Source organism: Acipenser ruthenus, chromosome 20, assembly GCF_902713425.1.
Source record: "Acipenser ruthenus chromosome 20, fAciRut3.2 maternal haplotype, whole genome shotgun sequence".
Lineage (NCBI taxonomy): Eukaryota > Metazoa > Chordata > Actinopteri > Acipenseriformes > Acipenseridae > Acipenser > Acipenser ruthenus.
Genome location: NC_081208.1, coordinates 20,275,215 through 20,419,393, shown reverse-complemented (window position 1 = coordinate 20,419,393; position 144,179 = coordinate 20,275,215). Strand labels below are relative to the sequence as shown.

Here is a 144,179-nt window from a genome sequence, read left to right as displayed (position 1 = left end):
AGCATAGAGATTGATGTGATATGGTTGGCACCACCTTTTGTGTTCAGCCAGCTTGCAATACTGATAAGTCATGGTGCTACAAAGGGTAGCAGTATGTCTTGGTTTATGCCGTTGCTTAGTCAAAATATGAAACTGTTCCCACTGTCGTACCCTTCTATCAATAGCTTATACTATTGTACCATACATGGTCGTGATGCCACTGTAAGATATACAGTCAGTTGAAATCTAATCAATCAGTAAACTTTACCCTCTAATGGACATTTTGTGTAATGCTGTCATTCCAGTGCTTGTGTTTCCTGTTTCCTGTTTCCTGTTTCCTGTTTCCTGTTTCCTGTTTCCTGTTTCCTGTTTCCTGTGCGTGAATGCAGTCATTGCTACAGCAGATTGTCATTACTTATTGTTGCACTGTTGTAAGTTGATTGTACTTCATTATTGGAGATGTACATTATCCAGCAGCTTGCTGCTACATTTTCGAATGTCATGTTACTCCATCATTCACCTTACCTAATTTACAATTACTAACAGCATCATTTATTTGTCCATGCGCAACTTCAGTCTGTGCAACGTCATATGCGACTTACACCTAACCCCTAAGCTTAACCCCTAACTTAACTCCTAAACCTAACTCTGTCACTATTAAACTAACTGGGAAGGCTGCCACACACCAGACACGATGCGATTTTTCAATGGGCGACAAGATACTTTCGCAGCAACGTGACCATACACACCAGAAGCGACAAATAGGCGATGCAACAGGTTTGAAAACTGCCAGATTTATACAATTATTAAAAATTGCTATTGACAAAATTATGATCAAGACTGGTACATATTCGTCAACATGATGTTGAAATTGTGAGTATTTCAACATGGCAATAAATCCTACATACCAGGCTTATCCAGCTCCTTCGAAAAGGACTCGTATATATTTTCTTTCAAATCTGTATCTTTATAATAAAGCTCTACAGCAGCACCCTGTTGGACCATGTGCATTGAAGCTGTTGTCTAATTGGTTAATTCCCTAGTTGTCACACGACAAATTGCAAAAAATAGGATTCAATCATATTTATTTTGCATCGCTCCAGTGTCGCCCTGGTGCTGCTCCCACCGGTGGTTTGAAAGATTCTCATCAAAAGTATAGGTTCTATTCATTTTGTCGCATCACTGAACCGCTTGTTGCATCGCGTCTGGTGGGTAGCAGCCTTTACTGTTATTTCAGCACTGTTTGTTTCGCTCAATCTACTACATCCAACGTTCACTGTCTGAACTGAAAGGTAACAGTCAGCACTCACATATCCAACCCTATAAAACCTTGACTTCAGTGACGGTTAAACGAGTATGACGCATATCTGATTATTTATAGGCCGGCAGTGTGGAGTAGTGGTTAGGGCTCTGGACTCTTGACCGGAGGGTTGTGGGTTCAATCCCAGGTGGGGGACACTGCTGCTTTACCCTTGAGCAAGGTATTTTACCTAGATTGCTCCAGTAAAAACCCAACTGTATAAATGGGTAATTGTATGTAAAAAATAAGTAAATAATGTGATATATGTATAATGTGATATCTTGTAACAATTGTAAGTCGCCCTGTATAAGGGTGTCTGCTAAGAAATAAATAATAATAATTTCATCTGATTTGATGTGTATGTAAGTGAGCACGTTGTAACCTGCCTCCTACCACCCAAACAGCTCCCTGCCCTACACACCCACACACATTTTATGCAGAAAGAAAAAATATCACAGATTTTTAAAAAAAATCATCACAGTATCTAAAACTGTTTAATGATTAACGGGTGGTGAATATATAACAAGTTTCCTGGTAAAAACAAAACAAAAAATGAATAAAAAAAGAATCAGTGTGTGCATCGATCAAATCTCAGTGGTAACCTGGTCTTTCTTTTATGAAGGTATATATCACAATTACACACGGAGCTTGGCAATATCTGCACAGGGTGTGCATTGGGGATGATGCTGCTATGCGTTTTGTTTTAATTATGTTGACTTCTGCAGGTATCAGCTCTTTTGAAGTCGTCTGTAATTTTAACAATATAAAACTACTCAGTCAGAACAGCAATGTAGCTGCTTCTTCCTGCAGCTAAGTTGTGTGTTGCTGTTTGTTATACATTTACAGCTGTTTCATTCCTCTCAAATACCATTGGACTTGCTTCAAAATAGGACCCTGGAACTTAATAACACCAGTGCAAATCTTCTTACTGTAGTATACTAGTAGGTAATAGAGTATTTGCAATCGACACTGCAATACAATACATACACCATATGCAATAAAGTACTATAGTTCCCATTATAGAATACTATAAGTTACTATATTATTTACAGTAAATACTGTAGTACATATGAAGTATACTGAAGGTGTGTACTATAGTATACTATAAACCATTCATTCATAATGGAGTAATAATCGCACAGTACCTAAAAGGTTAAAAATAGTTGTATACAAATCAAGTGTGTATCTGATAATGGCCAAATGAAATCCAAACATCTAAAGGAGCCTATATGATTTGTGTATGATAAAAGCTTGCTAAGATCTGGTGCAAAATCAAGGCAGTTATCATGTTCACCAAGTAGAGTTTAAGTTCTAAATGCCACATAGAGACTATATTTTAATCCTGCTAGTGTCCCCTGGTGTGATTTATAGAACCACTTATTAAAATTACAACATACACTATAAATAATGGCTTTCTGAAAATCAGGTTTCTAAATCCATGGTGACGGTATTCACATCCACCATGGTTTAGATCAATATAATAAACCGCAATTTGTTTTAATGCGTTTTGATTAACCTACTTAAAAAAAAAAAAAAAAAAAAAAAAATTGTGTTTTCATGGTACGCAGTTCATTAGTCCCTGTTAAAATTATAGGAATCCCTTTGAGCAGAAACTAGCATATAAATATTATTCTAATTGCCTTGCGTCCGCTGAGTCTCACTGCACTGGAAACACTTTTTACATAACATTTTGCATGTTGGCAGTAACTTCAGGTCTTTAACTGAAAAAAAAAATCTGAATCTTCCAACCTTTAGCAAATAAATGTCACTTGCAGATCAAACAGTCTGGTGGTGGTTATCCATGACTTCTTCCCTCGGGTCAAATATAAAGTCCATACATTTTTTAAATGTTACTGTTTTCTTATTATACCATTAGCCTAAGGAAATGTGATTGTATCATATTTTATGGTGCCCCACACATACAGATATATAGATTGTGGCTGTGAGGATGCAATATAAATATCGTGGTCTAGCTCTCAGAGTGATATCTAACTGTGCTTATGAAGTGTAGTGTATTATTGCAGTGATGGAAATAAGACCCCTATTGCATAGCAGTTTCACCATTTCCAGCTTTTAATGCAAGCTTGATTAGCCACAGTGTATAGATAACAAGCTCAGGAGTGTCTTATTAAACTCATAGTAAAACCAGGAATGGATCAAACTACTATGCAATGGGAGTCTTATTTCCACCCCTCTATTGTGAAGTTTATCGTGATTGTGTGACACTGCAGCTTTAAGAAGCAGGGGCTGCTTGGTTTTGTGTGACAGTCGATGGGTGCTGTCCAAGGTACCAGCTGTGCCTGTAACTAACGGGCGCTGCAACTTTCTTGCTTCATCTCTGCTACTAAATTCATCAGAGTAGTCCGGAAGGTTTTGGCAGGTATTCAATCTAGATGACGTCCCAGTGTAGGTCAATGTCAAGGCACAATCCCGCTCCCAAAGCTGCTTTCCTGACATCGCTGGTGATTCAGGCGCTTCTTTAATCCATTCCACCTTATCGTTGACTTTCAATGTCCTCGGGAGGCAATCCATAACCAGGGCCCTTGACAAGCTGCAAATTAACCCACAATTATCACCTGCAAAGGCTCTGCGAAACTGCACGCAAAGGCAGCTTCCAACAGATCTCTGCAGTGGGTAGGGAGTGCTACCCCAAAGGCCTTTTGTGGCCCAGGGATTTAACTGTCATTTTCGTATTCGTTTTTTTTTTATTTGTTTTTTTCAAGAAACTAGATACCGTAACTGTTAGAGATGAAGGACAAGCAGTAATACTTTATACAGTACATTGTGCAAAATAACTTGCTATGGGTATGACATATGAGACTTATCTTAATTCACTTTGCATCATTTTCTGTTTAAGTCATAAAGCCTCACCCCCCCCCCCCCCCCCCCGTGGCCTTAACAGAGCTCTCAGAATAATTTCTGTTCTCTGAGTACATCTGGTACTCCAGAGTGTAAGCATTATCTTGTGCCTCTGCAATACTCTACAGATTTAAAAAATACATCAGTAAGAAAAATCACATAGAACATGTGGTATTTGTTCCATCCACACGGGTGCAAGTCTAGTGATAGTAAAGTAAATGCGGTAATTGTACAGAAATGTTTCTATTGAGCTTTTGTGTAACATCTGGGTGTAGATAGGATTGACGGCAGGCAGAGCTGGACGGCAGGCAGCCACATTTAGATATAGGAGCAGGAGTGTTTCCGACTGGTTTCATGTAACCCAATGTTTGATACGATCTGTGTTCTATGTTGCCCATAGGAAGATTTGTGTGTCAGAGACAGGAAATCAAGTACTTTTAGCAGACTCTTTGCATTGTGACAGGATAAATTGGACTAAACCTGAGTAAAAGTGAAAATCTGGAAAACAAAAACAGTAAAACTCGTCTGAGTATGTTATGCTAACGAGAGGTAACCCTTGAAATGGTAAAGCTTGTGTTTTTATCCAGAGACTCAAACAATATGATGCGCTCTTTTTTCTTTCCTTGAATATTTCATGTCTTAAGTGAATTTTTCTCTCTTATCGACAGGGAAATACAAGTCACTAAAATGCTGCATTGTACCTTGCATAGGTCAAACGCAGTCCTGAATTTTAATAAGTGGTGTGTAATCTACGCCAATTAAAACCTTCTGTGTAGGATATTTCACTGTGATAATTAACTTAACCAGTGGAGTGCTGTTGACAGGTACATTTGTTTACAGATACCTACTTAGGGAAGCTGCCAACTTTCCTACTTGTCAGTGCACCCCTCCTAAATTTGCCTGTTTTTAAAGATTTTCACGCAGAATATAATTCTAATTTGCTGATATTGCCTTATTCCCAGATCTTTCAGCACATTTAGGGGTCGATGTACTTATTTGCACTTTAGTAATTCTGGGCGTTCCTGCAGAAATTCACAAAAACAGGGTGGAGATGAGAGTGCAAATGAGGGATCAAAAATATTGTAATGAGATGTACTAAAGCCAGTTGCCAGTTGTGCTCAATGTATTTTTGAGACGAACACCCAAGTACCTAATTTTCATTAAAGTCACGGTGCACTTACAAGCCTTGAAAACAAATTTCTATGACATTTCTGTTTTTCCCAGCGTGTTGGGTGCAATAGACTGCACACATGTGCCGCTAACCCCTCCAGCTCATTCTGAGCATCTGTATAGGACCATGATCTATTGAGTGTTAATTGTCTAGGCTATTAGACCAAGTTAAAAATAATAATATTTAAAATAAATAATAAAAAACCTAAAATCATTTAGTTTCAATTTAAAATAATCTTTTATTTGCATTGCACACCAATGTGTACAATGCGGCAGCATGATTTATTTTGTGTTACCAGTAGCTAAAGTACAAAAAAATTGCGCTAGGTATTCATTTGATTTTACTACTGTACTGTATACTGTATAGGCCTACTGTACATATTTATATTTTTACATAATGTGTACCCTACCCAAAACACATTAATGTTATTTCAGCGCAATGATTTATATTTAAAATAAATCGAGAACTGTAAATGTATGTGTGTGCGATTTTATTGTATTGTTTTTAAGCCCGACACCTCCTTATGTCGAACAAACATGTTCGGTTTAGCGAGGGGCTGATTATGAAAAGGTTTTTTGGGGGTGAAGGTTGGGGCTGCCTTTGATTTTTTTTATATATATAACATTATTCAGATAGGTTGAAGACGGAACAGAATGCATTGAACAGATGAAGTTGACATTTAACAAAAACAATGTTATATTGATTCTTGCACCCTTGCATGCATAGACGTTATGCTACAGAAAAACACAACTCAAATGCCACTATTTTATTTGAAAAAATGTTGCACAACTCTCGCTAGAGATCTCACTAAGATGACACAAATAATATTTAAATTAGTATATTTCGGCTCTCTTCATTAACGTATATTTTCTTAGTACATATGACAAAATGTGCACTTTGTGAATTGTCGTAACAAAAATGCAAACTGTGGTATGTTTGCGCTGCGACTGGCCCATTTTAGTACAGCTACCCCTTAATATTTTTAACTGAAGAGATTCTTTATGGTAGTACATTTTGTAAACGTTACTATTCTAATCTAACAAAAGCTCAAATAAACACATTGTTCTTTTTCATAAAGTATTGCATAGAGATATTTAAATTTCATATAGCATAATATATTTTTTTAAGTATGTGCAGAGATGCCAAGGTCAAAACATTCAAATGAGTTGAAAATTGAGATTTGGGAATACACTATCAGTATGCATTGGCACGCTCTTTCTTTTAGGAGACTGATAAAACCAAGGCCAAAAAGTTCCTACAATGAGTGAGATTTGGTGTCTGTAGGGGAGACAGATTTGAAAGATAATACATAATTAATGTGGTAGAGAAAAACAGAGTGAGGAGATACACCAGTGCAAAATGATTAATTACCATACCTCAATGTGTTTTAGTTCAAAATCCCTTTGATTTAAAGGAGTGTAAAAACTTTGCACACAAGGGCCCTCTAAACGGGCTTACAGCTAAACCACCCTACCCTAACCTTGAACTCATCGATATGAACAGTCACAAAGAGAAAAGTCCAAATAATATGTGCACAAGTTTCTGAGAAAATATTAATGAATTCCTAGGATAGCAAGTAAAAAAAAAAACCCATTAATTATTTTATTAATTTTTACAAAGTAACTTAAATGGCCATTACCAGTGTAATATAAAACTAGTCAATGGCAATTAAAACTACTAAGCCTATAGCACACCAACTTGATTGATATTTATTAGTAAACTACAAATGAAATTTAATTCATCCTATGAATCAAACGCCAGCTAGCATCATCATCCCTCCATCTCCCCCTTCTCCTCCTTCACAGCTACCCCAAGACTTATACATGTATGGGTCACCGATTGCTCTAAACTATCAGCTGATACTAAACTTAGCAAGCAAGAGGCATGGTAGTTAGGAGTAGGTAGTTTTAGGTGTCATTTTAATTCCCCGCTCTTGTGTGGTGTTTAATCATTCTGCATGGTTCTAGGTTCTGCCATTCTGTGCTTTGAGCTGCTCTGAGCTTGTCTTATCCTAAGAGCCAGGACGGAACTGCCTTCCTCATTCCATTCAGACAATATGTCAACGTGACCTCTCAGCTGCCAGCCCCACCTGCTTTATATTCATATACACAGAGATTAGGTGTAGCTGGCAGAGTTGAAAGGTCGCATTATTTTAATAGAATGAGGAAGGCTATTCAATCCCAGCACTTACGATTCTCCAGACAATCTAAAATGCTTTTGTTTTTTCTTTAAAAACAAAAGCATAAAATAACATGGGGGTGGGGGTGAAAAAGGAAATCGAAAAGACATTTGAAGCCGCTTAATCATTCTCGGTTACATTAAAAGAGAACCTTATTAAATACTTCTGTAACTGCTGATTGCCTTGATACTGCATCAAATATACGTGGTGCTGCATATCAGAAGAGCCGTGTGTGATTGTGCTCCTGTTAAGAGGATAATGATCTGAGAGGTCCACTGCATTCCCTTCCCCAATGGAACGGTAGAAATCCATTACTGAAGGTGAAGGCCAGGTTATATCTTTTCATTATAGAGCCTTCAATGAAATTAAAGCTCTTGGTGGTTGAGAAAGCAGGATTAAAAAGAAGGCTTGCCACAGCCATTGGAACATTCCCTGCAGTATTGAGGGCTTGTCCATTGCTATTGAGCTGTTGTCTGCCATGAATGATCAGCCCACCAGTCCCTTGTCAGCTCCTAATAAAACAAAACTGGCTTTCTTTAGCAGAATTGCCTTGTCCAATGAGCAGAAAGGTCACAGAGTACTAATGCATTCAGCAAAATCACATTACTAAATTGTTTTGCTTTCCAAATCTGGCATTTATATACTGAAAAAATGTCAAGGCTCAAGTGTGCCGACCGGATGGAGATATGGTTGGTTAAAGAGAGCTGCACCAGGCTTTTTGTTTTAGCATTCACTTTGCTACTTTCAGATTAGGAAAGGGGTTTTTCACTTGTAGCTTCAGATCTAATGTGACAAGCCAGCAAAGCAGAGGGGTGAAGAGTTCCACTCACTTGGAAATGTGATTTCTCAAATGTGGTGTCTCAAATAGAGGCTGTTGCCTGCCTCTATTGAACTGAAATGCTGTCAGATATTCCGTCACTGTAATTTCTTACCTAAGCATGCAAAGAAATGGTTCCCGCAGTTTTGCGACAGGTCTTGTTTTTATTGCTGCTGTTATTGCCACTGTTTGAAGAGCACTGGCTCATTCACAAACTCTCCTGTTTCATCTAATCTAATTGACTCAAATATTCAGTTTGGTTAAAAGCTAATCACAGACTGCCAGTGTGCTATACTTTTTACAGCATATGGACAGGTCTGACAACATGTGTGTCTATTTGGCGTACACTGAAGAGCAACTTGGCGTGGGTGTAGCAGAGGAATATGTATTATATATGTATTAATATGTATTAAAAATCTGAGCACAAGCTGTATTTCTGAAATTTGATACATTATTTTGAGATTTTTGCGGTCAACAAAATTAAGTTAGCATAAAATATAGCTAAACAGAAAATTTAAATAACAGGTAGATGCCAGTTAAAATGAGGACAATGGCACTAACTGGGTTAAAATATATCAGTTAGAAATACAATAGAACCCCACAGCTTCCGCTAACTTTTCTGTGAATGTACTATCTAATATCAAAACACTTTTTTTTGTCTCGGGCATTCTGGTATGATATGAAAGGAAAAGGTCAACTCCACATTGTATAAGAGCACAAGCAACAATTTGTAGAACTATTCTTTCAAAAGCATATTCCACACTCTCTTGCATCCCTTAGGATTCTGAAAAGCAGTAACTAAAATAGCTGTCTTGTATTGTTTTGGAATTAGGATATATGTTTGGCTGAGAACTTAATAACTCATAATGTTGAACACAGCCATCATTCAGCTAGGGTTTTTGTTTTGTTGTTTGTTTGTTTTTTTTTAAATACTGCCACTACAACATTTGGCATACAAAGCTTAATGCTACTGTTTCTGTCATCATCTTAACATACACGTGAACATATCTAAACTGCAGACTGTTATTTGTATTAAGTGTCATTTTAATAGCTTTTTTTACATTCCTGTCACTGCGATTATTGTTTGCAATCATTCTAAGTCATTCTGAATTCTTCTGCTTTAAAATTGAGTCATTCTTTTTCTCTAAACCAGCCTTTACCTGGTTTTGATGTTGCCTGGGGAACCCTAACCACTGGGCACTGGAAAGTCTTGTTCATTCCATTCATTGACAATGTGACCTTTCAACTCTGCCAGCCTCCCTGTTCTATTCTCCCTGTTCATAAAATTTGTTGAGTCGGTGAGTCTGATAGAGTTGAAAGGTTATTTGTCACATGATTTGTATGGAATGAGGACGGCTATTCAGTCCAGGCAGGATTCTCTAGCAAGCTCAAAGCCTAGAGCCACTCAGAATGATTGCAAACAACAGTAGTAGGGTAATGTAAAAAATAATTACAATTTCATTAAAAAGCTACTAACGTTTTAAATAACTACTCTTAAACTGTAGCTGTTAGGGATATTTTTTAAATGCGTTTTTATTCAATATAAAATCCAAACAATTTGCTTCAATCAATATAAAAATGTATTTGTTTGTGTTATTGCTGTCTTTGTGATCAAATTCAATTTCCATTATTTTACAAGTACCAGCACTAATATATATATATATCTTTTTTTATTATTATTCCTTAGGATCCAAATTGAATTTAAAAGCAGGACAGACTACAAGAAAGGTAAGCTTAATATCTTGGAATTTAACTTTAATAATACTGTTAAAGGGCGCCACCTGGTGGTAATTCTTTTTAATACAAATTAATTTGAAGTAAGATTGTTTTGTGGATGAGTGTTGTTGGATATGCAATGTAATGTGTAACATATATATGAACCTTTCCACCTCTTGTGACCTACCATGGACATCCTTGTTAACAAGGTTAAATCTTTTCTCTTTTCTTTTTTTCTTTTTAAATTTCTTTTTAAATGCAGATCCTAGCAAACTCTGCAGATCAAGTGCAACTAAACCATATATTAATGATAAATACAATTAACTTCTTTTCTTTTCTTGCTAAAGGACTTGTGCACCTACAACAGTCCCTTTGAAAAAACAGAGGAGAGCGAATCTGTGCAAAGGCCAAACCAGGATTCAGTATCTGGCCCAGTCTCCCCAATGCAGTTTCCTGCTTTTGACAGAACACAGAACCCAAAGCCGCACAACTCCAGAGAACTGGAAGGGAATGTCCTGGATGTCCGATCTGCCGGAATAACGAAGCGACAGAGGCAGCTCTTGCTTAAAAACAACCCCTATTTCAAAGCTCTCAATAGCTCCACTGTGGCCACATCCGTGCAAGGAGACACAAAGTGGGATAAACTGTACAAGACTCAGGAGGAAAGGAAACAGCTCATCAGAGATGTCTGTGCCAAATACAAAAGCAACAGTAAGAAGACTATCACGCCCCACCACGTCTCCAGGATCTTTGTGGAGGACAAGCACAAGCTGTTATACTGTGAGGTTCCTAAAACGGGCTGCTCCAACTGGAAGAGGGTTTTGATGGTCCTGGAGGGGTTTGCATCCTCTGTGAAGGACATCCAGCACAACACAGTACACAACGGGAATCACCTGAGGAGGCTGGATAGTTTCGACAAGCAGGGAATCCACGAGAGACTCAACGCCTACACTAAAGTACTTTTTGTCCGAGAGCCATTTGAGAGGCTGGTGTCAGCTTTTCGGGACAAGTTTGAGCATCCCAACAGCTACTACCACCCCGTCTTTGGGAAGCCCATCATTTCGAAGTACCGCGTGAATGCCTCCAGGGCAGCGCTAAGAACAGGTTCTGGTGTGACCTTCAAAGAATTCCTGCAGTACCTGCTTGACGTGCACAAGCCTGTGGGGATGGACATTCACTGGGACCACGTCAACCGGCTGTGCAGCCCCTGCCTCATCGACTATGACTTCATAGGCAAGTCTGAAAGCATGAGGGAGGACGCTGACTTCTTGCTTCACCTGACTGACGCCCCAAAGAATTTGACTTTCCCCACCTTCAAAGACCGGCACTCCAATGAGGAGAGAACAACTACTAAAATCACCCAGCAATATTTTGCACAGATAGCACCTTCTGACAGGCAAAGAGCCTATGATTTCTATTACATGGACTATCTAATGTTTAATTACTCAAAGCCTTTTAAAGATTTATATTAACTTTAGGTGGGCTGTACTGCATTTATATTTTAAATGCATAGAAGAAAGAAGTCAACTAGACAAATCAGACAAAAGGCATTTGCCAAAATGTTTTTCTACGTGACTGTTTGCACCAGTCTATAAATAACTCTTATTTTTGAAGGTTTTACAAAATTAGAACCCTTAACAACTTTAACATTATCACAGAATTTGCTCCTGAAAAACCAGAACATGCCCATATAGTGATTGAGTGTTCAAAGTTGGTTCTCATGAAATACAGCTAACGCTTTTGGATTAAGGATAACTGTGTTAACCCCTAAACCCTAATTGCAAGACATGTAGCCCTGAAGGTATTAAAATCCCTTTCCTGTTACCAGTTATTACTTTCAGTAATCATTTTCAATTTAATTTTGTATTTCTAATTCATTTTCTTCACTATGAAAAGTCTCTGGAGGCAAAAACACAATAGGACAGCGCGCTCCTCCATGTTGTTTCGTCTATATTAGTAGCCCTCTAGTCTTTCTTTTTTGTTGTACAGATTTCCTTTTCAATTAGACCTCCACTTAAAGGGCAGATAATGACCTTTTTATTTTATTGTGTTACATGTCCCCATGTGTTGCTACATCTGTTTACGTAAGGTGTGTGTATTGTTTTAATTTTTTACCACTTTTTTTAACTTTTAAATTGCATTCCCTGCCTCAAGATGGCTTCCCATGTACCCGCATGGACCTTTCAGAACTACATTTCCCATCATCTTCCTGCTCACTGGTAAATCCATCTCAGTTACAACCAGTGAGCAGGAAGATGATGGGAAATGTAGTTCTGAGCGGTCCATGCGGGTACATGGGAAGCCATCTTGTGGCAGGGAATGCAATTTAAAAGTTTAAAAAAGTGGTCAAAATGTAAAAAAAAAAAAAATTAAAACAGTACACACACCTTACATAAACAGTTTAGCAACACATGGGAACATGTAACACAATAAAATAAAAAGGTCCGTATGTGCCCTTTAACACACGCTGTGCCATATGCTTCTCTGATGAAACTGGGATAGGCAAGTGATTTCTCTTAAAGAGGTACTTGATACGAAACATCTCAGTTATCTTCCTCTTGATATACTTTGTATAACATTTTCTATTTCAGCCATCACATCCTGGTGACTTTTTAAAAAGCTTCCTGCTTTTTTAATACCTGCAGACTAAGAACAACATAGATACTCCATATCTGAGAAGCCAGAAATGCAGAGTGGCTTTAAACACAGCAGTCAAGCTAATGTCCAGCAGAGAAATTGATTTTAAACTAATTTACTACAGTTCTAAGAATAGTTAGTTATACAGCAGTGTAAGGTCATAGCAGATAACAGTCGGTATAGTCTTGACTTTTTTTTTGCACATAAAATTATTCACTTTTTAAAATCTGAATACCAGGAACATACCAGGAATAATTTGGATTACTGTCCAGGAGTCCAGAGACCCAGTTTTGCAGGGTGAACTGGGATATGACTTTCCTGGTTTAGTTTTGCACGTGACAGGCTGGTCCCTGTGTCTTCTGTTTACACGGTTCACTTTGTAAATCAATGAAAATGAAGCTTTGATGATGATTTTATAGGTAAGGTCAAATGCTCCCTTTCAAATATATGCATACAATCAGTTCCATTATATATGTTATAGTATTATAAGAAAATGAGTTCTGCTCTATTGATCATTGGGTCAGTGTAGAGTGAGTCTGACCAGGCATACACAACACACTAACTAAAGGCCTCTATTCATCTGAAGAGCAGGTACAGTGATTGAAAAATCTATTCAGCTGCCCGTGCCGGGACACTCATTATCAAACCCCACTCCGACCCCTTGTTTACTATCTCTGAATAGAAAAATGTGCCAATACAGCAAATGTTGAGCGATCTATTGTATTCAAGCCTGCAATATGAATAATATGTTACCAAATCTCATTTTGTAATCTTGGATTCATTTAAATCCATCGAGCGAATGACTGGGCGAGTCACAAATTCCACAAATTTATCTGTTTTAATTTCGTTTTAAACATGCTTTGTTTTACACACAGGGTACTTGTTGTATAAACAGAATACCGCATGGAGTGCTGTGCTTGTTTCATGAGAATGTTCTACTGCAGTGGTGACTGCCTGGGCAGGTATAACAGAGAATGTTGTAGCAGTCATCATTGAAGAAACCCAGTCGCCCTGCTTTGGTACTGAATAGATAGCATACAGGGGCTGTCACATTGTTGGTAGTCTTGATTAATCAAATATTTTGACTGGTTATCTATTCGTGGATACCAAGATAGTTAGTGACTAATTTGATCAACCTAGCCCCATGTGGGATAACAGCTGTTTATTTTATTTATTATTTTTTTTTTTTTTTTATAGAATATGAAGAAAAAGTATTTGTTGCCCATTTTACCCTAATCAGACCGCTTGTTTAGTAGGGGGTTGATTTGATCAACATATAATCCTGGATAATCCACAGCTTTATTTTAAAGCATTTTACAGGGAATCTCTCCCTGGAACCACCTGTCCATCTTTAACCTGCGATAACCTCCAAAAAAAGTGATTGATGAAATCCATGGTGATTCATGGTACTATAAAGTGCTTTAAAATAAAGCTGTGGATTATCCAGGATTATATGTTGATCAAATCAACCCCCTACTAAACAAGCAGTCTGATTAGGGTAAAATGGGCAACAAATACGTTTAGTCACTGTATGTGCTGTTTGGATTAATAGAGAAGGTTCCATTGTTGTGAACCTAGCACTTTCCACAAGCAATATTTGTACAAAATATTTATGAATGGGGAGCTTATTTGACTTTTCAAATTTGTTTAATATTTCTCTGTACGTTTTTAATAAATGAAGTATTGTTTAATTGTAACCCATGGCTATCTGAAATTAAATAATTACTATTTAGACTTGGTGATGGGTGTGAAAGTTCATGATTTAAATCAAAGAGAGATTTAGACGTTTGCAGTTTTATCCAGCTCCTGTCTGTGTAGTGGCTTTGATAGTTTTTTTTTATAGTGCTGATTTTGCTTTGGGTTAATGAACAATGTGCCAGTGGGAATGTGGATGTCTTATTGGGTGTTTCATATAACCTGTGAATATGATTACAGGCTGGGTCTAAGGCGCTTCTGAAATTTATACATAAATATAAATATAACAAGTGAATTTATAGATCTATATAAATATATAAAACTATATAACAAGTGAATGTACAAATGTTTTCATTGTTGGTGCACAAGTGTACAAAATATACATTGTATATAATTCCACTCTTTGCCTTATGTTACACTGCCAAGTAATAATACAATCAGGAATTATTGATATCTCTGCTACAACTACTATGTCTACAAATAAATGTTATAAATTGTATTCACTTTTTGTATTCAAAGTGTGTGCTTCTGGTTGTCATCAGTATATGGGTAGTGAGACTGACAGTAAGACAGATATTTACAAAGAGAGAAAGAAAGAGAGAAAGAAAGAGAGAAAGAGAAAGACTCATTAACCCTTTCAGTCCTGGATTCTTTTTATCAAGTTGAAGAAGGAATTCCTTTATTAAGTATACATGAGAACAGGACAACATTTTTTTTTTACATGTATTTATACAGTGCCTCAGACATAGGACCTAGCAGTCCCACGAGATTCCAACGTGATTTCAGCAGTGTATGTTAACATACAGCTCTAAGATAAGGAGGCACCATGAGGTCCTGCCAGGACTGAAAGGGTTAAAAGAGTCTCACTGTTCAAAAACTCCATTCCTGCTTTCAAGTCAATCGCCCTTTTTACGCTCTGAACTTTGTCAAGCTACTGGAGGTGAGGGTCCAGCTTGGGAAGCTTCAGTCTGGACACGTGGGGTATCTGAGCCACAGAGCAGGACGAGGTGCACTAACCCCAGATTCAATTCTGTGGCTTGCTCTTGTGTAAAATCAAGCCACAGGTATCTATGTTCTATTGATCTTTTCTGTCAAAGACCTTAAAGTGTCATCCCAAAGACTGCACATCCACCTGGTGTGGATACAGGAGAGAAACGCAACTTCATGCACTACTGAAACCCCCACTACTGTGGTCTCTGAGAGAAATTTTCACTATATAATGTTCAGCTAGTTTCTGATTACTATAATGTTTCTGATTCTTTTTACCCTCATTTACCAGTAAAATATTCAGTTAATGCACTAATGTATAGTGACAGATTATGAGTCGATAGATCAATTAATAAAGTGAGTAAGACACATATTTTATAGATATACACATATTCATTTTAATATACGTAAATAGATCTATACTTAGTCGTGGCTACCAATATTATGTTATACATACAGTATGTTCATTACATTTTTGACCTTGCCCTTCGAGGTACCCCTGCCCATAATTTAGTTTGCTGATAGTGGTGAAAAACAGGTGGAGGCTGGGGAGGAGGCGGTGAACACACAACAGGGATGAATGGATTGAGGTAAGATATAAAGCCCTTTCTAGCTGATCATTGGACAAGTTAAAAGTGAGTTCCCTGCCTGAACCACCGCTTTGCTAAAATCCATTCCATTAGCACTTTCATTCTATTTATAAGCTGGAACACAAATAGCACAGTCTTATAACTGTGGCTTCTGACTACAGCGTTATAAATGGGCACCACTGTATTCAGCCTTCATGATTTCATTATAAAGCGTTTACAACTGGGTATGTTGTCTTTTATTTAAATACGAGATTAATGGTTTCCACATTTTGACACAGCAATTTCACCTGTCCTGCTGCAGAAGTAAATTAGTCATTTTTTCCCACTTTAAATTTTCCGAATAGGTATCACAGATCAGTAATTTTTTGGGGAAGGAGCAAAAACTGACTGCTCTAATCTTCCAAAAAGCACACCAATTAAAAACTGTAGAAAGCTAGGCGGACATTTCTTTAACAGACTAACACAAGTCACATGCTCTTGAGATCAGACAATGAAAAGGGATAGAAATAGAAATGGAGATTTGAGAGCGTTGGTTGTTTAGGCGTTTCAAACTAGGCTTGACTGAAAACACCCCCATGTGCGTGGGTAAACTCAACATGTCACAAGAAAGAGGCCAAAATTCATTCTGTCTTTAAAAAAAAAAAAAAAATTGAAGGGAAAAAACAAAAAAGGATGTAGTGACATAAATATTTGTATATATCCAAAGCAGCTTTTATATATGATCTAAACAATCAACACAAAAGGGTTTAGAAAATCCTTCTAATTATATAGGATATAATCTGGGATTTTGCTATTATGATTCATCTGACTAAAGCAGAATTATAAACTGCCAAAATGTAATGTCCCTGGACCAAAGAAATAAGAGTGCACATGACAAGTAAGTAATAACAGCAGCTCTTGGCAGGCAAGGACTGGAATTGATTGGGCAAACAGCAGAAATTGGCACAAACTTTAATTCATTAGGGAGCACAGAGCTTAGAACTGGCATGGGGAAAGCCTGAAATCTGGCGCTGGCCCCCTATTCAAATATAACTAATTTATAAAAGAAATATCTAAATCGAGTTGGATTTGTTTTCTATTTATAAATAAGCATGGAATGAATAGTAAAGTAAAAAGACTCTATAAAGACATATTCTTGCCTGGCAAGAGTTTCAAAAGGCAATGTCTACTTTCTATAAAAGACCTTCTGTAAATTACTTATTAAAAGTGCATAGCAATCAGCAGCTTACATAAGCAAGTTACAGTATAATTTGTATAATAAATATCCAATATACACAATTCAATTTAAAATACATCCTGAATAAATTAATGATTGTATAATTGATTATCAAGCAAGCATTAAGTTTATTACAAAATATATTAAAATCCCTCAATCCCTTAATTTCTGAAGGAAGCGAGTTCCAGAATAAAGTACCTCTTACAGAGAGAGCTGTTTGGGCAAATGCTGTTCTACGCCTTTCCACTTTACAATTCCCACATACAGCTTCTCTTGTGAGACTATTAGTATTTTCAGAGAGCTTTTTTGTGTCAGGGTCAGGTAAGGAATATTGCAATTGAGATTGTAAAGCCCCTCTTACTTTTAATTTCATGTAGTGATGAAGCCAAAGAACAGGCTGGGCAAGAGATGAGCTGAGCAATTGTAATGAGACTATGAACAATCTTTTGATTAACGTATTAAATTGTAGTCGTAGTCAATAAAAATAATGAAAACATATTAGGCAAAATCTGAAGCTTGGTGCAATGGTGCTTGCCTATCTTTTAGATCATATTGTAAGTATGTTCTGGAGACTTCTGGTCACTGCTAGCCATACGTATGGATGTTCCTTTGATATTTTTAATTTATAAATGTACTAGTGATATTTGTCCTTATGTTGGTATAAATTGTGTCTTGTTATTGTAATGTGTTTAAACTCAGTTTAGCTGCTGATTTTTATCAGGGACTCCTTGTAAACAAGACTTCAACCTCAATGCTTACTTTCCAGGTTAAATAGGAAATATTGAACAAATGTAGTGTGTCTGCTGCAGGGAGCTGACTCCCCAACACGAGTGATGTTGAGAGACCACTAGATGGCAGCACAGAGGCCAAACGGGCAGTGCTCTGGTTGTATTACACAGAGCGAAGCCATGCAGGTGAGACACTGCCAATCTTTGAGGCTATACACCATTCCGAAGTTGCTTCAGGTGATAGGAGTTGCAGAATATCAAGTTGGTTAATGAATACAGAGGGTAATATATATATATATATATATATATATATATATATATATATATATATATATATATATATATATATTGGATTTAATACAGGTTGATAATAATAACCAATATATTTTCACTGCCTACCCACAAATGTTGACACAGCGATCTGAGTATATTATTCTATTGCTCTTTCGGCTTCATTGACTTATATTACATTTAAGATTTTGCTGCTTACTTATAGTTCCCTGCGCATATCAAATTGTCGTGAAACGTATTGTTATTCTGCACTGTTCTGTACACACTGTTGACATGTGTCCTGGTCATCAGCTGTTTCCTCATACTTGTAGCTCTAGTTTAGAATTTAAAGCAGTGGCAGGGGATCTATAGTGTCTCCACAATCATGTTAGGTTTTACACTAAAACTAAAATTAGGTGTTTGTTTTCTACTTTCTTCCATAGCCTCTGAGCCGAACGAATGCAGTAGTTTAAGCCGCCCACCAATGCTGCCCTTGTACCCTGATATTGATGGCTACTTGCTAGAATTATGCTAGAATTGTGCAAGAATGGTTTGTGGAGAATGGCAGAGACTTTTTTCTATGCCCACCACAATCCCCAGATCTCAGTCCAACTGAGCAAGTGTGGGATGAACTTGAACAATGTATTTGTTACCACAATCCTCTACCGACCTCTCTGCACCAATTGTGTGAAATATTAGTGACTGAATGGATTAACAGCCCTCAAGATATCTTCCAGCAACATGTGGAGTCTATGTGGCCCAGCCCGATATTAGCTACAAGTACAAGTGGCCAGGCAGTTTATATGACATCTAAAAGTTAAAAAGATGATACTTGCTTCCTCTCATAGGAAGCATGTTTGTTGATATTTTACAAGAAACTTTTTCAGCATGGGTATATAACCTAACAACCTTCTTCATATTTGTAAAAATAAACCCAGCTTCAATACCGTATGAATGATGAGGAGGTACACCTTTAAGATTTCCGGGCATAGTCTGTTACTCACAGATAACTGACATGTCTGTTTAACAAATACTTTTGAGGGGAACAAAAATTGTTTGTGGCTGTTTTGAAATGTCTTGTAACCATGGGGATAAACAGTGAATTGTGAGCCAAAACTGAACAAATATGGGAAACCCATACAAGCACACAGCTCATGGTTACTCATGGTTAACTATGGTATCCAAAAACCCAGTTGTTTTATCATGATAGTATTTCACCTAAATGGCATCAGTCCTTCACAGACTGTTGTATCTATCTATTTAAAAATCAGTGAAAGATGAGAGACATGAGATTAAGGGGTTATAGACAGGCTTATCAATATGTTTGACCAGTCCTGTACCTTAGATAACTTTTAAGGCATTTTTCTTTTTCGGAAACATGCACAGTAGTTGACCCCACTGTCATGGATCAATTCCAATGCAGGTTAAATCCTGACTTGTTTAATTCTCAACAAGGCTTCAATTCCCCAGTTCCGGGATCTGGAAACGTTTTCATGTAAGATATGGCCTGAATACAGACACACACACACTGGTGTGTGTCAGTGTGAAACCACCTGGGGAACTGGCTGGTCCTTAGCCAAGTTTCCTCTTTGGTGATAGCATGCTACAATGCTTCATATACACTAAGCAAAAAATATGATTAAGAAGGTAAGAAGGAAAGAAATGTAGACTCTAGTAATTTGTTTTGGATGCAAATCACCTGTGAAACAAGAACCTATTATGAGACTTCCATCACAGCTTGCCTGATCTGCTGTCTGTGACTGAAACTTTGCAACAAGGAGATGCAGATGGTATGTATTACAGACTACATCTGTGGGATTCCACATGTATGACATAAGGAATAATACACACCCAATTGTATAATAAAGCTGTAATTCTGGTGAATTATAAATCATGAGAGCGGTAGCTCAAGTGATTTATCGGTGTCATCAAAAAACATTTTCATTGTCATGAATTTAAATACATTTTTTCTTCCTCCTCAAAAATAATTTTAAATCTGGACGTCACGTTGATCTGCTGATTCTGCCGGCTGGTTTTTACAGCTGTACAAGTTAAAATGAATTATGTGAAGGAGAGTCTATTTACACAAACAGGCCTGCAACACAAATCACATCTGTGGCTAAACAGAGTCTCTCTGATCTCTGAGCAGCAAAGTCTCTGTGGATCATCTTTTGGGAGTTTCAACTTCAGCTCATAGGTTTACTTTAAAAGATTCCTAAACAGACGCTGCAGAACTTTGGCCTTTATTTTATAAATGTAGTACTCAAAAAAAGAAAAGCTGCCATCTGGCCTGCCTTCACTCGTAATGTTGATACAATTAAAAAGGAACAGAGCATCTGTGCCGGGCCCATGTGCTCCAAACAAAACCACAACGATTCCTCTTAACAGACAAGTCTCAAAGAAGAGGAAGCAGTTACTCAGTTCCTATGAGAATATTAGCTCTGGTTCATTCCAATACTTTAAATGGATTGTAGCTAACAAAATCATTCAATGAATTTTCTACACCATGCACATCCATTCACTATGTACCATGTACCATGTTAAGGTTCCTATCAACATCTAGAACTCCATGGAGTTTACACAAACTGTTTTATTTTTTTTTATTTTTATTTTTTTTTTATAAATGTAGTCGTTGCCAATTATTGTTTTTTTTATTATTTTCTCCCAATTTGGAATGGCCAAGTATTTTTAGGCACATCTCACCACTACCACCCCTGCGCTGACTCTGTCCTCTGAACCTTGTGCCGTCAGCCAACCCCTTTTTTTCACACTGCGGACGACGTCGGAGGACAACGCAGTTCTCGGGCAGCTTACAGGCAAGCCCGCAGGCACCCGGCCAGACTACAGGGGTCGCTGGTGCGCGGTGAGCTGAGGACACCCTGGCCGACCTAACCCCCCCTCCCTCCGGGCGGCTCTGGGCCAATTGAGCGCCGCCCCCTGGAAGCTCCCGTCCTCGGTTGGCAAAGGAAAAGCCTAGACTCGAACTTGTGACGTCCAGACTATAGGGCACATCCTGCACTCCAAATGGAGCACCTTTACTGGATGCGCCACTCGGGAGCCCCCACACAAACTGTTTTAAAAATGTCATTACAAGTTTGTGACCGAAGGGAATAGAGGTCTCAAATGTGTAGTAAAAATAAAAATACGTGTTTTAGCAAACATTTTTTTAAAAATAATAGCTGGCACTTGACTGGCTTAAAAAAATCTCTGTTTACAGGACGTGCTTTTGGATAGCCTAGGCACTTTCCTGGTCATTCCACCTGGAGAGTGACATTGTTGGGGAGTAGGAGGTAAACTCATGACATGGCACTGACTGAAACAAGAGGTAGGTTTAAATTGACCTACCTTGAATAGTATTGGTAGCTGCCACTGCTTGTAGGCTGACATAATCATGGAAGTTGTACCATTAGTCCAATGTCTGCTTGAGTTTTGATAATCGTCGTAAGGATTTTCCTGTCAATATATTTTTTTGCAGCAGTATTTGAAGTTTACTGCCTGAAACCTCTTGGTATCCATTTCCATTCATTTACACAGAGAAATGGCGGGCATGAGCCTAGCAATAGGAGCCAAGTTTATACCTGGCATGTTATGAGATACAGAGTGTGATGAACTTCCTTTATCTTGTGGTACTTTTCCTTTGCCTTTCATTCAGAAATATCCAGACCTCTTTATGACATTATAAATACAGTAAAAAAATGGTTTGTGCCTGGTAAAACATTTCTCATAACCCTAATTGAAATTCATTCAGTCGGAGGCTTCTTGATGGATTTCCAGAAGCGCATGCAATGTATGTTCATTGTGTATCATATATTTACAACCCATGGTAATCCTAACAGTGCGATTAATTGTATTGCCATGCATTAATTGCCAAGAATTGCTAAAAGCGTCTTGTGTGAAAAGTAATATAACAATGCAGATAATACCTGCTCTTTCTTCTTCCATCTGACCCAAGTTTGCTCTTTGTATCAATAAGCCTCTTGAGAGATCAGTGGACTAAAGCAGCTCAAAAGAACAGAAATCTCAAATAACATGCTATAAGTGAAGAACCCCTTCTAAAAGTTTCCCATGGTAAAATCACAGCAAAGTGTAATAAAGCCTAGTGAAAGCATGGTAAAGCATATTAATAAACATGGCAAACCAGGGTAAACTGTAAAAATACCATGCAAAAATACTGTGGTAAACTTTTATAAGCAAAGTTATATTGATTGAAATTATTTTGTTTAATGCCATGTTTAAGGTGTAAGAGTCGAAGGATTTCATATTACTAATATCTAGTTTAGTGAGGAATTACAACATATAAATTTCAACTTCTATGTAATGTGTCCAGATAGTGCTCCAATTGAATACATGATTAAATAATGAATGTCGGTGAAGGTGTTTCATGGTGCTGTCTCCATGACCCTTGTGCTGTTTATTTTGTGAATGTGTTTTGTTCTGTGTTCTGTCTAGTGTTTTGTTATTTGTTTATTTGTTATTAAACGTGTGCATTCGCACTTTGAAACCTCTGAGTCTCCCTTCCTGGTCTAAACACCACTGCCAGTGAAACTGTCCTGTCACAGTAGCATACAGCCACAGGACTAAATGGATTGTATTATACTGGCATAGCACTACACAAGCCAAGATTCAACAAGCAGAGCATCTTTTAAAAGCAACCAAGTACTGATGTATCACAGTTATCTTAACGAATGTATTCTTCTTGTTGTTTAGAATCAGTCTGTATCCAGTCTTCACATCCTGGTGACTTCCCCCTTAGCCTCCATCAGGATCTAAACATGTCTTCTCTCTAAGTGTAGCTGGTACACCAGTGCGTAACCATGAAACTGTTCCCCCTGCAACACGCTGCCCTTAGTGGATGTAAGACATACCACTTTTGTTCTATGTGGCATTTCTTACTGATGTATCTCCACTAGGGACAGTGTTGAAGGGGGGCAGGTTAATGGTTACACTGTGATGTACCAGCTGTCCTTGTGTATGAAAGAATTTACTGAAGCAGCTGTCACCATGGCCAATGTTACAATGTAAATGATATAAAACAAGTAAGAAACAATTTAACTGTTTCCACCTAAACCCAAGCTGTTTCTCGTTTTATGAGACCAAGATGTTTTTTATTCTTATTGAAAAAAATGAAGGCAAGCTTATCAGTGGTGTAAACAGAACAAAAATGCTTATTACAGAGCTTCGTTTTAAAGGAAGCATTCTGAACTATTCCATATCATGAGGAACTTACTCTGTTTGGTCGAGCGTTCACTTTATCTGATTTAATCAAGACTGATTGATCATAGAAAATGTATTATAACCCATTATACTGCAGTATAAATGTACTGTGTGTGGTTTAAAATTGAACTGAAGGGTTCTGGGTCCTACCACGCACCCCTCACCCCCCGAGCAACACTCGTCCATGAACCTCAGACTGATACCCAGGTGCATGAGACTGAAGTATCTAATCAGTCCCCTGCTATGACTAATGTGTGACTGTGGACTGGAGGATGAACAGCTTCCGGACATACCTTATTGTGTCACATAGGGTGCTGTGGACCAGTTACCCAACTCCAAAAAGCCTTTCAGCCAAGCTACATATTGAGGATAGATTGCTTTATAGGGGAGCTGAATTAAGTTTAGAGTCTAGCCCATTGCTATTGGTATTTTCTACAGAGCACGCACCTAAAGTTATCTGAGTTGCCCATAGGGGATGCTAGATCTGGACTCCTTGACAGACCCAGCATAGCTCCACAAGCTCTTTACTGGCAACTGATGCACCGATGCAGGTGGTGTAGTTATTAATATGCTCACCTGTCACCTATGGGACTCAGGTTCGATTATGAAATGGACATGCATGCACTTTCCAGAGAGAAAGAATAATACACTTTATCTATATATTTTTTTTATATCAACTAACTAATCCCAAATATGAAGACTGTACTCATAAAGTATACTGTTTAGAAAATCTACTGGATGCAGCGTTTTGGGGATTTCTGAATACCAGCACAAATTCTACTGTCAGTATGAATCCCCCAAAAGACTATTAACATTAGAGCTGAGGGAAGATCAATATTTGTATTTTATTAAGTTTATTGAAAGGGATATAGGTAGTTACAGTAAAAATATGTTGTACTGGCAGCATCCAAATCAGCTGCCAGTAACATCTGCCTTTTTTATCTTATAATTGTGCTGCATGATCTAAGACAAGACCATCTGTAATTTTGACAAGGTCTTAACTGAGGTTTGAGGATTTCTCTTGTATGATTAAAAACACCTTGGGCACATTGTTTGAGTTGTTATGTTACATTAACGGTTTTCTTTCAGTTTTCTTTCACAAAAATGATACAAATTGGAGTTTGGAGTAAACCCCTTGATGAATCTGTACCAGGGCCTCTTACAGGGCTGAGCCACAAGACTTTGTCTGTGAATATAATATCTAATCGTGGGTGGGGATCTAGAAGACTAAGAACAGAGCCTCAAAGGAAGCACAAGTTATCTTTTCTTTTAATGTTGTGAATTCTGCAAGAATAAATTATCTCAAACCTTTTCCCCATTTGAAACTGCCTCATTAAAAATAATAGCCATTTAAAATTGCAAAACCTCACAAAAGTTTCTTCTTTTTAGTTATTTTAAAGTAGTAACTGCAATTTGAATTAGTAAATCATCAGAAGAGAGATGCGGTCATGTCATGTTAAGGCTGACACACACAAGTTCACTGTTTCTGCTTATGTAACAATATACAGTAATCATCTACTAGCTAACTCAAACTATGTGATGGGATATAGTGGAGGTGATTGTACCTGCATACTGTAAATCACACTTTAAATGTTCCCATATAGCTGGCAAACTGTTTATCCAAATGGCAGGAAACAGGTTTTTATCATTCTTTAGCATAAGTTATTGGGAGTCTCAGATTGGGCGGATACATGGAGTTGTATCTGTCTGAATATCCATTCATCTGTATATCACACTTGAGAACACAAGCAGTTATTACATGATACTAACACCTTGTGTGCTTACCTAATGAAATGTCTTAACTACCACTTATCCAATTTTCATTGAACTACTCACTGCCATTTCTTTTTCTATACTGTTAAAGGGTATATAAGGACCTTTTTATTTTTATTGTGTTACATGTTCCCATGTGTTGCTGCAACTGTTTAAGTAAGGTAGGGGAATGGTTAAAATATTTTTTTTTTTTACATTTTTACCACTTTTTAAAATGTTTTAATTGCATTTCCTGACTCAAGATGGACCTCTGAGAACTACATTTCCTATCATCCTCCAACTGGTAAATCCATCTCAGTTACATATGCAAGCAGGAGAATGATGGGAAATGTAGTTCTGAGAGGTCCATGCGGCTACATGTGCAGCCATCTTGAGACAGGGAATGCAATTTAAAAGTTTAAAAAAGTGGTCAAAATGTAAAAAAAAAAAAAACAATACACACACACATGGGAACATGTAACACAATAAAATAAAAAGGTCCTTATATATCCTTTTATGATATTCCATGGTCATCAACCTTTTAACCACTCTGATTTTGAATTTCCAGCTGCAGTGAGGGATTTGGGTTACTGCCACGCTTGTTTGTTTTATTCTAGATGCCTAAATGAAAACCAGCAGCAAACCAGCTCATGCTTGATCTTGTTTCTAAAGCGCAGTATTTGGAAGAAAGGAATTGATACTGTGGGGGGTTGATGTTCATTTTGCCCGGGTCCTTGTAAAAATGTGAATCCAAGGAAATGAAACTGCAGATAAGAGGCTCAGCGTGGATTAACTGGCAGCATTATCCAGTCTGAGAGCAGGAGTCATGTCAGTGTGCAGATAACAGAAAGAAAATGACTCTATTTCAATGATCTAAGCTATTACGGCTGGTCGACCATTTCAACACAACTATACAAGAACCAAAGATAACTAATTAGAGATAACTAATTAGAGTAGAGATAACTAATTAGTTCGTTTCAAAGTTGGTTTTATATAGAAAAAAGTCATTAAAAAAAGTTATCTATTCGGAGTGGAGTGCAGGATGCGTCCTATAGCCTGGAGGTCGCTGGTTTGAGTCCAGGCTATTCTATTGCCGACCTAGATGGGAGCTCCGGGGGCGGCGCACAATTGGCCAAGCGCCGCCCCGGTGCTCACCGCGCACCAGCGACCCCTGTATTCTGGCCGGGCGTCTGCGGGCTGCCTGTAAGCTGCCCAGAGCTGCGTTGTCCTCCAACGATGCAGCTCTGAGGTGGCTGCACTGTGAGTCTGCAGTGTGAAAAAAAGCGGTGGGCTGACAGCACACGCTTCGGAGGACAGGGTGTGTTCAACTTCGCCGCTCCCGAGTCAGTGTGGGGGTGGTAGCGGTGACCTGAGCCTAAACATAATTGGATATGCCAAATTGGGAGAAAATAATAAAATAATAGGCGATTACTAAATTAAACAAAAAAACAAAACAAAAAACAATGTTATCTATAGGAAGACCCAAGACCATGTTGAGTTATCTGTTACGTTTTTCAGCTGCACAATGAAAGCATTCAGTAAAACTTTTTCCTTTCTTTCAGATATAAAACTGAAGCTGCTGCTGGTTCCATTGGTATGCAGTCTGCAGCAATGAGGTGACATTCCAATCTGACATTTCAATGTAGAACTAGACCACTTGCCACTGGAAACAAACAGCACCGATTTCAAAGGGATTTCAATTTGTTACTTACTGTTGGTGAAAACGTTTTAGTTTACTGGCAACTTTAATTAAAACAATAGACCCATCTCTGCTGTTTTACACGCTTACAGTGCATTTAATGTACTGCAGACTGTAAATGACCTTGATTTGCAACCGTTATGTCATTAAAATGCTGCATAAATGTGGTCGTATGTTTGCGCCCAGCCTCTGCCCTGATACACTATGTCTGTGTTAAAGTGAAATTAATGAGGCATCCCAGTTTTTGTTTAATGTATTTTATCTGGCAAAGCCTAGCAATTCCACCAGGGTCAGGGAACATGCTGTTTCACCTTGAAGTTGCCAATTAGTACCACTTTCAGTGTGTTTTAGAGGCAGCTCAGTTAAGATTTTTCAATTTAAGTAATTAGGCTGTAATCTAGCAGCCACTTTGATATTCTTTAAGTAAAAAAAAAAATACATATCTACATATTTATGTTCTAAAATAAACAGCAATTTAAAGCTTAATATTCCCTCCTGTATACATAATGGGATGTATAAGCACGTGTCCAGCTTCAATTACTGTATGTGCCACCTCCAGCAGCAATGCAAAAGTCTTTGTACCAATGTACCCTTTGGCAAAAAAGACTGAACTCTGCTCTTTGTATTCCATTCAGTTTATGCATTAGCGTTTGTAAGGATTTGAGTTGATTTCCAATGGACAGTCAGACAAGACTTTAATAGGATCTACTGAAGTTTGTGTTCAGGTGTCTTCCTCTGTTCAGGAGCTGCTCTTGAGTTACAGTTGCCTGCCTATATGCACCAGGATTCAAGGGTGGAGGAGTTAAAACTAGCATAGATGTTAGCAAACTGGATTGCAAACCAGGACTGCCTTCAACTGCCTAAAATATGGAAAAATATAACCAAACAGACAATTATATTTTAGAGTTAAACTGAGAAAGACTGTCAAGTTGAGAGCTGTATTCAAATAAATAAAGGTTGCTGAAAAGGAACATTTTCTAGTTGCAAAAATCAGATTATCATAGGCTACGGTTCTTTGACAGTCCATTTCCTTGGTGACAGCCATGGCTTTTCATGTTAAACAGTAAACACATGCATTAAGTGTTCTGGAAGTAAACTGAATCATAACTCTCTGTTTGCATCAATTCAGTTTCCTCCTGCTGGTTCCAGCAAGTCAAGATGGTAATTCATATATTTAACCACAAGAGGGCGGCAAAATAAATATTATACACTGTCCGACCTTTTTGGCTAAAAGAGCCATGTCGATGACCAGAGTTCTTAAAAAGCCTTATGAAACCAAACTCAGACTAACCCTGTTGTGGCGCTGAATGAGCCATATATGGCTCAAGAACCATACGTTGGAATGCCCTTTCATACGATAAACAGTTAATATTAGTGTGTGTATTTTTAATTACCTATATTGCGATGTAAATTTAATTTGTGTTATGTTTTTTTTTTAAATCATTATTTTTAAATATTTTCTATTTTTATATATCTTTGATAGAAATACACCATGTAAGCTTTGTTTGAAGTGCAGTTTTTTTCCACCAGGTGTCACATTTAGCCTGCCAGCAATGCAAGCTAAGACTGCTAATGTAAGCAGAGCTTATAACAAAATAACTAGAAAATGAAATTGATTCTGTAAAATGTCATTATGCTATTTCATTGTTGAACACATTATAGAAAACTACTGCGGTAGATATGATGCAGTTCTGGTGTATTAAAAACTTACTTCCCAAAATACAGCATTCCAGTTATATAGAAGGGTTTTTGATGTAATACTTCAGTATATTTTAGTAATGAGTTGATTTATACACTAGTTATGTATTTATTAGTATTATTTTCAGTTACAGGGACAATGTCACATAAGGAGAGATTCTATCTAAGTTAAACAGTGAGGGGATCTTGTATACATTGGTAATCTTCCACCACACTTATTTGACACATTTTACTTTATACAAACCATTTGATCTGATATATCATGCCCATTAGATCATGCTACTGGGGATACTTTTAGTTCACGAAAAATCCCATTTCTAATTGTGTAAGTTCTATCTGCTCAAACTGTGCGAAACTCTTACAATAGGAGACACCACACACAAATCACGAAAGAGAAGATTTGTCAGCTTTAGAAATGCGTCATGTGTTCCATGCACGGGATGACCTCTGTCATCAGGATAAGGATGGAATGTTGACAACTCTTCTTATAAGTGACTTGTATTCAGCTTTTTTGAGTGTCAGTAAATTAAAGATGTTTTAAGATGCGGGCTGAAATATAAGAGAAAAGGTTGGACAGCCTGACTTTCACCAATCCTCTTTCCAATATTTAGAGATGGGTTTCTTTGTTGTCCGGGTGCTAATTCCAAGTTCATTGCTAGAGCTTTCTCGTTCTCAGGAGCCCTGCAGCTTAATGCCTCCTCTCCACATTTCTTCCTGACAGATATCATCTGCACATTATAACCGTCTACTGACCTCAGGCTGCAGCTCGAGTCAGGGAAAAATGGGGGCTAACTTTGTGCCGGTGCTAACAGATCACAAGCCAGCGTGTATTCTTCATTTTAAAAAGAGGCTTCAATAACAGGGATTGTGTGCTGAGACTGGTGATTGGATGTCAAGTCTCTTGCATGCATTTGAAGACTAATATTCAGTGATATAGAGGATAATCCATGAATGTTAATGGAGTACTGTAGTTATTCCACAAATTAAGATTTGGATATCATTGAGTATTATATTTCTATAACAAGTACAATGTATGAAAAGAAAGTATGAATAAATCAAAATTAAACAGCTGAATTCAGGAAATGGTGTTCTTTATTAAATGTGTGTGTGTGTGTGTGTGTGTGTGTGTGTGTGTGTGTGTGTGTGTGTGTGTGTGCGCGTGTATATAATATAAAGATAGATAGATAGATAGATAGATAGATAGATAGATAGATAGACAGATAGATAGATAGATAGATAGATAGATATTTCTGATGTACTGCAGTTTCACTTTAATGGTTGAGCTGCAGCTGGACCATGTGTCCTAGGTAGTAGGAAGGAACTCTGTATATATTTTTATATCCTTTGGATTTGATCAAATCTATAAATCTCAACTGGAAATAAAGCACCAAAGATTTTGGAAGATTACATGGCATTAATAGCTGTGTGATTATATTGCAATAACTGTATTTATAACTATGGTTTCTGCTTCCTTTTTGGTCTTAGTAGCTTCCTGGTACCTTTCTGTTCTGTATTTTGTAGTAACTTATAGTTACCATTACTTACCATTAAGAACATACCTGTTCTGTGTATACAGTAGTAATGATCATTTGTTAATACTTAACTTGTAAGAGCAGTAGTTTGTCTTTAATTGACACTCCCCTTAATAACCCAAAGTCCATGTGCTGTGTAGTGTATTCAGATCTGCATAGGAGCAACACATGCTTTTGTGCTGTGTATGTTTTGCAAGTTACATTGTGAGTTGACCGTCCCATTTGTTTCGTTAGTGCATTGCAGTTTATCATGTACAGAAAAGGAACTTTTGTTCAATGTGATTATCCTTAATAAAGCAAGACTTTATTTTTACTTTCTGTTATGCATTATTCTCAACATGGAGAATCACTTTAAATGAAAATCTAAGCCCTTCACCCTTCACAAACGACTGTGAAATTCCACAGAAATGGGCTTTCAAACAACATATTGTTACTGATGCAGTTACATGGGGGTAACAGCATGGTACTTGCTACTTCTGTGTAATCACACAGTTTATCCACCAGTAGTTACCAAGTAGGATCACAGTTGTATGTCCTGTAATCTAAAGTACTACCAAGATTTGCATCACAATGAAGGACCAGTGATTACTCTCGCTAATAGATTTTAAATCCTAGGTTATCATCACTCGGGTTTTGTTTAAACAAATAACCATAATATGTGTCTTTTCTAGTTCCAGAGCTTTAATAAGTGCGATTTCCTCCACATCAGTTACCAAAACCTTCTAATCCCCTTGGAAGCGCCTGTAATCAAACGAAGGAGCTGAGCAGCCTCCTGCCCTGATTTCTTGGTTTCCGTTGTCCTGTGTGACTGTGCTCACGCTCATGTTGAAACCCATTGCCGCAGAGCGCCATTACACAATTAAAAGTAATTGTTTTGATCTCCAAGGTAGCTGTAATCTGCTTTGAAGTGAGAGCCTGGAAAGAATGAACTCTAAGATGGAGTTTCCCCGGAGATTAGGTTCACCAGTTTTTTACACTTTTCTACAAAATACCCCAGATGAAAGTCTTTCCCCCGTGATGCAAAAATATGCCTCTTTTTTTTTGGTCAACCCAGACCATTATTCTTCTTCTTTTATTTTCCTAAATCATTTGGCTCCTCCTGTGTTAAGGGAAATACTGTCCCTGCCAAATAGTGTCTACTGCCAGACCTTTTGCATACCAATTTTGTTTCCATCTGAAACAGCTTTCATGTCTGCAGCTCCAACTTTGTGGTAACCCCATCTAGCAGTGAATGCCAAGGGTAATATATTAGAACATATGTTTTCTAGCTGGGCACTGTCTTCGTCAACTGCTAAAGGAACTGCATCTAAATCAATACCTCATACCATGACTCCATTTGAATGCTTGACACAATTTTATGTGTTGCCATTAACAAACATACCAGAGTGATTAAAACACTGGCGGATCAAAATACCACCATCTTTTAAATCACTAAATAAGACCCTCTCTGGCATTTTACAGATTTTTACAGACAGACATGTACTACAGACTCGTATGCACTGTTGGCTGTTTGATTTCCATAACCTTGGTACATAAATTGAAATGATCTCAGTGGCGGTATCTAGATATACCCCTGTGTAGATCAATAATACATTCTTTGCATTATCCAAATCATTCAAGCATTGTAATGTGAAGGCTTCATCTCCTACATGATCATCTGCAGCCATAGCTCTCCCACCACACAGCATGCCAATTACTGCTATAAAAGTATTTCTTTCCTGTTCATCTTGGAACAATGAACCACCATCTGGCAGTGGGGAGTAAAGCTTACAAGATACAAATTATCTTGAATTCATTAATGGACATTTAATATAATTAATTCATAAAACAAAACCTAAACCTATTTCCTCTCTCCTATAGCAGATTACACCAGGAGTTGACTCTGTCCTACCTGCCAACTAACTCATTGGGACCTTTCCTTTTTGGTGCTCTTAAATGTTTCCTTAGACAAATATATATAGCGCACAATTTTATTTAAATGACTATATTTAGACTATCGCTCTCATTTTAATCATGCATAGGCAAGACAACAGATCTGCCTGAATTTAATGAAAGTATTCAACTGGCTAGTGTAAGACTGCAGAAATAACTTACATTTCATGAGCAGCAGTGACATCACTTTTGTGGGCCATTTTGGAATTGTAGAGGAATGGTCACATATCGCCTATTAAGCCTTGCAGTCTATGACATGTCAACTCTGGATGCCCATGTGGACCATCGCTTGGCATTATGGGATTTGAAGTTTTCTTTTAATTAGGACTGGATGTTTTTTAAATACTGTACGTAGCGTATCTCACACAAAGTGAGGGTCAGACACTCATTTCACAAACTAAAATTTGAAGGCTTAAATAATTCCCATCAAACCATTTGAAAGAGTTTGCTATACTCCAGTATCATTGGCAAGGGTTCCTTGTGTCTTCTTCCAACACTATATGCATCGATTGTCCAGCATGTGGCAAGGTTGGTATACATTTATGGTCAGTTCTGAGTGTAGTTTTTCAGGTAATTTGAGTAAGACACTGAATACATTTGGAAAGACTTAAGGGAGCGTTTAAAATAAAAATGTCAAAATGTCATTTTAAGCTACTTGTAAGTAATTGTAGACATTAAGAAATACTTAGTCGTAAAGTTTGTCATTTAAGTTTCTAAATAGACCACTGGGGTTGAATCCATAATGAACAATAGTGTGTTGTGTGGTTGGGAAGATGGGGCGAGGAAAGGATGATTCTGATTGTCTAGATTTGACCTTGAAGCAAGTGCAAAGGCAAAGGTACATGAGACCATTTTGATGGTAAAAACTTAGAAGAAATGTAAGTTCCAAGAAGCAGTTCAGTGATTGTTTCTGAGTAGTTTCATGTTGGGTTTAACCATGACAGTAAAATTATTTTGTTCCTAATTTGAACTTTCTTCAATCGGTTGTAATCAATGGCCTGCTCAAAAATTAAGTAAAATACTTTAACCCTTGTTCTTCTCCTTTGGAAAAGCAATGTGTAAAACCATCATAATTATATAAAATCATAATTTCTGTTTAACCTTTTAAAATGAAATTCTATCATTACAGCTAGTTGAAGCTAGTTAATTTGTCCTCCGTAGTTTCTTTCTCCTTTTATATTAATAAAATGTGCCTTTGCTTTGTTTATTTTCAACAATATACAACTATTGGCAAATTGATTAGATGAATGACATTGTTTGATATGTACTGCATTTCTGTATTCCATCACATTTTTTTAGTAAAATCACTGGAATTGTGCATGGCATATTGAATGTTTTAATGAACAAAAATAATGTCATAAAAAAAAACATTTTAATTTAAGAAATGGTGTCAATTATTAAACTGATCTTTATCCTGTTAAACATAGAGATGACAGACTTTCGATCGTAATGGCATAGGTACTGATATTTTCATTTGATCAGTGTTATGTTGTTTTAATTTACTGTAATAGCAGAGAGAAAAGCAAAGGTGTGTGATCCAGTTAAAGGCATGGGTTTAATAACTTTAAACAAACTGGCTGCTTGGACGTGGATTCTCATGTTTGCAGGGAAAGCAAAGCAGCATTATGAGGTCACTATGAGAACAATTTGATACTTCATATTTGTAACCCCCTAATAATAATTGGTTTCATAATACACCATTGATATATAATCCCTATAGAACTGTGCTTCACAGACCCTTTAAGAAAAACAAGGGTTAAAGTGTTCTTTACAGAATACCTAAGAACTCTGTTTTAAAATATGTTCAGTAATTAATTAGAATTGCTTTACTTTTGTTTGTCTATGTTAATTGGTTTACGGACTGCACCATGTGTGATACTCACTTGAATACTGTCCATGTTCAGAACTACGGTTGGTACATTCCTATCTCTCAGTAACTCAGAGCTGCCAATAATGTGACTGTTAATGACACCTGCCTTAGGCCTTGAGGCAGTGTTTGTCAATTATTCTTAGGGTCGTGCATTAATGCTTACACCTTATTTACATAAATGTGCTCCCTCTGCTAAGCCTCAGAAAATGTGGTTGATATTCTTTTTATGGAACAACCCGTGCTTTTATTTTAAAATGAACATTATTTAAAATTATTTAAGAAAACGAATTTGCTCGAATTTTATTTCTGTGTGTAGGTCTATGTTTGTTCATGTTCGCATACATACAGATTCCATCTTGAATACTGCATTGTTAAAAAATGAAAAGTTGTATCTTAAACATAAAAACATAAATGAAGGCTCACCTGTGCTATGTCCAATGGAACACGTTACTGTACTCATCGTTAACATGTTTCTTTAATGGGTAGTTCCCATAGGAGGTCTGTCATATGACTATGTGACAATGAACTTACAGTTGTACAACTTTTCACTGATATGAGTTCATATTTATTAAATTGTGGGGCTGGGTTGGACAACTCAATTTGGTCTATTATGTCAAAACGAACTTGCATTGGGACCTTTATTTTGTTAAGGTTCTACTGAGGACCATTATTATAATGAACAACAGATGGTTATATACAATGGGTTGATTATGAAACCAACAATTCTAATTAATAGAATATTGAACCCATTATACAGAATATAAGCTTTGTATAAGAATGGTTAGTTATAGAACAAACAAAACAAGGGTTCCGGGAGCAATATAACCATATGGTTCTAAATATTTATTGCATTAATTAAATCGTTTCCTGCATTCATTAAAAGCATCATATTTTATTCCCTTATTTCCAATGTAAATGTTTGCTTCTTTATTTAGCATGTAAAATAATTTCCAATGTGGATGAAATGTAACTGTTGACTTGGCTACCAGCTCCATATGAAAAAATTATTCAGGAGGAAGAAAATGAACATTAAGTTTTGACTCCTCTCAATGCTGAAAAGCAAATACTGTACAATTATTAAAGTGTTTTAAATATGTATCATAAAAAATACTTCAAATAGATTTTGTAGTAGTTCAGTACACTATCAAAAATATTAGTTCACGTGTTTTACAGAACTGAATACAAATATCCACATAGGCCTCACTTAAATATTAGACACTTAAATAATAAAAGTCTATAGAGAGCACAGATATCTAAATGACTAGAGCCAGCAGGGCTTTGGGGGTTTCTTATTATCAGTACACATTCTATAGCCAGTAAGACCCCCACCCCAGAAAAAAAAGACTGCTGCCAGTAGTTTAACATCAGGGTTGAAGATAAATATATCTTAGTGCCCTTCAGTTTGGAGAAAGGGGTGTGGGTAGTTATTTTAGGATTGTGTTTTGTGCACCTCCTGGCACAGACAAATCAGCTGCCTTAGTGTCAGTAGAAATCCTACTGCTAGCAACATCTAAATGTACCTGAACCCATGTTAATGAAACTTCCCATTGCTGCCCATGTCTTGTAGCCACTTCCTTGCCCTCCTGTGCTGGTAAGTGGTCAAGAATATTCTGTATTTAGTCTATGTTGCACACAAATCTCTCCGATGACCGAGTTCTGTGTCTGCCTTTCATTTCAGACACTCTGTTAAAATCCATAAATTAAGGAAATTAACTGATGGGACCCAAGGCCACTTTGTAAGCTATTTAAATCTTTAAATTTACAACATCTTCTGCATACTTCATGTAATTGAACTAACTGCAGGGTTGTTACTTCAATGAGAGAAAAAAAGCCCTGTCTCGCATCTATTTTGTACTTCTGAAGACATAAGAAGATTTAACCAAGATTTAAATGTCAGACTTCCTCTTGCCATTGAAAGGAACGAGAGTTTGATTATTATTATTATTATTATTATTATTATTATTATTATTATTATTAGCAGTGTTATTGCTATTGTTATTATTATCATTATTAATATTACAGAATTATTAGAAATGGCACACTGGATATCGCCTCAGGAGAAAAAAGAAATCAAGTAAACAGTACACTACCTTTACTTTAAAATAACTTCAAACACTGTGTTGTATAGTACAGGTAAACTGCTACAAATTTACTTAGTAATGATTTTAGACAAACGCTTCTCAGACATTATTAAAGACTTCTCGTTCACACGTTTCTTTTTTGGTACCACTACACAATGTATTCGCCTTCATTTTACCTTATTTCACTAACTGTACTGGTATTTGCATCACTTGCCCGCTAGTAGGCGCCAAACATTAAGAAACCTATTTTCAGGAATCCAATGAATGTACAGTACTGTGTTTGGGGATTATTCTAACAAGCTGGATGGACCGTATCCAGGTTTTAAACTCTTAAAACGACAAAAACAAAATAGTTTACAACGGATCTACACTGTAGGGTTCGACTTGTGCCTGCTGTTCGTGGTCTGGCTGGGAATACAACACAATGTTTGAGACAGAACATTAATAATAGATGTTTAGATGTATTTAAATGTTGACACATTTGTGTTTTTAAAAGGCAGTTGTAGTATTTGATTTCTGTAATAACAAAATAAAGCTATATAGACAACAAACACAAAAAAATATCTAGCTGCCTGCCTGCCTGCCTGCTTGCATGGGAAATCTTCATGGCAGACATCTCCATCTAGCCCTGTGCTATAATTGAAATGGCGCGTTTTGCCGGAGGCAGGTTGTGAGGGCGCTTTCTGCAATAGCAGAATGCATGTCGATAGACGTCATTTGCTTTTAATGGCCTACAGGAAATTTGGCGTTACAATACGAGACATTAGCGAGGGGAGAAAGGAAAGAGAACACAGCCGCATTAAAACTGTTTATAGAGATCTGCATATTCAACATCAGCATTTCCTATAGATACTTTATCAACAAGTTACACTGCGCTTCCATAATCATAAAGTACAAGAGATGCGAGAAACGTGCTCTGCCTTACTTATTTGGGAACTGAAAATGTATGCCTAGTTGAAAATGCCTGGGGAAATATTACATCAGACGAAATGACAATGATTAAAATCTGCTTTTTTCTTCAGTAAGTCTATTGAGCGACGTGACAGTGACCTGACTACAATATTAAACCGTTATCCCCCAGCAAAGGAGAACTTAAAACCGTTATAATGGTTTAATTATTAGTATTATTATTTATATTTTTTGTAGAAAAAAGGGGTCGGGGTGGGGGGTGGGGGGGATTACCAAAAAAAGGTCCAGTCTTCATCAGCATCCTGGGAAAAGAAAGAAAAATATCAAATTTTCATCGCGAAATTAGCTTGGGCGCGAGTAGGGTTGAGCTAATTGTAGCCTAATCCTTGCCCCGAAGGCGTTTGGAAAGCCTTGAGCAAGAATTCGTTTTTAGCTCCCCTCTGTTATTTAGAGACGGATTATTGGCTTTCTTCTTCTCATAACAGCCTCGGCAGTTTCATTTTAGCAAAAAGAAAGAGAGGAAGCTCCAAAGAAAATCTCAGCAGTCGCCAACCATCTGATATTAAAAAGTCTGTAGAAATACGAGCGGAAAAAAAGAAGGAGAGATTTCTTCTATGTACAACAAGGTAAGGGCGAAGCTTTGCTTCCTGTGTTGCTTTTTTGGAAAGTGCCTGGTATGGAGAGTAGTCTACACTACAGCACTCTGTGGAGCTTTAAAGCTACAGCGACACTTTTTGGTTTTTTAAATAATGTAACATTTCTAGTTGTCATATATTTAAAAAAAATAAATAAATTGACGCTGAATAGTGTTTTTTGTTTGTTTGTTTGTTTGTTTTTTAAACTTGCCAGTGTCAAAACGGGGCATGCAAGCCGTGGAACGCTGGCGTATTGAATTGCACTGTCTGTAGTTTTAATGAAACTTGTCAGAAATGTTACCAAAGGATGCTGCAGCTTTTGAACAGGGGAAGAATAAAATCTGGCTTGGATTTGTGGTATCGTTAAGCTTTTGAGTTAAGCACTAGTACTTTCCACTAGACAAAGAAACCGAACTTATAATAAGAAGGTCATCGTTTTAAAAACCAGGGAAGTACAGCACCGTGTATAGTCTGTGTGCAATGTACTCTGGCGCCAGCGAGAATGATTTTTTTTTTTTTTTTTTTTTTTTTGAATACTTAACCACTGAGACTACAGTTTGCAGTTAGTACATGCTTTGTGTGGGAACACCTTTCCAAAACAATGCTACAGTAGGTTTAATTATAGTTCTCTTTTTATGTAGGAGGAGTATGAACGATACATGTTTTTTTTTCTCTCTCTCTTTCATCAGATCAAAAGCATCATTTATAATATGCGGGTACAGAATGTTTAAGACGCCATATTGTTAGGAAGATTTCCCCCCTTACCCCACCCCCACCACCCCTGCCACCCCTGCCACCCCTGGGCACCAGTATGTACAGAACACTGGTAGTAATGTACAGAGCACATATGTGTGTGTGTGTGTGTGTGTGTGTGTGTGTGTGTAAAATAACTTTTCCAGGCACTGGCACTGTTGTAGGCTATATGTTTTAAATTTAAGGTGTATAGATTTTCCTTTTGATAAAAAAAATCAAATAAATAAATTAAATATGACATTTCTGTTTTTGTTTTTTGTTGTGTTTTTTTTTCATAATTATCTAAAGTAACATTTATCGGGTGTTATCTGTAATCTAAATGAACTTATACCATTGCTTTTGTATTCACGTTGTAAAACTGACTGTGATGTGAAGTTGTAAAGCAAAGAGTGAAGGCAGCATTATACCTGCAATTTGCCTTTAGCAGCTCCTGTCATGGGAACGTGGAAGGGCTGACTAGTGCGTCGTCTAGTGTTAAATAACTCGACAGCACTTGAAGAATTTAGGCAATGACAAATCCGTTCTCAGTCAGGGAGCAGATGCTGAGACTGGTCTCATTAAAGACAAGTCAAAGGTCCTCTACGAGTTCGGATGTTTATTTCTGTCAAGGGATTATATATATTGAGAGCCTTTGAGTGGAGAATAAATTGTCTAAGTTTAGCATCAACAGTAGTTGTTTGGTAATAACCTTTATCATGTGTTAACTCTTACTATTTATTATCCCAAACCTTTCTTTCTTTACGTGTGTCTTCTATTTTCGTGTTACCCTTCGCCCCGGCTGCCCTTCCCTCACAGCGCCTTGCACCATGTTGTTCTTGATATCTACTGTATTCCACCAAAATTAACACCAGTGTTGGTTACCATGGCCGCGGGCCAAATGAAGAGGTGGGATACCTTCATACCTTCATACGCCCAAAAGTTCTTAAGTCTTTTGAAGTATTTTCTTTCACTGAGATATGAAATGTATCACCGAGACTTGCGTATTGAATGGACAGTGTTCCTGTGGGCTCGCGGTCGAGCAAGAAAGGCACACCCTGGAAAATTCTGTAGTCCTTCAGCATTCTCTGCCCCGGGCGCTTCGCCCCAGGCAAAGAACTGAATGGAGCTCCAACAACGGCCTTCTGTTTACCTTGTGCGGTTAAAATAGCAGCTTAGCAAATGGTCGACTTCATGGAGGGACGATGTGATGAAACCAGATCAGACAGCAGCAACATTGCTTGTTTAATCACCCCGAGAAAACCGAACAACAGCGCTCACAATGGGACAGAAAATCATTTTGTGTTGAAATGAGCCTCGCACCGATGTGGTTCTTTACATTCCTGCTCAAACGTAGTGTAAATAGTTTTGACATTAGGGCTTATTATGCGCAACTGGAAGGCACAGATAACGCACGAATGATGTGGGAAGAAAAACAACTGTTTGGCAGCATCTTGCAATCAGGCAGCAGTGAAGCTGTTGCTCCGCAGGGCTGCATGTACAACACCAGGGGGTTCTTTGGGCAGAGTTCAGGAAGGTTTAATATAAGAACCACATTTCCAATGGTTAATTAAGAAAGGGTTACATTTCATTATGTTATAGACTTATTGTGGAAATTAAAACCTATAGAAACAATACGTTGCACCGTTCTGTTGAATTAAATCTGCTATGGCCTACAGTCATGTTTAAAGAAGTTGACACTCCAATGTGTTTACATTTGTGTAGCACATGCAATATATATACAAATAACAACGTTTTCATATGTCATTTTATACCTCCCACTGCTGCAAGTTGTTTCAGAAATATACATATCTGGCTTGCTTCCCTACAGCTAAAACGAATTTGAGGTTATGTAAACAAACCGGACTGTCAATAAACTTTTTAAGAATGAAGTCAATAGACCAAATTAATTAGCACTGCAGCGTTTGACAAAGTCCAGTTAATTTTTTTTTCTCGGTTCTTCAAACTTTTTTGACTGTTGTATGCATAATATTATCGACTTCATAGTTTTTTTTTTTTCAGACACACATAGCGTATCAACTGCAACGCCTCTGGTTATAAAGGAGTCGCTAATTTAGAGGTGTCTCGTTATTGAGACAAACTTGCAAAAGCCCCCGAATCCCAATTCACAAATTGGTTATTCGTTTGTCGTGGATATTTCACGTCTAACACATAAACCTACGACCTTTAATTTGAATTTTGCATTGTTTTGTGTCCCTTGAGGCCGACACCTAGCGTTTTCTCGTTCTTGGTCGCTAATAAGCATCCTTCCATTCTCCCCTCCGGTGTTATGAAGAAAGGGATGCAAATACACTTAATTAGAGTTTGGGCAATAATGTGTAAGCTAAATAAGCGATCAGGCAGATAGAAGTGATCTGATAAGAACCAGGATCACACCTTGCTCAAAAGGTACGAGTGGCATTCCCGTGAAGAAAAACAAAACAGCTGTTTTTTTCTTCTTCTAATTGCTTCCAGGAGGGAAGAAGCATGTCCCGTCTGTCTTTGACCCGGTCCCCCGTTTCCCCGTTGGCTTCTCAGGGAATCCCACTCCCGGCTCAACTCACTAAATCCAATGCTCCGGTCCATATCGATGTTGGAGGGCACATGTACACTAGCAGCCTGGCAACGCTCACCAAATACCCGGACTCCAGGTAAGTGACAATGCTCTGACATACTGTACCGTACGCTCCTGTCAATGCATCTTTTTTTATTGCCTACAGCTATGGCCAGAAATTTTGCATCGCCGAGAATTTTAAGATTGAGACATAAAAAAAAAAACCTGTATGAACGTAATTTAGATTTTTTTTTTTTAACATCATGTAATCAAATATACTACAAAATTATATTGCAAAACTCTACTTGAAGCCATAAGAGCAGTACAGTATTTCATGTTAGATTTTGAAATTCCACATTTTTAATTTTTCGTTATATATGGAAAACTACAAAGCTTTTCAGCAGGTTTCATTTGACTTATGAAGCAAAATTAGTTAATTCTATAGGGTGATGCAAAACTTTGATGCCATCCAGTAATGTTATTTATATAAGTAAAGTATTTATTATTATTATTATTATTATTATTATTATTATTATTATTATTATTATTATTATTATTTCTACTTTTAAAGAGATTTTAAGCGATTATGATCAAATTATTTCAGTGAAACCCCTTATAAAATAATTAACTGCAGTTTAATTTATGTGAACCTATAATTTAAAAAATATGTCGTTTTTGTTACCGCATCATATTGCCCAAACCATATGTATTCACCATTCATGAAATCGTCTATAAGCATTCAAATTCGAGAAAACAGGATAACTTGCTGCATAAGTTTTACAAAGAACTTGTTCTGGTTTAAATAGGATGCAGAGCAGAGAACCCCTCACGCGACTATTTTAGCTACGCAGTCGCACAGTACCTAATTCACAGGGGCTGCATGTGCTAGAACAATGGAACAACACAACGAAGACACATGTGAATTATTCGATGTATCGTAAATGTAAGTCTAGTCGGTACAGATACACTGTAGCAATCGAATGTGATTCTTTTTCCACCAACACATTTATAGGGAGTGAATATTAAAAAAAAAAAAAGTCGCCGCCTATTATAAAACTGGCAATTGTGGTAGTTATTGGCAGAGGATGAAAAAAATGTGCCCATCTAACGCATATTTCACAGAAAGACACACAGTTATGTTTTCACCACAAAAATCATTGGTTGTTTTATTTACAGTTTTGGGTTATGCAGTACATATAACGGGTATTTAAACGTATCCCATTGACAAGTCGTTCTTTACAATTCAAGGTCAGGAACTATAAACATTTGAGCAAGGGGTGAAACATATTTATTAAAATGTAGCCACTTGGCTGGCTACTGAATTTTTGAGGTCGTCCTATTTTCTGCTAGAATAAGCAATAACCTGTATTCGAATTATCTCATGTTTAGGGTTCATGGGCTTTGGTAATCCTTCAAAGTTATTTAAGTAGAAGGAGCTGTCTTTATCCATTCTCTGAATATTTTTGCAGTTTAATACATAACTTATATTATTGTATTTGTTTTTTACTTAAAGATGTTTAAATCGTACTTGTGTTATTTGATTTTGACATTCAGTAGTTTAATAATAGGATGAACTTGAAAATTAAGTAGTTTTATTTTAATATATTTAAAACACCTATATCAGATCTCTATATGTGTGTGAATTTTTCATTTAATTCCATCTCTCTATGGTTTTATATATTAAAACCATAGAGAGAGGCAATTAAATTAAACATTCACATACATATTGAGATCTGTAGTCATGGGCAAAAAAAAACAAAACATATTGAACTGCTGGAGTTCAGTGGCATTAATAAAATGAGCTGTCAAGTGTAGCAGATGCCTATCTATAAAGATGAAGCACCAGCAGAAATAATGCAATCAAGACATAGCTCTCATGAAAGCATCTAGCACAGTAATAGACAGTGTCAGATATTCTTCACACAGGTTTAAAGGTCTTTAAGCTAATATACTGTATACTGAATTTTTATCACAGGAGTACACCCTACCCTAACCCAAACCCTAAGCATTAGAATTACTGTTGATATGGGTACTATAGCATTTCACTATTACTATTGTAGTCTGACATTGCTTCACATTGTATGGAGTTTGTACAATGTTGACATTGTACAGCTTTAAGTTCTACAAAAGCGCTAGTGCAACGTGAACTGTTTGCAAGGTGTTTAAATTGGTCAGCAGAGATACAGGACAGTTATTACCAGCCGCTAATTCCTTCAGGGAAGGTGTGGGTGGATTCACCTGCCAACTGAGCACCAACTATCAGCTCTCTCTCAAAGTCTGTCTGATCTGGCTGAGACTGACTTGCAACAGCGAGATGCAGATTTTATGTCATTTTGATTAACAAAAGAAGCAGAATAAAAGTGTGTGTGCTTCAGGTGTTTCTATTATTCTGTCCGAGTATCACAAACGAGCTCAGCCTATTCCCCAGCGCTTGTTTCCCACAAACCCACAGTTCTGCTCAGGAGAGGCCCAGGATGGAATGGCCATGTTCAGGTCAGGACAGAGGAGAACTCTTTCGCTTACAGTGCTGTGAGGGGAAGCTTGCATGTTGCCCACCAGCACGGCTGTGCTTTACTTATAAAATACATTTCCAAACAGCAGCAAGGCCTTGGATAGGATTGACTCTGCTGGGTACAGCATTAGTTTGTATTCCTCTGGGAAGGAGTGAGGGGTTTGCTTCTGGGGAAAAAAAAATACTGAGTACACTCAACTCCCCCATTACGCTAATGAGTTGCTTCTTATCAGTGAGAAGAAGGCACCGAACGTCTGCCAAGGGAGTCAGTGAGATAAAGGTGGATCAACATCTATAAAAGTAATTCTAAAGTAATTATAAATAACAAAGTCCCTTACAGCTATTCACAAACATTACTGTACATCTTATTTGGGCAAAAGTGTAAACAAAACAAAAAAAAAGCTGTCAACTATGAATGGCACATACAATTTTTCAAAGGGGCATGGAATGTTTATATGTAAAAAAAGAAATCAAGCAAAGCGATGGTTCTGGCAGGGAACTCACTTTAACCTTAGATCCATTTACGTAAACATCATACATATTTTAGGTGCCTTCAATATCAGATCAAATCGTGAATGGAATAGCTAGTATCTTATTTGTCCTTCGTTGAAAAATACGTCCAATGATCAGCAAGGAAAGGTTTTATATCTTACCTCAATCCATTTCGTCCCCGCTGTGCACGTCTTCAGCCTTCACCTGCTTTTTGGCTTTGTCTAACAGACAAGGGCAGCTATCTTGCCCGCCTGCCCATGGCTTCCCTACAGCCTCTCCACTTAGCTGTGATTTAATGGACAGGGATACGAAAGGCAAGGCCAAAGGCTAAAGAATGTAGTGTAAAACATACATAATGTAGCAGTGTTGTCTACTCTGTTTTAATAAATATTCTACCATTTCCTGACTGAACCAGTTTTTTTTAATGTCAATGTAAAGTAATGTCTATTTCAAAGGCCACCCCTGTATTCAGTATTAAGGCAACCATCTTCAGTCCCAAGTCTGTTCAATCATCTCTCTAATAAGATCAACGTTATGAAATATAACCTATTTTCTTCCTTAAAAATGAGATGCAACATGATGGAACTAATTTGCACATTTCATTTATATCTATTTGCATAAAAGAAAACTTAAATAAATAACATCTAGAAATATGGTTAAGTTGTTCAAAACATTCTGTACTAACACCATCTCCCATTTAAGGCCACATTTTGTTGCTCCGTTGACTGGCCTTATAGTGAGGTTGCACTCAATAATAAAATGTAGAGCTAAAGGTAAGTTCACAAAATTGACTAAAGGAGCAGAGCTTGTGAAAGGAGCCCATCCTTTCAAGGAGTGGCAGATTGCAGTGTAGCAGAGTAGCAATAGTTGTTACCTGCTTGCGTCTCCCTGTCAGTTTCTGTAGGCGAGAACTGATGCAAATAGGTGTCTGTGCGATGTCAGAAGCACATACCTGCAGTGTGACGTGGGAGGGCCATAAACGGAACCCTTTAAGAAATTGCCTCTGATGCCCTTTAAGAAATTGCCTCATCTATAACTTTAAAATAATTGTCGTTCCAAATGTTCTCCACCTTGCACAACAGTTCATTAAATTGGTCTCAAATGTGCAGATTTTAAAGAAACTTAAAAAAATGTTTTCATTTTCAAACATGATATCCGGCACTGTTATGTTTGCAAGCCATGTTTTTTGACTGTCTTGCACTTCTTGGGTCATTCTACTTGGAGGATTAAATTGTATCCATCCCCTTCGTTGGTTTCTTTCCTGTCAATAACCAATCAAATGCTTCCTTTTGACTGACATGCTTTCCGTCAGCAATATGCTTTGACCCAGAAGACAATGCTGGTGTGACATGACCAAGGAAGTAAAGCAATAACGGAAGGAAAGGCAAACAAACTAATAACTAATAGTACTATGTCTATTTTAAAATAAAAATACATTTGTTTCTTTAAAAACTGCATATTTGAGACCTATGTACTTTAAAACATTCAATAATGCTCAATTTAGAAATACAAAATAAAACTTAATGACAATCATTTTGACTAGAATCATTTTTCACCAAAGTCATTAAAAATTTTAGTCCTGTCAAACGTATTTGTTCTTGACAGCTCATGTGTTTATGTCACATTATGCAAGTGTGATGAAACCTGGTGTGGACATTCCTTAGAACACATTCTGACCTGTTTTTGGAGCATCTGTTTTGTGATTGGTTAGGATACTGGAAGTTACGTCACCTGGGAAGAGCTAGCCTGAATCTGATGAAACCCTTTGTGTGTATCTGTTACAAGAAGTTATTCAGCATACCGTGTATATAGGTCATGGCTGAGACCTACTTTTTCATTCTTCCGACACCATGAGGGCTAGAATTCAAAACAGCTCACAATTATCATTCAAACATGTTCTTTTGTTCTGAACACAAAGAGAATGTGTGCACAGAAGCCATTACAAACAGAAAGGATATTAGAATTTTTTTTTTTTAAAAAGGCTTCAACTCCCCAACTCTTAACCTAATGCTACAATACGTCCATCAGAAAAGATATGTTATGGGGTTAGGCAAATACCTGCAATATTTGCAAGTACGTAGGCGGCACTTTTATGTTAATTCATTTCATGCAAATTGGATCTCTAACGGAGAAAATATGCTGCCAATTTCCACACCCCAACTCCCCTGAGGGAAATGGAGGCAGGCAGTAGTCATTGAGGACTGGTCAAGGAGCCCTCCAGAACAATTTAAACACCTTTGGCATGTGATATCAACGCTGTCCGAGCTGTCCATGGTGATCCAACATCCTATTGACAATGTTATGCTTTGGTAGTAAATGGGTGATATTTCTGCAGTTGCATACGGCTCATAAATCTATTAAATGTATTTGAAGAGGAGATGGTTATCTATTCCGGAATACATAGATATATTGTGACAGTGCCAATACTGCTTTGATGGGAATGTTAATCCATCTACAGTACATTTTCATAATGTATCATTTCTTACCTGCTTATAATCTTATTATGTGTACATAGATTCAATACAAAAATACAGCCCTGCTAAAAGCATTATTCCCCTTATGTTAATAGGATACTTTATATCATGTTGACTTCTATAATTTATATTATGCGTGTTTCCTATCGTTCTCTATTGTTGCTAGTGATTAGATCATTATTAACCACACTTACTAACTATTCCAGTGATAAATGTCCTTTTTCAATGTCTAAAAGCTGTTTCCGAAGTGGTGGTTTTACAGCAATGTAATGATCTACTCAGAAACAACAGTAGATAATGATAGAGAACACACGCAATAAGATACTAAACAGGACAGAAACGAGATGTTATGAAAATGTAGATGATATATATAAACACAAAGGAAATAATGCATTTTGCACCGCTGTAGAGTATTTTCAACAATTGAATATTCCCATAAGTGACTATGATAAAAACAACCTAACTCTCAGCTCTAACCACTCAGGCACTGCCTTCCAGACTTCTTTGAAATCCTTAGCTGTTTTCTGATTAAAGGGAGGTATATATATAGAGAGAGAGAGAGAGGATGATCCCTCTTTTATAATAGCGTCTACAGCTGCAGGTCCATGGAATGTAGCGGGTCAAGTTTTCTTCTTCGTCGGTTTGTCACAACAAACAGTAAAATAACATCCTGAACATCTTTACGTGCAAAGCTACAGTATTCTACACTTGTGTGAGTATAAAAAAAGGGCACATGCATTTTTAATTGCTTTACAAATCAGGATGAAAAACACAAAATGCCTGCAGGGAAATAGTGCATTTTTAGCTAGAAGAATGCAAAGGAGCATTACCTCAGGCTAGCAGTCGGATGGTTATTGGTTTTTTATAAAGCATTTTGCATCGATTTCCAGAAAGAAAGAAAGAAAGAAAGAAAGAAAGAAAGAAAGAAAAAGTCATCCTCTCACATGCTGAAAAATACATTGCCCGTTCAAATTTGATGGTGAATTTATAAAGTTTAGTAAGATAACCCTAACTATGATCATTTGTTTCTAAGCCATGCTGTAATACAGCATTTAGAATGATCTACATTGTAAATGCTTCCCATGGTTTTTCAGATAAATACCAAAATGGCAGTTATACTCGATATATGGAAAAAGGCTGGCTGATTAAATAAAATTAAAACAGATGCTTGGATATAGATTATTTACAAAGTCATTTAAGTTACAGTATAAAATTGGAAACTAATATATTGTCTAATCAGTTTGAATGAGCCAGTCATTGGACTGCTATTTTTGAATTGGATGACATCAGCCTGTTATGATATCATTGGTCTTGCCCCTTAGCAACAGTTGTTGTAAAATAAACTTTTAAGGAAGCAGGTGTTATAGTTTAACTTTGGTAACCACTGAAATTACTGTGGGTGGGAAATGATTTTTTTTTTTTTGGTAAATATGTGCATTTGAATCCATATTAAAGAATATTCATGGAATAAAATGCAATACAGTTTGTGTGCATAAAACTATTATATTTCTTTATACTAAACAGTTTTTTATAATACAGTCTGTAAATAAGTATGCGTTAAACTTTTTGTATGAGAGTCACCATGTGTTAAGTGGAGTAAAATGGGACTCAAAATAAAAACATTGTTAGGCCTTGTGGACATTACTGCACATGTTTTATTCATTTCAAATGTCCTTTTTTGAGAGTTACTTAAGGACACCTTCTGATTCAAAAGGCATTCATTCAAAAAATAAATAAAAATTGTATTAAAACTGGATCCAAACTCATGCTAGCAGGATTCTTATAATATTCAGAAAGGCAAGCAAAATTGTGAAAATGAAATTCCACGAATGCTTAATGCAGGAATGCATTTGAATTAAAGTGGCTACTTTGTGTTATGGGAAAATAATTTTAAATAATCATCACTAAGACACTGCACATAGGGATCTCTAGACAAGCTCAAAGACAGGTAAAGACAGGTTGAGACAAATGATGTCAATGTAGGAGCCAGCCAGGACATTAATGTGGCGCGTGTGCTAGGCATTTTAATTCTTATAAAGAGTCACACCTTTAATTCAGTGTAGATTTCTCCTCTTTATGGTTTCTCCCTGTATGTTTAGTGATAGCTCTGCTAGTTGCTGGATTAATAAGGATTTAGCTAACAGACTCCACAATGGACTGAGCCAAAGGTTTTCACCTTAAAATCCGTTTTTTTTTTTATTTATCTTCCAGAATAAGCCGTCTGTTTAACGGGACTGAACCCATCGTGCTGGACAGTTTGAAACAGCACTACTTCATCGATCGAGACGGGGAAATATTTCGGTTCATTCTCAGCTTCCTCAGGACGTGTAAGCTGCTTCTCCCAGACGACTTCAGGGTAAGGGTGCTTTCAAAGTGCTAAAGGAAACTGAGTGCAAAACTATTGAATGAGTCAAAGCTATACTATGCACTCCCTGTGTTACAGGTAATAGTGCCCCACCAGATTACAAGCTTTCTGTATGCAGGCTTTCCTGTTACCTGTCGCAGAGGAAATTAATTTAGAGTTGAGAGAGAGGATAAACAGACTGTCACAGACTGTACTGATACTGTCACTATGAAGAGCCATCCCAAACATAATACAAAAAATGTAAAGTTAAAACACTTTCCTAGAAAAGCAGCAAAAACAGTATAATTCAGCAGCCATAAAAAAGGTAGAAATATTGCGCATGGTGGTTCGTCTTCAGGTAATGTACAGGCCTGAAGGCCTGAAGCCATTGTTTTCCAGGACAAGTGTTTTCTAAATAAGGCCTTTGAGGTGAAATGTTGTGCTGAAATTGTTTATCTCTTTCTCTCTCTCTCACTCTGTCTACACTGAGTCTGCTCTTGTCAACACCCTTGGGGTCCCAAATTGGATTTTGGTGAAAACTGGAGAGGGGGCTATATGACAAGGAGGCAGGGTATTAAATACATCTAAAATGAATGTGGGTAAATATTGGTGGAGGCCAAAAAACTGAGCGCTTCGACAACAATGGCTCCAGCACACAGTGTAGCAATATGCATACACTAAAATAAACAGCACGGTTTGAGTGGTTGTGTTATATAGATGTCATACACCTGTTTGCCTACACACATCTGTGCCCTGTTATTTGGTGCGCACGAGCAGTTATTGGATATAAATAAAAACACAACAGACAAAACACTTTAAAAAAAGGGGACTTTATTTAACTACAAAATTGGATTTGGAAGGTTTAATTAATCCGGAACCACCCAAAATAGATGTGATTATTAAGAGTAGCTAGATATTTATTTCTGTTTTTATTTTTCGGTGCTTGTGAAAGGCAGTGAACAATGGTGCTGGCTACAGAACTTCCTCTCACAACTCTGCAAGCATACCCCACTACTAAACTGAATGCAGGTTATTGATTCCTCCACTGTGATTGGATTCAGTATCTACAGACGAACGGAACACATCAGCAGCTCTTCTGTGTATCAACTGATCAATCTTTCCTCAGGATTTTCCTGGAGTATTTTACTTTTAGGCCCAGTAATTGTGACACGTTTACAAGAGGCTCCTGGGATATCTCTAACCTAGTCTTACTAATTGTTAATATAACTACCCATTTTTCTTTCTTTAAACTCCAATAGAAATCTTACAGTTTCTTCAGCACTGATGCTCATCAATGAAACCCGAACCAAACTAACCAGAAATCCTAATCTGAAAGTAATAGTTGCTAGCAAAATAGTTCCATGAAATGTCTCTGCCATGCTCATTCATACACTTTATTGTTCTGAAATGAGCAGTTTTTTACATTTTTATTTCAAAACGTGATAACTGGTAATACACTAGGTTGTTTGGAAGCCATGCTTTTTGAGTGTCTTGTACTTCCTATGTCATTTCAACTGGAGAGTGGAAGCCCCTTCACTGGCTTCTTTCCTGTCAATAACCAATCAGCTGCTTCTCCTGTTGACAGACATGCTTTCAGCCAGTAACGTGCTTTGACCCAGGAACTACAAGTGCAAACAAATAACCCAAGAATGAGGCATAAAATCTGAGAGCTTCCTTTAACCTAAAGTGTTAACAGATATCTGCAGATTTTAGATATATGCAGCTAATGGAAGTGCAAGATGGCTAAGATTTGTGGAATTATTATGTTAGCTTTTAAACTCATTTGTGCTCAACAAGAAAAAAAAAAGCAAACTTCTTAACGCTTTTAAAATATATTTAAAAAATAAAGGACAGTACTACCTTTGACATTTGGAGGTCCACAACAGCAACAGTAACCTAAAGCTTAAAGATACGATGTTGGTGCTGTTCAGTAAAGTCGTAGATCTGTGTAGAGGATGCTTTTACAATGGATGAATCAACAGCCTAGAACCTCAACGCCCCTTGCCTGTTAGTCAGTCCTAGGCCTTTGTCAAGCAGATACTGGTAATTGTATCGCATTGTGGTAGGGTTGCCACTTCTGAGGTACAAACAACCTAGACATCCAAACAGGAGGGGCTGTTAAACGTTTAAACCCTCTTTATAAATCCTATATACATCCACAGGGTAGCATTCATAATATTACTACTCTAGGACTGACAACCAATGAATATTTTGGTTCTATTGCAGGAATGTTGCATCTTTATCTAACCTGTGCTCAACGTGCTGGCATTGTGGTTAGGGTATTTGCATTATTATTATGTATTTATTTTTTGCAGCCACTTAGTCGATATTTATTTTCTGTTCGTCGATATTCAAACGCCAATAATATGCAAATACTCTCCCAAAAGCAGTTTCTCGTCTACTCATCCATAGCTAATCATTATAGATCTGATGGGAAGCAGCTGATCAGTGTGACTTGTTTGCTACGCACAGCAATTCCGCCACAGGATTAATCTCAGCAAAGGTGTAGCTAATTTACACATCAATTACTTTCAGTTTAAGGGGAATTTTGAAAATCCGTTCTGTCTCAAAGCGTCCGGTAAATCTGGAGCCAGATGGCCACCCTAATTGTGGTGTCGCTGTAGTAATCTACATGCATGTGGAAGCATAAGATTAAAAATGTGATCTTTTAGTGTCCTGGGAAGGCATATTAAAATCCTGGGACATCTTTATCAAAACCGTGACGATCCAGGCAAAACAGGGACAGGTGGCAACCCCTGTTTGACACAGCCAAGCCCAGGCCTCCAAAGGTAAAAGGCCTGAGAAGCTGATGAATTAGCAAGCTGCTCCACCCAACCCCCCCGTATCTGTATTTAGTGTGCTGCAATTCTTTGTAAGAAAAACAGTTGACTTTTTTTTTTTTTTTTAAACAAAATCCATGAAATCTAATGTATACTGTTGCACTAGCATTTCAATCCTTGCTCACTTGAAAAACATGCAAATAATGTGAGGCAGACTGGAGCAGACGGGCTTCTTCAGAAAATCAGCAGTTCAATCCCTCAAGGTGTTACTTTTCACTGCTCACAGCTATTTCTCTCTGGATGTTTTGTTAAACCCACGTCAAAAACAAAGAAAACCTCACTCATGAACAAGCCTTTAAAACAGATACAGACAGCACTCCATTAGATTTATCAGTAGTATGCAGTAATAATTCATTTTCATTGTGTTAATTTGCTGCTTATTTTACCAACATGCCAATAAATGTTCTAGAACATGAGTCAGACAAGTTTTAAAGGCACAATGCAATACCGTACACATTGCCTGCTATTCAAAAGGTGAAAGCTCAGCTATTTGAATAAAAGAATGGTTTGCAATTGTCTTTGCTGCAGCACAAAAGTTGCATCATTTTCTTTTTTCTAGTCTCTGTAAGTCGCCTTGGATAAAGGCGTCTGCTAAATAAACAAACAAAAAAAAAGTTATTGTGAGAAATTGTATGGCTTTGGATGCACATAGAATGGAAATTAGACTAATCCTGTGTGAATGTTATGAGCGACAAGGACAGGTTAAGTTAGTTACAGTACCAGGGAACCCACCAAGAATGCATCAACCACTTATTTTAGGGATTTGATGCAATCCATGGAGATTCCTCAGTGCTGTAAAATGCTCTAAAAATGCTCTAAGTTTATCACATCGATCCCTTAGTAAAAGCTTTTACCATCTAGCCAGTGTAGTTGAAATGAAATGTGGTTGTCTTTTTAAAGTGTACATTTTGTATTCTGTAGTTAACCATGCAATATGCACATATTTGACTCAACAGAACAGGGCCACATTTCATGATTCTACATTGGCTAGATAAGCAACTGCATGAGTGGATATACCATAAGCAACTTTATTCCAACCCAGTATAAACTTAGTAAAAGCATGGGGAAACTGCAAATATACCACTGTAGGATTAAGGTGATATTTATGTGTTCTGATTCTAACAGTACAGTATGTGATATGCAGCTAAAACATGCACGCTTCTATTAAGTGGCAAACCAGAGATACTACTTCGAATTGTAAACTGATACTGTGAGATGTGTTTGAGAAGTTCAGTACTCAAGTCAGGGACAGGGTCAATCTTCATACCCAACAGATACAGCCACAGCGGGGTTGACTGGGGTCACTAAGATTCCCATCCCAGTTCTGACTGTGAGGCTAATTACCGGGAGACACACTTACTGAATTAGACGCACCCTTCATCTTGTGTAGAGGTCATATACAAGTGCATAGACTGTAATTATCCCCTACTAGACTTCTCGACAAGCATTTATTTTCTTGCATGGGCAGTACTGAGGTTCTGTGACAAATTCTTATGAAATAAAATGTAAAACTGTCATGCTGTGTAGCTCCTGCTGTAGCTGATGATGCTTTGTATCACAACGTAATACAGTATATACAGTGGACCACGTCTCTGTGTTATCAGACTATCTTCCTTGATTGCACTTTGAGTTCAGACCTTATTCAGCTAGTATTACCGTCCCAAGTGAAATTATCCATTTCACAGATTAGTTTTAAAAAAGGGGCAGAGACAAGTTTATTAATGTGTTTCTGCGGTGGTCTGAGGTAAAGAGACATCCACAAAGCACTACCGGTAATTAGTTATTAGAGTCACTTTCACACATATCAAGACTTTTAAGCGACTGTCTTCTGACACCAATTAAACCAAGTTACCAGCACTTAATATAGTTTATTTATAGTGAATTTTGGAGGTTGTATCAAACACAGTAACAATGTATCCCTTTATCAACCGTGATTGGATCACAAACTTAATTTACAGGGAAATTGTGCGATTATGTTAATTGATGTCGTAACCTGGCATTGACATTGATAGTTTTCTTGTGTTAGTTTTTTGTTTCGGGTTTGTATTGAAAATTAAGAGAAACTGTCTGTACAGTCATGATGTTTTTTTGATTGTAGTAAAAACATGAGAAAAAGATATGCTATATGCTAACATGCAGGCAGACATTTGGCATGGGTGTGTGGGTGGCACTATACAAACATTTTTTTTTTTTTTTTTTATCATGGCCTTACAGCCAGGGCACATACACACATAAATATGTCAGACCTCAGAGTTTTATCTAGAGAACTGCAATGTTTCTGGAAATAGAATAATAGAGTATACAGATCTAGGGAAATGTGGAGGCATCACATTGGAAACTTTACATACATCTATCCTATTGTGGTAAAACATGGGGACGCATTCTTAACCAAAAGATTTTGGGGATATACGGATATGCCTTCCTGTATGTCCGTATTGCAATATCACATTTTTTACATTTGCACACAGGGGACTTAGGTCATAGTGATCCGCTTTTTCATTATCCTGACAGGTCTTGTAATTACAGCTATGGATTGAGATATGTATGTTATTTTTCAAACCGCTTTCCTGCCTTAACAAATCAGTCTGTCATTTTAAAACTATTGAACCATCACCAAAGGATCTTCAAGCCCAATGACAATTACATGGTTTTATACTGCGTGCCGGTGGTAGAGAGCTTCCTTTACTACGACACCACATCAGTGCCAGACAGTGGCTCCGGAGCACGGTTCAGTAGTTGTTCCAAATTCACCGTGTTGCCATTCCTTGTAGTCTTATGGTCTGCTGATGGTTCTACTTGCCAGTGTACCAGTGTACCAGTGTTTTGACAGCTACTGTTCTAAAGCCACAACACACCAGTGCTTAAACTGTCTTTTTTCTTCCTCACTTCAGTGGTTAGGATTACAGTGTTGTTTTCTGCTGGGCTCATGATGACTAAACTGCCTGGGAGACAGACCCCTGTTAAAAACATATCTATCCCTCGCCTCAGACTTGTGAATGATGAGGAGCTACACTTTGAAATGACCCTGGAGGGGAACGTCCCTGTATGCATTTTGTCAGCAGCAGAAGGGAAAAAAAAAAACCTTCACACACAGACACAGTGATGTTAAATATTCTAAGATCTGTTTAAGATATTGTGTATTGTGTGTCGCTGGGCTGGGGGAGAACCGTATTCAGTATGATAAATATATTCACCAGTTGCAAATTTTTTCTTGTTTTTCACAGCAGGGGTTATAATAATATACTATTATTAATAATAAAATGTGTATGTCCAGCTGAAAATGGTTTGTATAATTCAAAGAAGTTTCTTGATTGGAATATTTACAAAGAGAAAACAAATATACACACAAAAGAAAAATCTGCAGCAGAAATGAAATCAAAGAGATGAAGACATTTAAATAGAGTTTATACAAAGCTATATGTGCTGCTGCAAGTCACAGGGTCAATTGTATGGAATCATTTCAAACACCTGTGGCAACATGGATATAATGGAAACGCCTACAGCTATGGCCAAAACGTTTTGCATTACCCTATAGAATTAACTAATTTTGCTTCATAAAGTCAAATGAAACCTTCTGGATATTGTTACGTTCACATATTGAATTACCTACCGCTTACCACACTACGGTAAACATTTCACATGCACATTTCTGATAATGATTAAACATTTAGACACAATTCTAAATGAAATGTTTATACTCTAAACTACTAGACTCCCAGAGTGCTAACATCAGATTTCTACCTTTGTTATGATGAACAAGTTTTCTTATTGCTTATGAGGAAATTCCTCGTCAGGAGTGTAACGTTATTGGGCCTCTCTGCTTGTTTCAGGATTTCAGTCTCCTGTACGAGGAGGCACGGTACTACCAGCTGGCCCCCATGATCAAGGAGCTGGAGCGCTGGAAGCAGGAGAAGGAGCAGCGCAAGTACTCCCAGCCTTGCGACTGTCTGGTGGTGCGGGTGAGCCCCGACCTGGGCGAGAGGATCGCGCTGAGCGGGGAGAAGGTGCTCATCGAGGAGATCTTCCCCGAGACGGGTGATGTCATGTGCAATTCCGTAAACGCCGGCTGGAATCAGGACCCCACTCATGTGATCCGGTTTCCATTGAATGGGTACTGCAGATTGAATTCTGTGCAGGTAATTGGGTTTCATACTCACAAAGAAGCTTTAGACTGCCAGGTTTATTGCTTTATATTAGCAGGAACTGGATGCTTTTCATCATATTGTGTGCTGCTTCCCTTCCCATGCCAATATAAACTCAAGGATCATGCTAGTATTAAGCAAAGAGGGAGGACTGTAGTATAAAGCAAGAACTATGCCAGCACGATACAAGGATGTAGAAGGATTTAATGCATATCTCAAAACTTGCAGTATTCTTTTAGAGCCATAGGGTCTATTTTAATGATCTTAACACTGGCAGATCCACCGCCACCATAAAATATATTAACTTGATTTTTTTTCATATGACCTCATTTCACTGTATTTTTATTGTATGTGGTGGGTCAATAAATCACCAGTGTCAGAAAAATTCAGATTTGCCACTGTTTTAAGATTATTAAAATAGCTACCCCTGTCTCTTTTTTACTGCAGGTTCTGCTATTGGGCAGGGGTGCACAATCTGGGAATAATTCGATCATTATGTGATTAAGAGCTGCAAGGATAAATTGGTCTAACTCAGTAATTTAGGTTACAGGTAGAACAAAGACCAGGAGGGCTACAGACCTTGAGGAGCCAGAATTGAGCCCTCCGGCACTAGGGTTTGCTGGCTGGTATGATATGGTAACCGGTTCAATCAGATGACAGTTAATTCAGTGTAAAGGCCTCTCACTTCCCCCCCCCCGAACTATAAATCCCTGAGGTGATTTTGGTACTGTAAAAGATTAGGGTGACAAGGCTCATTAACAAAAGTTGAGAACAAAGAAGAGTTATTTGGCTCTGGATAACCAGCAGATTAAAAAACTAAAACAACTGGTTCATGACTAAATGATAAGTCGCTTACTGGTTTGTAGTCTCTGATCATTCCAAATAATATGAAATGCACATTTTAGTTCTGTATTCTTTCTTTTTCTAATGTATTTTAGGTTTTGACACAGGTGTTTATTCAAATACAGAGGCCGTTTGGATATGAAATTAGTACCAAACAATCACCAATTGTTTTTTTACCCCATTTTCTCCCCAATTTAAAATGCCAGTTTTAAGCCTGGCTCACCACTGCAACCCCCGCACTGACTCGGGAGAGACGAAGACGAGCACATGCGTCCTCCAAAACATGTATTGTCAGCCGTCTGCTTCTTTTCACTCTGCAGGCCTGCCTGGCCGGTCCACAGGGGTTGCTGGTGCGTGGTGAGCCGAGGACACCCTGGCCGACCTAAGCCCTCCCCACCCCAGGGGCGGCGCTCGACCAATTGTGCGCCACCCCCTGGGAACTCCCATCCACGGCCGGCAGTGGAATAGCCTGGACCTGAACTGGCATCCTGCACTCCACTCGGGAGCCCCCCAAACTTACTTATGTTTAAATACAAAAACTAAACAGACACTATAGAAACTCACACACACTGTTAGAGATGCTACCCCCCTTCTTTTAATGATTTGAATGACAGCTGTATTTAGTAACACTGGGAGATATTCAAACAAGCACTGCTTGAAATAAGTTCACTGGCAAAAACGACCATGTCTGTATTTGTTCATGAAGCAGAATGTTTCTCTCTTTTCTTTAGTGGGTAATTTGATAAAGTGATATGGTACAGTTTATACTTTGGTTTGCAGCTAATTACACATGAAAGACATATTAGAATATGAGTTCACATTACTAACGTTCATCACCCGTATTTAAATCTGCCTGTGTTTGTATCAATGGAAAGAACTCATATGATTTATGTTTTAGAATTTTGTTAAGGAAAAAAAAAGGTGGGCAAACTTTGCACTCGCTTCAAAATCTAGCCCTTGGTGTTGCTTTCCCTGTTTAAGGTGTGGGAGAGAGACAGCATGTGGTGCTGTGCTATAGAAGCTGGAGTCTAGGTGCTACCTTGCCTGATCTGGAGCTGTGATGAGTTATAAGCTCTCCCAGTGAGTGCAAAGCAGCAGGGCCTGTAAGAGTCTGGTGGAGTGTTCCTGTAATCGGATAATGAACAAAATAAGCCTTCTCCGTGTTGTGTGGAGAAAAGAAAAAAATTTACATGCATAATTTATGCATATAGCTGCACTTTTTAAAAAGGCTTCAATATGAGACAGCCTAAAGCAGTTTAAATGCATGTATTGCATTTTTTAATACCTTACTTAGAATTTTTCAAACATCCTAAACTAGTTTATACTTCTCCCTTTGTTATGAATAGAGATTTTGAATAGCTTTGCAATATAATTAATTGGCCACATCTGTTAAGAAAACATTTTAGAAATTGTGTTTGACTATGAAGCACCTGGATAACCCTCTCTCTTTGGAATCTAAGAGAAGTTTCTTACTTACAATAGCTTCAATTATTAGGCCTTTTTTTAATTTTTAATTTTTAATATTTGTTCACTTTTAAAGCAAACCCCCTCTCTGGAAGACATTAGATTGATAGGGTAAGTCTTTTTCCAAAAGGTTTTTTTTTTTTTAACAAATTTAATAATTACAAAAATCATGCCCTTCAATAGGTCTGTATATATGCAGGTCTTGCCTGAGCAGTTTTGAAAGAAAAAAAAAATAAATCTGGTACTATACTAGGAGAAAGAAATTCTACATTCAGGCAGTCTGTTAGGGGGAATAATCAATTACATGTAACACATTACTGTAATCTGATTACATTTTTCAGTAACTTGTAACTGTAATGATTCCTTTTCTCATACAGGTAACGAAATGTGGAAACAGATTCCATTTTATGTGAAAAAATACTGTTACTTTTAGTTATATATATTTTTTAAAAGAACTATGACGAATGCATAATGTGGAAATCAGAAAGCGCTTCAACAGTACAAGTGAAACCTTTAGTGCAGATTGAAAGACCAGCTCATTGACCCAGCAGAGCATGGTAATTTGTTTGAAATGAAAGTGTGCTCCACCCAGAACAGATAATTCCTTAACATTGTATCTAATGAAAGCCACACTGCTCTGTATCAGTTTCATTCTTGAAAAATAACCCAAATGTAACTGGGTAGATGGAAGCTGGTCTCGAACCTGCGTCTTAACCACTATGCAAAAGAACAGGGCTGGTCTGCATTCATGGCTATAGAGAGTCTGTGTGTCACAAAGTGCTAATGAGCTTTCAGTCTCAAAGACTGTCATGAAAAAAGAAAGTTTGTTCTAGATTCTTATTAAATAAATGAAAACTTTGAAAAAAAAAGTTTTTAGCTCACAAGTTAAAATACATAGCGCTAACAAAGTAGTTCCAGTAAGTTGTACCTAATATTGATCACTTCATTCATCTCATAATTTACATTAAAAAAGACAATCACATGATGTGTTTTCAACGCCACTAAATTCTGAAGCATAGCAATGAAATATCTTAAAGGAGTAATCTGTACATTTTCTTCATTAATAACTTTAAATTTTTTTTTTAATTCCATTAAAAAAAGAATACATGTTCACCATAATGTGTGCTTCTGTTATACAGGAAACCTATGAAAGTGACAGTAATATTAGGTAAGATTAAATGGACATTGTTTTTTTTAGCTTTGTGTAAAGCTCCGTGGGTCTATGTTTATAAGAAACTTCTCCTGCTGGTGAGATAAAATAATCGGATATCATCTCAAAAACAAAGTGTTTTTAATCAGTTAAAAGATCACTATTCACACAAGATTTTGTCAGTTGCCATTTCTGTCAATCAATTCATAGAATGTGCCTTCTATATAGCAGTTGGGGTCTGCTATGAGTGTGGTGAACAGTTGGTGCCAAACCTCTGCCCGTTCTGCCTATTTTGCTGTGTTGTTGGAGCCCCACCCTGCCCATCCTTAGTTTGAAAGGCAGAAGGCAGGGTTAAGGTGTTGGCTTTCTCAATGACTAGCACAGGTACAGATGCCCTGGCTAACCCCTGCATGAAGTAGTTAAGATAGATGTGGGAGAGTCACAATACATTCAAACACAAATGATTTCTTTATGAACGCTTCTCCGGGGTCACTGAGCATGCTCGCTACCTTGTTATTATGAATGATGAGTAACAATCAGATTACCGATGCAATGCAGTGTCAGAGTCTAAAGTGTAAGTGTCTTCAAAGAACATTTTCAGGGGGTTTTATGCTGTAAGGAGTAATTCATATTACAGTTACTCAAATATTGTGTTGTTTTTGATAAGTCTGTGTTGAGGTATTTTGCTTCCACTATAGGCTGACATGTTTCATGAGCTGTTCTTCGGTTCTAATTGCCTACCATAGACATGTGTAACGTAGGCTAGATCTTTGTAATTGGCAAGCACCAGCTCTATCTAGTGTACTGCAGCATATTGCCAGAAAAACAAAAGTGGCAGATCACTTGACTGGCTCTTACTTTGATGATCCAGTCTAGTTGATCTAGTCTATGTTACATGTATCTTCAGCAGCCAACTAAAACTGAAGATCAGTTGATTAACTCATAGTCACATTAACAAAGATAATAATAATAATAATAATGATAATAATAATAATAATAATAATAATAATAATAATTTGAGTGATTCAATAAGAACCACTCAGAACAATTACAAACATCATAAGGTAAGAAGACAAAAAAGATAAAATTTGAAACTGTTCTTTAATGTTTCTGCTTGAACCCAGTATGTCACAATCAATACTTTGTCAACAGTTAAAAGACAAATACCTCTGTAGCCTGTTGCCGTTTACAAAGATGTAAATAAGCCAGTGCCGCATGTCACAGATCTTATGAATGTGTAACTAACTGCATAAACAAAAGTGTAGTGCTTCATCTTACACTTCTATCGATTGTGTGCTAAGCTAAGCAGCAGGGACCCGCTCATTCAATGAAAGCAATGAATGTGATTAAACTCTACATTGCTAAAACTGGGCTTCGGATATTTTTAACTTTTTAAGACGTATTGAGTTAACAATAGCGAGAAGCTGTAACCATGTATTCCTGTGCGATTCAATATCATGATGCATTTCAGCATCAGGGCTTATTTTTAAAATGTTTATTGTGTTTAAATAACTAGTGTGTTTGTTTTTTTTCCCCCAAACTAGAAAAACACCCTTTCAGTGAACAAACATACAACCATCGTTATTATTCAAGAAGGCACTCTGAAAGTGTTTGAATGTAACAAAATAATTCCATAAATCCTGTTGTGCTTCTGTTCGTTATTTAGGTCTCAAAGGTGCAGTTTTGAAAGAAGTACATGTTATAGTAAACCTGCATTTCTGTTTTAAAACACCTGGTACTACACTGGAGTAAAGAAATCTCTGTTTGCCGGCCCTGCTTACACCGTGTTGCACTTTCTCTGCCATTTCACCTGAAGGGTGAAATTGTTCCCACCCATTCAATGGCTTCTTCTCCCATTAACAGACATGTGTTCAGTCAGTTTTGTTAGCTACACTTTTATGTTGTTTGTATCTCAGTTTTGTAACATTGGCTGGAAGTTTCTTGTGGTACTGTCATGGAATTTTGCAGTGATATACGTCTCCTTTTTCACATGCTGGTATGCAAATGAGGAGGGGTTAGGAATGAAAATCAGGTTATCATGGAACAAATCTGTCACTTAGAAAACCTTTAATTAAATAGTGCGACGATATCACTTAATGTCCTCTGGATTCTTTTTTTATTATCTCTTTATTGCCTCATGATATGTGCGATTAATCCTCATGTATTTTGTGTCAGCACTCCTGGGTCCTGGGTGTTTCATATGTTTAATAAGTCACTTGAATATTTTGCCTTTCTGACTATGTTTGAGCATATTTAAAAAGGTTACCTTGAATTCCTGCTGAAAATAACCTTTTGTGTCTTCTGAATCCTACTGAAATACAGGATATGTAAACAACTTTGAATGTTAAGAATTTGTTTTGGATTGTTTTGCATACAATTACTTTAATCCTCACTGGATTATTATAAAGCTTTCGGTTTTTTAAGCTTTTGATCCCCCTGGCACAGAAGTATGAGATTTTTTAATATATATATATTTTTTATTATATTTGTGAAGATGCTTTCTGCTTCAGGTTTATGTATTGGAAACCGTACTGGGAGAAACTGGTTATAATAACAGAAGGAACCGATGTGCAAGGCCTTCTGCTAATGTTTTTTTTTTTTTACCCTGTTTCCTGTCTTGCAGGTGCTTGAGAGGTTATTCCAGAAGGGTTTCAATGCGGTTGCCTCGTGCGGCGGTGGTGTGGATTCCTCGCAGTTCAGTGAATACGTGCTCTGTCGCGAAGACAGGAAGTCACAACCTACAGCCAACACCATCAGAATAAAACAGGAGCCCCTGGACTGAAGAGCCACTGAAGAAAGTGCAAAACACTACAGGCAGGCAACAGTGTTAACAAAGACTTTTTTTTTTTTTGTTGCCGGCTATTAAACAGAATAAAAAAAAAAATTAAAAAAAGCCACGAACTGTACTGCTCAGCAGCACACACTGCATTAAGGGAATGTAATTTAAAAAGTTGCAGTGTTGGAACAAAGTACCATACTGTACTGGGACAATGTTGGACTAAAAAAATAATAATAATAATAATTAAAAAAACAAACAAGACAAAAGGACACTGAAGACAAAAACATCAGTTCATCTTTTCAAAATGGTGACCTGCTTCTATGGCAATGCACACAATAGCCCAACAGCAAGAAGAAATCTCAGCTGATGGAACCTCTCCCCTAGTCGCTCGTTTTGTATGATCCTGAGTGTCGGTCCAATTTGTGTTTTCTTTTTATCAGTTATGTTCTGCCTCCAGGATGTCCGAGGAACTTTAATCCCCCCCCCCCCCCCCCCCATGAAGTCAAGTGACTTTTGAACCGTCCTGTGCTGTAAAAAAAAAAAAAAGACATATGCATTTAAATTCTTGATTTTTGGGAGTTTAAATAATAATATTTTTGTTATTTTTTTGCTCATCTTGTTCTGACTTTCCATATGAAGGATTTCCCAAGGTTGTTCTCATTTTGTCTGAAAGGCAAAAGCATCTGTTTAGCGACAGGTGTGGAATTATTTAACCTGTACTGCAAAGCCAATCTGACTGCAGAGATGCATTTACACAGTTCTGAAAGTATAATACAATCAAGGCTGTAGCAGTACAGCTGTATGGTGTTATAAAATCCATTGTTACATAAATATCACATCAAAAACTGTAAGAAACAAGTACAAATCGACTAATGCCTTCATCAATTTTTATTATGAAAGTATTAGCCAAAATGTCAGTCTGCTTGAGTCCAATGTTACGTTATAACCTAGGGCTATTGATTTTTGGTTTTGACTGATAAACGATAAAAACAACCAATAGAAAAAAATGTAATCAGTGTATCCCCAATAAACACCGTGAAAACACTGGAAATGGTTACTCAATTCACGTTGACTTCACCCCTTTTCCATTTAAAGAAAAAGAAAACCTAAAAAAACAAAAACAAAACTACCATTCCCAGTTCAGTTGGGCAATGTCCCTCCTTCCTGCTTTGAAGACAGCGAAGGAAAGAAGGTACAAATTAAGTGTGCAAGTACTGTCGGGTTACTATACATATTGTGACAGAAAAACAAAACGCCTAAGCATTTTGGGAACTAACCGAAAACAATAGTTTTATATAGTATATAAAAAGCCAAAGCTCTGAAAAAAACAATATACATAAAACTAGAAAATAGCTTAAAAATAAGCACTGAAAAATGATATTAATAAAAAACGAAAAACAGAAACCTTAGTTATAACACAGTTCAGGCATTTGTCTTCTGAGTTTCTTATAGTTTTTTTTTTTTTAATTTTTTTTTTTTTTTTTTAAATTTAGTCGTCGCCAATTATTTTTACCCCGGTTTTCACCCCAATTTAGCATGCCCAATTATTATCTGTATCCCCGGCTCACCGCTCGCAACCCCCCCCCCCGCCGACTCAGGAAACGGAGGCTGAAACACGCGTCCTCCGAAACGTGCTCCTTCCAAGCCGTCATTTTTCGCACTGCAGATCCACAGCAATGCTACCAGACCTATAGTGCCGGAGGACAACACAGATCTGGCAGCTCCACTGCAGAACCACAGGCGCCCTATCGGCCACAGGGGTCGCTGATGCGCGGTGAGCCGTGGATTCCCCTGCCGACCTAAGCCCTCCCTACCCGGGCAGCGCTCAGCCAATTGTGCGCCGCCCCCTAGGAACTCTCGGTCACGGTCAGCTGTGACATAGCCTGGATTCGAACCAGCGATCTCCAGGCTATAGGGCACATCCTGCGAGGAGCGCCTTTACTGGATGCGCCACTCGGGAGCCCGTTTCTTATAGTTTTACACTCAACTGGATTAGTAGGTAAATCATTTATTAAATGGCCAATTGTTTTAGATTTCATGAAAAAATTACCTGGAAATGTACCTTTATTAAAAAAAAAAAAATACATGTAAAATAAATAGTAGTAATAGGGAGACAGAACTTGCTTCTATGCTTTAGCCGGCCATGTTTTAGGTTAAAAACCGTCCATTAGCTTTTGTAAAATCTGGAAGAGCCTTTGATGATCTAGTATTTAAAGATGCACTGAAAGCAGGATGCAAGCAGCCTGTGAATCGCACTGGTATGAAGAGTTTCCCTCCCCGTGTTACTGAATGTAGACGATTGTGTTCAGTGATGCGTTTCTCAGGAGGCCTGGGGTTTGAAAGGAGATCTAGTTTCCCCAGTATCCGAGTCTTATTTTTATTATTGTAAAGATGTTATTATTGTAAAGGATGTTGCATATCATTCACTTGAATGAGTTTGTTTTAAAAAGTAAAATGAATCAGGCACCGTTGAGTAATTTGGGTGCCAAAAAGAAGCAACAATAATCCTTAACAATAAATTATAAAAGAAAATGTTTCTAATGAAAACTGTTTTGTTTTTTTCCGTAACTGACAAAATATAAAACAATGTCTATGAAAAGTAGCTTTTAGGCCATTTGAAATAATATCCTAGTACCCATAGGCATACGCTTTGACTTTTAATATTTATTCATATCTGGCCAACCAAGATATTGTACATAGAAGTTTTGAGATCTTACATGTTAGTTTTGCATTTAAAGTAAGATGATAGAAGGTTGTTTTTTTAAAACAGTATTTTATTTTAAACAGCTTTACATATAGGTGACTTTTTTATGATTTCTACTTTTAGATTCACATCTTTGCATTAAAAAAATGGCCCCAAAAGCTTGTCACTTACTCCCAGTTTGAGTATAAACTATCAGCAATTTCTTGTTTCGAGTCCAGTGATATATAAGTGAGAACAAAGGAAAATAAAAATGTAAATCTGAGAAACATGAAAACAGTTTTGATTTAAAATAATTGGTTGATTCAACTCAAGGGGGTTCTCCAGTAATGTAAAATTCTCTAATAAAATCCAGTTGTGGCTTATCAGGGCATAGGCTGATCAATTCAACCTACCCCCCCCCCCCCCAAAAAACAAAAACAAACAAAAAAATTATATATAATTGTAATAAAATTATTAGTATCAAATGACCATTTTGTCTATGACACAGAGAAAGACTTAAAATGCATTTCATATTTTTAAACCTCTATATCTCTGAATGTGGCTGTTCTCTTCCTGAAAGCCAATTTTGAGTAAACTACAAAAAAAGTGGCCAGTTTTAGCCTTTAGAAGTTCAGTCGCAAGTTCAGAAGCGCCCTCCCTTCACATGCAGTTTTTACATTTTGTTTTGTAAAATACCTGTAGAGTTGCATAATTGTAAAAAATGTTTTATCAGCTGTCAAGTATATGTGTATTCATGCATTTCCTTAGCCTACAGGACTTAATGAAGGCCGTATTTCTGCTAATCAGTGTACATCAAAATGATCAAAATACAGCTCCCAGGATGCGTGCAACTATTTAGTCTGAAGACTAGTGACTTGTATAGTTATTTATATATTGAAATGTAAAAGGACTCTAGGTTAAAGTATACTCTTCATATAAATAAAAGGAAAATGAGGACAAAACTATTTAAAAGCCAAGAGTCTCTAGTTCTATATACAGTTTCCTGTAAATGTTACCAGCAATTAAAATTTGCAAGCAATATGTGTACATATTGTTTTTTTTTGTTTTGTTTGTTTTTTTTAATATAAAAAAGATATACTTCTGTGGACAGTTTCCACTGGAAATGTATTTTATTTAAAAACAGGTTTAGTATTAAAGTGCATGTTCATTTAAAGTATAGTGTTTGGTTTTATTTGCATGTTTTAGTTAATAAAGCAACGGAATGGCGCTGGTTTAAAAAAAAAAAAAACACACCACCGCACTCCCTTTTTGAAGTTTTTTTTGATGGATGACCAATAATGAAACAAAACAAGCCAGAGGATTTGTGGGAGTGAAGCGGTCATGTTTTAGTTTGATGTTGTCTGTTGGAGGTGTTCCTGGTAGTGCCACCTCCCCCGCACCACACAGGCACGCAGCCCTAGGGTGGAGCAGCAAGCCCAGAGCACAACACAATAGGCCATGTCTGACCTTCACAAAGTAATTTAAAAGAAACTTTTATGAAACGCTTACACAGAAGATATTAGTATTGGAATAAACAGCGAGTATTTCAAAGGGTAAAGAAGTTTTAATTGGTCATGTTTGGTACAGAGAATGCTCCCTACCACCATGCTTTTAGTGACAGTTTTTTTTTTTTTGTATAATAAACCTGTATTTATTTACATGGCATATTGTGTCAAAACCATGAATAGTAATGATATAATAAAACAATCCTTCCTTCAGCAGTTGAATTTTAAAGGATCACAATTGGATATATCCTGAAATTCGTGATCTCATATTATTCTTTGGGATGAATTAATTGGTTCACTGCAGGTCTACGTGAGCACAATTCCACCAATAGAAGTTGAAATCCTCACTATACTCATCATTAGAAATTGGAATATATATAATACATATATACACATACTTCTTATATATTGCTCCTTTGAAACATGCTGGAAAGTCACCAACATGTAACAAAATTCTCACATTAAGCCATTCACAAAATCCTGTATTTGGTGAATCCAAACATAACTGTGCCTCTACAGAAATCTACTTAGTAACCCTACCTTAACCCTAACTCCAGATCCAATGGTTTGTACTGAATTAAACAATTTGGCATTTTACACACTGTCAGCTAATCAGTAAATAAAACCTCCTCATATGTCCTGGGTCAATTAAGTTAATTTATCCTTATAGTGCTTAATAATACTTAATACATAAGATGTCAGTTTGATTGTCTAGTTTGTTTAGGAAAAATGCTGAATTACCCCAAAATGCATGTATTAGCCAAAGCTTTAGATTTCCTGAAATTCACCGAAATAAAACTACCATTCTGTAAATGTTGTGTGTTTTATTTACATGGAAAATACTAAACATGGCGCAGTAAAAAAATGATCAACCTGCCATTTTCTTGTGCCCTAATTTGTTGATTGAAAAATAACTTTGGCCTGGCTTCCATAATAAACTAAATATAATTCACAAAGAAAATGGACGGATGGAATAAGTTTAGTTTATCAGACTGTTAGAACAAGAACAAAGATTTACGAACGCCACAACTCATTAAAACTAGTCCTTTCTCTGGCTTTAAAAGACAGAAAACAAAGTTTAAAACCTAGGTTTGACAGGAAGGACTATCCCTTCACATATCATCATCAAATTCTGTCCCATGAGAGCAACGTAAATGGACAGCCAACTTACCCCTCTATTGTGTTTGATTCATTTGCATGGAATCACCTTCTCCTTCGCCCCTGTAGCTCCCCTTAGTGCTCTCCGATATGGGGGGGGGGTTACTGCCTCATCCAGCAGGCCTCAAACCAAGCGGGTCTAAGGCGATTGTGCAGCTGTGTACGTTGCATAATCATCAATAATGATTACTATTCAGATGTCTATATTGTCCTGTTCTAATGAAAACTACTCTAGATTCTCACACAGGCTGTAGTATTAGCTTTTATAACCTTGGTATACATTGGGCAGGTCCACGGAGAGAGATTACTTGGTGTCTGTGAAACCAGCATAGTGCTGTTTTAAATTTCAGCAGTATCCATATGAAACGCTCTTAAGATCAACTACATAGATCTACATGACTAACAAACAGGTAATTCACTAACTCACATAGATGAAGTGTGAAATCCTTCTGCAAATGATATGAATGGATGTGCCTTAATATAAACACCATCTAATGGACAGAAGTGAAGAACCACATGGGGGGTGGTGATTCAACACATCTGTCTAACTTTAGTATAACGGTAACAGTATATTTACAATATTCTAAATGCACTGCATGATATCAAGAAGCTTCAAGGTCTTAATGAATACAGGTTTAGTTTAGTAAACAGTTTCTTTATTCCTTTACAAAATAGGTACAAATACAGAAGTATGCTTTTCACACACACGGGAAAATTTCATAATATGTACAGAGTTTACCAAAAATAACGTAATTCTAATAAACACATGGTCTTTGTAAACAATATGTACAAATTATTGATACATTAAAACATGATTTCCATCCATTTAATTCAGTAATTCCTTCCCAATAATCTTTTGGCTAAAAAGCAGAAGTAGTAGAAATGCCCCTCTGCTTATGTATCAGAAACAATACAAATAATTATTAAAAGAATTGTTTTAAACCATTGGATACAATTATTCTATTTGTGCTTTTTTTTGTTTGTTTGTTTTTTGCTATGAGACTTTGCCGAGATAAAACTGTTGCCTCAAAAAGTGGCAAGCATAAAAGTTGTATAAAAGGAAAATATAAATAATTATAAAACAAGTTTCCCTTCAACAGTTACAGACAATACTGCTTTATGCTTAAAACAAGACAGGTGATTCGAGTAACACAGCGATTTTTTAATTTTTTTTTTATTTTATTTTTTTAATATAACACATTTAAAACTGAAGTATGATGCTTTAAAAACCCTTCGATACATTTTTCTTTCGAAAAAATCACCTGGAACAGCCAGCCGTTAAACAAATAAAATTACAAAACGGGACATTTAAGAACAGACAGCAGCTGCACAGAAGCAAGAAGCTCCAAAAAGCCATGCAAAAGGGTGCAACGAAAACTGACTTATTCAGTGGATAAAAAATTGATACGAACATTAGAAAAATTATTTTAAAATGTATTATTGAGGATTTGTGTTGCTTTTTGCTCCCACATTATGCAACAGTGCCTGATCATATGATTTAGTAAATTATTTTACTTTTTAAAGCAAACGCATTCAAGTAAAATTCAGTGGATCTAAAAAAAAAGCCCACTAAAATCCAGTCCGGGGCACAAACAGGCTATGATATAGTATGTTACAGCTGTTCTCTAAGTAAATGTATTGTTTGGGTTCAAAAGGGTAAAATCATGTGCACACCAAACGAGAACCTTTTGCACCCTTTTTCGAGCTACAAGTGTTGAGAATTACAGAATCTAAAAATTGTAAAAGCATTGGTTACAACAGACATAGCAATAAAGCCTAAATCAAAGGCACATTGCAAGAAAAAAAACAAAAAAACAGGAGACCCTAAAAAAAAGCATGGAAGAACAAGAAAGCATTTTGCTCTATTTCAGCAGAGCCCTGTAGAGCAGGAGAGAGTGGCTTGTTTCTCGTTCCTCTTCCATATAGAAGATAAAGTCCCTGAGGTTTACTCGAGTGATCCTCTGCCTTGAGTACTGTCGGGATGAAGATGCAGCTGACCCAGACGGAGACCCACTTGAACTGCCTGAAACCTGTGAGCAAGGAGAGACATTTTAAAAGGCAGGACAACTTGAGAGAGGTGCCACGATTTATTGAACATCCAAGTTCCCAAAAAAAAGTGTGTGCTCAGATATTCCTTCAAACTGTATTCTTTCATATTGAACTGGCTGGAAAACAAAAAGTATAATTCACCACATTCCAGCACATACATAATGAACACAGTATCCCATCAAATTACAGAAAGGACAAACATTCACCTGTACATAGTAGAATGAAGTTATTTATTTCAGATCTAATTTCTGAACAGGTTGATATGTTTTTGATACAGTGGTTTATCAATTCCTCTTAAGAACAAATACATACATGGACATTTTTTCCAACAAATACATTTTAAGCAGTGTATTTTAATATTTGATTATTTTTCCAAGCACCAGTACCACAGAGTAGAAAGAACCTGGGTTTAACTTTTCATACATGACGGTCCCTCCTAATGCACAGTGCCCCCTAGTCTATCACAATACCTGGACATTGATTTTGGGACACAACCCTCCGGCCGCAATGATTTGGAGGTCACCGTAGGAATAAAATGCATATAAGGCCATTCAACTTTAACTTTTTTTTTTTTTTTTTTAAATAAAACCATACTGGTTTTAAACTGAGCAGACAAGATTTTTTTTTTCCTTTTTAATTTGAAACATTTGTTGCCAATGGAGTATAGAGGCAGGGGAGATTTAGCTATATAAAGATCAGAGAATGATTTACAAATTTAAATTGATTCCACCAGTTTTCAGTTCAAACCTCAACAGAAAAAAAAAGTGTTAAGCATTATAAATTATATGCCACCTACGTTTATATTCAATTACACAGATTGCTGTTAACACATTATGCTAAAAGTTTAAAATATTATATGACAACTGTCGGAAACTACATTTAAAATGGTTCTTATTTACATATTTAAAAAGACAAATGGGATCCATTTAAATTAATTTGCTAGTTTTTGCTTTAGTTTCCGTTTTGAAATTTAAAGTCTGCATCCTATTTATTCTGGTTTTGCATGATGACATACAACAGATACTCAAGGGATAAATTTCAAAGTTGGAAAATTTCTGTACAGCTCACTTGCTGGCAAAATCTGGACAATGAATAGTATTATTTAAAAACCATCAAGGGATTTATTTATTACAGTAAAATATTCCAAGAATAGTTAACTCAAATGCTTTTGAACATCCAGCAGAAAGATAAATCAGAGGGCAGTCACCATTTTAGATGGAATACCCAATCGCTGTTATATACATTAAATATATTCACCTCCTACTGCTTAGTCCTCATAATTGGCACAAAGATTACATGCAATAGAAGACAGATCAAGTCCAATGTGGTTAGAACACAGAGCTAGAAACAACACAAAGTTTGCCAAAGTACCGCATTCTGCCGAGTCAACACCCCGGTTTGAACGATAATTATTATCTTTTAGGCACTGCAAGAGCTTGTATCGCAGGCATTGTTTTGTATTGAACATTTTAATTATATAGTGCTACTCTGGATGCTGTGTTCATTTATTATTTTGCATTTTCGCACTGGACACGCCCATCTCTTACGTACAGAGATTATGTAAAACCATTTATTTTAGTGGACCCCCCCCCCCCCCTTTAAAAATGTGCAAAATCTGCGTTTTTACATATTGCATCAACATAGGTTTTATTATTTTTCCAGTGTAACTATTTCAGATTAACGAAGTTCACACACAATACAGTACACGGTATAAATAACGGTACCGGTAGTAGAAATAGACACAAAACGATTTCTTTTGAAAATCCTCCCCTTCACAACGTGAAAATCAGTGTTGTAGAACATGTACCAATGTCTCTGCGGCTAGCTGTCAACATCAGAACTATTTACAGTTTTGCTGCTTAAAAGTTAGTTTAATTTTTCTTTTAGCACCCAAGTCAAAACAAAATACAGGAGCTTCCACTGAAATTATCATGTTTTAGATGATCCTCACGTAAACAACAGCGTTTGCTGGTCTGCCCTCTGTTCTGACAGCTAAAACCCTGTTTTGCGTTTTATTAAAATGTCCTGCGTAGTTTTTCTCTTGATTGGTTGTTATTCTTGACTGATCATGGATTTAAAACAACTTTTTATTTTTATTTTGTTTTGACCCCCAACTGGTACAAATCAACACGAATAAGGTTATAAAAATAAAAAAAAAGTAATATATTTAAATGACTAAACTGATATAATCAATTTAATGTGTAATAGTTTTTAAAGCATTACTTGCAATGGTACACAGTAATCCACAGCTCCACATGTATTACTGCGTTTTCCCTTTCATAATGTCGATGAATCGATGCATCTGCTTTTTTGGAGAACGATATATCAACAATGAAAAATTAGACATCGCCGCAGCCTTATTGCTTTTGCACTGCACACTGTAGCTTTAAAGTGCAATGTTTGTTTTTTGTGAAAATATTTGAAAAGGACAATAGGGCATATTTGAATTGTATTTCATCAGTCAATAAATATGTTAGCTGCACTTCTTGATTCTTTAGCGATTCTTTTGAATTTTAAGCATGCCTAATTGTAAACATAATCTATCTAGCTAATGTTAATAAATGACTGTAATTTCGCTCCCTTGCCTGTCTACACCCCCCCCCCCACACACACACACATTTTGCTTAACGTCAACAACCATGTGTTGTTTGTTGTGTCTATGGAAACTAAATTGAATATGAGAATAGTCTTGAATAAAATACATGAATGGCTATCAAACAATTCTGAATGCTTCTTGCATTAATTTTAAAAAAATCTGATTTTGTATGGCATTGCACAGCATTATAATCCGCATATCATATGTATGATTGATAAAACACATTCACAGAAAACAAGGCATTGCCATTTTAATTGTGTTGATGCTATCTTTAAAGCTTGCGCATTATGTAATATGGCATACCCCAAAACGCAACTCTGCATATATACAGCACCACAAAAACACTTGCTTTAAACTTACAAGCTGCGCTTAGCATGAGCATGATAACATTTCAAAAGAATAATGTGTTTGTTTTTCTTTTTTCACATTAAAAGCCTAAACTAGATTCAAAGGCTTGCTCTCAACTATCCAGTTCTGGCATGCCTATTTCTGACACACCTACATTAGATCAATTTGCCTCGGGCAGAACTACACACCTTGCCCTTCGGTAAAAGCAGAAGCCAGGCATTTTTTTCAGGTACTTACAGGCACCCAGTACACTGGTATGCTCGCCCCACAAAACAGATACGTGCACAGTTAATCACTAACTAGTTTTGTGATGTGAACAGCTCATTTAGATTAATCAGATTCCAGTAACTAAAATACACAAAATGAACTTGCGCGTCATCACTTAGTCACCACTACCTAAGAGACCGATAGCATTTCGATTACATTAAAACAACACCACCAACCGCAGCATGGTACTACTAGGAAAGCACCCAATACAGAAAAGTCAAAAAATGCAATCAAGTACACAAGTATACACAATATTTCCAACGACAATTTTGAACTTTCACAGCATCTTCATATCCAATCCCGCTTCACTGCTCTACTGACCTATAGCTTCAATACTTCTCTGCACCTTTAAGATATAACTGTGGTTTCCTACACATGAACAGGTCTTCCACTTATCATTGCTAGCAGTGATAACCCATCATCACTTTGTAAATTAAAGTCTTCACCTCTTAGCAGAAGTAATGATCTGAAAGCATATCCAAAGTATGGTACCTAACAACCTAAAATGCAGTTACTTGAATCATTATATGCAGTAAACAAATGTAATTTGGACTAAAAAAAAGTTTTGTATCACTTTAGCCATCTTGCTACTGTTTGGTTTGTTAAAAGTTGAGGATGCTTTAAAAAGACATTTAAAAAGTTGAGGCAATGGAAAGTGCATTGAAGTAAAGGTTTAAAAGGCTTAGGTTACCGCACTTGTAATATTGCAATATACAGCAGGAACCATCTCAGGGTGCCTAGGCTTTTCCTAGAAGCTCACCACGGATGATCATGTTTTGAGTGCAAGAACAATGCACCTAAATATGTAACTAGTACTGCATGTACTAGTCATTCACAGCAACATATACAGTTGTAGTCAAAAGTTTAAATACCCCAATGGAAATGTATAATTTCTAGACATTTCTTGAAAACAAAGGATTTTAGGAAACATCTTTTGTAGCAAAAGTTTTGCTTTTATGGATGAGGGAAAAAAAAAATACAAGAAATAGATGTCTACAATTATTTATTTCAGCATTTTTTTTTTTGCAAAACTCCAAAAATGCCAATTCAAAAGTATTCATACCCTTTGATGCTATAATATTGTCTACAAGGTGCTAGAAATTTCAATATGATAATGCAGAACCTAATTCTATAAAAGTCTAGAAAATGCTGGATTGTAGGGGAACATTCTTAGAGAGTACAAAAGGGATAAGTATAGGATGATTGCTGTCATTAAGTCAGTATGGGGAAAAGTAAAGAGCTATCTGAAGACCTTAAGCAAAACATGATTTATTGGCATAAAGCTGGAGAAGGATACAAGAAGATTTCCAAGCATTTGAGTATCCAAATGTCAACTATTGTTTCTATTATCAATTAGTACAAGACTCATGGTACTGTCACAACGCTCCCTCGGTCTGGAAGAAAGAAGGTTCTTTCACCAAGAACAAGTAGAAGAATTGTGAGGAAGGTTAATAACAATCTGAGATTGACTGCCAAAGAAATTCAAAGTGAATGGGCTGCAAGTAGGACTGGGGTTTCCATTTCAACCATAGGTCGAGTATTGCATGGTGAAGGTCTCAATGGTCACAGGCCAAGGAAAAAGCCACTCTTAGGAAAATGTCACAAGGACAATCGCTTAAAGTTTTCAAAACAGCACTTGAATGATGGATATGAGTTCTGGTCAAAGGTTTTGTGAAGTGATGAAACAAACAAAAAAACAAAAAAACAAGCTATTTGGTCAAGCTGACAGTTGTTACGTTTGGAGAAAGTCTGGTGAGACGTATAAAAGAAAAAACACCATACCTACTGTCAAGCATGGAGGTGGTAATATCCTTCTATGGGGCTGTTTTTCCTCTAATGGCACAGGAAATTTAGTTCCAATACATAGTAAAATGGATTCCATAGCACACCAAAAGATATTGGCCAATCATCTGAAACCCTCCGCTACAAAACCTGGTTTAAAGCACAACTGGACGTTCCAAAGCACACATCAAAATCTACTTCAGAATGGATAAAGAAGAATAAAATCAAGGTTCTGGAATGGCCTAGTCAAAGTCCTGATCTAAATCCGATTGAGGATCTTTGGTACGAGTTGAAGGCTGTGCACAAGAGAAGTCCTCGGAAATTGAATGAACTGGAACGATTTTGTGTTAAAGAATGGTCAAAATCACTAAAGAACCATGCCAAAAGCTCATTGACATATATCCTTATAGTTTAAAAGAGGTTATAATTGCTAAAGGTGCCTCAACTAGCTAGTCATTTAATTTTCCTAGTCAGGGTAGGAATACTTTTGAATTAGCATTTTTGGAGTTTTGAAATAAATAATTGTAGACATCTATTTCGTGTAACTTTTTCCTCATCCACAAAAGCAAAACTTTTGATACAAAAGATTTTTCCTAAAATTGTTTGTTTGAGAAATTTCTAGAAATTATACATTTTCATTGGGGTATGTAAACTTTTGACTACAACTGTAGGTGTGGTAAAACTAAAAAGAACTAGAATTCTCTCAATGTAGAAATGCTTCTTACCGCCCGTTTCAAACTGAATTCAAAGCACAAAATATTTACTATGTCTTCATTAAGTACATGAGTACAGCGGTGTCTGAAACAATTAAATACGCCTTGACGCTCTTTCGACGCTAGTGCGCCTTGGTTTCATATTGGTTTCATACTGTACTTAATGCTATTGTACGCAAATTATTCGCTAGAGTATCGTGTGTCCCACAATGCTGCACTGATCACCTGTTACCACCAGAATCAATCATGGTAGCACAAACAGAGGAGCAACCAGTTCTGAGTCTCACACTTGTAATTCAGAATTTCATGAAGAAAAGTTCTTGGACACCATCATGCTGAGAATAGCCATCACCTATCTTCCAAATAATGATTTGCCATCCGGTATCACTTGAATCCATATCTAACTGGTGTGCTATGTGATGGAGTGGGTACATGTTTTCATTGGTACAATTGCACAATATCGATAACAAAAGTAAACAAATACATAAATTCACACTCACTTCCTGGTTTTGTCATTGGGTACTACGATGCATTGTGGGAGATTGCTTTGAATTAAGCGTGGCACGCTTCAGTTCTCCAAGATGAAATCAATTGGTTCACAGGATATAATGAATTGCGGCTCCAACGCATACTTAATTTCAATTCAGTTTGGCACGCCGCTGGAACATCAGTTTGAAACAGGGTTAGGGATGTGGCAGACTTTATAACCCCAAGACCCTCAACATTATCCCCTCTGAAACTAAACTTTACCAGTTGAAAGCTCTGTGTTGTAATGATAGAGTAGAGACAGCCAGTTAAAAACATTTGACTGAATAGATGCCATTAAAACAAAGCTTTACCACATGTTAACCTATAATCTGTGTTTCAAGCAAAACAACTCAACCACCCCCCTTTACATGTAATACAGTTATCCAATGTTTACATTGCAAAGGCCTGCGACCGGGATATATTTAAAGCCACTTTTTTTCTTTGTAAAAGAGATGTTTTCCAGTTTCTTTCCCGCTCTTTTTCTAGGCTCTATGCTGTATTTCCAAGCATTAATTAAGAACAGAAATGTTTTTACAGAAAGACGCAAGACAAGGACGTTTGAAAGAGTTTACAGATGGCTGTTTGAACTGCTGCTGGCCTATTGACATTGCCAGTGATGTATTTGATGTGGAGTTTGTTAAGCTTTAATAAAATGTAGACAATTATAAATAATATTTTACAGATGTAAACAAGTCCAATAAGGATTATTATTTATTTATTTTTTTTTTTTTTAAAAGTAATTCTAATAGAACTAACCCAACAATCTTATATTATATAAACTGTTAATCATCGATTAGGGGCAGAAGAGAAGGAGCTAATTAAATCTCACAACTGCTTGCAGCTAATTTCATAGACAGAGCATATAGATTAGTGTTGAAATCAGAGCTGTGGACAGATCACAGTTCACCCACCCACCATCTCTGCTAGAGTTATTGTTTGGAAGCAAGTAGCATCAATGAGGAAAAACACACAGGGAAGCAATCAGTTTAGTCTAATACACATAAAAAGAAGCAAGTTTCCTAGGCATTACATCTTAGCTTGGTTAAATGTATATGTGTATATGTGTGTATGTATGTATGTATGTATGTATGTATGTATGTACACACACACACACACATATACATACACACACACACAAAAATAAAAACAGGAGCATTTTTATTCGATGGAAAATGAAAGCATTAAAGTCAAAACAAACAACTCCAATTCGCCACTGAACTACAGAACAACAAATCTTAAATGCAACATTGTAAAGGATCTTAATACGCCAAAAAACAAAACCAACAAAAACAGCGACATTGTTCCATGGCAATGCATAGCAACCGTGCAGAATTTCAGTCAAGGAGAAAGAAGGGAAAAACACCTTATTACTTCTAACTCCTGCAAGCCATTTTGGTCTCCAAAGGTTTTAGACTGCCTGAGGGCTTGTATCTGCAGTGTTTCGGGAAATGACTTGCCTTTGCACGAACACTGCTATGTTCTGCAGCACTGCTGCCCCCAGCATCCCCGCTCAATTTCTTGTTAACCCTTCCCTACCTTTCCAAAACTCACTCACGAACTGAATTCTCATTTCGGAGGCATCAAGCACTGTTCTAACGCAGCTGAACACACATTAAAGTGGAGGTATATGCTTACCAACCATACATTTGAATTCTTATAAATTTACAACACAGACAAAACAATTACAACCTTAAAAGCTATAACTAAAACAAAAAGTCTTTATCAGTTTCAAGACGATCAGCACCTTAAAATGCTACTTAATAGTTAAATGTATATTAAATCGCAAATTAAAAACGGCAAAACTAGTTGACACAACACATAATTCAAACATCTTGCTTTAGGTATGGAATTTTCTAATTAGCAGTATACTGACAAAGCTGCAATTCGATGTCTGGAGTTCCCATGTCCACAGGTTAAAGCCAGGATGAAAGCTAACCCTACAGCTCATTCTTGGGGGTAGGATCACAGAACTAAACTGTATATTCAGTATCCACATAGTTAAACCCCCACCCCTCACCCCCACCACCCTCCCAATGTTACCCAGTTCGTCGCTGCTCGTTCATATTACATAAGCTCTTGTCTTGCTTTTAAACAAAGATTTCTAGATTAAATAACTTTAGATTTTTACTACTATACATCTCATACAATCTGGTCTGGTTTGTGCTGTGTTTTTATTCCAAAGCGGCTGCTTGTGCTGCGAGTGTGTGCATATTGTATTTGTTTGATTTATTAACGGATTGTATTGTTTATATAATGTATATATATATATATATATATATATATATATATATATATATATATATATATATATATATATATATATAGATGTTTTTTAGTTAAGCTGGCTTTCTAATAGATTACCACAATATTTTAACCTGATTTGTCATTTCTATATATTTCTTAAACCCACAAAGATATTCTATCATTTAGATTTATTTGAAAAATAAACTTAAAAAGGGATAAAAGAAGCTTGCTTGTAGATAAGAGGTTAATGAAACTCCTATGCGTACTGCAATCATTGCAATTTAGTGCCATTTCTATTATTACACAATAAACAGACCATGTTGTCTGGAAGCAACATTTTATGAGTATAGCTGATGGGGCCAGAGACTTATTTGCTGCTGAAACTCACAGTGAAAAACATTTCTGAATGTTTTTCTGAACCATAGATATGTGCAAGTACAGTGGAAAAAGGTTATATTTAGGTCACCCCTAATAACTGAACATAATGGCCTTTAAAAATGATAATATAGCTTCTGAGGAGACCAACATGCTACAAAAATGATTAGTAAAAAAAAAAAGATATATTTATCTAAAAAAACAGATTGTTGTGCCATTAAAGAGAAGCGGGTTTCTAGGACTGTTTATGAGACCAGTTCTGAAACAACCACATTAAATATGAAAAACTTTTCACAAATAAAATGAAACCAATTAAAGTGGGAGCAGTGTACCAAGTTCTGGTGCCGAATCCCTTCAAAAAGTAACTAATGAGGCTTTGACAGTGTTTGACAATCTCATTAAGTGTTGTTGAAGTAGTGTGCTTTATGTTTTAAAATTTTAAAGTGCGGGCTAATTGGCTAATTAATCCTGGCCCTCTGCTATAGAACTTTAGCTTGTTTTGCAACTGATGGTGAATTTGTAATAGGATACTGCGATGGAATGACTTGACACCAACTTTGATCTCTTTATGACAATGTGAACAAAGTCTGCAAGGTTTAATACTAAACTCCATTCAAAGACGCGGAGCTTCAAGCTGCGTGGGGAAGCAGTAATATTTCTCAATTCAACAAAACAAGCCAATCAGATTAAAAACTAATATAATAACTAAGGAAGTGCGCGCAAACGTAGGAAAATCCAAGACACTCGCATTTCAATCTAATGATGGAAAGTTGCATGACAATTCCACTCATACTGAGCAAGTCAAACAGAAGCTGGTATTGCCTGGAAATAAATATTAGAACTTGATTTAGATCCAAAGCTCAAATAGTTACATGACTAAATAAAGGGGTGAGACAGAAAGAGCAGAAACTAGAAGAGCAGTTTACATTGCATACTGAAATCTAACTAGGACTGTATCACATATAGACCACAAAGAACTTGGACACTGCTACTGAGTGGACAAAAGCAATGTTCAATAAAATAGTGGAAGGCACACCCTCATACTAAGACAAGAAAGAGGAAAGTTCCAAAAACCTAGGGGGGGTAATATTGTAAAGCATTACCAGGATGTACTGTAAACACAACCCAACTTGGCCCGATTGACCAAGGATAATTATAGATATGGTGCCTTTTGGGAGCTAAGCCCACATTTATGCAATTCTATGGAGACGGTCCAGCCTGCTCCAATGCACATTGCCACGCAGCCAAAGTGGTGCAGCATTGCTTCCAGAAACATGTCTTGAATCTACATTGGCATGCCCAGAGCCCCAATGTCAACTCAATAGAACACCTCTGGGATGAACTGGAGAGCCACATGAGGGCCAGACAATCATAACAACTGACACTGAACTACATAGCGTTGAACAAATATGCTTGGTAATATAACGTACACACAAATGTATTACAAGGAAGGCAATAAGCCTAATCTCATAGGTTAAACCCGGGATGGCTGAAACTGCTATGCAATAGAAGAGATTTCCATCTCTGCATTTACGTACCCATTTAAATAGCCTCCATAGATATCAAATAATTCAAATCGTTTTACAATGGAAGCATCAACTACAAAGATACAGAATAGTTTTCAGGTGTTGAGCTCTTTTCTACAGCATTGAGAATGGACAGCTGCTGTTACCACTCATTACAACCCAAGCACCATTTACCAGTTGTTTAGCAGAACAACTGCGGTATGCATCACTGCAGAATATCAAATACTTTTTTTTTTGTTGTTGTTCTAGAATTAAACTTTCTGTAGCAGCTCCTGGGTTTGATGGGTTTGAAACTGCAGAAGACATTCTAAAATCTTACCAGGTTAACTAGTTTTGATTTCCAAAGACATATTTGGGATTTGATTTATGCTGATCAATTGGCTCAACTCAGTTGCCACTTCATGTTGGGATGCCCTAGCCTGTAGCATTCCTGTACCACAAGCCAGTTTCTCCAGGTTTAAGAGTCATCCCTACTGCAGTTGTGCCATGTTTAAACTCTGTTTAAAATTCATGGTTGTCACAAAAACAATAAAATCACCCACACTTGCCTGGATGTTTTGAGGATGAATTGGGTTCAGTTTATACAGATCCTGGGATTGGAGCATATTCTGTACCGGAATCCAAGCATGGCTTCTAAAGTGAATAACGTTTGAATTTCTCTGGACATTTAGCCTCTGGGTATGCCTCCTTTGCACCTGTGCAACAACCCCATAAGCCAGTTTACATGGCAAGACAGAATTCAAGCTATTTAAAAAAATAAATAAATAAATATAAAAAAAAAAAGCCCAAGTAGTAAAACAAAAATAAAAATGTGAATCTCGCTGCTGCAGAGTCCCAAATCAAACTTTCTTGAATTTATTAAAATAGGTGGACAGGGGCTATGCCAATGAGCAGTAATGCAGCAATTAAGAATGCTTTTAATATAGGTCAACACACTGCGATTCTCCTATATTAAAAGACCACCCAGGAGAGGGCTAACAAGGCTTTTCAAGACCGGTGCTTTTTTTTTTTTGCTTTTTTTAATCCTCTTTGCTTTCCAGGTATTTGTTTGTATATGTATGTACATGCGTCTCTACATGTGTGGGTATATACTCAAACATGCAACACATTCGCAACCCACATACAATTCAATTGTAAATCAAATTAAATCCTTACAATTGCATCTAAGTACACAATAATTACCACTATCCAGAGAAATAGTATTGTTGTTTGATTTCCAATTACCCCTACCCCTGTGACCAAGGGTCAAAGATAATTAATAATTGGTAACAGAGTCTTATATTTAAGCAATTATAGTGTTTATTGCATGGCATGTATTTGTGTTTTAAAAAGAAAAAAGGATACACTGTCTCAGAAATAACTTCTAAAAATCTGAATTAAGAAAAATATGGCAACAGACAGAGATAACAGTATAGGAGTATAGCGGGGTTACAGCTGCATGTTTACTGCATTGCAAAGCAACATAGTAATTTACCCCTCCTCTGGAAAACAATATGGTATTTATTTCACTATTTTTTCAGAAGAAATTAACAAAGAATTTTTAAGTGAGCAACTTCAAGTCAAAGGCGCTTTTTTTTCTAGTAAAAGCTATTCCTAACTTGTTAAAATTGATCAAATGGAAAGCAGTGAATAGAGAAAAAAATTAAGCCGAGTTGAAAAGTGTGACTTGGATTTAATATTTTATAATTGCCAAGGGACATTCTGAGATCAATGAATTTTTGCCCGAGACGAACATCAGAAAGAGATGTACTTCAGTCTTTTAGGGAACATTGGTCTATTTAATTCTTGTGTCTGATGCATGTGAAATATGCCTTCCTTGGCCTTCTTTCTTTCCTAGAGGCATTACTTCAGGCAGACATTACCACTTTTAATGGGACGCCATTTGAGAAGAGGCAAGGAAGCCAATAACCCATCGAAGCTAATGGATCAGCTTGTTTATTCACTTGCACCGTTTTCTGCAGCTAATTTTAGACACACACACACAAAAAAAAAACACACTTAACAAAAAAAAAAAAAAAAAACACACATGCAGCAGTCTCGTCTTAACAGGGATTTCAAAACTCTTAGTTTCTAGAAAATAAAAAAAATTAAAAACTTAAAAACACCCACAAAAAGCAGACAAAAACATATTTTAGTCCCTTTTCTTAGCCTCCAGATATCAAAGACATCCAGCATGATTTAGTAGCCTAAAAGTGTATGCCAGAATGTAACCTTTTGGTGCCGAATCAAAACTGGTTCCTGGTAATGGACCAGCACCAGTGGGGGAATTTTTTTATTTTTGGTGTTGGGCAGGGAGGGGCTATTGGCAAATTAAAATTGCCATTGGCACAGCTGGCTGCAGATCAGTAGTGTGCGCTACTCAACAAGGACCATGCCATTAATACTACCTCCCCTGTCACAGCAGGAATCATGGTGAAGTGGTGGGGAGAAAACAAACATAACATTTACCCTCATTAAAAAATAATATTGCTAAGCTTTATAAAATATCTTTAATAAGGGTTCCACGGGTTATAGGAATTGAATAAAGTATGTTGGATAAGATTATTTTTTAAAAGTATAGCAAGAAATATGTTGGTAGCGGTAACCTTCTTTGTTTACTTTATAGCACTGATTCTGTAAATCTAGGCTGTCTTTTGCTTACCTGACCTCTTAACATCGAACAGGTAGACCAAGAATGGATTTGTGAATGCTGGCTGTGACTAGGAACGTCCATTTGCATCTTGTGTAGATAGACAATTTTGGAATATAAGGCAACCAAAATTCAGAGACACTCAACAATGTGTACTAAACAGTGTCCTAATCAAGTTTCAGCACAACTGGATGATCATTTTTCCAGATGTGTAGTGCTCTTTTTGTAATCGTCAGTTCCAGCTGTTTTAAGTTTATAAACAATTACAATAAAAATGAAAGCATTTAAGGGCCAGGTTTTAACATTAAATACCACACTTACGTATGTTTTGCAAAACCAGATAGCGAGCACATATTTGCCAACCATGCCACTATTCAAAATGTATCTTAAGAATCCAAATAGATACCGTAACATTGACGATGATACTGCAGCACTGAAATAGCAAGAAGAGATTTAAAGAGAAAGATTACTATCTTCCCCCTTGTGGGTATTTTACATTCTTTAAGGCAGTATTCTGCAGCAGTCACTTGTTCTCATACTCTTGGGGTCTGTTGAATTGAAGATCTAAAGACCAGCACTTTTTAGAGCACATTAAGAGGCGACTTTTTTCTATAACAAAACATGCAAGTTGAGTAGTGTGTTTTTTGTCACTCTAAGAATTTAAAATGCAAAAGGGTACTATCTTAATCATTTTATCGATCACCATGTTTGTAACAACTGAATACACCCAATGAAATACCTATAGGGCACAGCTGGTAAACAGCGACAAAGAGTCCTCTTATTAAAGAAGTCCTTCAGAACACTCCTGTGTCTTGCGTCCACTCCTCTACCACTGCTGCACAAACCATCAGCTAGCAATTGAAGCATATTTAGGAAATTAAAACCTTTTTTTATTTTTATTGGCAGTGGTGATACACATTACAGTAAATCATTTTGAATGTTTTCCTTTTTTTTTTTTTTTTTTTCTCTTTTCTTTGGGTCAACCAAATATTTTGGCTCCCAAACAATGTACATATATCTTTCAAGATTTCCAGGGGATACAGATGTCATTCTGTGGTGCTGCTCTGGGTTAGACCTTTAAGTTATCATGCCACTGAATAAACAACCATGATTGACCAAGGATAATAGCTACTGATATTGTGCCTTTTGGGAGCTAACTCCACCTTTTCCAATGCACATTGCCACGCAGCTAAAGTGGTGCAGCATTGCTTCCAGAAACATGTTTTGAATCTACATTGGCATGCCCAGAGCCCCAACGTCAACTCAATAGAACACCTCTGGGATGAACTGGAGAGCCACGTGAGTGCCGGACGACAGTCATAATGAATGCATTTTTTCAAAACTTTTTTCTCCCTTTGATGGGTTTTGGAATATGGCATTTCGACAGCAACGTCTACATTTTATTGCCAGACTAGCACAAGGACCTGCATACCACATATTTAAAACCCTAGTTCTCTTACATAGTGTAAGTAACTTCAAATGGAGACGGCATTTTAATTAAGACCACACAGGAGGCTGTGTGGTCCAGCGGTTAAGGAAACGGGCTTGTAACCAGGAGGTCCCCCGATTCAAATCCAGGCGCAGTCACCGACTCACTGTGTGACCCTGAGCAAGTCACTTAACCTCCTTGTGCTCCGTCTTTCGGGTGAGACGTTGTTGTAAATGACTTTGCAGCTGATGCATAGTTCATACACCTTAGTCTCTCTAAGTCGCCTTGGGTAAAGACGTCTGCTAAATAAACAAATAATAATTATTATTATTTTACCCTTAGCTTTAAAAAGGCAAGGCAGAATATACATGAAAGTATTTGACTTCATTTTTTTTTTTTTATAAATACACAACGCAAATGTTTAAAACCAGTAATAAATTTAACAGAGCAATTAAAATATATATCTTTAAGTGGTAGCTGAATTCGTGCCATGAACAAAAAGCATTTGCAGTGTGCGTGGCTATGCTGGCATCTATATCCAGGCATGGGTTCCTGGCTTGACAATAACAGGCACTTGAACACCAGCACTGATATTTGGACCCCAAATGTCCCTAACTTACACAACTACAGCTAATTTAATTCTTCATAAATTTAAATTAAGAGCAAGATTAACAAGGGAGGTAATTAATTTCTTTAAGATGGGTATCTTTAAAGTGCCTGGAGCTCAACTTTGTTGTCAAAACTGTATATTTAACCATTATTATAGTGCAAACTTCAATTAAGACAGTAATAAAGAATGTTGTATTGAATAAAGGAATATTCATTTTATACTACTGTTGTCTTAACAAAAAATTCTTGTCTCATGTATAGTTCACATGTTTAAAACTCATGAAAAAAAACAGTCAGTTGTTTATGTGTTACACATATAGAAAAAAAGTAAACAAAAAAGTAAGAAAGAAAATAGTGCATCTGTCAAACGTAAGTAAATACGGTGTCCTGAAAACTAGATTACTGCGTGTACTGCAGAACAGCACTTCAAAAGTATCAAATCATACACATGATTCTAAAGCCGTAGCTTTATGTACTGCCGCATCAAACTGCAAAACTAATAATTTGATCATCTTCCCCAAACCAGACTTACAAGAACTTGTACCAGGGAATGCCCGTGCCAAGTTTCCTCACCACCAGTTCTCCAGATATAAAACTCCTCTGCTATATAGCCTTAAGTGAGAGAAGACAAAATGGGAGCCCTTTACTGTAGTTGAAACAAGAAATTAAGTGGAAGCGCAGGGTGGGAGAGGGCAGAGCTCACTATGGACATAATGACCTGAGATCAGGCTCAGCTATACCCGCCATGGATTTGAAGTATGAAAACATTAATGAGAAACCCTCTACCAGCTATTCTAATATAAGCAAAGGGGAGCCGCCCAGGTGGGGAGGGCTTAGGTCGGCCAGGGTGTCCTCGGCTCACCGGCTGGCCGAGCGCCTGCGGGCCTGCCTGTAAGTTGCCCGGAGCTGCCTGGTCCTCCGACGCTGTAGCTGCATGGCAGGCCTGCAGAGTGAAAAGAAGCAGATGGCTGACGGTACACATTTTGGAGGACGCGTGTGTCCGTCTTAGTCTCTCCCAAGTCAGCGCGGGGGTGGCAGCGGTGAGCCAGGTTGAAATATAAACAATTGGGCTTTCCAAATTGGGGAGAAAATGAGAAAAAATAATTCCAAATTATAAAAAAAAAAAAAAAATAGGGGTGGACATTAGTACTAACACCCTCAGGTTAGAGGCAATCAATCAATTAGCGGTCTAAAATGTACAGTTTTTAGTTAATTAAATACTTTCAGATATTTACTATCTGTAGTTCCAATAAAAATCATTTTTATTAAAGAAAAGTCTTGATCATAAGTGCTGCCACCCATTCAGTATGACTTCCTTTGACCATCACAGCTTCTAGTCTACTTGTCATAGCATGTTTTTGCACAAGTCTTGGGATATCTTTTTGCCACTCTTAACATATCAGTTCCAACTGCTCATCACTTGAAGACCACTGTCTTTTCACCACCCAGCAGGGTTCGATTGCATTCCGAACTGAAGAAGCCTGGGTTATGGACTAAGAAACTTGATGCTTCTACCACTGTTAAAACAGTCAACGGATTGCAGAGATGGGCAACTCCCTTCCACACCAGGTCTTTGGTCCAACCATGTTTGTAAAGGTTTCATTGAATACATTAAGCAACCAACCAGGTCCCAAAGCAGTTAACCATTTCATTATACATATTAAACTGGTGCAGAATGGCCCTCCAGTTGCCCACCCACAATTCATTTCATGATGTAATTTAAAAAGACAATGTCAATACATATAGGCACCAATGTATATGTTTTTGGAAATACAAACTACAGTGAAATCTCTTTATTAAGATCACCAAAGGGAATGGAAATGGTCTTGTTTGGTTATTGCTGTCAAGGAGTTAATTTATTTTGATCTCAATTATAAAAAGGTCAAAGAGGAATTAAATCTAATGAATAAACATGTTCAGGTCACCTGAGGATCTCTCTGAATAGAACGGGACAGAGCTTGTCCTTACTGTCTATGGAGCTGATCAAAAGTAGGGAGGTTTTTTTTGTATAGTGTGCAGAATAAAATTAGATGAACATTCCCATTTTTAATGAACTTGCTTATGCTCAACCGTTTGTTTCATGCAAATTCCATTAAATAAATAACTTAAGTACATAAGAATTTAAGAAAGTTTACAAACGAGAGGAGGTCATTCGGCCCATCTTGCTCGTTTGGTTGTTAGTAGCTTATTGATCCCAGAATCTCATCAAGCAGCTTCTTGAAGGATCCCAGGGTGTCAGCTTCAACAACATTACTGGGGAGTTGGTTCCAGACCCTCACAATTCTCTGTGTAAAAAAGTGCCTCCTATTTTCTGTTCTGAATGCCCCTTTATCTAATTTCCATTTGTGACCCCTGGTCCTTGTTTCTTTCAGGTCGAAAAAGTCCCCTGGGTCGACATTGTCAATACCTTTTAGAATTTTGAATGCTTGAATCAGATCGCCGCGTAGTCTTTGTTCAAAACTGAATAGATTCAATTATTTTAGGCTGTGTGCATACAACATGCCTTTTAAACCCGGGATAATTCTGGTTGCTCTTCTTTGCACTCTTTCTAGAGCAGCAATATCCTTTTTGTAACGAGATGAGCAGAACTGAACACAATAGTCTAGATGAGGTCTTACTAATGCATTGTAAAGTTTTAACATTACCTCCCTTGGATTTAAATTAAACTTCTACTTCTAAGAAAATGCACCCAATAAGAATAAGTGTCACTCCTCTGGAACAATTCTGTTTTTGTTTGTCTGGCTGAAGACCTGGCTACTAACTCCCAAGCAAAGAAAAAAAAAAAAAAGAAAAGGGAAAAGACTGAAGTTGGGATTGATTTACTTCATTAACCGAGATTACAAGTTTAACTTACAAACCAGAGGTCAAAATTTCTCATTAACAAGGGGACCATGAAGCGCTGCAGGGCTTGGTTCAAGAGGAGACCACTCTTATTACTAACTACACATTTCAATCTGTCTTTGATGTTCTGTCCCCCCACCCCCCCTCTATTTTTTGGCAGAGGAGTTGATTTTAATTGTAGCTATAGAACACAGCATAGTTAGCCTGCAAGCCAGCCTCCACATCTGCAGTGAGTGCAGCTTTAGTGATATTGGGTGCAGTCCATCGCTTCAGGCAAATTTTAATGGTTCCCCTTTTCATACGAGGCTCAGACTGTTTTCCACGTGATTCCTGTTAATTTAGCTGCAGGAAAGGGCATCAGTTTTCCTTGTGCTTTTTTTCTGATCCATACTACCAAAGTAGGTGAAATGAATTAAAATGAAAAAGAACAGACTGCAGCTATTAATGTTCTTCTGACAACCTTTTCGATTCTGTATATACACAGACACACACAATAGTTAAACAAGCCTGGGCACTTTTTACTTATTGTCTTTTTTATAAAAAATTTAAAAACATAAAATAAAGGAAAGGAGCTACCTTTGATGTGATCAGCCTTTCCGCTGTCAAATAAATCACTTTCCATCCATAAATATGTCAAGAATTTCTCAGGGCTGTATAAAAAGTAAGACTGAAAATGTAAGTTTAGGGGGAAAAAAAAGCACAATGTGGTTTTATATCTACAGGAAATATATTTGAAGTAGCCAAAACTAAAGTGTGTTTGTAACATACTGTATATAAATCCACCAGAGCTGTAAACCTCTTGTATACATAAATGCAAGTGTTTGATGCATACACTGATGGACAAAAGAAAAGGCACCTCTGCATATCCACAAATTCTAAATTATTCATAACATACAAAAGAATGTCCTAACTAAGATTCAACAGTTCTATAAAAAAAAAAAAAAAAAAAAAAAATATTGCTCCAATATTTGTCCACATTCTCCCTCCCAGGGGACATAAAAAAAAAAACATTTATTAAATCCAGCCCACACCCCTCAATGATTGTACTAAATACCAGAACCAGGGGCATATTAGGCCCTCCACTTCTTATGAAAAGCTACCATTGCTAGATTGTAACTAATCTGCCTGCTGGAGTTCTTAAGGCCCCTTTGTTTTCCTGTGGATGCGAGATCAAGCTGAAGACAGACACTGCAGTCTTGACTGGCTATCAGTTTCACCCCCTTTGGCAGTCTGTATCAAGGCGTTGGCTGCAACACAAACTCACCTACCTTTACAAAAACCTACCCAAGCGCTGGTTACATTTGTATCAATGCCAGGTAGCAAATCACTGCCTCCAGATTTCACCAGCAAGATATCTCAAAGGTCATTATCCCCTCTAATTTCAGTTTGGCTCTGAAGTGAAGAGCTGTCTTTGTCTGGGATTAATGCAAAAACCTCAGGATTTGATGGCAGTGGGAAAAAATCAGCGTGGGCCCCATAATGCTGTTTTCTCTTGCTCTTGGCAGAGTCCCCCAGGCTCATTTCTGCAGAGATGAAATCTATGACAAGCCCTTCAGTGAAGCTGAAAGCAGGCAACAGTCGAGCAACACCCACAGGCCCTCGAGGCATCCTGTGACCCCCTTAGAAAAGTCACATTCACTTTGCTCTTGAGAAAGGAAAAAAAATGCTTCAGGCACTTCTAGCCTATGTGAAATGAAGAAATGTGAGGAGGTGAAAATGAAGTGAAAATAATTTAAAATGTATCTCTTCCCTTTGCAGTTTCTCAGGATGGGTCTTTTTAAAAGTATGTAAGCAAAACTGTTTGATTAGTTTAGAGCATTTATGGTAAATCTCCAAAATAATCTTTGAATTCATCACACTCATCATTAAAGACTTCTTGCCAAAACCCCAGGAAACAGGCTCATGAAACAACCACTATAAAATATAGTGAAAGTGATAGCCATAACATTCAAGAACCAAAAGTAATGCTTTTATTTTGTTATTTGTGCTTTTTTACTATATAAGCTGCTGTTTTTAAAATTTGCCATCCTCTCTCTAGCAGAATGAAAGTAAGTTGAGATCAAGGGATCCAAACCAATAAGGGACATAGAGAAAATGCCTAATGGAAAATAATATTAGCTTCTAGATCTCCAATATTTCAATCGCCTTAAGGTAGTCCTAAATCAGAGAATGCAGGACGCATTTAAAATACATTTCCGTCATGTTTCTATTAAAAGTTGATTAATGAAGCTTTGATTTCTATTTCTCAGTTACCACACTATTACTTTATAAACAGTAACAGGAGGTCTCTGTAAACCAATTTAAAAAACCACTGCATGCAAAAATAAAAATCATAAAATATATAGTCAGTTGTATATAGTAAACTAGCAACACAAATTTATATAGTTATAGATATATATATAAACAAATACACACACACAGAAATTAAATCTGAATTGGTCATTACACTCAATGTTAATTTCTATACCCAATTGCCATGGTATTACTTGGGTGCCTGTCACTGTTTAAATCAAGGCGATTGTTAACGTGTCTCTTAAAATTCACCTTTCCCTTTAAAACGTATTATTTGTGAAAAATAAAAACAAATTAAGAAAGGCAATGAAACTACAGTTACACCCCCTAATTTTTATGAGTAAACTACTTCTGATAAATTCTGTTACATTACATGACTAGAGGGAACTCTTATGGGGACATAAAAAAAAAAAAACTAGAAAAAAAAAATGCTTATAAACTCTTCTGCTCTTACCTCAGCACCTGCTGCAGCAGCTCCAGGGGAATCAAGCTTGCGTTTCTTTCGTGGACCAATAGCTGCCAGTGCCGTCAAATTAGCATCTCTCTGCCTCATCTGCGCAAGCTCTTGTTGTTGCATCTACAATTAAAAACAAAATTATGCATGTATTATTTATTTTGAGTCAAACTATCACCTAGCAATTTCAGAACTTCATGGCAACTTGGAGATGGTGCCCTCTGTGGGTCTTACCATGCATTGCGGAATGATTTATTCTTTTTACTTTGACTTCAAGAATATACAATAACAAACATGCTTTAAAAAATGTAAACTTTTTTATATATACTTATAAAAGGTACAGGGCAGAGTAACCTTTCTAACCAATAAACTGAATTTATTAGAGAAAACATCCCATTACAGTGTTACTTCAAGACACATTGTCCTTAGAAAAACACTATGCTCAGTGTACATTTAAAAGGAAGTCTCTTTTTTTTTTTGCTAACAATGAAAAACAAGTATATTTTCTAATAGGTAAAATGGGTGCATCAATGTCACAGCATTACATTTCCCGATATGCAGGCCACAATACAATACATATTGGGATACATGCTATGGTCTTGCATGCTACTTCTTTGTAAGATGCAGATAAGAAGAAGTAAGTTTAAGAAAGCAGGTCTATGTGATTCTTTTGGTCATCAAGACTTCCACTCTATAATTATATTACAAATAAAAAAAAAATATATAGATCTCTCTCTGTTAATGTATTACCTTATTTTAGCACACACACCTCTCCCTCATCTATAACTAAATTAAATTAATAGAAGTATAGTAATAAAGCCAATTAATTTTTTTACACTTCTGTTTCATAGAACTAGTGGATATCTATGGTCCAAATTCTACAATAGTCAAGTTTAGCTCTAAAAGATGTGATAATAATGTAAAATCAAAATTTTGCAGGCCATGCAACTCAGAAGGCTGAAAGCTAATAAACAAAATAAAAATGTTCTAAATCTACACAAACACATTCGTCAAGTCCTATTAGGCTCTCTGTTTAAGTATCAGAAACTCACACAGTTTAAATGCCAGTTGCACAGGCCGGCACACCTGCCCTTTGGAGGCTGAGAGAAATACTTGTAGACTCTAATCAGTTACAAAGGTCAGGAGCAGCAGAGAGCCTGTGAGCAGCGATTTAAAATCCGATTGATTCATGTCTGTAGTCAGGCCAAAGAGAATATAAGTGTTATTTCAGCTATATTGTAATTATCAACCTCCAAGGCAAGAGTAAATAAATGTGTGCACAGCTTCAATAAATTCAGGGCCATAAAGTAAGGCAGCCATAGTAGTACTACAACTTGGTTTATAAAAGCCAGGTGTATGTTAATAGTAAAGTTTAAACTCAAGCACTCAGTCAATCGGCAGGTAGGATATGAAAGAATATGGTTTCCCCTTTGCTAAAACGTTTGTGATGTCAACCTTTGATCTTCTAGTTGATTAATTCTGATTTCAAACAGAAAGAGGCAGATTTGTCAACTAATCCAATTGCTACTGTAACTGCAAGATTTCTAACTAAGCCAGTCAATTACAAAAAGTCTAATATATTTATTTCCAGAACAGAGATTTTTAAAAAAGTAAATTTGCTTTAAAACTATATCCCAAAATGTTGAATCAGAGCTTACCCTTACACACAGAGATGCAGGTAAATGAATCATCTGCCTGATGTTTGTACTGGTGTGTTAAACAACAATATCTTATTCCAGAAAGACTACATTAAGTTATTATTTTACTGCACCTTCACAATCTGCTAAATGGCTAAGTTTTCTTTAAATGCAAATATCCCCCCTGAAACAGGAATTACAATAAATCCTTTTAAAACAAACCTACATGAAGAAGCATGTACTTTTTCAAACAAAAACCCTCACCTGCTGTTTTCTATTTTTCTAGTTCATAACAAAGGGTTTTGATGTTGCCCTTGGGGCCTGCCTGAAGCTTCACAGCCTGCTTTCAGACAGATGTCCTTAGCAATGTGTAATTCTGAGGCGTGACGTCATTGATGGCACTGCATTTTGACAGAACCGGAGTCTCTGGGTTATAAAAGTATGTTCAGTTTATTGCCAAGAGTGGTGTCTTTACAGTCTGGTTTGTTTATATTTTTGCATCTTTAAGAATATGTAACTGAGATAAATTGTGAACAGAATGAAAACCCAAATTAGGTTAAGCTAGCGTTTCCTCTTTAGCTAAATCACTACATCTGTGCTTTTAACATTCTTCAGGTTCTGGCACTGTGTTCAACCCAAACCATCTTGTGGTTTGATCTACTATGCATTAAAAGCACATTGTTAAAGAAAACTGCAAAAACTGTTGGCTTTTATTAGCAGACTTTACATTCTGGTTACGATGTAACTACCATATATTTAAGAAGTTAGACAAACACCAAAAGCATTTTCTTTCAAAAGTATGATTTTCTTGTTTTAACTTTGCAGGCAAACTGTAACAAGTATAATGCTTTCACTCAATATTTCATTATCTGGCATTATTTCCCCAACAGAGTAGCCCTTATATATAGTAGATAACAAGTGAATTCCATCTTTCCTTTATTCACAGAAAACATCAATAAATATAAGTGCATCTAAACAGATTAAATCAAAGATTAAAATATATATAAAATATTTATCTTCAATCAAGTGCAGCACAGATTATGGATTTCAAGCTAAATCGGTTTCTACATTTTCATCTTAACTAAATCAGCTTGACTGATCATTCCAAAAGGAAAAAAAAATGTCAAACACTTCTATAGTACTGAAACACCACAAAACATTATTTGGAGCATGGAGAAGAATAATGTATATAGTTATTAATGTATGTACAGATTCAGGTTAATGTATAAAAACTCTACTGTATCTGAACATTGGGTATTTTATGGACATGACAAAATCTGTTAACCATCATACAAGATGGACAACTACCGCAAAAATCGTTTTATAGGTCGCACTGGCGTAAGTCACTCCTCCCTTAGACTTCAATTTTAGGGAAACAGCTTTTTGTGTTTAAAATACTTATTTTTTTCCTACATGCTCAACACTGAATTGTTTGCAACATTTTATTCCATTAATAATTTGACGGTTTGTTTTTCGTTTTTAGTTAAACTGCTAGAAACTATTCGTTTTTCAAAATTTAAAAAGTTATAATTAACAGAGCATAAAATCAAGTTATACATCACACATCACATCTGTATTAAACTACTAGTATTTATTTTATCAAGTACGTAAACAAGTTCAAGAACATATCTTCTTTGCTTTCCAGCTGCATTGGCTTTTACAAATTTGTTGTATTAATTCAAATTTAAAAGAAAAGTATTAAACAGTGGTGCTTCATCAATTAAAAAAGCAAAAGAAAAACACTAAACTGCACCATCTAATAACCAGAAAACAAAACCTTCTAGTGGTGCATTCGGTGCAGTACAATTGAATTCAATTTCCAGCTGTACAAATACATTAATTTTTTTTTGTTAATCAGAACCATAACCACACACACTTTACAAGTGCACCACTACGTTGCACTGACATGTAGAACAAGTTACAGTATGTATTAAAGCCATCAAAGTACTCCATTTAAAAAAAATGTTTTTTACATCAGGCCACAAACACTTTCTTCCTATCAGCTCGTTTTTCTTTGGCCACTTTAAGTTTGTCTTTGTTTTGTCTAGTCACGTACTGTTTTTTCAGCATTGCGATTAACATGTATGACTGCAAATTCAACAATGTGCAATTTCAAACCTGTTAAGTAGCATTTTTTTTTATTTCTTACTGTCCTACTTTATCCAGTCTCACCTGCATTATTATTATAGCATTGCAGTTACAATGAAGGGAAGATTTGAAAAGTTACTACTCTGCTTTCTAAGCAACAGCTGTTTGGAACAGATCCCAGGGGCGGGTTCAGTTTGAATGTTGACAAATCAATGGCATGGGAGGGTGGGAATAAGGAAATTCAGAGACTGACAGCTATTGTGTTAACACTAATAGTATTATTTATTTATTTGTTTGTTTTTATTTAGTTGATGCCTTTATCCAAGGCAACTTACAGAGACTAGGGTGTGTGAACTATGCATCAGCTGCAGAGTCACTTACAATTACGTCTCACCCAAAAGACAGAGCACAAGGAGGTTAAGTGACTTGCTCAGGGTCACACAATGAGTCAGTGGCTGAGGTGGGATTTGAACCGGGGACCTCCTGGTTACAAACCCTTTTCTTTAACCACTGGACCACACAGCCTCTGAAAGCTTGTGTTTAAAATTCAAAAAGACTAAGGATATTGAGAGTAAGAAATTAAATTTTTTAATTAGAACAGTGATTTTGTGTTTCTGCCTAGCAACATGAACTAAATGCCGTAGATCCTATGAGACATAACCATGGCTGTAGTAATCCCATTATGGCACTGGTACAGTAGTTTAATATTAGACACACCGGCGCATACGTCACACCGGTGTATTAGTCGCTCCCCTTTTAAGGGCCCTGCAAAAATGTCTAGAAAATCGACTTATACAACGGTTTTTAAGGTAAATGAAAAGAGACAAAAACATCCCATAACTGCATTTATTTTCCTATTCAGAGATTATATTCCTAGAGAAATATTACAATCATTTACACAGATGAACAACTGCTAATTATTTTAGTAACCAGTAACTCCAGAGAAAAAATTTTATATATTTTTTTTCTAACAAGTGCTTATCTTACGAAATTTCAAATGTTTACACATTTTAATATTCACTTTCCTAGGCATGCTAGAGTCAATTGAAATTGCTTTTCTGAAAGTGAAATACAGTAGTCATCACCTTCTACTGATCACATGTAATTTACATCTTGCAAAGATGTGAACTCATAGTCACACTCCAAGAAGAAGATCTCAATGATTTATTCATTTCAAATAAAAAATTGGAAGGTAGATGAGAAGAATCACTTCACAGGCTGCAGCGTTCTTGAGGCGCCGACGCTAGGCTCTTCTTTCACGCTGCCTGAAGGGGCTTCGTGTGCAAGTCCTTCTAATTAACAAGGTGAATCATGCAGCCATTCTCTAATTAGTGAACATGACAATCTAATGGAAACATGCACTGAGACCTGGCACACACAAACCGACAACAAAAGGGGGAAAAATCCAAATTTTCAAGAAACACTGTGCTAGTAAATAATTTCTAATGTGCTTGAAATGCATCTCTGGTTGCGTTTACTTTACATTTTCTTTGACAGTTTTCACTAATTGAAATCTATCATTTGTCCCACATTCTATTCTTTAATCCCATGCAGAGAAGCTGACAAAATGCCACAAGCACAGCGAAACTTCCCCTAGTCCCTCGCCACTGCAGTCCCATGGAATTGTAATCTTTATAGGCAGAGAATGGTCTTGCCAGGCTTATTTTTATATTTTTTTTATTTTTTATTTTTTTACTTTTCACTTGGGAAATAAGCTGCAGCTCACTCACTATCTGGCAATTCTGTTTTATTTTTCATTTACATATTTACCTTACTTTAAAAAAATTAAAAAAAAAAAAATAAAATAAATAAATAAATAAATAAATAAATAAATAAATAAATAAATAAATAAATGCATTCTTTAGAGGTTTAAGCATAATGACTTCAAAAGATGAGGAGCTATCCGATACACATTATATCCATCTGTAATGTTGGTTTCAGAGAAAGCTATCAAAACGTAGCTATTACGGTTTAAAAGGCCCTGTTAAATGGTTCAATATAATTATAGACGCATAGCATCTTTCAGACCTCGCCTTCATCACAATCAACATAAAATCAACTGTGCCTGGTGAGAGGAGAGGGGCCTAAGATATCTCAATCAAAACCTTAGTTGTATACTCAAGGAAACCCATCTCTCAGTCATGTGCTTGGCTCTCTACAGCTGTTGTGACTGCTTGCATTAGACAATCCACAAGGATCTGTAATGTGGCCAGTTGAACAGAAGTCCATTCCTCCAAAAACACATTACGGGAGTTTCTGTTTTGTGGCTCCCCATTCAGCTTTCAACAACCGTTACGGTGTATTCTAGAGTGTTAGAATCATTCTTTTGGACTGCAGTTTTGGGTCCATGTTTTACTGCTCCTGTGCTGGAAACTGTTTTAGTTCCTCTACCAATGTTGGTTTCTCTTTCACAGACCTCTAATAAAGCAGTCCCTGGACGTGCTCTATTGGATTCAAGTCTAGACTTTGAGCCACCCACAGCAGGACTAGTTTTCTGTATCCCCCAGCATTTCTAACAGTGAAGTGTCATCTTTTTTTAAAACATTGGTCTGGCTTTTACTCAAGATGGTCAAGCGAAGACTACTACCTCTCTACAAGGAAGATGGACAAAAAGACTAATACTTTCTACTGCCTCGTTTCCATCGATCTTTCACCAGTCTAAGCACCTTTTTTTTTTTGATGGTAGCACCAGTTTTACAGCCTATTTAATATTTAGGTTATAGGATGCATATATAAAATGCCATAGCCCTGAAAACTGCAATGGCCATTGCTTGTGTTCTATTTTTAAAAGTATATCAGGCACAATATCTTCAAAATACTTGGGGAATTTAAATAAGATTTAGAAAAAACCAACAATGCAGTGAACCCTGGGTAACTGGACTTAACATTTTTTGTTTATGAAAACAGACAAAGAAACTGGCTGTATTCCTAATGTTTTAGAAATGTTATTTAAAAGCTGGCTAAATTATAATTAGCAGTGGTAGGAGACATAATTAAAAGGTATGAAAGTAAAACTAGTTGCGATTTAATTTTCACTTTTCCCCCTGCTGTTATCTTGTTAATTAATACAGCTATTCAAATTTATTCACAGCAAAAATGTGTTTTAAAAGATATGATTGTCTATTTCACCTCCAGTGTCTAATACAGTTCATATACATACATAATGCTCTTCAATTAAATGTATGCTTGAAAAAAGTTGTTTGCATGTACATTTTTATACATTTGCTCTGATAAACTCTCTGAAGTAACAGTGAATCTAGGATAAAGACAACTATTAAGATGGAAAAATACCATCATGATAAACTTCATTTTCAAGTTCATAAAGATAACTGACATTTGAGAAAGCTGAACTAAAAGCACACAGTAGAAATAGGTTACTTGCCTGTGAACCTTGAATATAAGATACACCAATATTCTTCTCACCTAGCAAATAATTTAATATTCTTTCTCTTCTAAACTTAAGACTCAAACAGAACTGAAAATGTGCACAGATTATCTCCGTCCGTCATGCTTTAATCAATGAACAAGATAACCGCCTTGAAGTTTCTCCAACCTCTTGCAAACTTCTATCACATATTCCTAGTCTCCTACAGACCTTTTGGATTGCATTTTAGTAAATTCCGACAAACTTTATATTGTATACCAACCTGTATGATGCAATGGATTAAGCTGTATATTTTGATTGAAAAACATATTCAGTTTAGATTATTTGCGCGAGTGCTTGCTTCCTAACCCCCCCCCCCCCTCCCCAAAAAAAAAGAAATGCTTTCCACAAATGTACTGCGTGTTTTCTTCAAATTCATTGCAGATCTTGCATGATTAATGCACAAGTGATTACTTAAATCAAAAAATATAGGCAACCAAATGTTCTGTCTATGTAAGAACAGCTAAAGGCTTTTGACAAATCGTTTGTCTTCCTGACTTGGTATCTTAGAGTTCTACACAATGGATACAGAATTACAGTTAACATTTTCCATTCTGAATTCTCATGGCTTGCATCTCAAAACCATTGTTTGGGTTGTTCTGTAACCGCAGGGCAAAATTAGCAGACTATGCTTTCAGCATACCTAAAAGGGAATCACTTTCCTATGGGATGAGAAGATACATGTAGGCCTTGGGAAAAACAAAGCTCCAATTGTATATGTATTCTGGGGTGCTGGATTTCATTTGTCAAAAGATGCTATTACTTTACACATCCTTACAACATTCCGGTGTATAAAACTACATGTGTATGGAAAAAAGACTATGTTTAAACTATATGTCCAATGTCGTATATTACAGGCTACCAAAAGATTTGCGTATATCAAAATACACATCAATGTGTGGGCAGCTATTTGTAACGCGTCTGTGTCTGTGTAGCCACTCAGTTTTAAAACAGAACTGAATCAGTGACACCCTAGCTGCCCTACAACTGATTGGCTTATGGCATGTGCTTCTAATTTTTTGTCCAAACACTATTACATCTATTTTAAATGCAAACTTACATACTGTATGTATGTGTGTATATATATATATATATATATATATATATATATATATATATATATATATATATATATATATATATATTCATATAAAAGGCATGTATTATTGCCAAGTAAAAATTCCAGAGATGTACTATATCTATAAGAATTCTCTTATTTTGGAGATGTTTTTTTTTTTCTCCCCTTCAAATTCCAGAATGAATATTTAGTTTCCTTTTCACCACAATCAGCACTAGCACAGCTGTAGCTGTCACCACACCAGACTGTTCTGCCACATTTCACTGCCTTCAATTATTTTTACACTGTTTCGTTAAGAGATGTCTACAGTAGAGGCTGCATTACTGCATCCGCTCTTTTAAAAGCCAGTGGCTCTTGTTTATTAAACCATAATTGGGCTTTTCCCACAAACATATTCCGAATAAATAATGTATCGTTGTTTCCAACAAAGCTCATTGTGAGTAAAGGTCAGTATTTATCACTTGACATTTCACATCACTGTTGGGCAACCGTTGTTTTACATAGAAATTCACTTTCATGAAATGATCCAGTCACAGAAACATATCCTGACAAACTATCTGTTATTTAACCCAATCCCATTAAAATAGTATCTGTTTAAAGAGAAGATCCATGCATAATCATAGCAAGCCATCACAACTGCCCTGTCTGCATCTACTGAAAAATACTTTTTGAAAGGATAGGATTTTTATCATTTTTTCCTGTATGTAAATATACTTTGTAAGGTGACAGTAAAGCTTAAATATGTATATATGCAATGAACGGTGTATTATAGTGCAATGAGATTATGCAAATCGATTAATGTCTGTCTGAAGAAACTTTTAGGTTCTCACCCCAGCCACCAGTAGCTTAGTTATGCTGTCAGACCAGAGCCCATCACATTTCACTGACTTCAATTATTTCTAGTCTTTTGTTAGGATAACATATCTGCTGCACTAGTATTTTTGTGCTGGCACCGAAACCTGAAAGCCTTTGTTCTAACACACTGTACTGTATGTATAGAAAATGCTGCTAATGTCTCAAATATCATATTGATGGCATTTTAAATACACACAGGTTCACAGACACAAAAAAATGTATTTTTTTCACATTTGGACATTACATATGAACAGATCTCACAATACAAGAACACATTCCGATACTCAATAAATTGCATTAAAATGTGTCCTGACCAGGTTTTGTCACAACCGCATTTAAGCAGTTTTCTAAAATCTGGTAGAATATCATTTTCCACAAGGGGTAACAAACATCCCAAGCAAAGACAAACTTGGATAGCAAAAGTTTCTCTGTGCCTACCAACTAGATATTAGTAAACTGAAGTTCACACACACTGATGTGATAAAACCATGAGCGGCATGATTTATGAGTGCCACATATTGATGCAATATACAGTATTCCTGAAACATAGAATTTATATTTTAAATTAACAATCCACACAGATCCCACACTTAAAACTGCTGGCGCAATTTCCTGTTCTCAATCCACTACAATAGTCGGTAACCTTAAGCTGTTTGCAATTTTTATGAAGCGATCACATTCAAAACTTAATTTCAGCTTGCATTTCAATTCATTTTAATATATAACAACACTCAGAAGGACTAATTCCATCTTAAAAAAAAAAAAAAAGTCTCCACCAGCTGCCTTAAAACGAAGATGGCTCATTATCCTGATGAAATTGCACCAGACATACGTAGCACTGACAGGCTCAACTGTGACACACATTTTCTACAAGCTTCTCTACCCTAAAGCCAATCAGGTGATGAAAATGTAGATGTACGGCACTGACAAATGTCGCCAGTTATATGAAAATAACTCCCTATTTATATAGTTTAAAACATATATATTTAAAAATTTAAAAATACAGAAGAGCTAATACCTCTCTTGTTCTTCCAGCTCAAGTCACTTTTCAACCAGTCACACTACAATGGCGAGGAGCCACTATATCACATTTGGGCATGTTATCTATTCTGCATTCTTGTTTTACTTACTGGTGTATTTATTTTATTATTATTATTTTTTTGCATATTTAAGAAGATTGTTACCTAAACAAGTCCATGTTGAAAAAAAAAAAATACTGTTGCATCAAATATTACCAGTATACAAAATCACCACTGGAAACTGCTTCACGAGATGTGATTTATAACCGCCTATTGCTGCATGTAGTAATAGAAGTATGTCTGTTTGGCTCACAGCGACACAGACAAGTGAGGGCTGTTGGCGGGGCTTGTGTCCCTTGAGCTACTGTTTGCTGCAGCCACTGTGTATTTATGGTCTTCATCACCCACTAAAAAAAAGAAACACTATAAAACATCTGCCCCATTCTGTTTCTCTGATTCCAATAAAATCGTAAAGACCATTTGCTTAACATTTGTTATGCAATTAACTGGAGTATGCAATCGTCAGGAAGAAATGTGGGCATTTTAATAAGAAATGTGTTTAATTGCAATTAGGAAATTGAGCAGGAACCACATGTGCAATTGATGAATGCACTGCATTGACAATATGGTCAGCCCAATACTATTATGAGTAGGGTTGGCCAGGGTAAAACTTACAATGCAATACCCATTTAGCATAAAATAAATATAAAAATGACAACCTATCTTGTTTATTTACAACAGGTCTGATAACTTAACAAGTTTCATTACAACTGGAAATGTTGTTATGGAAGTACCTTACCTTAACTAGTGGCACCATTTCTTTAATCTCTTGGACTATACTTTCATTAAAATAACTCGATAGTTCCAAAGGCAAGTGGCAAACTGACTTTGCCATCACTGTGTATAAAATAGTAGTTGTCTTATTTCCATCCCTATACTAGTAAACATGCAAAACATTCAATGAATACATATTCTACTGCAGAATGGGCTTCAGGCAGTCAGGGTATGCATCTTTCATAGTATATTCTTTAAGGTATCAAAAGAATAAAGATTGACATATATGCATTGATTGTTTAACACAGCCATAATCCTAATTTTTCAATTTTAATATACATTACCAGTATTGGTTTTGGATCCTTAAGCATTATTGCGTTTTGAGAAATAAACTGCATCACGTATAAATCACAGCCTATTCAAATTAAACCTACCTACGTACAAACTCAATCTACATAAAATGAAGTCTAACATATGGGAAAAATCCAATCTTTGCAGGGATAAAAATGCATTTCCAATGCAGACATCAAAGATAACAAATGAATTCCTAAAACTTTTAAAAGTCAGACTTTAAATGGTGTGTTATATGTAGCAAGGCATGAAAAATTAATATGTTCAACCTTTGAAATGTCAAGTGTAATGATCTCTACGCTGCTTACCTCCTTAGCTTTTTGTTTCAGTCGAGCTTGCTCTGGGTCTTCTTGCCTTGAGCGACTCTGCACAGTTAAAGAAAAAAAAAAAACACAGGTTAACAGCTGGTTTACGGACTTACTCATATGTTGCAGCAATGGGGGAAAAATGGTAAAAGAAAAGGGAACAGGATACAAGGTGTCAAGGACGCAATGCTCAAAATCATAGATGTGCAATTTCAAACCTTCAGATCTCTTCCCTATAAATCTGTACAAAACTTCAGCTGTAAATAGGAGGGTTGAAAAAGACTTTAATCAAATGGGTTTATTAAGAATTCTGTTGAACCCAGCATCTTCGGCGTGGTCGTTGGAGGATGGATTTGCATGGTATTGCTTAATAATCTGAGGAATTTATTTTTGTTAAATTGCGACAGACTTCATTACCTTCAATCTGTATTAAACATTTATTTAATTGACATTTAAGAAGTCGCAGAAGGAATTATGCTGTGCTGTACAATAGCATACACCACTGCAAGAAGAGAATGGTTTTAAATAGATAAGTCTTATTAGTAAAACAGTTGTTTATAGGAGGACCTTCCGTCTTGATGATTGAAAACAGAGGCCTTAACAGAATCTTTTTAAAGCCTTTGAAATGTATACCGAGCATCAAAAGAAACTTATCACTATTATAAACACATATTTAAAAAAAAAAAAAAAAAGGTATATAAATGATGGACATTGACGAAATGTTTTTGGTTTCTTTTTAATCACTTGATCATTCATCCTTGACCATGACACGCTTGAGTGACTACAACTGAAACATATGCACTTAATCACCTAATTAGTGAGACAGTTGATTGGACACTGGATATGGAGTAATTTCAGCTGTTGAATTGCAAGCTTGAATAAAAGCAATAAAGAAAATCACAGAAAAAAAAAAAAACAATATGCCACGTCTGTCAAGAGAGTAGCGCCTTCGTGCAATCAGCATGTTGGAGGCTGGACTAGGGCAGCGTACTTTGGCTCGCCGTCTTGGGTGCTCACAGCCAGCAATTTCAAACCTGGCGAGACGGTATAACCAGACACACTCTGTCAATGACAGGCCAGGAACTGGGAGACCAAGAGTCACAACACTTCCCCAAGATCGACAGATTATTTTACAGCATCTTCGTGATGTCAATTGTTAATCAGCACAATAAAAAGTCACTGCACCTGCTCTAAAACAGAGTTTGTCATTTTTCGATCACATCTAGTGAATTTTATCCAAATATAAGTGATACGGTTCTTTTGATGCTCAAATATAAGTGATACATTTTTTTGATAAGTATTTTTTTTTAAAAAGCTATTTTAGTGTTTTGTTGAACAGCTTATTGTTTATTCCAATTGATGGACTTGATCATTACTCTGTAATAGATTTAGTACAAATATAAAAATCGAGATTTAAAAATCACCATGGGGTATTAATGTTTTTAAAGACTACCGTCAAACCTACTCAACCACTGTTCAAGTGATCATTTAACCTGGGAAATGTACACCAGTGATCATACTTGTATAATAGCTTTGCCCTTAACACTTATTTCAATGGACTTTTCTTAAGTTAATCTGATCTGTGTGCAAGTTTTGTATTTAATAGAAATAATACCCAATACCTGTTGTAAAACTATACCACAAAAAGTTACTGTTTTTGTAATCCATTTGTAATAAATGCTAGCTAAAAATGGTTATTTAACCAGAACAGAAAATGTGCAGCAATTTGTTAGTTTTTTAATAACTATAATTAAAGAGAAGTTAAGTATTTATATTTATTGAGAACCATTAATGCATGCTTCTTAAAGATTCATTATTCCATGAATACCATTTAAAATAATGCATAATGATCTCCCTTTGAAATGCAGAACCTCAAACCACACAGATTGGAGTGGGATGTCACAAGATGAAATATTACATTGTTAAAAAAAACCAAAAACTGTTTATACCACGTGTTCTTGGATACAATTAAGCATTCCTCCGTATTTAAAAACTGTACTTGGATGCCAGTGTGGTCATTAGGACTCAAATATTGGATAGATAACCTCTACATAACGCTGTAGCTGAATGCAACTATGCTTTCAGACAACAATATACCGTAGGCTTGTTTAAAAACAGCACAGACTTTAAATGCAGTGTATACAAAAATAATGTAACTAAACAATTACATGTAAATCTAATTACAAAAAGGGACTTGCAGTGACAGTGGTTTTCTTGATGATAAATCATGTTTATTACACTTTAAAAGGAGCACAGACCCTCTTAAATCCAAATAGAAAATGCCTGTGGATAGTAGTCTGCTACTCTAAATGTTAATGGATCCCGTTAAAGATAGGAAGCTTAGTTTTTATTCTGAGGAAGGGAATTTTTGGTGCCAGTATTTTGTCACAGTTACGGACTCCTGAGACCCACAGGATAAACAAGACACTAACTGCATCTCAACAGAATGTTGTCTCAACTCTGTACAGCTAAAGCCTCTTTCACACTGGCATGATCTACCCGGGTCTAAAGCAACAAATGGTCCAGTGGTTAAAGAAAAGGGCTTGTAACCAGGAGGTCCCTGGTTCTAATCCCACCTCAGCCACTGACTCATTGTGTGACCCTGAGCAAGTCACTTAACCTCCTTGTGCTCCGTCTTTCGGGTGAGACGTAATTTTAAGTGACTCTGCAGCTGATGCATAATTCACACACCCTAGTCTCTGTAAGTCTCCTTGGATAAAGGCGTCTGCTAAATAAACAAATAATAATAATAATAATAATAATAATAATAATAATAATAATAATAATAATAATAATAATAATAACAATAATAATAATAAATATGGCTAAACAAAATAAACAAACGTTCCTTGCAGAAGTGAAACTTTCATGCAGGTGTGGATGTTTGTTATTGCGTTGGCTCACAAATGGCCATCAAGCATTTTGTCTCACTCAGCCCGGGTCACTGGGACCCAGGTTAAGCCGGGTCCGACGCCGGTATGTGGTTTCACACGCATTGTGACCCGGGTAGCCAGGACCTGGGTAGGAGTGCCAGTGTGAAAGGGGCTCAAGGCAGAGATGTACAATTTCACCCTGTGTCATCCTAAAAGTCTGTGGTCTTCCAAATCGGAAATGTATCCAGGGCTTCCCACTCAATTATAAATTCAAAATTATAAAAAAAGTTAAACACTAAGTAGGTTTGGTGTGACAGTAGGGTTAGGCAGCATGATGTGACAAATACTTTATCGCTAACCAGTTTGACACAGTTTTCAAAGCGTTAATACACCAATTGCTCTCTAAGAGGCAACTATCACTATCGCTCTAGGACAGCCACATGGGCACAGCCACCTGCAATTTAGAAGTTAGGCGATTTGTCATTCAATGTACTAAACTATTGTGCTGCTGTGCATAATCTTGAAGAACAACTTCAATACACCCTCATGCCAGATTAGGAGAGAAACACCAAAAATTGAAACGCTACACTCAACCCCACTAAATTCTCCCTCATGAACTCATATTCAGACAATATCAGAACATGAACGGACACCCGCTGAGTGAGAAGGGAAGACAATATTCACAAGCCATGTCGGCCAGCTGTTTGGTAGGAAATACTTGTAGTCAATAGGCCAAAAAATAAAGCCTGCTTGTCTTGCAGGATGTACTTAAAGCAAGAAAACATGTTCTCTTAAATGATCGGGACACTGTTGGGCTATATACTGTGGCCCCAGTACGTCTTTCGGTAGATATTTCTTGCCCAGTTTAACCCCCCAAAGCAGATCCTGTAATAAATATCTGAAATGACAGACCTTGGCAGCTTTCAGCAAGATCTCCCTCTCCTGCTCATCTTTCCTCTGCTTTTCAAGCCGTTCCAACTGCTCGAAGAACTTCAGCTGTGACCGGACGTCTGAGCCTTGTTCAAGCCATTCGTCATCCTATTCAACAGGGGACAAAGGGAATTATTTGATTTGGGAAAAACAGAACTTTATGCGTCACAGTTCCACATTAAGGAAGTAGTAACATCTGAGGCAGCCTGCGTGTTATTGTGCTCATAAAATGGCCTGTAAAATCAATTAAAATTAAGGGTTTTTATATTAATTTAAAAGATTAAGCCAAATCACACAAGTTATTTTAAATTAAATGTGATAAAGCCTGATTATCATGTTCTTATTTTTTATTTATTTATTTTTACTAGGGATGTTGGATTCAGTTTAATTTATTAAATGCCAATTTAAGGATTAAGCTGTTCCTAAGCTTTAGGATTAAGCTGATGTAAAAAAATAAATAAATAAATAAATAAAAAACTGGGAATCAAAAAAGCCCTGCTGTTCCTTTATGATACACAATGAGAATGAGAGTACATGTGTACAACATTCATGTGTATGGGGAAAAAGACTTAAATAATCTTATACTGCACCTATCCAACTGTATAAACACTACAGCTAACATGCATATCTTTGACAATGGTTAAACATTTAAGGAAAATTCATAACGTTTAACAAATGTTTAAAATCTATTAACATCCCCAGGGTAGCCAATTACTACAATTCATTATGTGGGACTTATACAAGAGCTGTGATGATCCAATTAGTCAATTAAAACAACATTTTAAAATAAAACTTAGTGTGATGGGGTTATAGTCTCAGTACCTGTGCAACGGTCCTAAGACTATAATGCACTGGCATCTCAGCCCATTCAACTGAATGGAAAGGCAAGGGCTGGACGCAAACCACAAACCAAATGGTATGAAGAGGAACATCTTTCCATTCAACTAAAGAGCAAGCTCCATAGCTGAGAGACGGGTCTTATGCTGATTTCTGTATTATTAACTCATCAGCAGCTACAAGGAGATTCATTGCATTCTCTCCCTGCTTAATCAAAGCTGTTCCGAGCGTGAACACAAGTGTGCATCCACCTAGACCTAGGGAGTGAGTTTCAATTTCAGATTCATAACCGCGACCACTCTCTTTCCCCAAGGATTCAGAGCGACTTTTTAGATAATCACGTGTCTCTCAAGCAGCATACATGCTGTTGCTTATAATAATGCAAAGAAAAGAGGTATTTAAATAACCTGTTTCAACCACAGGGGTCAGGATTCTTCCCATAGGGCACCACTGTAATGAACTGTAATGTCCCCAAGGATTCAGAGCGACTTTTTAGATAATCACGTGTCTCTCAAGCAGCATACATGCTGTTGCTTATAATAATGCAAAGAAAAGAGGTATTTAAATAACCTGTTTCAACCACAGGGGTCAGGATTCTTCCCATAGGGCACCACTGTAATGAACTGGCATCTCAGCCCATTAAATTGAAAGGAATGGCTGGGCGCAAACCGCAAAATATATGGTTCAAAGACGAACGTCTCACCATTCAACTAAAAAGAGCAAGCTGGGTTGGAAACAATTACGGTACATGTTTTTTTTTTTTTCCAGGTCATTTAATACCAGTTCTATTTATGCATTTGATAGAAGCCACCTGATCTGACATCACAGACGCATGCTATATTTCAAGCAGCACTGTGCATTTGGCCTCCAAGGAAAGTTTGCAACTTGGGAGTTCAATTATAATAAGAACATAATGACTTCTGCCTGATCACCCCTACATTATCACTCACACAGTGTTCTGACATTCCGATAATCCACCCTTTAAAAGGTAAATACTGCAGGCATTTGTATAATGTATTGTTCTCCATTCTCATATTGCCTTTGTAAGCAGACACCTTTCATCTACCCCTTTTCTTTATTTTGAGCTGATACTGCAACTCATAGTCACAGCAATACTTTGCATTTGCAGTTAACTATATTCCGTTTCTAGTTTGATCATTTTTCGCTGATGTCAACAGTGGGAGTTCAAAACCACTTAAACTTTCATCTGCTCTGAAATGAGCCGACATTCAATCAAACCATCACAGGTCTCCATTTCCAAAAAAATATAGCTAATAAATTTTAGGCAGTATTACTTAAAATTAGTATGTATTGAGGTATACTTTGTCAGTTGATTGCTAACAAAACTTGGAATGGCTAAAATTCTTATGAAAATGCAGGCTTATTTCTAACACAGTGGTATTATATTGAATATTATACAAGGTTTTGAATAATTTTTTTAATTTTTTTTTTATTTGGAATCGCCAGTTGTTTTTTAACCCATTTTCTCCCCAATTTGAAATACCCAATTTTAAAAGCCTGGCTCACCGCTGCAACCCCCGCGCTGACATGGGAGAGACGAAGACGAGCACACGTGTCCTCCGAAACGTGTGCCATCAGCCGTCCACTTCTTTTCACTCTGCAGGCTCGCCATGCAGATACCTTCACTGCTGCAGCGTCAGAGGACCATGCAGCTCTGGGTCGCTTGTAGGCAGGCCCGCAGGCGCCCGGACAATCTACAGGGGTCGCTGGTGCACCCTGGGCGGCGCTCGACCAATTGTGCGCCAGCTCCTGGGAACTCCTGTCCACAGCTGGCAGTGGAATAGTCTGGACCCAAACCGGCAATCTCCAGGCTATAGGGCCCATCCTGCACTCCACACGCAGTGCCTTTACTGGATGTGCCACTCAGGAGCCCCTTGAATTCCATTTTAAATAAATGGGAACTACATTAATAATCTAAAAACAATAGCAGATTTCAATACAGCCAGTCAATAAAAATCATTCAAGTAATGCACACAGTCTGCCATTGTATGTATTTTTGCTGATAATCGCAAGCACTGCTAGAACTGGTGGACCAACTAACTCTAAACTGTGCCAGTATTCAGATCCACCATAGCTTAGATTTAAACAAAAAAAAAGAGTAAATAACTCCAAATGATTGAAATTTGAATTTGTAAACAAGTTTGTAGCCAAATTCCCTAGTGCTGTGAAGAGCTAACTGGAAATACAGGAGATGAATTTTGATGAAAGTTAGTAAGAAACCCCAACAGAGAAAAATGAATAAAGCTCTTTAGAGACCCATATTAGCACTAACCTTGGACTACCTACTCTTCAGTTGCTGAACAAAATGTATTTTATATGTGTGGGGTTTAAGCCATTTAACAAATACGGTTAATTAACAAGTACACTGTCAAGCATTATTGTTTATTACAAGCAATATACAATAAAAAGATGAGCATGTACTTACTTTGCACGTCTCCATTCTGTGCTGTGCAATTATAGTTACTTTCTCTAGGACTGTTCTTAACCTTTCCTGTGTTGCATGGGAGATGAAGTTGACAGCCTCAACTGGTACTTCAGTAACTCCAAACTTTTTAGCTAAAAGTGAAGTAAAAAGGAAAAAAAACACAAAACACAGCACTTTTTAGTTCAATATTCTAAAATGTTTATATCAAGATTTAGGGTCATAAGCTATTGCAGCTAGGTCAAAACATTTTAACATTTTAATTAGAACAATTTTCAAAAGAATAAAAAAAAAAATCTTTAAAGGTGAATTAATAACACTTTCATTTTTATACATATAAACTGCATGGCCACCATACAAGGATCTTTAAGATCACTGTACAAAGATAATTAAGATCGTTTCCAGCAAAAACAGTATTCTACACAGAAAGTATGACAATTAATAGCAAAAATTCTCTTTCAGTTTCTCCAAGCCATATTTAAAAAGTTTCCAATTATGCTTTTGTATCCATTAGCACCCACTGGCCTATTTCTAGGAAAAGCTGTTTTTAAAGCAGGGGAGTGGGGTCTCGTTTATGATCTTTTTGGGATTAAAATAAGAGGGGTTTGCTAAAGTAATGTTTTCTGTTAAATAGTTTTCATTGTTACCATATTGTAGAATAGGAAATTAAATCAAAAAAGCTACATTAAAAAAAAAAAAAAAAAAAAAAAATCACAAAAGTTGTACAGATCTTCAAATCTAAAAAAAAAAAAATAATAATAAAAAAAAAATAGGTGCCTCTAGAACGTGGGCTTCAGAAATTACATTAAGTACAACACTTTTAAATGTATATATATAAAAAAAGAAATCTTAGCTTCTGCCATGATCCCCCACAATATATAACTATGAAAAAAATACAACCAAAATTACTTTACTAGAACTATGGCAAACCAGGAAGCATAGTGTGGGTTTACTGAGGCAGAAAACAAGTTAACACTAATCTGAATCTGGCTTTGACTACATATTTTTAAGAGCTGACTATCAAAGAAAAAAATAAAAATAAATAAAAAGCAGATGAGTCAGAGCATTTCACTGATACTTGTGTGTTATTTTACTGATATGATTTAAGAGACCTGGCAGGTTTCAGAGCCTCCCTTGGCTTCCTGTCAGATATGTGTTTGGATTAGCCAGTCACTGACAAACTGTGGTGGCCAACTGCCACTCACCAGCAGGAGGCGCCGTCAAGTTCTTATACTCAAGGCAAACGTACGTTCAAGCCGGAAGATAAAGATATACATTTTTAAACAGGTTAGTCCTTAAGGCAACAGGAGATCAGGAGACACATACAATGGTAAAGATGTTTCGTTATGGAAAAAACATAAAGCATAACCATTATGTTATAATTATAAAATAACATAAAAAAAGATGATTAGGGCAACAGCATCTATTTTAAGTGGTGGATCTACATACAAGAAACAAGGAAGCCTGCTCTAACTCTTTTTTTAGTGTATTTAGTTCTCTTAAAATATTAACTCCATTTAGATTATTAAAATGCAATCTTGTAAATCCAAGTTTACTACACGTTTTTCACAATACAGAATGCTTTATTTAATTAGATTCTTGTTGGAGAATATCTTGTATATATTGTTAATTTTGGATTTTATCGTATCTACACATTTTTGGAGGGGTTCCTTAAGTAAGTTTGTACAGAGGTATAGTTTGTCAAATAATTATACTCACTTTAAAGCAAAATTTGATACACAGGAATCCTCAGAAATCTGGAATTTTGATTTTATTTTTAAGATAAATTGGAACAATCCTATGAAGAGATCAGGATCTGCAGTTTGATGCTTGCAGAATGCTCTCGCTTTAGAATGCAGGACAAACTTACAACAAACCTTCAAAGACAGTTATAAGCAATGCACGTTAGAGTGGGGTTTAGAAAAATGATGCCACTGAAGAATTCATTAGATTAGGTGAAAGCAATGAAAACTATAAACCAAGGCCAAAACTTGGAACTGCACAGTAGTAGAAAAAATAACCAAATTTCAGTTTCTGTATGAACACAGTAGCACTTGAAGAAATTCAAATGAAAATTATACAATAAAGTATCATGTGTGTATTAAAATATTACCAATTTTATTCTGATGAATGTTGAAAGTAAATTTAAACCGTTAAATTTACAGCAATGGATAGCATACAAGTAGGGGTTGCATTGAATCGTCAACTAGAAAAGCGACAATCAGCCTCAAACTGGTAGACAACAAATTGCACAGTTCAATTTCAAAGCAGCCAAGAGTCATGTTTTTGCATGTTGAATTAAATGGAAAGTATTCGTGAAGTTTGCGGTTTCAGTTGGACGGGAGCGCAGTGGCGGTTGTTCCATTATAGATGCGTATTTCAGAACAATACAGTTTTAAATTAGTGCACAAACAACAACGTGTTACAAAACAGTACACACACACAAATGGAGATCCAGACATCAAAATAAACATTAATAAATCATGTTTTTGATAAAGTGTCGACTTTCGACTCTGTCAATTAAGTAGTCATTCTACCCCTACATACAAATCGTAGTACTGGACTCAAACACCATTAAAATGAAGTTATTGTGAACTATATCCAACAGCATGTGGAATAGAACCTAACAAAAATGCCCACGCAGGTGTTACTTCAGACAAGCTGTTCCTACAGTTATGCTGTAGGATCAATTCAACTCGAGTTGACCAAAATTATGGGGAGGGAAGAAAGTCAATTCATTCTTTACTATTGTGCTTTAATATCAGAGACATATCTATATAAAGTGTATTTTTATGAGATTAACATGATGGTCAGGAATACAAACCTATAGTTGGTGTGCTTTTGTTTATAGACAGACAGACAGACAGATAGATAGATAGATTTCTAAAAAAAAGAGACTCCATTTCATAAATCAACCATTTACCTGTTTCCAGTATTCGTTTATGCAACAGCCCAGGAGGAATGAAAGCTTCATCTTTACACGATCGGATTTGGGTTCCCACCAAATCGGAGTTCGTCGCCAGGATTCTGGCACTTTCCTCGTTCAGATTAACTCCCGCCATGGAAGCCACATCATTGATATCATCATCATCCCTGCGGTACAGAATCAGCCATCGCAAATACCGATGAGCAATCAATAAAACATACATGATGACCAGTTCCTGTGGCAGGTGAAGACAGTGTCTCACAATCAGCCGATGCATACCCAGAAACTAGAGCTTGTTGGCGTTCCAGTTTGTTTACATTCAAGCAGCCTTCTTGCCACTTTGAACCTAGGTGGCCACCTTCTGCTACTATAAATATGACCATCACCCAATACTTTTTTTTTTGCAATTGTCATTTCACAGACAATGCCTTCACACCTGATAAAATGGTTCATAGGGTAGAAAGTTCCTGATACCTGTTTAAAAGTGTAAGGGGCACTGCATCTTCAAGTCACCAAAACAGAGCTTTCTTGAAGTAGAAAACAGACATGCCTTCTTGTCTGATTACTCTAATGAATGGTAGGTTTTTAAATATAACCTCAGCTCTTACCACAGGTTACATCTCAAAGTACTATTGTATCAGGCGATTTCAAGATAGCACACAGGCACGCACAGTCGACTGCAATAAGAGAATACTATTTTCTTTTAAAATTCCTGGTGATAATGATACTAGTATAGCTATGGTGCAGTACTACAAATAATCTGGGGATGTACTTTCCATTAAAACGAGAGTTCATAACTAATTGTTTGATAGATATTTAAAATGTGGGCTTTGCTTTTTAAACAAATGTGGGACTTAACCAAATGTGCATGTTAAACTGCATTAAGCCATTACAAACTTCAGCAATTAAACTGGATTCGTATTCAAAACCTATTTCATTAAATCTTGAGGGGGGGTAAAACACCACAATAATCTAATAAGCATTTACAATGTATGCATAACAATAATAAAGTACAAAAAAAAGCAAGAAGTCATAACACAATTAACACAACTACTTTTTTTTTTTAAACGTGTTCTGCTTTATCACCCAGCTTGCCTCCCAGCTACTAACACATTCTGCACACATGCTGGGAATGCTGAGGAAAACTAGTCAGCATTCAGAGGATTAATACAGGTTTCCTGCTCACTGCCTCCAGGCTCAATACCAAGACATTTATTTGTCCTCCGGAGAGGTTAGGAGTTGAAATGCAAAGATGGAAACGGAATTCTTTGTTCAGACATATCAGAACTAGGGTGCTTTTTCTTTTTTTTTCTTCCTATAAAATGTAATTTAAATGAAAATAAAATTAATTTTAAAAAAAGAAAAAATAAATACGCAGGTTTTGCGAACATATTCACTTCAAAAAAAAAAATTGAATCCCCTGTAAAGGAAAACTGACAAACACACTTGACAGCTTAATTACCAAACTCTCTAAAGATTTATTGATTTATCAATCAGTGCCTCGAGCAGTTACTTTCCCAGAGGGGGAATTAACCATTCCACTGAACCTCATATTGTGAGTGAAAGTGTGTGTATGTGCGAGTCATCCAATGCCTAATTTCTACTCAGATCAGTTATCTCTGTACTGTACTGACTGGCCCAGTTTCCATGAGCTTACCAAAAGACCATTAGCCATTTGTGTTATATGCATTGCGCTACTCTGAGCAGTAGTAACAAATGAATTGAAAAGTAAAGAATTGAAAAATCATCTTTTTAAGCCACTTATCAGCTGAAGTCATGAGTGTTGCTGAGGCAAACAAAGATACAAGGCATACAGAGCATCACAGCCAAGGTGAAGAAGAGATCAAATTCATGTAAACCTGGACAGACCTGAGCAAACCTGTCTTATAGAAATAACAAGAGTGTAGATTTACTTTACACAAGATGAGGCAAAGGTTTTCCAATCTGGATAATTACATGAAAGTTCCATCCATTTGAAGGAACATGATTACATTTAAATGTACAACATTCGCAAGACTATATTTATTAAAGAGATAGATAGAGAAATAGATAGATAGATAGATAGATAGATAGATAGATAGATAGATAGATAGATAGATAGATAGATAGATAGAGAGATAGAGAGATATATTTTACATTGCATTAAACAAACAGCATCTGTAGGAAATAAAATATATATATTTTTATTAAACACTTATATACAAGTACATAAATAAAATATGGTAATAAACTGTCCTAGACCATATTGTTATCTTTACACCTGCAACTTACTTTAAGAAGATTGAAAAAGGCCTATTGCCCAGCATAAGAAAACTGATCAGCTTACAGCTAACAATGTATTGGTGACCGTATTGTTCTAACATAATATAATAGGGCTCTCCATTTTCGGAAACAGTGTGGTTTATTTGTTAAATATTACAACGAATTTTGTTTACTAAACCTAAAAGGGTTACTTCAGACAGAATTGCAAGTGAATATCCCCCCCCCTTAATGTCATCCTTATAGGATGCTGCCCTCTTGTGGTCAGCACTGGCTACTACCTTTCTTTCTAGCATATGAAGAAATGCAAAGAGTTTTGTACCTGAAAGAACCACCCCCAGGATCATTGAGCTTGTTTTTCTGATTTGCAGAGACCTGAACAGCAAAGCCCCCTGGACCTTTACTTGCTTGTATTATTGGTGCCTTCCCTACTGTGCCTGAAAAAAAAGAAAAACCACAAGCAACGTTGGCATGAGCTGTCCTCCAGAATTCCCATCAAACAGCCTCCTATCTAAGGAATACATTTAACCATTCTTATTAACACTAAAACATTATGGGGATTGGTTATCTGCAGGTTCATGTATTGAAAAATAGCACCCAGTACACTACACTGTCGGTGTTGCTGTGCTTCAATAGGACTGCTCTCCTATTCTAAATGATGTCCTGCTGCTTGGAGATACATTTCAGTAAAGGCACACAGACAGACGGAGTGAAATCAAACTTGATTTTAACAGGCATCTACTTAGCCGAAAGGCATGAATATATTTTTAGAACTTCTCTCCACTAGGATTTGAGGACATAAAAACAACATCTCTGCACTACAAATCGCTTCATAAAAAGTAAACAGTTAAATTTATTGATACATGTAGACACACATTCCATTTTGCTAGATTTCAATTTAAGTTTACATTAACTTGTTTATAGGTACATCCAAGATACTAAGCTAAAAAAAATGTAAAACCTATGAAAAGTGACAGTGCCAAAATTCTGATATTATCACAAATAAGTTACCCTTTAATATCTGTAGTTTTATACAGTGTATTGTACTTTGGCTCAACTGTATTAAAAAGAAAAAAAAAGAAAAAGAAAACAGTTTCCTCCCATGCAGTTTTACTGCTTTGAAACACATTTATTGGCCACTACTAATACACCTATGAAACTAGCCTTATATATTGCTTGCCAAAGGGCACTAAATTAGTTCAATGAGCACATTTTATTTATAGGTATGCCATCTACAAACCTGAATTTATTTGTAAATTGTATCTTCAATTTGTCGCCAAATATTTGTTATTTTTTAGGATAGGAATAAAAGAGAATTGCTTAACTGAGTAGAGACTGAGTTTTTTTAGAACAATAGATATTGAAATTCACGGTAACTGTCTCAATAATTTTTAGTGCCACTATGCTTTCCCCTCCACTGTCTCCCCCCAGCCCCTCACCCCCCACTCCCCCACTGATTTGCTTTTAAATGATCTGAAGTTCGAGTAACTATGTTTTTGTTTTAATGTGTTTTTCACTGTTTGAAATACCATTTAAATACAGAAAAATAGCAGTGACCATGCTGCTAATATATGGATGTTAGGAAATGGATTCCCTTTAAGGTAATTACAGTTTCAAAGCGCACCTTGTGGTCTGATGCTCTGTGTGATCACCATCGGCATTCTTACTGGAGTAGCTTGTAGACCAGGTTGCCTTTTAATAGTCTGTGAAGAAGATGACTAGTTAATACATTAAACACCATAAACAATCAGACTTCAATGAAAACCTCAATCACGTGTGAATTGAAATACAAGTAGAAATATATATATATATATATATATATTTTTTTTAAATAAGGCTATTGAAACCCTTAGCTTTCCAGTTTTATATTTTAAAAAAAAGTCCAGCCATGCTACTAGCCAAATGTATAACTTGGGAGTCTAGGAGCTACTTCTAGGGGTAATAGTCATCACACTCTTTGGGGGGAAAAAACCAAAAACATATTACCTACTAGGGTTGGGACAATTATTAGTTAATCAGGAAAACAAAAACAAATGTAAATATATTTATTTATTTATATATATATATATATATATATATATATATATATATATATATATATATATATATATATATATATATTCGCAGTGGCCAACAATTTATTATTAGTACTATAACAGAGTCAAGTAAACAAGTGAAATGATTGTATGGGTCATACTGTAATGGGCATTATTTGGTGTATTGGCTGGGGTAACATGGTTCCATAAATGGTATTATTCACTCAACCCAAGTACCTACCAGATGAGAACTCTGGCTGTGCACACCCACTTGCGTGTGTTGCATAACATTTGTCAAAGTGGTGGCGGTGCTGTTCGGCTGACTTATCCTCACAGTTGGGCCTGTGGTGGGAACAGTCCCCGTAGCAGACAGGGAAACAGGCTGGGAACCCGGTGCTGGCTTTGCTTGCTGAAGCTGTGCAGGCTGTTGGGTTTGTATCAGAGATTGCTGACTATTCAACAGCGACTGCCTCAAGGCCGGTAGACTTTTCTATTAAAGCAAGAAAAACAACATTCAAGTATGTGACTCCCACTAAACACTTATTTAAAGTGCAGTAGGCCAACTATCAACACAGCTAAATTGTATTATGAAAATATATATGCTTGCCTTTTTCGTCTAGTAATTTGGAAGACTAATTCTAAAAAGCATGTTAAGCTCCTTTCACACTGGCACCTACCCGGTCCTGACCTGGGTTCTGGCTACCCGGGTCACAATCCTGCCTAGTGTGAAACCAAGTACCTGGGTCATACCCAGGTAGCAGCGACCCACCTCAGGAGCTAGACAAAATGCATGACGGCCGTTCGTAAGACTACGAACAAAATAAAAAAAAAGGTTTTACTTCAGCATGGAACATTTCTGTTTATTCCGTTTAGTCATATTTTTGTTGATTGAGATACATCAGCCAGATTGCAACAGGGATGAAAAAACATTTGTTCTAATCAACATTTGGGCCGACGGTTCAATCCAGAGAAGCTTGGATGGAACCATCCTTAACAAACTGCTTCCGGGGCATTGAAACATGCATTGTGTACTTGCGTCTGTCAACCAGGTCAGCATGCTTTATCAAAAGCAGTGTGAAATCGCGTAGCTGACCCGCGTGACACCAGGTGGGTTCGGACCTGGGTAGAGCGTGCCAGTGTAAAAGGGGCTTTAGTAACATAAATCCCTACCAAAGCTGTTAATATACAATTTGAGCAAATCAGTAAAGGGAGGTTCCTCCGTATATCTTCTGATTCTGCTACTGTGATAAAAGTACGTTCATAAAGACAGACAGGCAACTTCTTATATTCACACATTACCAACAACCTGTGCTAAAGAATCTGCAACAGATCTGCAACAATATTTTAACAAAAAAATTTTAATGTAAAAATAGAAAATTCATACAAGTTCAAATAGTTAGAAGTAATCTTGCTTGCGAGCTGAACTGGTTTTGTTTGAATGAAAAAAATAAGCGTTTAAGGCGCATCAGTATAATACAGTTAAGTTAAAGAAACAATGAAAGGAACTTCAAAAGATAGAACAGGTATAAGCTACTCTAGAGCTTGGACTGCAAGTTTCAGCCCCAACTAAGCTTTTGTCCTATGCTTTGCCTTATTAAGCTCATGTGTGACCAAGCTCACAGTACGACCTGAAATGTCTCAATGTGCTTTGCAATGGGAGTCTAATTTCTATCAGTGAAGAAACATTCTCACTTTGCCACACATACCTTAAGAAAAGGAACCAAGTAAGGTTGTGGAGATGATTTTAACTCTGTCTGCAGTCGATTGGTGAATTCTTCAGGTTCAATTTTTGCATCCTGTAAATAAGGAACAGATCGGTGAATATTCCTCCTCAATAAAAATAACAAAAACAGGAAAACATTGCATGTCAAAGGAACAACATCTCTGTTTACCAAAGTGCTTGTATAAATACATGAATTTGTTTAGATGCAGAAAGTTTTTTTTTTTAAATGCAAGACCTATTGAAATGAAATTTGTTTTCTAGACCAAAATGTAGGTATGATATGTAATTGTTTAACACATGTGTCCGTTTTTAAAATAAATCCATTTACATATATTACTAATCTGATCTATTTCTTTACTATGGCAAATAACAGTAACATATTTCCAAATATACCTCTGGAATTTGCCATACAAAACTTCAGTGCAAAAACAATGCCACCTACAGAATAAAAAATGGTACTGCATGATCAGACACACAGGAGACCCAGGAAAGACAGCTTCAAAGTGAGAAGAAGCTTGTGAACCTGCAGCTAAAACAATTTTTCAGCAAATGTTGGTCTACAGGACACACCCAGGAATCTTTGTAGAATAAATATATGCAAGTAAAATACATCCAGTTATAGCTGTAAATACAATATGAGAGACGTCAGGGTAAATGAAAACGTAGCAGTATTTTGATTTGCAATTCATGAATCATTTTTGCTTTCATTTTTAAACTTGGGACTAAACTTTGGATATACAACTCTAAAAGCTTTCTTTTAATGGTCCCAATATACTGTACAGTAGCCTCTGGCTAAGAGAACACCCCTTGGGAAGCGAGCAAAGTGTTCTCTTAGCCAAAGCATTCTCTTAAGACAGGATTTGAACCCTGGACACAATATGCCAAGGCCAATCACAATATGAATAAAGGCGTCAACATATGAAATTAAGAGAACAAACAGAAAAGCAATAGGTAAGTTAATAAACTATAATAATAATAATAATAATAATAATAATAATAATAATAGAACTGACAAACTAAATTAACAAAGCACCCTACATACGGTAAATTCAGCAGCGGCTCCAATAGTAATTATGAATACGAGAATACATTTCAACACAATGGTTATTAACACAGTACCCCTACACACGTTAAAAGCAGCAGGAGCTCTAGATTGCTCTTGCGATGACAAACCAGTTTTGAAAAACTTGAAAAAAACATTTTAATGAGTTATCAGGTTACTAAACAGCACTGTATCAGTTTTGATTCGGTTAGCAACAAATCACTATCAGTGCCAAAAAGGTGTTCTTTTAAGCAAAATTCCTGTTCCTTTAGGCAGAGCATTTACAATAAGCATTCACAGCAAGGTTGTTCCTTAAGCCAAAGCGTTCTCTTAGGAGGTGTTCCTATACTCAGAGGCTACTGTATAAGCAAAAAAATACATTAAAAAAAAAAAAAAAATTCTTAAACTTACCAGCAAATCTTGCACAAGTGCCTTCACATTACGGGAGGTTTCTGGAGACGGTGAATTATGAGATGCAAGTTTGATTAGTGTGGCTAAGAAGTTCTTGCATTTCTTCACATTTTCTTGCATTTCCTAAAAGTCAGACACATGGACAACAATTAGTTTCAATTTATACATCAGAATATAAAAACAGTGTACAATCTAAAGAGAAAAATGTTGTATTCATTCAGTAGGATTAACATCAGTGTGTTAAAATCAGGAGTAATAATCTATAGTTTTGAAATCTTGATTTATCCTCTATGCACTTCTCTTCGCTTATTGAAGAAACTGTATTAAAGGATGTGCAATTTAGAGCTGGCTACTACGGATTTGATAATGTTAGTTTATTTGGTGAATTCCCCAGCTTTTAATTGAACCAGCTAATCTGATCAAAAGGATGGTATCATAGAAAAGTGTTAAACCACTAGGAAGTTTAAACTGATACAGATTGTGATTATCCATGATTAACTCTTGCTAAAGCGTGGTTATGCACGTACACAAAAGATGATTTAACTGCTCTGCACATAGTTTAAAAAAAAAAAAAAAAAGACAAAGTCTAGGACGGTTCATGTATGTCAAGTATTGTGTCAGTCATTACTGCTGGCAAGGTCAAAATCTGTAATTATGGGGAAAAAAAATCCAGAAGACTATTGAACTGCAATCAGTATTTTTTTTTTTTTTTTTTTTAAAGAAAACCTATGTTCATTTTACAAAATGAGAACTACATCTTGTGTTAGAGATACAGATGTATCACAGAATACAATTAGCTCCATTTCCTGTTTAAGTAAAATAAACCGTTCGAGTTACAAAATAATTAAATTCATGATGTTACATTTACAGGATTCAGGAAATTATTTTTATTTCACCTGGGAAATGACGGACACTCCGGCAGCAGGTGATCCAGGGATTCCAGGGGTTGCTGCTGTTATCTGCACTGCAGGCTGGGCTGGAAGAGGCTGTGGAGCTGGCTGGGGTGGATTCTGCCCTCCTGTGATCACAGTCACCGGCTGCTGGGGTGCACTTCCTGCTGCTGCCGACACGGCTACCACTGATGCTGTAGATGGTTTCTGAAGGAATAAATAACAAACAAAATAGATACAAATGCAGACAATATATTTGTAGAGGGTCAAGTAACCGATTAAGGCATTTTATTTATTTATTTTTTTTAAATCTTAGGAATCTTTGTAACCAATCAGAAAACCAACTACTACATGTGTACCCGTATATGGAAAACTAGTGTAATGAATACCAAGTATAAAGAAAAATAAATATTAGTCTTATTTTGTACTATGTTTTTTTTTTTTTTTTTAATTATTTGAATTAATCTCATGTACAGAAAAGTAAACCATTTTTTATTGTGACAAACTACATCAAGTTGCCTAGACAGTACATGCAAAACGTTACCATAGGTAATAAAATAAAAATTAGTCAACACTTTTTTTGCTGGTACAAATCCTCATTTTAACTGATGATCTGTTTCTGTTTTGCTTGCAATTCACTTTGTGTAGCTATATTCTGGATGCAAGGAAAACATTGCAAACAATTTAATTAAAAAGCAGTAGCTCTTCTTCTAACATCACTTACTGATGCAGGTGCTGGAGATAAGGACGTGTGCAAGACAGGATTAGAAGGAGCGCTAACAGGCGTCACTGGGGGCTGAACAATTTTAGTTTGCACTGGATGTCCTGGTCTGATTGTTGGAGGTGCCACAGACAGCTACAAAAATAACAGTAATCATTAAAAACTTGATGGGTGTTTGCCTAACAAAATCACACCAAGGTGTGCTCGCAAACTATTAATTGGTAGGTCTTCTGCATGTTTTGTTCTCCCATAACAATTTGTTATAAGAGTCACCAGTTTTCATAAAATATCTATACATTAAATGTGCAAAAGTAGTATAAGTAAATGAGATATAGGGCTGGACCAAATCAAACTCTGATCGCTGCTGCGAAAGTGTTGATACGATAATATCACTTGTTCCCATATTGCATTTTCTTTATCCCGAAATCAGAACCAGCCATTTCCAATCCGCGAAAGGGGCAGAGAGTAGTTTTACAGGAGTAGGAGGGACCACCGAAAGCAACATGAAAACAGCTGTTGACCAATCCCCAGCCGGTATTTGTGACCTTTTGAAGGAGCGGAAACAAGGCGGCAACATGCGAAAAGGCAGGCGAAGACAGCCAGGGCAGAAAAAAAATAAAAGTCTGTGTTGTACTACTGTTTTGTTTGAATATCAGTGAATGCTGTTACATACAACTACTAGTAGTAGTAGTAATCATCATCATAAAATAATAATAATAATAATAATAATAATAATAATAATAATCTGCTTTTATTTTTATTGTGAAAAACATTGAAAACTACGGGACGCGAGTTTGAAAGAAAAAAAAAAAAAGCACACTTGGCAAATACCTCGTTTCCACGACGTTTGCAGCACCGTGCTGCATTGTTCTGTCACAGTTATGAAAGCATGCCACATTGTTTTCATGATTTTTGTGTCAGCACCATGCAATGCCAGCATCTTCATACCAACTGGCATGGTGCTGCAGAGCCCTGTTTTGCACAAGGCTGTATAGTAGGCTTTAACTGCACAATAACGAAGATAAAAAAAAAAAAAATTAAAAAACAGAACAACTTGGGGTGAATAGAACATCCAAAAACCAAAGTAACACTGTAGCCAGGATCAGAACTGGTACATATTATACAATAAGAGTGAAACAACAAAAAAAAAAAAAAAAAAGTTGATTGCAGATTTTTTTATTTTTTTAAAACTGTCGGGTAGTTGTATTTCATTATTATTATTATTATTATTATTATTATTATTATTATTTCTGTCAAAAACCCAAAGCAAATTTAAAAACTTCATCTTGATGCTTCTGACATGACAGTTAGGCTACCATTAGAGGTATTATGGGGTTTCGAGGGGACCGTTGGCATGCCGACACAATATAGCCAAAATAAAATGTGTGCTCCCTTGTACTAGAATGGTGGGCTTGTTCTTGTATGCCAAGAATTTGGGCTTCATGTAATGTTTCTGTGTAGGCCTACATGAAGTACCTTACGAGAATAACCAAATGTTAAAATCTAAAAGTTAATATCTTTAAAGTGGTTAAAACATTCATACATTCCTTATTAGTATTCTAGTTTGTTTACATTTGCTATCCTTGAGTTTGATCGAAGATCAATGTAATGGAGCACTGTGCCTTTAAGAAATTAATACTTTGAACAGAAGTAGGTGATGTCACAGATGACGTGCAAGTATGTCCATGGACTTGTACTGTAAGCATAGCTTACTAAAAGCTTTACCATCACTGAAAGAGACTGTTCCATGCAAACCTCTCCGTGAGTAGAAAAGAGTTTATTGTTTGTACGCATTAAAGAAATAATACATATTACTTTATTAAACATTAACTCGAACTGTGGCAAAAAAAAAAAAGAAAAAAAAGTAGTAGAAGAAAACGGTCTTGTGCGTGTTTCGTTTAAGGGTGCAACAAACACAACATAAATTATAATAGGAATACATATAATAATATTTCATACTGTAAATTATGAATTTACAATTATTCAGTGTTGTGTGTAAGTGTTCGATATATAAGGTCAGTGGAGCGTCTTAACATTTTTGCAAATATCAGGATGTTTAGTGTTATTTTTTTTTACTATTTGCTTAATACGCAATAGCTTTCGACAACTTTGAAGTTGACTATAAAATCCGGTCCTGCGAAAGTCTTGCAACGTGATTTATAGCTGGAATTGAGTAGATTTGGTCGGCGATAGCAAACCACTCCCCCTTCTCAACCCACTTGTAGTCAACAAGCGGTAGATTTCTTGTGTTTTATTACCACAAATGCTTTCGTGTCCTCGTTCGCCAAGTGCTAACTTTGATTTGGTCCAGCCCAGTCAAGACATTATAATTAACGATCAATAGTTGAAATAATGAACATGTTGCAGAACTTATTTCAAGTCAAGACACATTTTCGGTGAGGAATAATACAGTATAAAAAACAGTATAAAAATTAGCATGAATCAGGAAGAAGTCGTCAAAGTATTGTAATGAGTGGTTTATTGCTGGTTAACCGTTAAAATTGGGAACAAATAAAGCTCAAAATAAAGCATTATTTGCTCCATCTACTTTAGTTAAAACTGAGAAACAAGCTTCCAACACCATGATCAAAGCTGCCAAGCTACACTGTTACCCTGCAGCATGACCCCCCTCAACACGAACTGAAGTCTATTCCATGATGTGCACATAATCCTAACCGGGTATTGATCGACTCCATGCATTTCAATACCTGAAGCTATATTTCAGGAGGAGACAAACATGAAAGCGGATCTGCCATCAGCATTGCTACCCAGCTGTAGGTCCCGGGGCCCCCAGAATAAGTGTGTGCCAAGGGGCATGAAGAGGCTTGTAGATTGACGCATTGGGCAAGCTGCAGGGACTGTCTTACTGTGAGGTATGGCATCAAATCAGATTATTATTCATTCATGACTTGTAAGTGTTGTTAGCTTTTATAAAATAATTACAATTTTTTACATATAAATAATTTAACAAAAAGTAGAAAAGCACAAATGGTGCTCATATGAAGTAGGTAAAAGTATAATACTTATGGAGGCCAACTGTTGGGAGCCATCAATTTGAATGTGGTACCTGTCACCACTGCAGAAAACCCACCTAGTCGTTCTACTAAAATTACAATTTTGTTGTTGTACTATTGCACTTGTGGGGCATCTTGTCAACTGTTTGTTTTTTTTCCTATTTTTGAAGAGGTGTTGAATTATCTATCCAGGGATTCCAAGACATGTAGTGGTCTGAGTGAGAGATAACAGGCAACAAACACCCAAATGCCCAGCAACCCTTTACCAGAGATATTCATCCACCACAGAGCAATATAAAATTGTGCTAAATAAAGTGTTTTTTGTCAAGTTTTATCACAATTTGATAAGCAGTTTCCTATATGTAAATAGAAGTATGACATATCGGATGCCCAAAGCATAGCCTTTTTGCGACAGATAATACAGCAGTGTCAGTCTATAGTAGGACCAATATCCAATATTAATATGTAAGGAAGTTTTGTTGGTGGTGTACTGGGGGCAAGAAGTATTATTATTTTTTTGTTTTGCTCTTTCAAACGTTCAATAAGATAAAACAGAAATAATACCAACATCCAACAAATATGTCGATTATGCACCATGAGTCTTGTACTTCTTGATAATAGAAACAATAGTTGAAATTGGGATAATTAAATGCCTGGAAATCTTCTTGTATCCTTCTCCAGCTTCATGACAATAAATCATTTTCTGCCTAAGGTCTTCAGATAGCTTTTTCCCCCCCATATTGTCTTATGGGTAATGACAGTAATCATCCTATGCCTAACCCTTTTATACTCTAAGAATGTTAACCTACAATCCAGCATTTTCTAGATATTTCTAGAATTAGGTTCTTTATTCCACATTGAAATTTCTAGCACCTTGTAGACAATACTATCACAGCATCAAAGGGTATGAATACTTTTGAATTAGCATTTTTGGAGTATTGCGGAAATAAATAATTGTAGACATCTATTTCTTGTAATTTTTTTTCCTCATCCACAAAATAAACTTTTGCTACAAAAACCGTTTCCTAAAATTCTTTGTTTTTGAGAGCTTTCTAGAAATCATACATTTCCATTGGGGTATGTAAACTTTTGTCTACTACTGTGTGTGAAACTAGTGGAAAATGTACAACATATCCTGTTGCAATCTCAAATGAAATACATATCCAACAGGAGTGACTGCTTTTACTTGTATAGCCTGCTCTGACTGCTGCGCTGGAGGCACCCAGCGTGTTATGCCACTGAGCGCTCACTTTGCACACAAAATGACTTTGCAGTGCGACAGAAACCTGTAAAGGCTGCATAGAAAAGCCAGCATATTTTTCCCCTAAAATGCCTGAACTGTGTTCAAACCAACTTGTTTATCTATAATTTAAGCTTTCTTCTCAATAATTCAAGCAGTGTCAAGCCCCGAATCTGACTGGGAATATGTGGCGATCCAATGCTTTTCAATAGGCCGTTAGAACCCATGGCTGCTATTTTAACATCTAACAACTGCAACTCAAACTGACCTGTTTCATCAACTTTAACAATCCTCTTTAGAAAAATTCTTTTTTTTTGTTGGTTTGCAGATAGTTTACTGTATCAGATTGTATTATAATTCTTACATAATCATCAAATCACACTGTTCAGTTTACAAATGGCCAGACTTGCCTTTGTTCCATGGTTTAGCTAGGTTTTATATTGATTAACAAAAGTCCTTGACTAGGAGTTGGTAATTCAATGGGTCCCAGATTCTCCAGTTCCGCTTAAAAACATCAAACTAAACCCAATAATAAACCATAAAACAAGAGCACCCGCCACAGAGGCTTTTTGTGTTTTGTCAGAGAAAAAAGTATTGATGACATTTTACTTTGTTTGAAGAACAGGAGAAGGTCTGGTTCATCAATTACCAATGGTTCCTTTATTGTATTTTATGGTATATATTATATATCCAACAGAGAGAGTACACTATTTCTTCATAAAAAAAAAAAGTTTTCAGCGTTGAACCATACATTGAAATGAAAAATAATAATAATTTAAACATAACATTAACATTCAAATTACCAAGCCCTATATCAAAACTCTCAATATCATGGTTTTCATAATTCAATGAAACTGCAAAATTTCCAGCAAACTACTGTATATAAACTACTATTTTGTTTGGTATTTTGGTGGTGAAATCCACTACCAGTCCAGGCAGCTAGATGGCAGTGCTACCCTTTATTAACTACAATTTCAAGCACAGGGTACCACAGTCAGGCTGACCTTATTAATTTGTACTACTTGGGTGAAGTGAAGTGTACCTCAATTAGGACATCCTGGACCATTTGCCATACTGTAACTGTACACCCAGCAGGTTTAATTTGTGTTTTGGTTGTTTTTTGTGTATGTTAATACTGTGCTTGGGAAAAAAATGTCTTAAACTACAGCAAATTCTGTGTCTCGTAATTTTCCAAACGGCATTGCTTTTTTTCATTAGTTTAGGACATATTTTCATTTAAAATATTCACTAAAGTTATTCCACAACCGACCGTGGACGAGAGCTCCCAGGGGGCAGCGCACAATTGGCCAAGCATCGCCCGGGGGTGGGGGGGCGGGGCAGGGTTTAGGTTGGCCAGGGTGTCCTCGGCTCACCGCACACCAGCGAGCCCTGTAGCCTGGTCGGGCGCCTGCGGGCTTGCCCGTAAGCTGCCTGAGAGCTGCGTTGTCCTCCGACGCTGTAGCTCTTGGGTGGCTGCATGGTGAGTCCGCAGTGTGAAAAAAGCGGTCGGCTGACGGCACACGCTTCGGAGGACAGGCGTGGTAGCGGTGAGCCGAGCTTCAAAATAATAATTGGCCATTCCAAATTGGGAGAAAATAATCATGCTCTAGTTTTTAGAGACAGCAACATTATGAAAGCCCTCACTGTGACAAATGGTGACCACGTAGGCAGTTAATCCAACAACACTTGCAGTAGAACCTCAAAATAATGAACTGACCAGTGAAGCAAACACACTTAGCTGAAAATGGACACCAAGCTCCTTGTTACTGTAAAAAAAATAACGTGACGAGCAGTTGCTGGGATTTTGAACAGTTCTCCAGGCTTATTTTTTTTCTTTTCTTAATATTATTCCTGCTTCTGTTTTTGTTAGCTGCTATTGGCCAACCATAACATCAAACATTTTGCTTTTGCAGATGAGGAAAAAAAGTTATAAATAGATGTCTAAAATTATTTATTTCAGCAATTTTTTTGCAAAACTTCACAAATGCGAATTCAAATAATAATGTGTAATATATAATTGATATTTATGATATAAAATAATTGAAAATCTTATACATGAATGAAATTTAGCTGGAAATCGTGCAGCATATTGGAACAGGAAAGTGAAAGTAGTTTTTGCATCCAGGTTTGGCCTTTTGTCAGAGCAATAAAAAAAACCTTGCAAAAGCACTTGATTTATGTGACCAGTTTATCATTAGAAAGGGCCTGGGGATTAAGATCCAATACAGGGCTACTGTAATTTTTGGCCATATTACAAAAATAAATGAAAACCATTTAGAAGTGCACATGTCTATAGTTATGGCCGAAGGTTTTGCATCACCCTATAGAATTAACACATTTTGCTTCATAAAGTCAAATGAAATCTGTTGTATATTGTTCGTTAACATATTGAATTACATACTGCTTTGTAGTTTTCCATATACTTTACGAAAAGCTGACAAATTGAAAAATGTGACATTTCAAAATCTAACATGAAAATAATAGTGGTCCTTAAATCTTGTTGCTCAAGCCTTTGCACTCTCCACATCACTCCGATTAACAGCAGAGACCAAGTGACTTCAACTACCCTGTATAAACCACAGTGAATGTGATCATACCTGCGTTGTTGCCAGTCGGAAGGTGGGCCCACTGGTGGGTGCAGATGGCCTGGGAGAGATGCTGTTTTGAGCCTGAGCTTGAGCTTGGGCCTGGGCCTGAGCATGAGCCTGGGCCTGGGCCTGGGCCTGGGCCAGCGCTTGCTGAGGAACCATGACCAGCTGTCCAGTCTCCGTCCGTACCAGAACCATTCCTGGAAGAGAGAGAAAAGGGAGGATGCACATTAGATTCACCTAGAAGAGATTTAAAATATAAAAGACTCACTACGTAAGTTACTTATACTGCATTTAAAGGCTGTGCATTTATAAAAACAAAGTTAATGTACTACTGTGTTTTTGATTGCATGGGCACTTCTCAGATGTTTTTGCACTGTCCACCACGCAACCGTTCAGTTTAAGTACCAAAAAAACATGATTTTTTAGACACTGTTGCAAAGATCATGGTAAAACAGCAGAAAAATGGCATATAAAACTGTGAGATTCGAAAGACAGCCATTACTTATGGTTTTGTTCCATCCAGTTCCTATGACTTTGTTACACCCAGTTCCTTTAATTGACCCTGCTTAACTGGAAAAGTGAAGGCTGATGACCTCCGTCTTATAATCATAATCAAAACTTCAGCCTTCAGTCAATTCAGTCTGCACAAAACAGTATAGAGAAATTCTCCTGAACATTGGAGCTGGGCAGCTTGCATCTTGACATTCCGTTTGGTATAGTGCATGTCACAATCAAAACAATTGAAACAGAGAGCAGAGGCTGCAATTACTACATTTTTAGGTGCTAGTAGAAGGCAATGCAGATATAAAATAAATATTTAGGTCCAGGTACTGTAAATTAGGTAACTAGTCAAATATAAAACACTGCAGTACTATGCTTTTTTCTGTCTGGCATGTGTTTGTTTCAGCTTGACAGGGAACTACTGTATATTCTTTATATAAAGCCTTTAAAATTGTCTGGATCAAATTTAACGTATGCCAGAACGTATAATTTTCCGCTAAATGTCTCTGGAGCACTCACAGTTAATTGTGTGGTTTAATCTTCATAGAAAATGTAAAGAGATTTGCAATAAGACTTGAACAATAGCGTATGTTAAAGCAGGTTTCTCTGGGGAAAAAAAAAGAAAAGAATTACCTAAAATAGTTTCTGCCCAGCATGAAATCTAATTGTGTTTGTTTCATACAAAAACATTAAAACAAAGAAAAATCTAATTAATGAAATGGTAGGTCAGGGTGCCGCAGTCAAAAGGTGTCACCTTTCTTTTGTTTTCTGTTCTATCCAAGGTGTAGCTGTAAAGAAAGGGGCCTTCTAGAATGTTTCACCACGACTCCATTAGATGAATCTCATATATACTGTGAAATCAACTGCTTTATTTAGAAGAAACCTTTGCTTAAATATTGGAAAAATATATTGGACTTTATCGCAACATAAATCGATTTTAAGGTAATTTCATAACTACATCTACTACAGACAATTCCATTTCAATAGTCTGATACAATTGTAAATATTTGCATTTTGTACCAAGTTGCAGAAAAGAAAAATAAGTAATGAATCTTAAAAGATGGGCACAAGGTAATGCAGGGTTTGTTGACATAAGGGTTAAGACTATACTTGGATTGACAGGATTTGTTTTATTTCAACCTGACTTTAAAGTAAAGAAGAAAAAAAATTACAAGCAACCAAACATAAGCAAAGGCTTTATTTATAAAGAATGAATGTTTCAAAATAATTTCAAATGATTTATGAAACTTTATGGAAATAGTCTTTAGGAATGTAACTTCAGATCGGTTAAAAACCAAACCACACCTGCTGTAGAGTCATATTCACTTGTGAGGTCTAGATTCAGTCTTGGCCCCTCCATACCACTACTAGCCAATTTATATTAGTTCTGCATCCTATTTTCTACATTTGTGCAGCTCCACAGTAAATAACCCTGCCTACAAAATGTATCAATCCAAAAATCCTAGAAGTACAAAATTATACTGGAAAGCACTTAATTAAATATAACAGACACATGTCCATTAAATCTAGCAAACAATAAAAGGCAGCTCAATGGTATAAATAACCCACTCTATGCTTGGCAGATAGAAAACGCTACAGCAGGTAATGGTTCAGGGTGGATTTTTATTTATTTTTATATAAATTTGGGACTAGAAAGCAGATCAGTGTCAGGTAACTCACTTGCTGTTCATGCCTCTCGTCTCTGGAGGTCACCTATGCAATTAGTTAGACTCAAAATAGATAAAAGACTCCTATTTCGTTTGTTGCCATATAAGTTAAGACGACTGTCTACACAAGTTATGATGGGTACATCCTTGGGTTGGAGTTTCTGCTGAACAAAGTAAGCAAATTGTGGCTCTGAAAATGTTAAGTTCTTTAATGTGCAAGTTGAACCTTGGCCTGATCTCTCTTCATTTTTATTGAATTTCTGTACAATAAATTAATTGTAAACCATATTCTGTCTAATGCAAATTAATCTGTGGTGTTAAAAAGATCAGGGAAATTGGTAGAAAAGTACATGCTACACCTACAGGGTACATTCAGCAGAAAATATCTGTGCAGACTGTGTGTGTGTTTGTTTACAGTATATACAGTCTAAGAGAAACAGCTAAGCTAGCCAAATTAAAGTAAAAACTCCAATTAAGCTTGGAAGAATACAAGAAGGGGACATTCAGTAACAAATGGCAGCCTTAGAGTGTGTCAGGAACAATTACCGTAGGTAGGAACCTTATTGAATATTTCAAAAGGGGAGAGAGAGGAAGTGATCAGGTGACGCCAGAAATGGCACACAAAGTTCATCAACAAATTAAGGGAATTAACAACTTCCTTCTGGTCTGTCCCTTAAAATAAGTGCCCCCTAAGTATTGTTTGAATTTGCTTTTAAACACAAGGGTCTAGATTCTCAAAGCAGTATACTCCAAAAAGTAATTTGCAAGTTTCAGACAGTAAAAATGCACCTGATTAAAGTCCCCAAACCAAAAATAAACCACTCAAAGTTAATTAGAAGGGCTTGCAAGTAATCTGAAGTTGTTTCTTGCTCGTTTTACAGTTGTAATTGCCTGTTTTTTCTTTTCAGACAAAAATAACGCTGATAATAATTTAGAGTAAACACCTTCATTTTTGAAAGTCAGAATCTTACAACTTGTAGTTGTAATTTTAAATAAAAAGGAGTGTATGTATCCTGTTTTTAACCACCGTATTTTTTTTTCTAAAGTCACCTGTGAATGATTTATGTTAGCTTGCCAGTTTATGCCAAAACTCTTCACAGCTGCTGTGAATTTTATAGGTCACGTCACACATAAAAGTGCATCAAAATGGGCTCGAGTGGCACATCTGGTAAAGGCACTTCAAGTGGAGTGCAGGATGCACCCTATAGCCTGGAGGTCACGGTTTCGAGTCCAGGCTGCTTGGCTCATTGCGCACCAGCGACCCCTGTAGTCTGGCCGATGCCTACGGGCTTGCCTGTAAGCTGCCCAGAGCTGCATTGTCCTCTGACGCTGCAGCACTGAGGTGGCTGCACAGTGAGTCTGCAGTGTGAAAAAAAGCGGTCAGCTGACGGTACACGTTACGGAGGACAGCGTGTGTGCTTCACCGCACCCAAGTCAGCGCGGGGGTGGTAGCAGTGAGCTGAGCCTAAAAATAATTGGATATGCCAAATTGGGAGAAAAAAGAAAAAAATTGGCGATTACTAAATTAAAAAAATAAAAAAGTGCATCAAAATAAAAAAAAAAGCTGCATTTCCAAGGGGGGCTTGGTGGTGCTTCCAGTCAGAAGTGAAGTAAGTTAGGGTCCCATCTGAGGAGGTTCACCAAGTAAAATAACCACTGCTTGAAATGCAGGGCAAGACATGTTTGAATCATTTTTGCAGAGTTGTCAATCTTGGCTCACAGGGAGCGCTGCTTTGACCTTTGTGCTTTGAGTTACAGCAGAAAATCTAACAGGGATAGTTTGCTTCTTCTCAGAAACTTCCCAGCCTAGGCCTTGCTTCCAGGGTTCGCTAGTTTGATGACATGCATTGCTGGGATTACGCTGGTAAAGACTGTGGCTTGGGAACAGATGTCATCTACTTATCTTCAGTTCTCCTGAGCAGTAAGTGGGTTGCAGTAGTGAAATAACATTTGAATAGGGATTTTCTAATTGTGAAGAAAAGTAGAAAAAAAAAAGAAAGAAGTCCACCACACAGGCAGTCTTTGTTTGAGAGAAAGGCAGAGGCGTGAGGCGAAGCTCTCATGGCACCTTAGTGTCAGCCAGTGCCAAAGACTCCAACTGCTGATTTGGTTTTGCTGATTGCCAGTTTTATCGTGATGGGAGGCAAATTCAAAAGAAAATCACTCGTCAAGTTTTGGACCAACAACAATCTAGAGAAGCAAGTATACTTTATGAAAAATGCAATTTGCATCTGCAATTTGTGTTCGTTGAGGTCCTCGCAAAAACAGCAAATAAAGCCTTTTCAATGCAGGCTGACCACCAGCAGTCAGGGATCAACAAAAATCAGCAAGGGGTCTACCCATAATGTAATGTAATTTCTCATGTGGTCTGCACTTCAAAGTAGGCAGGGGCGTCTACTGCATTGGAGATGGAAAGGATTACTTGGAAACATAGCTCAAGAGTTTCTCATTTGCTGCTACTGTAGCCACTGCTGTCTGAAATTTATTGCTGCAGTATCATAGACGCAAAACTCTAATAACCCTATGCCTCAAAATGCATCCATCATATTGTGTTTAAAAATGGTCAGAGTATGCAGGCAGGGTTTGAACCAAGATGCTTTTGAGAGTGTTTTCCCCTCTCAATGGATTGTGATTCCTGCCTTTATTTATTTGGTATTCTATTTGCATCATTGTTGTTCAATGAATATGATTAGCAGCAATGCTTGTAATAAAGTGTAAACATGTGTTTAACAAAAGCTAGGCTACATCTTTTACTGCATCTGTATTACTGCAGTTTGAAACCTTGTGAATCCCCCTATACTTTAAACTCTAGTGGTAGGTCATTTTAAACCATTTCAACAAGAGTTATTGATTTGATGTGGTGGTATTGATTCAGTAAATGAACTAGTAAACTACTTCAAAACAAGAACCCACTCTAGAAAACTACATTCAATACATCTGTCTGTGGGAACTGTATATTAAATTTTTAAAAAGTGTATCTGTATGTTGAAAACCACACTACACAACCTTTACTTTCAATTCTGATTTGCAATGCTTTTGCTAAATAGCTCTCCAAAGTGCTGAACTTCACTGTGTCTACATGTACCAACCTTATGATCAGGACAGAAACCAGTGGTTGTCTGTCTGTGACCACTAATTTGGACTGGAAGAAACAGTTTATACATGGTTCTTTGAAGGTAATACAAATACTTGGGGGTAGACGCAGGTATAGGCGCAGTGCAAATAATTGCAGATGCAACTGCACTGCGCCCTATGTAAGCTTAAGAGCAATGCAAATTACTCAACACTTACAAATACTGATCCGCAATTATGATAGAGGGTCTCAATGAGCTAGGAGTATAGAGAGCATTAGGCGCTCAAATACAAACCAAAAAAAATAAAAAATAAATATGTCAGAACAAGAGCAGCAAAGTCCTCTTGGCGTACGGAAAAGAAAAGAGAAGTTTTCTGAGGAGCTGAGAGTCCTTACGGCTGAAGTCACTCAGCATGAAACGGAGTTGTTTGGAAAAGCCTCAGCCAACATCAGTTATGCTAGTATCCTTAGGAAATGATATTGATTGGCCTGCCCTTTTCTGCATGACATCCAGAAATTCACCTAGCACTGGAAAAGGTGAATTGGGCTATGCCTCCAGACATGCCAACTGGTCTGAAAGGAACCAGAGGCTAAGTAGTGCAGAGAACACAGCACTTTCACATGTGCAGGGATAGCGGTCCCTAGATTGATGCTGGGGTCTAGCTCATCCCTCAATTCAGCTATTAGATCTAGGATGACCTGCGAAGTGAGACAATAAAATGCTTTAGCACTGCATCCTCCAGAATCCTAAACAAAGTGACCCTGGCATTGAATATGTGGGGTCTTCTTCATCTTGCATTTCTCCTCCAAACATGTTCCTGCCTCTCCTCAACATTAACAAAGTGTCGCTGCATCAGGAAGTGTACCACAGCATCCATCCTGAAGCCAATGACAGGTCTCTGCAGGTGTGTGCTTTTATACAGTTCTTAATTACAGTACACCCTCACTATAACGAAGCTTTTGGGGTCTAAGCCTTTTGTTTGTTATATCGAAAAGACAATCAAAATGAACTGTTGGAGTAAGTTAATGAGATGATATTGTGAATACAAGTACAATTACATGCACCTGTTGGTCTCATGTATGCAGTATTCTGCCTTTCCTTTATCCTATTCATTAAAACGCAGTACAAAAAGCAAAAATCCAGAATTGAAGCTGAACGTTTATTCAAAATCAATATGACAATGAATCATTTCAAAGTGCGCCAAATCTTAATCCAACATGTAAGAATCCCAAACTGAGCTTTTATTCCAAATTAGGGCAGCAGTGTGGAGTAGTGCTTAGGGCTCTGGACTCTTGACCGGAGGGTTGTGGGTTCAATCCCAGGTGGGGGACACTGCTGCTGTACCCTTCAGCAAGGTACTTTACCTAGATTGCTACATTAAAAAAAAAAAAAAACTGTATAAATGGGTAATTGTATGTAAAAATAATGTGATATCTTGTAAAAATTGTAAGTCGCCCTGGATAAGGGCGTCGGCTAAGAAATAAATATTAATAATAAATAATAAAATCATCTCAATATGAAAAGTTTGACAATGAAAAGTTCATCAGATCCTCAAATTTTTGTTTTTTGTTGCGTATTTTTTGTTTTTTTGGGGTTTTTTTTATCAATTTTGCTTTGCTGCATGGTTGCTGCACGACAGAGATATGCCTGCATTACTGTTTTTTTCAAACAATCAATATAGTTTCCAGCTTTGTTGCAACATAAACTAATTTTCGTTTTGGAGGCACAGTTACACAGCAGAGGTGGCATCCCGTGCATACAGACCGAAATGTTGACATTGGGGTCCAGGTTCGTTATAACCGAAGGTTTGTTATAATGAAAGGCGTTATAGCGAAGGTGCACTGTACTCGCTTCTAGGGATGGGAATTTTAAACGTTTAAAACGTATGAACTCTAAAGAAGTGGTTAAATGTTGAATATGCTAGACGTATAACCGGTCACATGACAAATTTCGCCAAACACATATTTTTTAATGTATTCATTTTTGTAATTTATCATCACATATAGCAGTCCCTCGCGTATTCGACTGCTGTGTTGCCACAATAAGGGCGGATATTATAAAAAGGAACGGGTTTGGCAATTGCCTGCAAGTAGTTTTTCTAACTGGTGCAACAAAAAGATGTGGGGCAGGTTTTATTCTTATTCTTGGTCGATCTGGCGCTTCATTGGTGCACTCTGTGTTCATGCTGTAGTGGGTGTGGTATGGTTCAGTCCACACTGGGTAAGAAAAGCATTTTTTTCTGATGTTTGTTTATTTTTTAATAAAATTGCATCTCTAACCAAAGGAACGAGGCAAAGCCACGTTTGGAATTATTCTGAGGAACCGGAGGAGAAAACTGTTGCATGTAAATAATTGTCTAACAAAATTGATGTACCACAAAAATACAAGTTCAATGCTTCATCATTTGAAATGAACACATTCAGAATTACTGTGAATCGAGTAACAGAATGCAGTAAAAAGCAAACTTCCATAATAAACAGAACGCTCTAGATGGTGACTGTGACTACATATAACACGATTTTATAAGGAAGTTTTGTTTTATTCAATATTAATTCAGAGAACGCAGAACTGTTAATGAATTGCGAAGGCTTCAATTTACCCGTAGACTTATGCAAAAAAAAAAAAAAAAAAGTCTTTCATATATCTATATAATCTGTCAACAGAAGGGGATATTTAAAAATATATAATTGGTTTCCCATTTGTGGCACCGATCCCTGAACAGTTGAGTTAATACAACAATGTACTGTACTATGTGCATTTGACAGATTGTGTAACATATGACGGCTGTGTTTTTTTTTTTTTTGTTTTTTTTTTAATTATTGGTTTTGTTTTATTATTTGAATATAATGTAAAAAAAAAAAAAAAAGTTTAGTTTAGTTTATTCACTTAGTGCCCACTGGGCCAGCACAGGTACATCTCAATCGCGCAGTACAAATAGAGACATTTACCAAGAAAAATAATAACACAAATGTTTTTTTTTTTTTAAAAAGACCAAATTCCCATTGGGCTTTTTTATTATTATTCTTTTACTGATTTTTTTGTATTACATGCAGGACAGCCGCTATAAACCTTTATTAAAAATGAATCTACCGATTACTCTACCTGTTAATCAACTAATGCCCATAAATTAATGGGTCAAAAATTTGAATTGAGTGACAGCCCTAATTTCAATATATATTTTGGTGTGTGCGTTTATTTTTTTTTGTTTGTTTTTTGTAGTTGTCTTTACGATGTTATAACGTTATTTGCTTATTTAGGGGTTCTTGGAAAATACTAACCAGTGCTGTCAGTATACATCAGAATGCAATATAAAAAGCGTGTGTGTATGTAGATATGTTTTAAACGTTTAAACGCTGACACCTGTGCTGCATAGCATTTAAACCTTCATAAAAATGTACCAAAAAGCACATCCCTACTCGCTTCTACAATGGTTTGCACCTTGTAAGAAGAGGTGTAAAATTTTTGGAGGGTCAGCTGCCTAAGTGCAAGGCAAAATCCTTACATCATATTATAATGTTTGCACCTGCTTAGTATCCAGTTCCTGAACAATTCCATGCCGTTTTCTTCATTTCAATATAATTATAATGAATTAATGATGGCAAAGTGCAAATATGATAGCAGGTGCACAACGCCAGGTGTACACCATTCTTTACATACGTCGCATTTTTAGCGGCTGTTAAACACGATTTACGGCTGCATTATGGGGGTTTTGCACCTGCAAATCACTTTGCATGTATCCTTATATCTACCCCTTACAGCAATGGAATCCCCTGGTCCGCAAAGGCCATCGCAGGGGGTCTGTGGGAAAACAAAATGAAAATTGCCTTCTCTCACAAGCATGCCCAATTTCACAAGGTAAATCATCTTCGGCAGAAAGTAGCGCCTGCCGCTGTATTACACTGGTTGCAGCGTGTGACGTGTTTAGCCTGGTTACTAAATCAGAGGCATATATGAAATCAGCTGAACAAATTACATTTATTTTTAGTGTGTTAGCCATTGAATGGGGGGTGGTAATAACTAACTATTTATTGATTTGTGCCTCACCTATCAAAAAAGTCACGAGCCGCCACTGGTGGAGTATCAAGTGAAACCCTGCAACATGCAGCTGTACAGCGATACGTACTTGGAAATGGGATTTACTTGGACCGGTAGCGAAAAGAAGCAGCGCCCGCTGCGTGTTTTATGTTAGGAGGAGTTGTCGAACGAAACTTTGAAGCTAGCTAATCTTTGTTGCCACTTAGAAATGACTCAAAAAATGAGCTGATTGGGGCTCCCGAGTGGCGCATCCAGTAAAAGCACTCGCTAGAGTGCAGGATGCGCTCTATAGCCTGGACCTCGCCGGTTCGAGTCCAGGCTATTCCACAGCCGACCGTGGACGGGAGCTCCCAGGGGGCGGCGCTCCATTGGCCGAGCGTCGCCCGGGGGGAGGGAGGGTTAGGTCGGCCAGGGTGTCCTCGGCTCACCGCGCACCAGCGACCCCTGTAGTCTGGCCGGGCGCATGCGGGCTTGCCTGTAAGCTGCCCAGAGCTGCGTTGTCCTCCGACGCTGTAGCTCTGAGGTGGCTGCACGGTGATTCTGCAAAGTGTAAAGAAGCGGGTGGCTGACGGCACACGCTTCGGAGGACAGCGTGTGTTCACCTTCGCCCCTCCCGAGTCAGCGCAGGGGTGGTAGCGGTGAGCTGAGCCTAAAAATAATTGGGCATTTCAAATTGGGGAGAAAATAATAAAAACTAATTGGCAACGACTAAAATTTAAAAAAAAATAATAATAATGAGTTGATTAGAAACCCATTCGAATGCTGACAGTGAAATGCACATGAACTTGACATCAAAGGAGTAAGACAGTAGTCCAACACAGCTTTCATGCGACAGCTCTTTAAATCTGATTGGCATCTGGTTACACGTTCGCCACCACATACTCTTGTGAAAGTGGATTTTCTGCACTTGTTGCTTTGAATTCAAAGTATAGGAGTAGGCGGGATGTGGAACCAGATTTAAAGCTAAAACTCACCACTCCAACCTGACATTCAGGCTGTGACATCGCTGAAACAGCACCATCCATCATTAGGGAAGTTAATCAATGTCCCATATGGCATCGTTATCAATTGCCGCACTATAGTGTAAAGCAAAATTAATCGAAAGTCCTTGTATAGCAACTGTGTGTCACTATGATAGTAGTACATGGAGGTCCGTTAAATTTTTTGGAGGTTCAGAAGGGGTCCGCACTCCCAAAAAGGTTGGAAACCACTGCCTTAGAGTATACATATTTCTAGAAAGGGTTACAGAAAACCAACTAATTTGCTTTTTTAAGGACTCACAACGTGAGTAAAATATGCCCAATACAGTTTTATCGAAAACCAACTAAGTTCATCAACCTGAACTGTAAGTACACAAATCCTTTTCCTTTTTTCCGGATTACTCACTTTGTTGCAATAATTAAAATGAGCAGATTTCCTAAGTCACTTCCTCTACTCTAGGGGAAAGTTTTGTATTACAATATTTTTGATAAAACACTGCCTTAAAGGATTACAAGGACTACCAACACAGCTCTTTGAGCCATTAGACATCCCTGGCTCGATACAGTGTGGCTAACCAATACCATAGTATTACCTGTATTGAATATAAATGCTATAGAATCAGTGTCTTATTGCCATTCCTAATTTGTAACTGAATCCTGAGTAAATAAATAAACACACACAGAGGTCTAGGACTTTCTTTCCTTCAGTTCCTAGATCAGTCTCTACAGTACTGACTGGTGCAGTTCTAGTGATCCAGCACATTCCAAAATACCAATGTTTACAGTTCAAAGAGTTCAGCAATTTAAATAAAATTTATTTCAAAGCATTTTAACTCACCCTGCGGAATAGTAAATCCAGGAGGCAGCTGAATAGTGGTCTGTTGAGGTGGTCTGACAATCAGCTGTGGCGCTACAAGCCGCTGCTGTGGTGCGCCCACTCCGGGTCGAGGCTGCTGGGGATGAGCGGGAGTGGGCATAACCTGTGAAGGTGACGGCGTACCAGGTCTCACCACCCCGACAGGGGCTCCAAGTGGCGGTCCTACAATGTTCACAGTAGCAGGCTTAGCCACGGTATTCAGAGGAACAGTACTGCTTACTGCGGGCAAGGAGTTCGCTATTGAACTGTGTGGCTGACTCGTGGGGGGGTTCATTACAGGTGCAGAAGTGGTAGGGTTCATTAATGAATTCACTACACACGGTTGACTTGGCATAACGATCTTAGACTGTGCTGGGGAGTCTGTTTTAGGAATACTGCTGGCATCCGCAATCTTATGGTTTACTAGTTGCGTTCCCGCAGCTACAGGGGTACCTACCCTTGCACCCGACTGGATCAAAGTAGAAGTTACAGTACCATTCCCGTTCTGTGAAATGTTCGTTATGTGGCTTGGAGGAGGTCTCTGTAGCGCTATAGTAGGAGTGCCTGCCCGGTCGGCTTGACCAGCGGGGAACACAGTTTGTGTTGCACTAAAAGCGGTAGTATTTACACTAGACGCCACAGTCAAATTAGAATTAACGGTACTACTAGTACTAACAACGGAGTTTACTACGTTATTAAGGATCTGTACTGTACCACTACCGGCTCCGGCAGAGAAATGTACACTGGCAGCAGAGTTCACGACAACTCCTCCGTTCCCGTTTAAACTCTGTATCCCTGGAGGAGCAGTCCTTATAGTTGAAGCAATGTGGTTTTTCAAAGGATCTGCTGTTGCTGTTGCTGCTGCTGCTGCTGCTGCTCCGGCCGTCGTTGCCCCTGCTAGCCCCAAAACAGAGCTCCTGTTGGCAGGGTTAATGCTCACCAGCGGAGGTGGCAAAGTTAAACCAGGTGCAGCCAGTGCTGTAATATTAGATACTCCATGTGATTGTAAACCGCTACTACTCGCGTTTACCCCAGTCCCAGAAGTGATGGAAGCCCCTTCAAAAGGCGGAATGGAACTAAGAGAAGACGGTATCACAGTTTTCCCGGAGCTAAGTGCTTTGGAGCTGGACTCCTGGTTTAGCACAGCTTTATGTTGTCCTTCTTCTTGTTGTTGTTGTTGCTGTAGTATAGTGCCCACTTGGACAGGTAGCATTCTTCCTAAGTGGTGGTTAGCTGCGCCGGCGGCTGCAGTGCTCCTAATTTCGGTGTGGGGAGCTGCTGGGTTGCTTTGGCCAGTTAGTTCTGACTCTAGCGAGCCCACCAGATCGCTAACGGCTTTTTCGTCCACCTCGGAGAAGAGCATATCTTCCAGAGGGTCGGAAGCGCCCGCCATCTTTGCACTCAGAATCGCTGCCCAAATTTGCAGTAGCTAGTGCGCAGGCGTAGAACAGGGAATTATGGGAATGATTCTGACGTCAGAGCGCCAAAATTCATTTTGCTCTGTCTGTTTGTGTCTCCTTGTTTCAGACAGAGAAGCTCTCTGTGAAGCTTTGGGCAGTTATTGTTTTGTTAAGAAGGCTGTGGGGATCATAAATACTTTGCTGTACTTCTTGTTGTGTTCTTTTTAAGGGTCTGTTTACTGCATCGGTTTATAGATCTTATCAAAAGACCAATGTTTGTTTATATAACACTGACCTATATTTTGTATTTTTATTTAATTTGTTTTGAAGCGCTATTGGGTCACTACAGTATTTTCCCTGCATTGCATTTTTGTATGGTGTGAGGATTCAAATTCTGTGTCACGCATTTGACTGCTTCATCAACTGCATTTGACCTGAATTCAACCATGTGATATGGGCTTCAACACTGCGTTATTAACAGTTAATAACATAAAAGTGGCTATTAAAATTGAGAATTACCACAATTGTGAATCCTGTACCGGTATAAGGAACTGCAGATTAACTACACTTTTGTTGCAGTTTTTACAACTTTTATAAATGTTTTAAATGATTGTGGCTCACAAAATAATTCCTTAATCCTTACAGGTTGTGTACTTCCATTTGTTATATGTGTACAGTTTTGAAAGAAACACCTTTCATAGTAAACTTGTATTTTTATTTTAAAACATGATATATGGTACTTCACTTGGCTAAATAAATCTCAGTTTGCAAGTCATGCTTCCAGTTAGTATTGCACTTGCTTGCTTGTTTCACCTGAACGTTGAAATTGTGCACACTCCAATGGCTTCTTTTCTACCATTAACAAACCAACTGCTTCCTCCATAGACTGACATGCTGGACTACCCTACCTAACATGTGGTAGTTCCAAGATTAGTACTAATGGGGGTCTGTGAAACCAGACAACCATTGTTCTTTATTATATAGGTCTATTAGCAGCATCCTATGGTTCAAGTATATCAAGTCCCATATGTGTTCTATTCTATGTCAGGGTATTGGCTCTCCTACATCACAGGCTGGGGTATGTGCCTGTTGGAGAAGCAGAATCTATGAATATAATGGTTACTAGTTTGTAAACACAGGCTGCAAAATTGCTATGTATTATGATGCTGTTGTGTACCCTTTGCAAGTTACAATAACAAGCTTGGATTGGCCAATGCTCTATTGTCTCCACTGACCTTCAGTGAAAAAACACCATGCTATACTGTTCTCTGAAGATGTGTTCATTAGTTATGTGACCAATTATTTCCCCCCATTTTTTTTATCCCCAATTTGAAATAACCTATATGAATGCCACCTTACTGTTCCAGCCTGATCTGTGAAGTTCCTGCCTCTTTTAACCCACCTGACCTAACAGAGATGTTACCGCGTCACCGAACCCTGGAAGCGGGGCCTATCCTGGGAAGTTTCTGCTTGGAGTGGTAGAGTGCCTGATCAGTAGGAGTCACTGAAGTGAGATGAAGCAAACTATCCCTGTTAGATTTTCTTCTGTAACTCAAAGCGCAAAAGTCAATGCAGCACTCCCTGTGAGCTAAGATTTACAACTCTGCGCAAAAAGGATTCAAACATGACTTGCAGTGCATTTCAAGCAGTGGTGATTGTAAGAAAACCCTGACTGATTTCACCTCTGACTGGAAGCACCACCAAGCCCCTTTGGAAATGCAGCTGTTTTATTGTCATGCACTCTTATGTGTGATGTGACCTACAAAATTCACAGCAGCTGTGAAGGTTTTTGACATAAACCAGCAAATTAACACAAAACATCTTCACAGCTGACTTTAGAAAAAAAATGCGATGGTTAAAGAAATACACACTCTTTTTTAAAAATGTTTGCTCTTTTAATCTTGAACAGGGATAGGCAACTTCCAAAAACACTTGGGATTTCCATTAAGTTCCATGCAATTCAACCTTTCACCATTCAATGCACATCTTATGCACTGGAATAAATGACAGTATAGTGATAACAAGGAATGTCCAAAAAATGTGTATTTATATTATAGTTTGATAAATCTAATTTACAAGCTCTATATGCAGTATAGTTCTGTATCTATGCTCTGTTTTTCTACTGACCAATTGGTCTAAGATATTATTATTTGTTAGCCTTAAACAGGTCACAGAATATTTTGCTATACCCAATACATCACTGATACCAACATCTGCACGACACAGTTATCACGAGAACTACTGTAAGATGTGCTTTAAAAAAAAAAAGGAAGTGATCAACTTTCAGTTTCATTTGGCCATAGTTTATTTGCTTAGGCATATGTGAAAAGTTAGCACTTCGATCTGAAAAGTCTGTTTCCTGCATTGTTCTATCGTTTAGCCTTCTTTTAAGACCATGTTATCTCTGTAGCACAGTGAGTTACGGTAGCACTATCCCCAACTGATCAAAGATCAGCACTCTTTGGGCCTGCTGCCGTGATCCCCAACTCAGTACAACAATACAGTCCTGACTCACCCTTAACTCTGTGAGAGTGCTTTGAGTAGGTGAGCACCTGCAGCCTATGGCTGAAGATATTTGAGTAAGGAAAGGCAAAGATCTAACGTGTCCTTCTTCTAGACCTCGTTTCAAGATCCTACTTCCCTATAAGGTGTTAGGCAGCCTTGCTCCATTATATCTCACTGAAGTATTATTGTGTTAACACTAAGTGAAGCAGTATCACTGTAGTATAGGCAGCAGTGTGGAGTAGTGGTTAGGGCTCTGGACTCTTGACCAGAGGGTCGTGGGTTCAATCTCAGGTGGGGACACTGCTGCTGTACCCTTGAGCAAGGTACTTTACCTAGAGTGCTCCAATAAAAAAAACCCAACTGTATAAATGGGTAATTGTATGTAAAAAATAATGTAATTGTATGTAAAAATAATATGATATCTTGTAACAATTGTAAGTCGCCCTGGATAAGGGTATCTGCTAAGAAATAAAATAATAATATTATCTCCTTACATCCCTGGCCATACACTACTCTCCCAGGATGCCAGTTTCCTGTGACTTCCAAGGTTTAAAATGCATACTAGGGGTGAAAGGACATTCTCTTACTTCCTCACCACCTTTGGTCAGACAAGCAGAGTTTGTTCCTGTTTTTAAAACTTGTTTAAAAACATACCTCTTTGAAAAGGCTTTTATTGGTACATCACCTTAAGGTTGTGAATTGGCTTTAAATAACTGACTAACAACTAAAATGTTTCTTATTCATTTTAAACAATTATTTTTAGTCATATTTTTTCTGCTAAAATGTGTTCAGCACTTTGAGAGGACCTGGTCTTGGAAGGCGCTATAGAAGTGCAATGTTGTTGTTGTTGTTGTTGTTGTTGTTGTTGTTGTTGTTGTTGTTGTTGTGTAGAAAAAATTTTTTTTGCAAAAACAAAAGTATTTGCTAGTAGAACTGAATGTTAAAAAAGAAAACTGAACTATATGAATCTATCCAGCAGTTTCTGTTTATTCTCTACAAAAGCCTTAATGAATATCACAAAAAAAATCCCTCAATTTTCCACACTCCACACATGCTAATTAGTTTCTAACAAGGCTACTCGATTAAGACTATGCATTTCATTAAACACCATTACAGTAATTGTTATTATAGCATCTGTGACAATATGTTGCCAAAGCTTTGACTTTCAACGAGTGGAAAAACAAAGTTGGTGTTTTACATTAAACTTTCTGGCAAATTGAACTGTATTGGTTGCAGTTTCAATTTATGATTTTTTTTTGTCTGTTTTACTTCACGGGGAGGAAGAAAGCCTCTAACACAGTAACATAACACAGCTACGCCTTGGTCCAACTTCTAGGACAATTAGTTTGTTTTATCATGTATAATACAATTTATACATTTCTGAAGATTTATAATCAATGCAACATAGTTTTCTCTGTAAAATAAAGAACCTGTGTGGAAAACCAGGAATAAAACAATAATATCCTCCTAGATTAGGAATTAGCAGGGATTACGGACCGTTGTGATAATTCCAGATCTGACCAAAAATATTTCATATGTACAAAAACAGCCAGGTTAGAATAAAGTGACCAATTAGGTGTGATATCTACAAAAGGGCAGGAGTTATAAAAAGTTGTGGCGAATTTTTTATTACAAAAGTAATGATTAGTAAAATGAATAAACAACAATTTTAAAACCTGGGGGAAAAGAATTATTATTCATATTGTAGTCTTCCACTAAAAAAGTAGTCACTTCAAAAAATAATTTGAAAGTTGACTCTAAATATAAAATTTTGATATGTTTGTGATCTTTCTTGAGGTAATGTGGTCTGGACTATACCTAAAGGATAATGGTGTTACATTGCATGTTACAAAAGCCACACCCAACTCAATAAGGCT

General features: G+C 37.0%; 3 protein-coding genes across 4 annotated transcripts in view; 2 read left to right on the top strand and 1 right to left on the bottom strand.

Annotated features, from left to right (window-relative positions):
* LOC117425541 (carbohydrate sulfotransferase 8-like) overlaps window positions 1–12,220 on the top strand; it is an 83,051-nt gene extending 70,831 nt beyond the window's left edge. The window contains exons 2-3 of the mRNA XM_034042526.3: window positions 9,993–10,033; window positions 10,369–12,220. Of these exons, the coding sequence (XP_033898417.3) occupies window positions 9,993–10,033; window positions 10,369–11,493 (1,166 nt within the window). The 3' untranslated portion in view covers window positions 11,494–12,220. The remainder of the gene's footprint in view (window positions 1–9,992; window positions 10,034–10,368) is intronic.
* Window positions 12,221–36,294: 24,074 nt separating this feature from the next.
* On the top strand, window positions 36,295–66,790 carry LOC117425543 (BTB/POZ domain-containing protein kctd15-like). Its single transcript, XM_034042532.3, has 5 exons — window positions 36,295–37,457; window positions 40,671–40,846; window positions 48,439–48,583; window positions 55,242–55,547; window positions 61,634–66,790. The coding sequence occupies exons 1-5, from the start codon at window positions 37,446–37,448 to the stop codon at window positions 61,790–61,792; spliced, it is 798 nt and encodes a 265-aa protein (XP_033898423.1). The 5' UTR covers window positions 36,295–37,445; the 3' UTR covers window positions 61,793–66,790.
* A 979-nt stretch (window positions 66,791–67,769) lies between these two features.
* Window positions 67,770–139,843, bottom strand: LOC117425093 (transcription initiation factor TFIID subunit 4-like). Of its 2 annotated transcripts, XM_034041761.3 has the most exons (15): window positions 138,380–139,843; window positions 127,291–127,481; window positions 120,443–120,574; window positions 119,725–119,925; window positions 118,829–118,951; window positions 117,359–117,448; window positions 115,894–116,142; window positions 115,241–115,319; window positions 113,939–114,053; window positions 111,355–111,524; window positions 108,435–108,565; window positions 105,134–105,259; window positions 101,352–101,408; window positions 89,818–89,940; window positions 67,770–69,165 (listed from the first exon to the last, which is right to left on the bottom strand). In XM_034041761.3, exons 1-15 carry the CDS (start codon window positions 139,788–139,790, stop codon window positions 68,998–69,000), a joined length of 3,366 nt encoding a protein of 1,121 aa, XP_033897652.3. In that variant the 5' UTR covers window positions 139,791–139,843; the 3' UTR covers window positions 67,770–68,997. The 2 variants fall into 2 exon arrangements, with proteins under 2 accessions (XP_033897652.3, XP_033897653.3); XM_034041762.3 differs by lacking the exon at window positions 120,443–120,574.
* Between the last annotated feature and the right edge of the window lie 4,336 nt (window positions 139,844–144,179).

Coding starts and splice junctions, on each gene's coding strand:
- LOC117425543 (XM_034042532.3), top strand. Junction 40,847..48,438: donor ACCAAATACCCGGACTCCAG/GTAAGTGACAAT, acceptor TTTATCTTCCAG/AATAAGCCGTCTGTTTAACG. Junction 48,584..55,241: donor TTCTCCCAGACGACTTCAGG/GTAAGGGTGCTT, acceptor TGCTTGTTTCAG/GATTTCAGTCTCCTGTACGA.
- LOC117425093 (XM_034041761.3), bottom strand. CDS start 139,790: ATGGCGGGCGCTTCCGACCCTCTGGAAGATATGCTCTTCTCCGAGGTG. Junction 117,449..118,828: donor CACTTGTGCAAGATTTGCTG/GTAAGTTTAAGA, acceptor CCTTATTTACAG/GATGCAAAAATTGAACCTGA. Junction 116,143..117,358: donor ACTTGGTTCCTTTTCTTAAG/GTATGTGTGGCA, acceptor TTGCTTTAATAG/AAAAGTCTACCGGCCTTGAG.